We start from the raw sequence: 143,683 nt of genomic DNA, 5'->3' as shown, positions 1-143,683 counted from the left end.
TGAATTCTGCTGACATATAGGTATGTAGTCTGTTTTAGTTCGTTTTCTATTGCTGTGAAGAGATCCTATGATCATAAACATGATGATGACAAATAAAGGAGAACATTTAATTAGGTCTGTCTTACATTCAGGGGTTTTGTTCAGTAGTATTTATCACAATTGGAAGCATCACAGCTCAAAGGCAGACATGTTGCAGAGACAGCTGTGCCCTTGCATGAGCAAGCAGCAGTAAGAGAGTGAGCTACTGGGCCTGTGATGTGGGATTCCCCTCTGTATGCTGTGAATGAAGAAGCTGCTTCAGCCTATAGCAGAGCTGAATATAGCCAGGCTGGAAGAGATCTAGAGAGAAAGTAGGCAGAGTCAGAGAGAAGCCATGTAGCTGTTGAAGGAGACAGACACTGGAAGGAACCTTACTAGTATGCCACAACCTTGTGGCAATACAAAATAACAGAAATGGGTAAATTTAAGATATAAGAGTTAGTTAATAAGAATCCTGAGCTAATAGATCAAGCAATGTTGTAATTAATATTGTTACTGTGTGATTATTTTGTGTCTAGGTGGCTGGGAATTAAAGAGCAGTCTCTGCCTACAGGCTTGGCTAGAGCTACTGAAACCCCAAAGCTCTTGGTCAGGACACACTTCCGTCTACAATGCCAAACCTTCTCAAACAAAGTTCCACCTACTGACAGTGTCGCTTACTGCCTATGAGCCAACTGAGCCATTTCCATCCTTAATGGCGAATCAATCCCACACCAGTTAGGTTTTAAAGGGGTATATATTTTGGGGGGTAAAACTTACATACACACAAACCAGCAGGAAAGGAGCCTAGTCGCTGAAGCAGGAGCAGGAACCAAGCTCCGGAACCAAGAAGCGGAGCTCAGGCTTGCCGCAATTTTTTAAAGAGAAATATACCACGCCACAGTGGGCTGGTATTTCAGCGGCTATTGGCTGAAGGAGCAGAAGGTACTTCCGCAGCACATCCTGACCATAACACTGTGATAATCACCATGTCTGGGGCACTGTGTGATTCAGGACTGTGTTTGATTTGGGGCTTACAGCTTCAAAGGGTTAGGGATCATGACCACCAGAGTGGGGAACATGGCAGCAGGCAGAGAGGCACAGTGACTGTGATGCTATTCTTCGTTGTCAACCAGAGTCCATCTGGAATTTATTAAAACACAATGACTAGGTGTAGGCCCATATCTCTATATGGTGTGGCAGCCAGGCTCTGAAGCCTTAGACCCCACCTAAGGTGGTCATGTAGCCCTGCAGACAGGCTGCCCTGCCCTAACAAAAGGTCAGGATGTTGTTGCTCCTTTTTTTGTAATTTGGAGGATGTCTTATAGAGATGCTGATTCAAGCCTACATAACAGCTAGCATACACAGCAGGCAGGTAGATGAGGACATCACAAAACGCCATTCACCTGGTTACCTTGGAGACAGAATGTTGGTGTATTTCCCGCTCAGTTTAATGTGTTGGTATAAAAGCCGTTTGGAGAAAAAAAGAAGAATTCTTCAGGATGTGAACTCAGGACTTCATGAGGGACCACCGAGAATTTCCCTCCTGATAAAGCCAAGTGAGTTGTGTCTTTATTCCTGCACCTCCACGCCGGTCAAGAGAGAGAGAGTTTATGTTGGGGTCTGGTCGAGAGGAATAATCTATGGTCTGGGCTAGCCCTGGGCCCCGACAACTAGGCACCTGTGAGAAACTTTTCCTTAATTAAATCATTTGAAGTTGGAAGACCCACTTCTAATCCAGATCTTTGAGGCAAAAAATACTCCCTTAATTTAGATCTTCCCAGGTTGGAAGACACATCTTTAATCTGCACCACACCTTCTGCTGGCAGCCTGTATAAAGGCCATAAATTAAGGAATGGTGCCCTTTCTTTGTGTGTTTTCTCTTGCTCTCACTAGCAAGTCCATTTCTTCATTGGCGTTAGAGTTCATTTTTTTAGGATTCTGACATATGCTGAAGATAACTTAAGATATCAGCTCGTGGACTAAGCAACGATTGGATTCTTGGACCGTCCATGGGTAGACAGCCATTTTTGCGATAGTGGGCCTGTAAGTCATTCTTTTATCTCTAATATCTTCCCCCTTATAAATTCGATCTGCCAGATCTATTCCTTTAGAGCAGTGGGGTTCTCAACCCAAGTTTTGTGCCCCCTTTGGTGAGCCTCTAACTCCAAAATATTTGCATTGTATCTCATAATAGTAACAAAATTACAGTTATGATGCAACAGAAAAAAATAATTTTATGGTTGGGGGCCACCACAACATGAGGACCGGAATGAAAGGATCACAGCATTAGGAAGGTTGATAACCACTGCACTAGAGAATCCTGACAGTGTTGAATCAGGGGGAGAGGTCACAACTTGAGACACAAACACGAAGCAGAGGGTGGAGAGCTTTGGAAATGGCCACATGTATTGTAACTTCAAAGCCTGCTCCCAATGACACACCTCCTTCAATAATGCAACTCATTTGTTCCTTATCCTCCCTGACATACGAAAAGTGACATAGGAGTGGCAGATAAACAGATATGTCATCACAATTTGAACTTTACTTAACATACGTGTTTTTCTTCCTACTTCTCCCCTTCTTTTGAAATACGGTCTCTAGTTTGACCTCTGAGCTCCTGCTCCCTCAGCCTCCCCAGCACTGAAACCATGAGTTTTTGCTGTCACTGTTTTAGTTTGATCTTTGCCCTTCTAGGGATTGAACCAGGGCCTTGTGAATGCTGGGCTAGTGCTCCATTGCTGAGCTAAATCCCTCTCTGAAGCTTCACATCTTGATAAGGTCATGAACCTGTACTGTAATTCTTCCTATGGACATAATTGATGTTACGCAATGTTACAATGTACCTATCCTTCTTAATTGTGAATAATGACGTAGAAACCTTTTACCATTTTTGTTTTGTTTTGTTATTGAGGTTGAATTCTGCTCTGGATCCCAGCCTGGGATGGAACTCACTATGTGCTTATGATGCTCTCTCCAAGTCCTACCAATATCCTTCCCTATCTTCAACTCCTGAGTACAGGGATTACAGGTTCGAGGAACTAGGTCTTCATGTCTACCAAATTTTAACCAATGTGTTCTCTGATTTCTCCTACAGCTTTCTTGTGTTAGTGATGAGTCTGTCCCTACCACGATGCTCTACCTACATTAACTGTGTTAGTGATGAGTCTGTCCCTACCACTATGCTCTACCTACATTAACTGCTTTGCTCAACAGCTTTCTCAAAGTGTAGGAATGTCACTGCACTGATCTTCAGGCAAACTGTATAAGGGCTGTGAAAGAATCACAAAGCTTTGGAGGAAATTGTTTTCCAATGATTCTGCAGGATACTTAGAATGTGAGCTTTGCCAACACGCTTAGCCAGTGATAATCTGTACATAATGGGAAGAGCATGGTGTATTCAGTTTCCTGTTGGTCTTTTGTCTTTGATATTGACTAGTTTATCTCGCCATAATTTTAATAATGCATTTTATTTGAGGTGTCCTTTCAAAATTTGGGGTGACTTCAGAGAGATACGGGAGGGAAGAATAAAGGGATGGATATGAGATTGGTGGAAGTGAGTTCTAGTAAAGTAAGAAAGATACACTCAACAGTGAGTCTTCTTTTAAATTCATCACACATATTTACTTAATCTATACAGAATTGAGTAGATAAAATCAGATCCATGTTAGTGAAAAATCTCTACAAAATATATTTGAAAAGCAAAACAAGACTGCCTCTTAACAATTCCTATCCTCATGAGAGACGTGGGCTGTGGAAATAAAGCTGTGTGTTCAGCACAAACTAGAGGATATCTGGATCAATTTTTGAGTTATTTCATCTGCAGTCTGAAAGAGGTAGATTTTTCTGCAACACCTCAGAACTGAATTGTGATAATCAGGTGTGTAATGAAGGCAGTTGCATATATAACTAAAAAATACTGGTCTCAAGACCAGGAAATGTACTTCTACAAGTCTGAAAAGGAAATGACCTGATATCTAATGTTGTACAAGGAGGGTGGGCTTTTGTTCTGTCCAGGCCACCCGGCTAGCTTACACCTAAGGTAACCACACAGAAATTGTGTTAATTAAATAACTGCCTGGTCCATTAGCTCTAGTCTCTTATTGGCTAATTTTTACATCTTAATTTGACCCATTTCTATTAATCTGTGTAGCTCCAAGTGACTCTGGCTTACTGTCAAGATTCTAACCAGTTTTTGTCTCAGGCCGAAGATCCATGGCGACTGCCACTCTGCCGTTCTACCCAGCATTCAGTTCTGTCTTCTCCACCTACCTATATCTTGCCCTATCAGGCCAAGGCAGTTTCTTATTTATTTATTTATTATTTATTTTTCCATTTAAAAATTTACACTTCCTCCGCTCCTCCCAATTCCCTCCTGTTACCCCACTCTCCTCCTCCCTCCCCCTCTCTGATTGAGAAGGCTCTCCCCGCTACATCCAGGCCTAAGAAGCTGTGCATCCATATAGACTAGGGTTCCATAAAGCCAGAACATGCCGTAAAAACAAGTCCCAGTGCCTTTATCAATGGCTTCTCAGTCAGCCCCCAATCTCAGCCACAATCAGAGAGTCAGGTTTGGTCACATGCTCATTCAGTCTCGGTCCAGCTGGATTTGGTGAGCTCCCATTAGAACAGGCACACTTCCTCAGTTGATGGACCAACCCCTCGCAGTCCTGACTTCCTTACTCGTCTTCTCCCTCCTTCTGCCCTTCAACTGAACCTTGGGAGCTCACTCCATTGCTCTGATGAGGGTCTCTGTCTCTATCTCCATCCAACGAAGATTCTATGGTGATATTCGAGATAATCATCTGTGTGATAGTGAGGCAAGGACAGTTCAGGCACCCTCTCCTATGCTGCCCAAGGACCTAGCTGGGGACATCCCCGTGGAAACCTGGGATCCCTTCTAGAGCCAAGTCTCTTGCCAACCCTAAAATTGCTCCCTTACTGTAGATATCTTCTTCCCTGCTCCCAAGGCAGTTTCTGTATTCAACCAATGAAAGCAACACATTAAACAGAAGGACCTCTTACACCAGTCCAAGACCCAAGTTATTGGGGTCTACTGACACTATAAATATACATCAAGATTGCATAATGGTGCACCAAATGCAGTAAGTGAATTCAACATTTAAACCTGGGACAGCCTAGTAGCATTGTGGTTTCTAGATATGGTAGCTATAGGGCATGCTTCAAAGGCAAAACACTGGGCTGGTAAGGTGATCACTTTAGGGGAGGGTTTCCTTCTCTGAGGTCCCATTTGTTTTTATTCACAGGGTAATGGAAAGAGGAAAGATTCTGAACACATTCCAGACTGAATCCCTATTCTCCAAACATCTAACTAACAATGCATATAAGCCAAAAGCAGCAGGCCAGGACTGTTATTCACATTGCTTTAGGAAGTCCTTGCAAATTTGCAACAGGTTCAGGATTTACAGTCTTCCACACAGGACAAGCACCACAAAAATGTGGTAGGTTACACACATGACTTACTAAAATGCTAAGAGCTGTGTATACAGCAGACTTATGAAATGTGATCAATAGTAATAATTTCAACGTAGATTATATTTCTGATAAACCTTCATGGGAAATGATCCAGTATTTTTAGTAGCTGAAGGTGGGAGAGTTTTTATGAGGCCATTGGAAGGTATTGTTTTTGTTTCTGATGAACTCTGACAGTAATAAGATAATCAACTTTATGAATTTCTTTTCTTCTACTGTCTGACCCCTTGATTAACACGACCAATGGTGATAGTTTGAGAAAGATACTCTATTCCTGGGACTGTTTTCCATCTTTTGGACAAATTTCAATTCTTTGAATCCAGTTTAGACCATGAATGTCACAGGAGTTTACAAATAAAACTCTTAGCAAAGAGAAATGGCCTTTGGCCTTTATTAGTCCAGTCAGCAATTCAACAAGTGTCAGTCTGACAACAGGAAGTATCAGAGAAGAGGGTCATCCACTCTGAGCATCATGGTTGACATTTGGATCCCAAGCTGGGCCCTCCACATGGACACACTCACTGACTGAGTCCTTCACTTCTGAGCACATGCCAACAAATTATATATATCTGAGCAAAAGTTTACCCTCCTAGTAATGGCTGTTTTCATCAGACCCCTCACGCTTATAACGTTAATTAGCCTGAAATATATACAGAAAAATAGATGAAAAGAATTATCTCATTTAAAAACTTTTTTTCTTTCTCTTTAATTGTATTTACATTTTTTTGTTGTTGTTGTCGTTTTTTTCCCTGTGTAGGTCAGAAGAGGATATCCAAATTCTCTGGAATTTGAGTTACAAATGAGTTGTGAGTTTCCATGTGCATTCTGGGAATGGAATCCAAGACTCATTCCATCTTCTATAGGATAGGTAGTCCGTTGTGGTAGTCATTGCTCTGCAGGTTGAGACAAGAGGAATGTGAGCTGCAGATCACTGTAGGCACCATAGCAAGACATGTTTTCAAGAAAGATCCAAAGTGCCGGGCTGTGGTGACGCACGCCTCTAATCCAAGAATACGGGAGGCAGAGGCAGGGGAATCTCTGTAAGTGTGAGGCCAGCCTGGTCTACAAGAGCTAGTTCCAGGACAGGTTTCAAAGCTACAGAGAAACCCTGTCTTGAAAAAGACAAAGGAAGGAAAGAAGGAAGGAAGGAAGGAAGGAAGGAAGGAAGGAAGGAAGGAAGGAAGGAAGGAAAGAAGATCCAAAGCTATTGGATGCAGGTAATTGCAAAGACTGCCAAGATGCCTGTGAGGCTGGAGACTCAGGGAGGGTTGAGTCCTATGACTTGGGATACTATAGAAAGATAAAACCTTCAAAACTGGCATGGGGTATATAATGAGATCCTGTCACAGAAAATCTCTACAGCAGTCAATTTTTCCAAGGCTAACACAATCTTAATGTAGGGTGTTGAGGTCCAGCCCTTGAATACCCCAACTCCGGAGGGTTATGCAGGAACATCTCAAAGTCATCCTGGTTTGCAGACTGAGTTCCTAGCCAGTCTGCATACGGTCATACAGTGAGACCTTTCCAAAAGAGAGAAACCAAAAACGAATAAATAAATAAATGAAAATGGCTAGTAACATTGATGTGGTGCTGATGGGGTGGTAAACACTGGAGAACCCCCTTTACAACCCATTGTCACATGGGCAGGGCAGGACCCACTATGATGAGGACATATTTGGTGGAGAAACGGGATGGAAAGAGGCAAGAAATGGAACAGTTTGGACACTGTGAACAGAGGCAGCCCTGACGACATGAGGATCATGAGGAACAACAACCTGATGTGAGTAGCCTGTGCTGCCACCGGAGGCCATAGTGATGTCCAGGCCTGTGCTGCCACCAGGGACCATGTCAGGGTCCATGACTGCAGCAGCAGGGTCCTGGGACATTGTCTGCGGCCCATGTTACCCCCCAAAAGTCATGAAGACTTCCCTGGTCTTGCTGTTGCCTGGAGCCATGTTGATGCCTGAGGGTTGCATAGAGCTGGCTCTGACCTGTCCCTCACCAGCTGCAGCACTTGGGAGAGTAGGCTCTGTACCTTGTGGACAGAGCAGTAGGGGCTGGTCCTGGTGGTGGGGGCACAGGAGAGCCAGACCTTCCCCTTGCTGAGGCAGTGCTGGAGAGCTGGCCCTTGAAGTGTGGACGAGGGAAAGCTGCCCCCAATAGCATGAGCACAGGAGAGCCAGTCGGGCACCTTGTCAGCTGCCAAAGGCAAGAGAGCTGGATTCACCCCTTGCCTGGGAGAGGTAGCCCTGGTGACCCAGGTGCAGGAGAGTGGGGTGGGCTGACCACTGAGCTATTACCAGGCCAAGGTCTAGGGCTTTGAGTTGGCCCACCCCAACATCTATTCTGTCCATTAACTGTTGGAGTGTACAAAGAGCTGACCCTGTAGAACAGCTTCAGGATCTCCAAGACACAGGGCAACAATAGGATACCTGAGAGGAGTCCTGATGAAGATCCAGTATTGATAGATAGTACAGCAGAAGCCAGAGGCTTTGACCCAGACCAATGACCCATTGCAATGAACACGTTCAAGTGTAGCTTTCTGGGGCAAAGGGGCATACTGGGTGATACACCAAGACACACTGCACCTTCCCCGGTGAGATTTTTTTGTTCTTATTTTGTTTTTTGTGTTTTTTTTTTCTGTTTTCTTTTTGGTGTTGGGAGGTTGCAAGGGCAAAGGGCAAATATGGAGGGATGGGGAGGTGAATGAGATTGGGGTGCATGATATGACATTCACAAAGAATCTTAAAATTTTTTAAGAAAGGCTAGAAAAATCCTAAAATGTCTGGGAAGGTCCGAAGGATGGAGCATGAGCTTTAGAAATGTTGATGCAGCTGCTCTGCCTTGAAGGGAAGGTGAGAAGTAAAACTGTTCTCCCACTCTCTGAACTTCGTTTCCCTTGCCCTGTTCTTTCTTTGCCTACCCACTCCCTCTCCTTTTCCCTCTCCATTTTCTCCTCTTTCCTTATCAGAGCTGGAGATTCCCTATGGCTTCCAGGCTAGTCTGCAGCCTCTGGTCAAACAGCTGAGACTGCAAGCATCTGATCCCAGTCAGTGATCCAGAGCATACTCAGTTGGGCACAGCTACCCCATGAAAGATAGTTTCCTCGAAATTTACTGGTTGAAATGTTATTTTCAGTTTAAACTGTCTTTATAGCTGAACTGAAGAAGGTAGCTAGCCAAATACTAGGATACCATGGCCTGGGAAATTCTACATACAACAGATGAATCAGCCATTATTGATGTTTAGTATTTTCAGTTCTGACTGAGAATATTGGACACTTAAATTGCAAAGATCATATAATCTGTGTGTTAGGAGAAAATCCACCTATTATAGATGAATAAATATTAATACTTCATTTGTAAGCATACAGTGTGGAATGCCACATGGTTATGTATTTGTTTGTTTGTGTGTGTTTTGATATAGTTGTTGTCAGACGGGATCTCTTCAACTCCTGGTCACTCTGCGTCCACCTCACAAGTGCTGTGATTACAGGCATGTACCACCATGTCTATCCCTAGTGGCGATTTTTTTTAAAGAAGTTAATGCAATTTGAGAGTTTTATTGAATGTGAGACATAAGATATTTCTGTTGTTCAGTATGTCCTAATGATGCTTCAGCACAGTGAGGACTTGGTTAAAGTGAACTCTATGGCTGAACAAAGTATGCTTAGAAGCCTCAGGTACTCATTCAGCAATCACAATCCCTTCCCTGATAGATGACATAACTGTAGAGTTCCATGGCCGAGGAGTACCTTGGCAGCTCTTGGGTGAGGATTATGCAGAGATCACACCATACAACAGATCTCCTGCAAGAATTTTATGGTGGCTGGGGGCAAAAGCCACCTGTGAGCATGGATAGGAAAAAGAGAGGGGTGGGGAGGAGGCAGTGATAGCCTGGGCTTACATAGAGGGTATGTGACCTGTGGCAACAGCTGAAGTGTCCAGTTTGGTGACTGGAGATGACATGGCTCCTGGCAGAGCTCCTGACGGTGGGCTGAGGGTGGACTTGGTTCCCACCAGTAACACACGGCCATGTCAAAATGTCAAATCTGTGTCTGATGAGTGGGATCTATTAGCAATTTCTCCGTGTCCTGAGCTCACTCTTGATTGAAAACCCTTCAGTCTCAAGCTGCCCTTCCCTGGATCATCAAGTAGAGGCCAAGATGGCTGTCGGTGGTCCTCTGGAAAACCAGGCCAGGGGTTTCAGGGACTCATTCAAGACCTGGTTGCCTTTGTTTTGGGCTTATGAGAAGGTGAGTGTCTCAAAATATGGAGTGATCATTCTTTATGAATCACTTATATAATGGAAGATGTAGCTGAAAAAATAATTACCTGAAAGTTGATTTTGGATTCTCTGGTTGTGGTATCAGAAAAACATAAATTTCTGATGTTTAAATGATCTGGTTTGTGTTGGGTTCTGGTGACTGAAGACTTTAATCCCATCACTCGGGAGGCAGATGCCAGCAGATCTCTGAGTTTGAGACCAGTCTAGTCTACAGAGCGAGTTCTAGGACAGCCAGAGCTACACAGGGAAACCCTGTATACAAAACCAAACCTAAAAACTTGTTTTGCAGTATTTTGCTACTACATTTTTATTGTAGCCCCAGCAGACATTAGTAGCAGATTAAAGAGGAACTCATGAAAACCCATGACTAACCATTGCAGAAACAGTGGAAATATCTGATCACGTGTCCGGTTTGCTAGTAGCTCAGAACTGCTGAGATAAGAGGCACGGACCATGTGTTGACCACGGTTGCTTGGCAAAATTCCAGCACTCTGACATTGCGGATCCCAGCTCTTCACCATCTTTTTGCTTTTATTTTTAATGACTCTCACGGTGTTGTGGAAGTTTCTTTTTTTTCTTTTTAAAATGTAATTTATTTTTTTTCTTTATTTTACATTCCAACTACAGTTCTCTCTACCTCTCCTCCAAGTCCTCTTTCTTGTTGACTGGGGTTTCTGTCTCGCTCAATCCCACAGTCGTTCAGTCCCAAGGAACACACGGACACCTACATTAATTATAAACTGATTGGCCCATTAGCTCAGGCTTCTTATTAACTCTTATAACTTATATTAGCCCATAATTCTTATCTGAGTTAGCCACATGGCTTGGTACCTTTATGGCGAGGCAGTCACATCTTGCTTCCTCTTCATCTGGGTGATGGCTGCAGATTGAATCTTTCTTCTTCCCAAAATTCTTCTGTTCTCATCACCCTGCCTATACTTCCTGCCTGGTTACCTCACCTTTAATTCCGGCCTGACTACTGCCCAATCAGTGTTTTATTAAAATACAATTGACAGGGTACAGACCATTGTCCCACAACACTTCTTCCCTTCCAACCCATCCCCCCATCTACTCCTCCCAAGGGGTGAGGCCTCCCATTGGGAGTCAACAAAGTCTGCCACATTAAATTGGAGCAGGACCAATCCCTCTGCAACCCTCCACCCCTCATAAAGGCTGAACATGGCATTTCACCATAGGGAATGGGCTAAAACAAGCTAACTCCTGTGTCAGGGATAGATTCTGGTCCTATTTCCAGGGACCCCTCAGATAGCCCAAGCTTCACCACTGTCTCCCATGTATGGAGTGCCTAGTTCTGTCCCTTGGAGGCTCCATCGCTGTCAGTGTAGCATTCATGAGTTTCCAGGAGCTGTCTCTGTAGATTTTTCCATCATGATTTTAACCACCTTTCCTCATATAATCCTTCCTCCCTCTCTTTGATTAGATTCTCAGAGCTCGGCCTGGTGCTCTGTTGTGAATCTCTGCATTTGGTTCCATCAGTTAAGGGATGAAGGCTCTATGGTGGTAGTTGGGGTATTCACGTATCTGTTTTCAGGGGAAGGCCAGTTCAGGAATCCTCTCCACTATTGCCAGGAGTCTTGGGTGGAGTCATCCTTGTGGATTTCTGGGAATTTCTCTAGTACCAGGTAGAATCATAGAACTATATAGCATGTTAGCTCTGCCTTCTGGCCAATTAGGGCTCCCTGTTTTGTCTCCTAACCCTGATTAGACAAGGAATATAGAAGTTAAAATTTGCTAACTGGGCATATCTTGTCCTAGAGATAAAAACCAAAACAAATACACACAAGAAAACAAACAAAACAACAACAACAACACCAAAAGAAGCACACATAATTGAGAGAAACAATGGGCCTAGACTCAGAGCCTGAGGCTCTTCAGAGCAAGAGTTCAGTTATTATGTAGAATATAGTGCCCATGATTAGTGGCTTGTTGAATGAAAGGCAAGATCTGGTCTGCCCAACGGTGAGCAGATTCTGTTAAGTTAGACTGGCTTGCTCCCCTCTGCCACATACAGGAACATACACTGAAGGAATCAGAATGGTATGGTAGAATGAAAAAAGGGCAATATGTCAGGACCTTCCCTTCTGGGAGCCTATGAGGAGAACAGGTCTATATCAGAAGACTGAGGCACAAAGGGAACAAAGGATCTAGGTATGCTTTTCCTAGGGTTCTCCTTGTTACTTAGCTTCTCTGGGATCATAGACTATAGGTTTTATATCCTTTGTTTTACAGCTAGTATTCACCCATAAGTGGGTACATACCATACTCGTCTTTCTGGGTCTGGGTTACCTCACTCAGGATGTTTTATTCTTGTTCCATCCATTTGCATGTAAATTTTAAGATGTCATTGTTTTTTACTGCTGAGTAGTACTCCATTGTGTAAAAGTACCACATTTTCTTTATCCATTCTTTACTTGAGGGCATTTTAGGCTGTTTCCAGGTTTTGGCTATTACAAAAAATGGTGCTAAGAACATAGTTGAACAAATGTCCTTGTAGTATGGTTCAGCATCCCTTGGGTATATGCCCAGGAGTGGTATTGCTGGGTCCTGAGGTAGGTTGATTCCCAATTTTCTGAGAAAACTCCATACTGATTTCCAGAATGATTGTACAAGTTTGCATTCCCATCAGCAACGGAGAAGTGCTTCCCCTTACTCTTCAGCCTCTCCAGCATAAGCTATTATTGTTGGTTTTGATCATAGCCATTCTGAGAGGTGTAACATGGTAACTCAGAGCTGTTTTGATTTGCATTTACCCGATGGCTAAGGATGTTGAACGTTCCCTTAAGTGTCTTTCAGTCATTTGAAATTTTCCGTTGAGAATTCTCTGTTTAGATTTGTACTTCATTTTTTTAAAAAATCTATTATTTGATATATTGATGTCTAATTTCTTGAGTTCTTTATATATTTTGGAGATTAGCCCTTTGTCTGATGTGGGATTGGTGAAGATCTTTTCCCATTCAGTAGGCTGCTTTTTTGTCTTATTGACAAAATAGAAGCTTTTCAGTTTCAGGAAGTCCCATTTATATATTGTTGCACTCTGTGTCTGTGCTTCTGTGGTTATATTTGGGAAGTGGTCTCCTGTGCCCATGCATTGAAGGCTACTTCCCACTTTCTCTTTTATCAGGTTCACTGTGGTCAGATATATATTGAGGTCTTTAATCCATTCAGACTTGAATTTTGTGCATAGGGATAGGTATTTGCATTCCTTTATGTGCTGGCATCCACTGATGCAAGCATCATTTCCTGAAAATGCTTTCTTTTTTCCATTGTATAATTTTAGCTTCTTTGTTAAAATCAGGTGTTCATAGGTGTATGGATTAATATCTGGGTCTTCAATTTGATTCCCTTGGTCACCCTGCTGATTTTATGCCAATATCAAGGTGTTTTCAGTACTGTAGCTCTTTATAGAGCTTGATGTCAGGGATGGCGATGCCTCCAGAAGTTCCTTTATTATACAGAATTGTTTTGGCTATCCTGGGTTTTTTGTTTCTCTATATGATGGAGAGTGTTGTTCTTTTGAGGTCTGTGAAGAACTGTGTTGGGATTTTGATGGAGATTGCATTGAATCTGTAGATTGCTTTTGGTAGAATTGCCATATTTATTCTGCTGATTCTACCTATCCAAGAGCATGGGAGATCTTTCCATTCTCTGACATCTTCTTCAGTTTCTTTCTTCAAAGACTTAAAGTTCTTGTTGAAGAGGTCTTGTTTGGTTAGTGTTACCCCAAGATATTTTATGTTATTTGTGGCTATTGTGATGGTGATGTTTTTCTAATTTCTTTTTCAGCTTCTTTATCATTTGTATATAAGAGGGCTACTGATTTTTTTGAGTTGATCTTGTACCCTGCCACATTACTGAAGGTGTTTATTAGCTGTAGAAGTTTTCTGGTAGAATTCTTGGGCTCACTTAGATGATATGATACTATCATATCATCTGCGAATAACAAAGTTTAACTTCTTCCTTTCCAATTTGTATGCTCTTGATTTCTTTTCTTTTTTTTGTCTTATTGCTTTAGCCAGAACTTCAAGAGCTATTTTGGATAGTTATGGAGAGAGAGGACAGCCTTGTCTTGTTCGTGATTTCAATGGGATCACTGGGAGTTTCTCTCCATTTAATTTGATGTTGTCTGTCAGCTTGCTGTATATAGCTTTTATTATGTTTACATATATGCTTTGTATCCCTACTCTCTCCGAGACCTTTATCATGAAGGAATGTTGGATTTTGTTGAATGCTTTTTCAGCATCTAATGAGATGATCTTATATTTTTCTTTCAATTTATTTACATAATGGATTACATAGATAGATTTTCGTATGTTGAACCATCCCTGCATCTCTGGAATGAAGCCAATACATTAAACCACACACACTAATAGTGCAAGGCTTCAACACCCCACTCTCTTCAATGGACAGGTCAAACAGACAGTAACTTAACAGAGAAATAAGAGAACTAACAGATATCATGACTCAAATGGACTTAACAGACTTCTATAGAACATTCCACCCAAACACAAAAGAATATACCTTCTTCTCAGTACCTCATGGAACCTTCTATAAAACTGACCCCATTCTTGGTAACAAAGCAACCTTAATAGATACAAAAAAATTGACGTAACCCCCTGTATCTTGTTGGATCACCATGAATGGAAGTTAGAATTCAACAACACTAATTGCAGAAAGCCTACAAACTCATGGAAACTGAACAGTGTTCAATTAAATCACCCCTTGGTCAAAGAAGAAATAAAGAACCTAAAGTATTTCTAAAATTCAATGAAAATGAAGGTACAACATACCCAAACCTATGTGACACCATGAAAGCAGTACTAAGAGGAGAATTCTTAGCACTGAGTGCCTACTAAATGAAGGTGGAGAAAGCTCACACGAATGAGTTAATATAACATGAGGGCTGGCTTCTTGGGGTTTTGTCCTGCCCAGTACCCCACAGCCAGTAATCCCCAAAGAAAGCCACACAGAGAGTCTACATTAGATATAAACTGATTGGCCCATTAGCTCAGGCTACTTATTAGCTCTTGTAGCTTATATTAACCCATCATTCTTATCTATGTGAGCCACATGGCTTGGTACCTTTCTCAGCGAGGCAGTTCACATCTTGCTTCTTCGGTGGTCTGGGCAGAACTGCAGAGGGAACTTCCTGCTTCCCAAAATACTCCTGTTCTCATTGCCCTGCCTCTACTTCCTGTCTGGTTGTCCCACCTATACTTCCTGCCTGGCCAATCAGCATTTATTTAAAACATGATTGACAGAATACAGACAATTCTCCCTCACCAACTTAATAGCACACCCTAAAACTCTAGAAAAAATAGAAACAAACTCACCCAGGAGGAGTAGATGACAGGAAATAATCAAAGTGAGGGCAGAAATCAATAAAACAGAAGCAAAACAGTACAAAGAATCAATGAAATAAAGATCAAGTTCTTTGAGAAAATCAACAAGATAGATAAACCCTTATCCAAACTAATCAAAAGGCAGAGAGGGAACATCCAAATTAACAAAATCAGAAGTGAAAAGGGAGACATAACAACAGGGATCAAGGAAATCCAGAGAATCATTAGGTCATACTACAAAAACCTACACTCCACAAAATTGGAAAATAGAAAAGAAATGAACAATTTTCTGGGTAGGTACCACATATCAAAATTAAAGCAAGACCAGTTGAACAACTTAAACAGACCTATAACCTACCAAGAAATAGAAGCAGTCATCAAAAACCTCCCCACCAAAAAAAGTCCAGGGCCCGATGATTTTAGCACAGAATTCTACCAGAACTTCAAAGAAGAGCTAATCCCTATACTCCTCAAATTGTTTTAGTATTAGCTCCAGTCTGTATTCCCCAGGATACTGCAGCAGTATAGCACTGAAATCTTCAAATGTACTTTTTGTCCTGTGTGTTACCTATAATTACCTAAGAACATCTGCAGCCCTCATCAGGGACTACAGATTCAAGTTATTTTCTGTATAATTTTACTATTCAGAATATATTTTCACTAATTGAAGTCATGAATAGGTACAAGGACTTAAGCGTTTTCCAGCTAGCAATAATTGGACTTTCTTGTATTTGCAACCTAGCTAGATAATTCACTATGTCCTTGTCAGCTAGACTGCTTTTTCTGGTAATAGTTTTTCTCAAGGTCATTAGCAAGGCATCTGCTCTAGTTAAAGGATTTTAAACCAGCCTGGCTCCTAAATCTCACATCTTAGCTATGATCTAAGTGTGACTTACTGATCTTGTGTGGAACAATAGGCCTAGCTAGAAAACATTATTTTTATTCATCAAAATTATAGAGCTTGATTGGCAGACCAGGACTGAGCCAGTGATCTGGGCCAGAGTAGACCTGAGACAGGGAACTCCACAGGAACCGGTACAGGGGAGCAACCACTGAGTTAGCAAGCCAGAGCCAGAGACCACTGTGGGTCCAGATGTTAATCTGGGACCTTCAAGAGAGTAGACCTAAGCCAGGACCCCTGTGGATCTGGGCAAGAACATAGGACTTCTGAGGAACTAGGCCTGAGCCAGGTCCCCTGCGTTCCAGGTGTGAATCTGGGACCTCAGTGGGAGTAGGTTTGAGCCAGGACCTCTGTGGGTCTGGGTGTTGGTCTGGTACAACAAAGGGAATAGGCAGGAACCAAAAACCTCTGTGGGTCCGAGCGTGAGTCTGGGACCTCTGAGGGATAAAGCCTGAGCTGCATCCTCTGTGGGTCTGAGTACACCCAAGCCTGGGAACTCCGAGGGAGCAGACCAGAGTCAGAGACCTTTGCAGGACCAACTCCAAGCCAGGGACCTCTGCAGGAGTGGATTCAGACCAGGAGATACAGAAAGAGGTCAGAGCCAGTAACCTAGGCTAATGCAGGCCAGAGACAGCAAACTCCAAGGAGCAAAGCCCAGGAGCACTGAGCAATCTCTGTGGGATCCACCACCCGGTTCTGCGCCACCCTCCCAGCATGGTTCGCGTGCTTCCGTACTGGGCCACGAGTTGGGGGCAAGGGCCTGGGGATTAAACAAAAGACATACACACACACACACACACACACACACACGAAAGAGAGAGAGAGAGAGAGAGAGAGAGAGAGAGAGAGAGAGAGAGAGAGAGACCTGGGTCATTCGCCAAGAGGTGAATGCCAATTTTATTTAGCTTCTGCAAGGTTTATATACCCACGCCCCAGAAGAGGGAACCCCCTCCCAACCAGACAGCGTGAAGAGCCTGGCACTGTGTGAGGAATCCTACCCAGGCAGGGGGTCTGGGGCAGGGAGTGCAGTGACAGACAGTGGGCCAAGCGAGGAGAGAAGCTGGCGCCTGTAGGAACTCTCCTGGGCAAGTGGGAAATTGCCACACCAAAGATAAATCAAAGCTCTAGGCTGAATCACCAGGCTATAGCAGAGATAACAGAAACAAGCAGGAAGCTTAGCTGGTTAGCCAAAACAGTCCTTGCAATTTGCACCTCAAGGAGCAAGGAGGGGCAGGGCCCTACAATCTCTAGGAACATGGAGTGACCAATGGGGTAACTAGAACTGTGGCACTGACTATACCACGAGGAACAAACATCTGAGCTTTGGATTCACTGGTACCTAGAAGATTATTCAACAGATTCTCAGATAGCCACAACCACACCTATTAGAGAAAAAGATGAGTAGAAAAGGCAAGAACACATGCAACACCACAAGGAGCAATGTGACAACAGTGAAAACTAAAGACCCAACAACAGCAAGACTTGAACAACCAAATATAGATGAAACAGAAGAAAATGACCTAAAAAATAACTTCAAGAGATGTTTTAAAACTTGCCACATCCACGGCTGTCTCGCCTGTGTGACAAAACGCCTCTCAGGTGGTGGCTGTCTGGAAATGAGGGGCTCGTGCTTCCTGGAGCTTGGCCCCTGGCGGCTCCCTGGCAGCCTGCTCGAGGTGTGGTGCCTGATCAGCCTCAACGACTTCGTTCACTTTGTTCCTGGCGATGGTTTCTTGCGTTGGCTCTGCTATCTTCTTCTTCTGTTCTACTTTTCTCTTGACAAAAACCTAATCTGTTCAAGGAACCAGGAAATATTTCCAAAGGCTCCTTGAATACGGAGGAACTGATGCGCCAGTCCCCTCCCTTGATTCAGGCCATTAATGTGATGATTAAGACTCCGGCTCGCTCTCTGGGGGAATTTATGGATACCCTAGAACAGAAAGAGCTCATGATGGTAGAAGATGGGTAAATTATGAAGGAAAACATGGAGCGGCATGAGTTAACATTTATGGAGAGGCTAGCCAGAATGAGAAACCCCTGGTGCATTTTATATAGGAAAGAGAGGCAGGCTATTCTTGACAACATGAAGCCAGCCATTCAATGTTGGAGCAAACCCTGGGGGCGGAATCCTGAAGAATGGTATTTGGGTTACCTCGAGGGCAGATATGATTTAGGGCCATGAGAAAGTGCAGTTGGTTAGTGGTGTGAGACGAATTTCAAAGAAAAGCTCTGCCTACCTGGCCCTGAAGGCAAGACTTGCTGAGAATAATCAGCTGCCTGTAATCATTTTTTTAATGTAAGCTTTTGTGTCTGCCAACTTCCTTCTATAATCTCATAAAAGTGATGCTTGAATTTTAGTAAAATTGCAGCAGATTCAAACCTCTTTAGAGTTGTGTCTGTGTGTCATTCGCCAAATCCCAGGTTCTCCTTAGCCTTCTGCCCTGTTCTCCCTTGGTCTTTGATCTCCAAAAGAGTCGGACCATGGCAAAAACTCTTAAAGAGGAAATGAGAAATTCTCTCAAAGAAATGGAGGAAAAGACAAACCAAAAATTAGAAGACATCATCAAATTCCTTAAAGAAAACCAAGAAAAAGCAATCAAACATGTGAAAGAAACTATTAAAGACTTATAAACTGAAATAGAGACAATAAAGAAAACACAAGCTGAGGGGATTATAGAAACAGAAATCATAAGAAAATGATCAGGAACCACAAAAGCCAGCATGAACAGCAGAATACAAGAGACAGAAGAAAGAATCTCAAGCACTGAAGATACAATAAAGGAAATAGACTCATCAGTTAAAGAAAGCACTAACAAAAGTGTAACCCAAAATATCCAGGAAATATGGGACACCATGAAAAGGCTAATCTAAGAATAATAGGTACAGAAGAAGGAGAAGTTCAACTCAAAAGCACAGAAAATATATTTAACAAAATCATAGAAGAAAACTTTCCCAACCTAAAGAAACATATGCCTATGACAATACAGGAGACTTATAGAACACCAGATAGACTGGATCAAAAAAAAATCCCCTCACCACATAATAATCAAACCACTAAACATACAAAGTAAAGAATGAATATTGAGAGCTGCAAAGGAAAAAGGCCAAGTAACATATAAAGGTAGAGATATCAGAATTACACCTGACTTCTCATTGGAGACAATGAAAGACAGAAGGTCCTGGTCAAACGTTACGCAGACATTAAGAGATCAAGGATGCCAGCTCAGACTACTATACCCAACAAAACTTTAGTTACCATAGAAGGACAAAATAAGATATTCCATGACAAAACCAGATTTAACAAATACCTAGCCACAAACTCAGCCATACACAAAATATTAGAAGGAAAACTCTAACCCAAGGAAGCTGGCTACACCAAGAAAAACAGACAATTGATGGTCTCATAGCAGCAAATCCCAAAGAAGGGAAAAACACACAAATTATCATCACCAACAATGGAAACTAAATTAATCCACATACCTTTGAACACCTGATTTTTGACAAAGAAGCAAAAAAAATGGAAAAAAGAAAGCATATTTTAAAAACGATGCTGGCTTAACCAAATATCAACATGTAGAAGAATGAAAATAGACCCATGAACAAAACTCAAGTCCAAATGGATCAAAGACCTCAACATAAAGCCAGCCACACTGAACCTTATAGAAGAGAAAGTGGGAAGTACACTTGGATGCATTGGCACAGGAGAACACTTCCTAAATATAACCCCAGCAGCACAGACACTGAGAGAAATAACTAATAAATGGGACCTCTTGAAACTAAAAAGCTTCTGTAAAGCAAAGGACACGGTCAACAAGACAAAATGACAACCGACAGAATCGGAAAAGATCTTCACTAACCCTACATCACACAGAGGTCTGATCTCCAAAACATACACAGAACTAAAGAAATTTGTCATCAAAAAAAAAAAAAAACCAAATAATCCAATAAAAATGGAGCAGAGACCTAAACAGAGTATTCTCGACAGAGGAATCTAATATGGCTGAAAGACACTTAAGGAAATGCTTAACATCCTTAGTCATCAGAGTAATGTAGATTAAAATAACTCTGAGCTTCCATCTTATACCTGTAAGAATGGCCAAACTCCAAAACACTGATGACAACTTATGCTGAAGAGGTTGTGGGGTAAAGGGAACACTTCTGCATTGCTGGTAGAAATGCAAGCTGGTATAGCCCCTTTTGATGTCAGTGTGGCGATTTCTCAGAAATTTAGGAAACAACCTTTCTCAAGACCCATTAATACAACTTTTGGGTATATATCCAAAGGATTCTCAATCATGCCACAAAGACATATGCTCAACTATGTTCATAGCAGCATTGTTTGTCAAAACCAGAAACTGGAAGCAACCTAAATGCCCTTCGACCTAAGAATGGACAAGGAAAGTGTGGTACATTTACACAATGGAGTACTACACAGCAGAAAAAAAGACAACATCTTGAATTTTACAGGCAAATAGATGGAGCTAGAAAACATCATTTTGAGTGAGTTAATCCAGACACAGAAAGAAAATTATCACATATACTCACTCAGTAGTAGTTTTTAAATATAAAGACAAGAAAACCAGCCCACAAATCACAATTCCAGAGAACCTAGACAACAATGAGGATCGTAAGAGAGACATACATAGATCTAATCTACATGGAAAATAGAAAAAAACAAGATACCCTGAATAAATAGGGAGCATGGGGACCTTGGGAGACAGTTGAACGGGAGGGGAGAGGTAATGGGGGAGCAGAGAAAAATGTAGAGCTCAATAAAAATAAAAAATTATACAGCTTAAGGAAGTCTCATCCTTTTTTCAATCCACATATATTAATGCTCAGTGACATGTATTTATTCATGAGATAAACACACTACAGTACAGGTAGTGGGGTCTAGAACTTATTAAAAGCAGGAGAAAGCAAAGAGAAAGAGGATGGGCTCATGACCATCCTCAAAGTCAACCTGGACACAGAAGGCCTGGCCCGTGTCCTCTGCTGTCTCCATTAGCTTGGGTGGAACTGGATTCCCTGTCCTTTTGTGGTTCTGAAAATCTTCCCAACAGCAGAACCTTCCAGTCTTTACAGCATTAAAATCAGTCAGGAGCTTGTGCTGTCCCTGGAAAGGAAGAAAAGTCCTGCAGTGTTCACCTGTAACCCCAGTGTCTGGGGAGGTGTGGAACAGGGCAGCTACATGAGATTTTCCCAGGCTTTATTAGGGTACCATGTCCCAAAGAGATAGAAAAGCTGTCACTTCTAGAAAGGGCTCTCTTACCGTGTTCACATCCCTCTCTCTTTTGCCTCTTCATCCAATTTTCTGTTTCTTACCTAGAAATTGGTGCATTTGAATGTGGACCCCAGCCCCTACCCTCATCCCTAAACTGCACAATAAGCTAGAGCCTCTGAGTGTTTTTCTTTCCTTTAGACCTGATCTTATTGTGTCCCCAGACAGGCCCTGGTCTTTGGACCTTCCTCCATCATCTTTCTTTGTAGCTGGCATTACTAGTCCAGATTGAATTTCATTTAGGACAGTTCAGAGATTAAGAACACTGCCTGTTCTTCCAAACGCCCTGAGTTCAATTCCCAGGTACCACATGGTGGTTCACAACCATCTGTAAAAAGATAGGGTCCCTTCTTGAAGAGGAGACAGGGTCAGTTGTCCTCATCAACTTTGACATGAAACCCAATATGGACAAGTTCAACAGGATCACCATATATGGGTTCCCCATGTGTGCTTCAGCAAGCCGGGTACAAATTTTGTTTAAGTTTTCTTCATTCATGGCAGACATGGACCAAGGGAAAGGCAGGAAGGTATGATTAATCACTTTCAAGTAACATTAGCACCTCTCTACAGACCTATGGCTGTTTCATAGTAGCAGTAAATGTATAAGAGGCTACAGAAAGATTGGGAATTCTAACCACAGAGACAGAAGCAAAGGAATTGAACTCATAGAATCATGGGAAAATACATTGTTATAAAGAAACCTTAAACTCTTTTCAAACATCATTCTGATTTTACTTCTTTAATGAGGTGGGGGTAGAAGACATGGACAGACAATAGTGTTAGTCTTTCAACCAGAGATTCTTGTTGCAGCCCAAAATTAACATTAGGAGAGAAAAGAAGGAACTTCATCTGCAGAAAAGCTGTTATGGTTTTCATCTCTTTAAGAGGCAAGCCACGCCCGCTCCCGGCGACCCCTTGGTGCACAGGCGAGTCTCTCGGGCCCTTCTCTGTCTCTTTACTCTTCCTCTTCTCTTCTCCTTCTTCCCCCCACTCTCTCTCTCTCCTTTAAGTAATAAATAACCAATTCTATTCTGTACGATGTATCTGCTCATGTGCCTTCCTTCTACCCACCGCCTGCTCACACCCGCCCCCATGGTGGGACCAGCAACCGCTCCAGGAATCTTGCAGGGACCCGCACTCTTCTCTGTCTGGAACTGGCTACTCCCAGAGCCCGCTTCCTGCCTACTGCTGCCAGGGACCCGCCGGCATTTTAAAAAAAATCTTAAAATTGGTGCCGCGTGACTCGAATAGGTGGTCCTGCCCAAATCTCCTTTCCCAGGGTCAGGATCTGGAACCGGGTTCTTTTTCCACTCCCACCAGGCTTCCTGGCTTCAGTTGATGAGTCTCCCCCTGTTCTGCTACAGTTGCTTCCCTTTACCAAAATCGTGTTTGGATTGACCCGGAGTGGTCAGTCAGCCCGCGCATTAGCACTGCACACTCCCCGTACAGTGCATTCGACTGGGGACCCGGGGTCCCCTAGTTTCTTTATCTTTTTTTCCCATTTCTTCTCTTTCTTTTTTATCTTCCTTTGTTGTAAACGCCGCTCGGAGCGGCCCCAGCCTCTCTGGTTTCTGGGTCACTGGACCAGATCCAGGTAGGCCATAATACCCCACTCGTGGTCCTCGAGTCCAGGGTGTTCGTGCTGATTTGCATCCTGCCTATTTCTGGAAGATATTCCGTTATAGGTCTTGGGTGCTGTTGTTTCGCGGATTTTCATGATTTTGGCTCTGGATAGCAACCGGCTCCCTGGCTTTTTTAAAATTCCAGCTGTGGCATGGTGCGGTCTTTTTTTTTTTTGGTTCCAGCCTTTTGCTCCCCTCTGTGGCTTGTGTTGTGGCATGGCGGCTCAGCAACAAAGCAGATCACACCTTTAGGTCCCTCTCATTAAGCTTAAAATCCTTACAGCTCAAAAATTGTGACTTTTTTCATACGACATGTGGATATGCCATTTTGACTGGGGTCAGGTGACTTTATCACCATCTCTGCTGAGAGCCAGGTCAGGTGACCTAGCTCTCCCACTTTTACTTAAGTATACCCTGCCTTGTCCCCCGGTTTTCACTAAAATCCTCTTGTTAACTCTGTTACATGTGTTTTGCGCAGTGGAATGCCTTTGTTAGGGCCCATCAAAAGCATTCACGTTGCCCAATTCCTGTTCACTCTTTCTGTGTATAATAATTGTTCATTACATCTCATTTCAGACTACAAAATCATAAGTCTCATGTTTTAAACTGGTATGTACTTTTAAGTCTCTTACAAAAATGCCTCATATTTAATCCAACCTTCATTTAAAAATATATTAAGCTGTTCTTTACTATTGTCAGTTCTGCCATTAACCTTCCATTGCAAGCAGTTTCTTTATGAGTGTAAATCTTACTTGTTAAGAGCCAGTACAGTCAGGCTCAGATCCAGCCTTCCAGACAGATTCTATACTGCAGTTATATAACAGTTATAAACAGCCCTCAACTGCTCAGAGATCTGGGGAATGTGATATTTAAATATTTAATTATTAAAAAAACTTTTCATAACAAAAAGAGACAGGTTGGCTCCTAGCAACAGCAATCTTATTTCCTCCAAAGAAGACAGAAGACAAACGGGCACAGAACAACGTCCAACTGACCATTGGGCAAAACTGCCTTTCATCTAAACTAAAGACCTCCAGACATGGACAGAATCACTGGAATCAACAGCCTGGCTGCTCAGGTCAAAGTAGGCCTGTCTTCCGACAGATTTCTTAGCCCACAGGATCTTCTGGAGCCTGGCTGGCCTGGCTCTAAATAGCAAAGGTCAAGTGCAACCATCAGCGGCCATGGAAGACCCAAAAAAGAGTAGCTCTGGGTGCCAACCAAGTAAGCTCTCTGTCATATTTTAATCAGTAACTCAAGTAAAATCTTATCCTTCTCAAAGATCTCTGATACAGTTTGAGAACTGAGAGGTTTTGCCAGGTTACCTCACCAAATAAATTTCAAATCAAATTTCTCTCTTATGCTGCCTTCCATAGTCTTAAAAATACTTTTCATTGTACAAAAATATGTCATTGTACAAAAATATGTCACAGTCATTATGTGTCTAAAACTTCTGTTTTCACAAACCCAAGGAATTCTTGTGAGTTCCAGGAAGCCGAATTAAAGGCTCCACCTTAAACATGTCATATATAACCCCCTCAATTCCCTGGTCCTAATTTTTTTTCCCTTAATTTAACTTTGTTCTCTGTTTTGCCAATACCTTAACCAGGTATAAGAGACACCAGACATTTCCATGCCACAAACACCGGTCAGGAACAAAGAGACCAGCTATGCCAGGATGTGGCCAGTACCCAGCCTTCTCTTAGGACCCCCCCCCCCAAAGACGACACCCACAAATAAGCTGAAAGCAGTTTTGAGAATCTTCCGCCCCAATTTTGTCAAACTGTGGTGTCTAATCTCCTGCTTTTTATTGTGAAAAAGAGCTGGGAATGTTGTGGTTTTCGTCTCTTTAAGAGGCAAGCCACGCCCATACCTGGTGACCCATGCCCCCTTCCCCCCATCTTAGATTCTCTCTGTCTCCTCCTCTGTCTCTTATCTCTTCTTCTTCTCTTCTCCTTCTTCCCCCACACTCTCTCTTTCCTTTAAGTAATAAATATCCAATTCAATTCTGTACGATGTATCTGCCCATGTGCCTTCCATCTACCCATCACCTGCTCACACCCGCACGCATGGCAGGACCAGCATCTGCTCCAGGGATCTTGTAGGGACCCTCACTCGGCTCTGCCTGGGACTGGCTGCTCCCAGAGCCCACTGTCTGCCTACTGCCGCCAGGGACCTGCTGGCATTTAAAAAAAAAAATCATAAAAAAGCCTTGGCCTCTCTGGATCTTGACACCTGTTTTTCTCCAGGCCACGCCTCCACCTGAACCCTCATTCCTAGTGCCCCAACAGGAAGCCAGCAGTCTATCTTTCCCAGCACCTTCTCAGTTGGAAATCAAACTCACCAAAGCAAAGAGAGTCTTTGTCTAAATTTCTCCAGGTCTGCGCTTTAAAACTGCTCTCACACCTTCAGAAAAAAGTAGGAGAACCTGAATCTGTGGAGAGGAGCAAGAGGATCCAGAGTAAATGTCCCAATCCCCGGTTGGTCACTAAACTTAATCTCTGGTGACCCAGAAGAGAAATGAAAAGACTTAGAGGGCTGAAACTGAGAAAGAATCTAAGGACCAACCAACCAATGGGGAGTCACCATAGTGGTATCTGAGATTCGACCACCAGAGGGAGCCAGTCTCCTTGGGTCTGCTCTGCTTTCCAGGAACTTGGGACATCTCTCAATGCTACAGAACTTGTTCAGTCTCATTCCCAATCACCCTAAAAGATGCTGACCTTTGCAAAAGCTGCCCATGATGGAAAGAAAGCCCTCCTCATGGGCTCCTCTTGCACCTGAGCTTCTGGCTGGGTTTCTCTTTGCAGGGCAGGTGTGGCCCTAAGGGCAGGAAAGACAAGGTGAGGACAGGGAACTGCAGTGTCCTCTGGGGCTGGACTTGGGCACTCACAGGATGAGAAAAGGGAGGAAGCTGCAGTTCAGGGAAGCTGCTCACAATCAAGATTCCCACCCAGCAGGACAGGATGGGAGGAGCCCCATGCAGAGCCCTGCAGAGACACTTCCCACATTCATAGCAGTGAAACTAGCAAGTTGCAGGGGCTCTCCAGATGCCCAGGGGTGTCCTGCAGATTAGGTGTTCTGTTGCTGCCCAGAGCAGGGCCTCTTTCCAGTGCTGATGTGATATATTGTATCCCTTCCAGGAATCCCTCCCCAAAATGTCTCAGCAGGTCCTCATTTGAGTTAGGATTCATAATACATTCCTCTGCTATTGCCTCAGCATCCCCTGAATTAGAAGCTGAACGTGTATAGAGCTGGGGATGTGGTTGAGTTGACACAGTGCGCGCCTAGCAGGATGGAGTCCTGGGGTGGATCCTGAGCATTGTGCACACCCAGGTGTACTGACACGTGCATGTGTCTGTGTTAGTCACTCTTCTGTCTCTGTGATAAACACCACGACTGAGGCACCTTATAAGGACAGTGCTTGGTTTGGGGCTTGCAGTTTCAAAGGGTCATGGCCACCACAGTGGCAGCAGGCAGGGAGGCATGGTGCTGGGGTAGGAGGTGAGAGGTCACACTTGAGACACAAACTTGAGCCAGACACAGAGAGACACTGGGAATGCCCGGAATGTATTGAAATCTCAGAGCTCACACCCATGTAACATATACTCCAATACTGCCACACCTTCCAGTTTGTCCCCAACAGTCCCAATAACTGGAAAATGAGTATTCAAAGACATGAGCCTATGGAGGCCATTCTTATTCAAACCACCACAGGATTCTGGTGGGGGAGAATTGGCTGTATTCTGTCAATCATGTTTTAAATAACTGCTGATTTGCCAGACAGGAAGTATAGGTGAGTCAACCAGACAGGAAGTAGAGGCGGGGCAATGAGAACAGGAGAGTTCTGGGAAGGAGGAAGCCCATTCCCGCAATTCCTGCTCAGACCAACGAGAAGCAAGATGCAACCTGCCTGGCTGAGAAAGGTACTGAGCCATGTGGCTAACATAGATAAGAACAATGGGTTAATATTGTCTACAAGAGCTAATAAGTAGCCTGAGCAAATGGGTCAATGAGTTTATATCCTAATGTAGACTCTGTGTGATTTTCTTTGGGGTTTACTGGCTGTGGCATACCAGGCAGGAAAGAAACCCCAACAAGCAGGCCCCCTCATGTTACAGGATTCCACTGCTTTGGAGCTGGCAGCAGGAAGATCAGGAGCTCAGAGGCCATTCTCAATAATAGGGGACTTTTATGCCAAGACAGCCTGAGATACATGAGAATTATCTAAACACAGAAACCCTGTTTCAGGGAAACAATGAGCCGTCCCTATTTTCAGTCTCACCCTGACTCCTGCACGCCTATCTCATGTGTTCCTTATCTTCTCAGATCTACTAAGATATGACATACGGAGCAACAGCAGATGTGACAGCGTAGTCTGAGTTTTGTTTTACATACCTGTCACTTCCTCCTTTGTCTATTCTTATTTTTAGAGATGGGCTCTTACAGTACACCCCAGCCTGACCTCTTGCTGAGATTTAACATCCTCACCCTCCCCATTGCTGATACCATTTTGCTGTTGTTTTAGGTTGGTCTTTGCACTTCAGGGATTACACCCAGGACCTTGTGAATTCTGGGCCAGTGTTCCATCCCCTAGTCCAAAATCCACACCTTGATGAGTTCAAGAGATTGAAGTGTTGTTCTTGCTGTGGACACAGTGGCTGTCAATCAATATTATAATCTGATTCTTCTGAATTGTTAATGATTAAATAAAATTCTATACAACTTTTTGTTTGGTTTTGTTTTGGAGGCAAGGTTTTATTTCACATCCCAGACTGGGTTGGAGCTCGCTCGTGTCCAGGGTGGTCTCCAGCTGCTGGCCGTACTCCTCCCTCAATCTAGCAAGTACAGGTGTTAGAGGGATGAGCCACCATCTTTGTTTTTTATAGCTTTGAACCAGTGACGACTCTGTTTCCTCCTAAGGCCTTCTTGGGAATCAAAATAATAAAATGCGCATATGGCCATCTACCTCTTTGTAAACTTCCTCTGCAACCACAATTTCATTCCAACTCTGTGCAAAGATTTGATTTGTGGTCAGGTCTGCCACCAGCCTCAAACCTCAGTGACAAGAATGAAGGCGGTCAGGAGAGCACAGCACTGACCACGCTGCTGAGCGGTGCCGCAATGTGTGTGAGTCTAACTGTGTCAGTACACACTGGCTTTTATTTCACCACAGGGAAGGCTTCCCATGAAACAATTATGGAAGAAATAATACTCGAAAAGGACATTGGAGAGCTTTGAAAGTAGAATTTTTTTCCTTGAATGAATTCATAATTTGATAAAAGTAAAATCATGTGGGATTTTAAAGTACAGGTATTTTAATCTGTAGAACCCAGCATGGCGATGTTTTGCGTGGGCTGATGCATACTCTGCCAGCATGTAGTGCTAGAATCTCTGATCCACATGCCGCCCTGTAACTGCCTCTCTGCTGTCACACATAGAGAAAAGATGGAGCTCTACTCAAAATGAGTCCCCAGGATCTGCCTTGCTGGTGCCACACTAACCTAAGTGAGTTTCATTATAGAGGACCCAGTCTTTCATCACATGTCTGTCCTGCCTCCTGCCTGGCCATCAGAGAGTCTGGCTACAGGCTTCTGCTGTAAACCTAACCGAACCTTTATCCTAAAAAGTATTAGAAAGTGTCTCTGCCACAGGGACCCAGATATTCTCCAGATATCCCTCCATTCAGTCTTTCCTGGTGCTAGGTCCTGAACTCTCCTGGAAACACCATGGTGTGCCCTTTCTGTCTCTCTGCCTACTTAAGGCAATCTGACTCCAAATAAATCCTTATTGTGCAGAAATCCCTTAGAGTGTCCCCTTAAACCAACTACCTCACCCCAAATCTGGCACATTCCTCTTTAAAAGCAAAATGAAGAAAAGCAGGGTCTTCATCTGTAACTGAGCCTGGCTCAGATGCACAACCACCTGTCTCTGCCTCCTGAGTGCTGGGCCTACATCCAAACCATCATGCCAGGCTCTGGTACTCAATCTCAGCAATTCTTCATTACAGTCACAGCAAGGAGACCAAACAGACACCACATTGGATACAGTTTCCATGAGGAAAGTTCCTAGAACTCTTGTTGACGTTTCTTTCACAGCACAGCACAAGGTAAGTTCATTGGCATCACTGTTATCACCTTCACTGTAAAACAGAAATCATAGGATTTACATACTTGATAGGAACTAAATAGTACAATAACACTCATTCTCTCAAGAAACAGATGTGAAAAACTGTTGCTATCTATTTCCCCAGGCCCAAGACTCCAGGGAGCACCAGTGGTCTAGGATCCAGGGAAGAACAGAGGATAGTGTATTGGAAGGCTAGGAAGTCTGCATCCAGGGAAGTTGTTTGTTGGGGTAACAGACTGGTTTGTATATAGCATGAAGACAAAGGGGTATACAAAATGTAGTACTTTGCATAAACATGTTGGAATGAGGGCAACAGGGGTTATCAGTTCAAATACCAAAGAGTGCCTTCCTAGGTGGAAGTTCAGGGAGGGAACAGGAATGTTGCAGCAGCAGAGGTGGCAGGTCCCTTAGTGTATCAGCTGACAGACAGCTAGCAAAATAACGTGTGTTGCTGCTAGCTTTCTGACAGGGAGGAAAAGAATTGCTGACTTTTAAAATGATATGACCTTTTGTCACTATGAAGTGGATCCAGGTTTCCCAACCCAAGTCAGGTTGAAGGTCCTATTCCTATAATAAATCTCTCAGAGATTTTGGGCAACAGTCATACCCAACTGACATGTTTGATTGTGAAATTTCTCAAAAGCCAAATATTTATATATTTCTACAACATATTGGAGTAGAACTTGATTACACTTCTCAGGACCTAATTAGCAAAGTCAAATATTAGCCACCCTTAGCCTACCTAGTTGCCCATTGCTGCATTGAAACCCAGTATAGCATCTTTGCCCCCATACAACTATTTAATGACAGTGAAGCAGATGTTTTATTCTCAGAAATTTATTCCCTTTTTAAAACTTACCTAATCCATTTTGCATTTGTGTATACAACCATGTGTGTGTGTGTGTAGGAGGCAGAGGACAAGCTGTAGGAGTTGGCTGCCCCTTCACAGGTGGGTTAGAGTGACTGAAACCTGTCAGCAGGCTTGTTTTTACCCTTGGGGCCTTATAACAGACCCCACATTTATTTATTTTTACACCAACCTAGAGTATAGGAACACGATTGATATCAAAAGCTCAAAAATAAAATGACATAAACATAGGCTTTGAGGATGTCATTCAGGGCTGAACTGCTATGGGGACTGACAGAACAGTTATCAAGCAAGAATTACATTTACAATTTTTATATGTATTTTATGTTTTATCATCACTAAGGAAAACTATAACTGTAACCAACCATTCTTCAACTCCATCAAAGACTCCAGAAGGATATAATATTACCGAAGCAAACAAGAAATAAACAACTTCCAATCTCTAGAAATGAAAGAGACATCTCGCTGCCTGTACAGTCACCCAAAATTCCTCTGTACCGTTGGGCCCATAACTTCCAGCAGACATTTCTATGAAGCAGGAAATTTCTATGGCAGTTCAATCACTATCTGCTATGTCCTGCAGAATGTCTCGCAGACTCTTTCATGAGTCAGGAACCCCGAAAGGCCATCTCACCTTTAGGCAAGTTCAGCAGTCCTCTCTCTGCGGGTTCTCTGTGTCCAGTTTATGCAACAGTCCAGGCAAGAGCAGTTTCTTGCTCAAATGGCTAACAAACTCCATAAGTAGCCTCTTCGATGCCCATCTTCCTCTTTAAGTAGATTGGTGCTGTCAGGAGCAGATGTGTCTCATTGTCATGAAAAGCCCTAAGTTATTAAAACATTTAAAGTGCCATATTCTGTAGTCTTTGAAAGATATGAAGAATACCTATCTAACTGAAATATATCCATATATATCTAAAAAATCTAACTAACATGACTACAAGCTTGATTATTATCGATGATTATCCATTAACAACCTATATATCTTAATTATACAATACATTTTTAAACGAACTACATAATCACAATACCTTAATCAAGAGCAGAAATACATATACATATAACAAAATTGACCTTAAAATCCATACCAATGCAAATGATTCATATCTATATCATATCCTCCTTTAAATGTAAAAGAACATTTATAAACAATATTTGGGAATATGGGCGCAGTTATTTCTCTCCAAACTGCTTTGTGCTGAATGGGGATGCTGTTATTTAGGTTTTTCATGGTATAACCTGTATGCCAGATTCATCTCAGTTGGCAGTTGAGTGAAGAAATTTTCTGAAGGTGTTCATGGTGATCTTTCAGGAGGGCATGGTCTATCATATCATATTGGGATAGAAGCAATCCACAGTGTCTCATCTTCTGTGAAAACAAAAGAAGAATCTCTTTTCCAAAGTATCATATCCTTAGATCCAAATTCTGAAGTCAAGACACCTTTAGAACATATATGCAGGTTCAGTTTAGCAGCCCATATAATGAAATGTCTCTCTGCACTTAGCTCCTTCATAGTCAAAAATTTTAAAGAAAACATAATGTACATAATCCAGACTCTCTGTGAATTTTTCATTTTTACGTGGCTTATTTTTTTTATTTTTTTAATCTATAACTATTTGTACTCTGTCTCTTTAAAGACTTTATCCTTTTTTTAAGGCATTAACTTTATTCTCTATATTCTTTTTCTTCTCTCTCCCAAGCCTACGTACATTCATCCAACACTATGACCCATTTATAGGTCTTTTATATCTGAATCTGTCCTATTGTGAATCTGTAATTTTTTACTATCCAGGAGCATTTTTGTTTTGCAGTTTTAAATCACTAAGCACTTAAGAATCTAAGCTGTGACATTCCTAGGTCAAAAACAGGTACTGCCTGCTTGCCACACCCTTTCCAACATGGTGGAGCCGCTTGTGCCTCTGAGCCACAGCACACAATGACCCCCTTTTAGGTACACAGTGCCTAAACAAACAAATTGTAGCACTTTACTCCAAATGCTCCATTTAAAAGCGCTGTCTCTCACAGAAGCCGGATGGAGATTGTGATGGCGGCACAGCCCAGAAACTGATATTTCAAAACTGACACTTTCTAGTAGATCTGATCCCCTGCCTAGTCAGGCAGTAAGAGCCGAACCACGGGCATGGTCTCAGCTACTTTGTTCCTGACCCCAGTGAGCACACAAATCTCCAGGCCAGAAATGCTCCATAGCCGGAGTTTTAAAATGACACAGCCTTTTTTCCTGCTATGGCTGAGTCAGGGAAATTTCTCTGCAGCACCCGCCAGCAAACAGCAAAAAGCTGTATTAAGCTCTCTCTGTCTTCTTTTTAAGCCTTCTCAGGCTTTTAAGCGGATTTAGCCTCACGTTGGGAGCCAATCTGTAAAAGGAACAGCAGGCTGCATTCAGCCCGGATCCCGGCTAGCTTTACCCGAAATAATTACATGGAAACTGTACTCATTTTAAACACTGCTTGGCCCATTAGTTTCAGCCTCTTATTGGCTAACTCTCACATCTTGATTAACCCATTTCTAATAATTTGTGTAGCACCACGAGGTGGTGGCTTACCAGGAAGGATCTTAACCTGTGTCCAGCTTGGAGAGGAGAGCTATAGCGTCTGCCTCACTGCCTTCTTCCTCCCAGCATTCTGTTCTGTCTTCCCTGCCTACCTATGTTCTGACCTATCAGGCCAAGCAGTCTCTTTATTAACCAATGAAAGTAATACACAGAAAGACTCAACTGCATCAACCTCGCAAAGAGACAATAAACTGGATCAAGGAAAAGAACCAATACTGGTTTGTATTTAGATGTGAAGGTCACTGACATGGGAAGACAAAAGTAGAAAAAGTTAAAATGATTCCCCAGAGCTCAGACATATAGATGCATCAGACACAGGGACACTGTGCAGACATGGGTGATGGCTTAGGAGGGCGGCCCACAGACTGTCAATGGCTCTGAACATGTCATAGGATTAAAATATGGATAAACGGCATCAGGGAAGTTTGGTTCACAGAATCTATAGATGAGAGCTCCATGGTTGGAAACATCATAAAATGAGAGAGTGCAAGCTTTACGGTCCAGGAAAACTCCAACATGAGTGGGAGGACGAGTGAGAGAGAGGAGCAAGACACTGGCATTGTGGGTGACGGAACACTCTTCAAAGGCATTATATACAGACCTGCTCCTCATCCCAATAACCCAGTAACCCCATTTGGGCTGATAATTTACATGCTGTTCATCATCAAAATCATCTTCAACTTCATGTTTAGGTTGATAATTCACATATTGGTCATCCCCAAAATCTTGTTTGTATTTACGGTCAAAGGCATATTGAAGCCGATAATATACATCTTGGTTAACATCAGAATTATATTTGACTCTGAAGTCCTTTTCATTTGCTGCAGGAAGCTGGGGTCGAGCACATCTTCCATCATTTATTCCCAGGAGCCAGGCATCGCATCCAGACACGTCTACTTCCCAGTAATGTTTCCCTGAGTGGATAGCTGGATACCCCAGGACACCCAAATTATAGGTCTTAGAAATTTGAGAATTTCTTTTACCATTTCGATGTTGTATTTGTCTTTTGTCTTCATTAATGACAATGTTTTTATTGTGTTTTTGATGCAGGGTCACGTGAACTGCAGAAAAATGAGACATATAGGTGTCACATGGGAGGCAAGGTACTGTCTTATTGGTGATATAAGGAGCTGAAGCCTAAGCAGAAAGTGAGGAGGAACATGGAGGAGCCGAGTTTGAAGTCAAGGAGAGGCAGATGCTGTGCATACTGGGAGCAGAAACATAAAACGTAAGTATTAGGAGAGAAATAAACTCTGAAAGACATTAAGATGAGAGAGGCTGATGTGTGATTTCTCCTTACCCCAGTGGCGCTGGGCATCCAGAAGTCCTGAAATGATGAAAATGCACAGCATTAAATGCAAGCAAGTGAATCAGAACATTAAGTCAATGTGATCTGCAGAGTGGGGAAAGGTCTGGTAATTGTGATATAGCACAGGATGAATGATGATGTCCATTAAATATCATCATGGGGATTCATTATCTACTCTTCTGATTTCCTCTACCCATCATCAGAGACATCTCTTTCTATCCAGAGAGTGCAGCCCCGGGACCCCTAGAGTCACCCAGGTAATCACAGAATGTAGCTCCTCTCACCTTGAAACACTTGCAGCATGCCTTTCAGATCTGGAACTCGGAAGATCCTTTTTTGTCTTCTCGGAAAAATTTTTGGCTGTTTCAGTCTTAAATTCTGACTCCTAGAGAGAAAAGATTAACCTCTACATCTCAGAAAGTGTGACTTTTGACTAGCATGGACTCCTGATTACTCCCTATCATTCTAACCATAGAGGTCCTGGAGCTCTCCTGAGAATACTGAGCAGGGAAAGAGAGGGTAGATACTAACTCTGCAGACATGAGAAACACACTCATGACGCCTCCCGCTTACTTGCAGTGCGATGCTAGTTAAGTCTAAGATCCTTACTTGTACAGTCAAACAACTTGTTCCTACTCTCCCTTTTACTTCTCAGAACTCTTAAGAAATAATCAATTAGTAAATTTAAAAACAAATAAAACTAATGCAAGTAAAAAAAATAAAGTATGGGCTTGGCATGGAGTCACAAACCTTTCATCCCAGCACTCTGGACACAGAGGCAGGTAAATTTCTGAGGTCAATGTCAGCTTGGTCTACAGAGTGAGTTTCAGGCCAACCAAGGCTACAGAGAGAAGACCTGTCTGAAAAAGTAAAAATACAGGCAGACAGACAGACAGTGAGTGAGTGAGTGAGAGAGACAGACAGAAACAAACAAACAAACAAACAAACAGGCAAATAAATAAATGTGGTTTTCCAGGACAGTCTAAAGTCAGGGTACAGAAGCTGCTCCTGGGTAAGAGAGTCACACGAAAAACCATCTGGAGAAAGCCAAGACTTCAAACATTTTTGTTATTATGGACACTCTTGGCCAGCTTCTGAATCTTTAAGAGCTTTTTTGAGATGACTATTATGGAAAAGAGGAAAGGAACAACAAATTCATGCTGACATTAGCTCCATATGTCATAGGCAGAAGGAGCCTGCTGCCAACAGCCTGGGGGTGATTCTCTACACACAAGGGCACAGCTTTCCAGTCTTCTGAAGTGTGTGGTTCACACTGAGCAGTTGTGGACACTTTTCTATTCCCATGAGAAATACACAGATCCACATGAATTTTTCTGAGTATACAATTCTGTGAGCACTGCAGACAAGGAAGACATACCCTACCTAGGATGAATCTGTGAATCAAGTACCTGTGAGCTGCAGACAGAGCCAGACACAAGCACAGAGCACGGACAGAAAGATGGAAACACAAGGAGTCTGAAAGCTCCTGTGGCTCCATTTGCCTCTTCCCACTGCTGAGCCTAACTCTGTGACTCCCCTTACCCAGACCCCTAAAAGAATCAAATCAGTTCCCAGTAGTTACAAAACAGTCAGAGCCTGTCTTTCCCTGCATCCTCCTCCTCCTTCTTACTGCAACTTCAGAATAACACTTTTCTTAAATTCCCCCAAACCCATGAGAAATTTATTTTAGTCAGATACTAAATCATTCTCATCACACAATAGGGCTATTCTTCCATATCAGCCCACACATACCTTGTTAGGACATGATTCACACCCTAGAGGGAATGGAGAAAACACAGTAAATATCATGTTCTGCATGTTCTTGCTCTGCACAGTCACACTCTCTCAATGGGTGCAGAGACAAAGTCAAAGAGAATCAAATCTGTCACCAAAAGTTCTCCAAGACATGAAATAAATAAGAAACAAATAATTGTCTTGTATGTATCCTGGTACAATATTTTCTGTCTCAAACTATAAGAATTTGGAGACCAAAGATGAATAAATGATAGTTTGAAAACTTACATAGGTTTGCTGTGCATACAACTAAACATATAAACACATGTGTCTTTTCCAAGTTCCATGTCAGCTATCTATCACCATCCTTGCAACTAACATGTCTTAGAAACTTATTTCCAAATTATTTAAGTCATTTAGACACAATTCAATATGTTAATAATGAAGAAGCCACAAGGGCCAGAAGCTTAGATTGTTTGATACTTAAGTCCAGTTAACCATCTCTCTCTTTCCCTTTCTTCTTTCTCTGTAGTTTTCCTGGCAAGAAAAGAAGTCAATCTAAAGACACATGTGTGCTTCTCAATTTGACAAATCATTGAAACAATGACCCCATCTAAAAGTGGAATTTCTCCAGGAATCTCACACTGGGAGAAGGAAAGCACCGCTAGCCAGACGGAGAGCAGGCCTCCTAAAAGATTTCAGGCTGTTTTCGTTACTTGCCAGACCACATAAAATCTGAGTCTGTACCAGATAATGATGGGAGACCATACCTTGGCAAGGACTACTCATGTGTGCATATATTTGGGTCTCTGTTTAAACCTTGATCTTACTTAGAGAAAATGAAGATGGATAGTGGGTTTTTTTTTTAAATCTTTTTGTCCATCTTCCAAATGTGGCCACATTAATAAATATCCCTTTTCTGCTTTCCAATATTAACTTGGCTCCTTTTTTATGGGACAGAAATCAAGGCCTGACCCTCCAGGCCCACTTTGCTACGTTTAGTAGGCAGCTCTGTGAGTCCTTCGTCCCCGGATTGAGACCTAACACTATGCAAGTGTTCTCACATGTGCACATTCCACCAGATATTGGTAGATTTAACTAAAGTTAGATTCTTCGAGAATTGTGATCTTTCTCCTTACAGATAACTATTACTAGAAGCTCCTTGGGTCTGGTTAAATTTCCCACGGAAGTCCATTTTCCGTAGTGGATTTGGTGTGGTTTAGGCTTCCACAGGTCTTGGGTCTGGTGTCACAGCCAATCCCAGGTCATGTGTGCTGCTGCTAAGCTGTGTCCAGAAGACGCTGTTCCTCTTGTACTCATCCACCACCTCGCGCTCTTGCATGTTTTCTGCCCTCCTTCCACAATGATCCCTGGGCCTTTACATTTAAAGCTGTAAATCCTGTAGTCTCTTCCTCTATCCACCTTGACCATGTTTGTTTTTTACTATGTAACTCTGCTGGCCCAGAACTCACTATTTTGACCAGGCTGGCCTGAACCCATCTACCTTCATTTGCTTCTGCATTCTAACTGCTGGGATTAAAGGATGCCTGGCTGCAGGTTGGGAAGCTTATTTTTCATTTACAAAGTTATGTTCTTCTCTTGTTTTTCTTTCTGTGTATGAGACGCTCTCACAGGCAGTAGGTGCTTGGCCCATATTTTATATAACATAAACCTAAAAATGTGTATCCATAATAAAAAGAGTTCGGTGAGAACTAGAATTCTAGTTATAGGTGAACTCTGATGTTTAAACTTGTCCTCACTGAGACATCTATATACTCACGTTCACTGAGTCATTATCATAGTAGATAAAATAGAGTCCACTGGAGAACTAATCACCAGAGGAATGGAAAAACACGATATAATAAACATGTAGGTTAAAATATTAGACATTCAAAGCAAGTATTGCCATTTGTGGTAACTTGGCTGCATTTGGAGCAGTTATGTTATACTAAACCAGCTGGGTAAAAGAAAAAAAACAACACTAAGTGATCGTATTTAAATAAGTGTCCTTTCCAAAAACTGATCTCATAAACTAAGGATTAGGTTTTGGATCATCAGGGGCTGGAGTCAGATTTTTTAATCAAGAGATACAATTTCAGGTATGTAGAGTATGTCAGCTGTAGTTACTATCTATGTGAACTAGCTTAGTTTAGCCAAATATGTCTAATTCCATCTAATACTGGTAATAAATGAGTGTCCTCAATAATAATTAAATCAACACGATAGAAACCAAGAAATTAAAAGAGCTTGAAAATTTTCATGAACTATCAAGATTGACAATTCAGACAAAAGAAACAAATTCTTACAGAGATATTCATTGCCAGAATATGCCTTTGGTTTAAATGATTTAAAACTGTGATAGAGATAAAATACAATACAAACTTTATACCTGTTAGGATAAAGAAGGTATCTTTCAACTTGGAAACTCAAAAACAGAGTAAGAAAAACTCTCTGAGGTCTTGGATGGCAACTCCCCTCCCACTGACCAGACCACTGAATGAGGGCAGTGGGGTGAAAGGCTTCAAACATCCATGGAGAGAAACCATTTCCAATCATTTCAAATTCAGATAAAGTGACTAATGGCTGTTGTATATGCTTCACGCATGCTCACATTACAGCAGGGGGTAACTACCCATGATGCAACAGATCTTCTCCTCAAGGTTCAGCTTTTGTACTGTACTTGATAAACTAAAACATGCTATTTCCTCTTGCCATCTATGCTTTCAATGATTCCCCAGCCTCTGAAACTGATTCAGGAAGGATTTCAGGGAGAGCCTAGAGAGCCCTACTGTCCTCCCCAAGGAGGTCACAGCAGCACAGAGGGAGCGAAATGATTTCCAGGTCTCCTGACTCTCAGATTCTGGACCTCTTGCAGTCTTACCTGCAGCATCTCTATGGCTGAGCACTGCAAGCGATGCTCCAGATCTGAGATGGTATCTCTCACTGACTCCCTATGGCTCTCCATCTCAATTTGAGAATCTTCCAGGATGTCCAGAGTGTCTTTGCACTCTTGCTTCAGCTTCTGCAGCTCATTCTTCTCCTCGGAGTCCAGGAATTCCCGCAGTCCTTTAAACTCTTTCTGAATGTTTTTTGCCTCACTCTGTATTTGGTTCTTCAGGGATAAGAAAATGGAAACAAATTTAGACTGCCTAATGGGGCTGGAAGACAGAAATTCACTGTTCTGATGGGGAGTTCTCATAGGAACTGAGCTTGGGTTGGGAAGGCAATCTTAGGGAAGCATGTGTCTCTTTTCAGTGTCTGTTCATGACATTCCACTAACAGATCTTAGGTCACCTTTGTCAAGGCCACCTGAGCCAAAGTGGGTACCTGGGTGTGACTTGGTGTTCATACAGCTGTTCAAACTCTTCCTGCCTGAAATACTCCTGACTCTACCTCTGAATCCCCGAGAAAAGCTAACCCCAAAAATAGAACTGTGACTGTTCTGAAGCTTCTTCCCAACGGTCACAGTTCCAGAAAGCACCACAGGAGGAGTCCCAGGACGCAGTGCCATTCTCACCAGGCCCCTGCCATGGTGTCAGCTCCTCACACAGCCAGGCTCAGCTGTGATGCCCTCTCTGTGCAGCCCCCGCTCCAAGGGAACAGGCAGAGAGGACTAATCAAGGTCTCTTGTCCCCATCAGCCTCCAGGGAATGAAGAAGCAGGGAGCTTCTTGTCCAGGTCCCTCCCAGGCATCAGGCTAACTCCCTTAGGAGGTAAGGTCCCCACTTGCCTTCAAGAAAGTTCTCTCCTCTTGAAAGTAGTTTTCCCACTGGTCACATCTTTTCTCATTAGCCATCTGCATCTCCAGGGCAGCCTGGAGCATCCCCTGTGGGAGAGGAAGTGTAGCAGAGTCAAGCTGTGTGCTTAGTAGGACAGCTGCTCCTAGCCAAAGGCCAGGAAACCCTTCTGGAAAGACAGGAGGTCTAAGACTGTTCTCTTTTTAATATCTTGTGCCATGATTTGTGCACATAACGTAGATAAATCATCTTCATCTCAATCCATTCTTTATTTACACACACAAAATCCCATAGAGACAGACATAGAAATCTCTCTTAGTCAACCATCCCATCAAGTAGACACCTCTCATTTTGACTCTGGCATCAGAAAACTGGGGAAACTTTTTTAGCTCTCCTGCTCTTTCCTATAAACATATACATGTATCACAAGTCCCACAACTGACACTGCACCTTTTTTTTTGAGCCTGAATCTTATTATTTAGCCCTGGCTGTTCTGGAACTCCTCTGTAGACCTCTATACCCTCAAATTCATCAGCAGTCAGAGTTCTGGAATTGAGTTATGTGACATTACACAGGCCACACATACACTCTTGTCACTGCCATATGCTATTCATTTACTAGCCCCACTGTTGATAGTTACAAGGTGGAATTAAATCATATGAATGAACCTGACATGAACATTGCAAAAAGTCTACACGAAGTGGAGACTTCCCATCTGTTACTGTCTCCTGCTCTGTGTCCCACACCCTTCCATTTCCTACCTTGTACTTATTAGCCACCTCTTCAATGAGAGCTGTTTGGTGACCACGGTGATCCTGAGATCTCTCACAAAGCCAGCAGATGGCTACCATGTCCTTCTCACAGAAGAGCTGGAGTTTCTCTCCATGCTTTGCACAGACATTGACCTTCTGCTCCTCCTCTGGGCTGGACTTGAACTCCTTGAGCCTCTCCACTATGTTGGCCACATGTCGATTAGGCCTCAGATTCCCAAACAGGTAACTCACTCGGCACACAGGGCAGATGCCTTTCCCTTCTTTGCCTTTGTTGGACTCATAGTTCAGTGTGATGCAGGCTCGGCAGAAGCTGTGACCACAATCTGCATTTACCGGCTCCACCATGAAGTCCAGACAGATAGGACAGGTCACCTCCTCCTTGACCATCCCCAGGACTGAGGCCATTGTTGCTGTGATGCTGAAGTCTGTCTGTCTCTCTGTCTCTTGACACTTCTGCTCAGGTATCTGAGTGACTGGGATGATGAGAAGGGAGCAAGTGAGAAAGGGAAACTCAGCACTGAACCATGAAGAGATCAATGAATGCCCTGGATGATAAGGGAAAAGAACAAAGGAGAGAAATGCAGAGAGAAGTTCAGTGACATGGCAAAGGAGCATGTTGTCATCCTTTCCAGTCCTCTGCTAGATTTCATCACAAATGTCAAATTTCAGATGCAGGATTGCTATTTCCTTACACTGAAGACTAGGATGAATGTGGTTCCTTCTAATGGCCTCGTGTGTCCAAACTTCTGTCCTTCCTTTTCTTTCCCAGGACAAAAAACACATCTTCAGTGTTACAAGCGTTAAACTACTCACTTCTCCCCCACTGTACTTTCTCCTTCATCAGCACCAGTCAGTGTGATCCTCTGATCCTCTCCTTACCAGTCTGTTACCAGAGAGCCTGGGGCTGACATGGAGTGTACACAGTCCGTCTCCTGATGCACATAGGCAACTATTTTTCTTACTGTTTAAGAGTATTTGTTACTCTGTAGAAGATCCTAGTTGACTTTCTGGCACCCACATGCAGCAGGTCACACCTACCTGTAACTCCAGCTTCAAGGAATCCACCAGCTGTGACCACCCCAACCATCCTTTCAAACACACCGGCAGGCCCACAAATATACAACTCAAAACAAAATGAAACTTAGTTTACTTGTTTTGCTTTTCCTCTTCCTTTTTAGGCCAACAGTGTTTGGTTTTTACCATAGGTCTCTTGGATACCTAGCCTCTGGTTCTTGGTCTGCCCACTCAATGTCTTGTATGGGTTCACTCCCTTGGTGCAGGCCTTACGTCAAATCCGACTTTGGTTGACTACTGCCACCAGTTTTGTGCCACCACTGCGCTAGCATATTTCATAGGCAGGACAGACTGTAGGTAAAGGCTTTTTGTTTTGGTTGGTGTTTGCATTTCTTTTGGTAGCCTGCAGAAGATCTTCCTTTACCAGAGAGACTATAACGCAGAGGTGAAGTCTCCGTGTAGGCACCAACTCAACTTCTTCATGTTCAGTGAATTCTGTGGGTGTGCTCCTAGGCAAGGAGATTCCACTGTCAGTTTCTAGAGGGCAATCCTTTGTCTTATGAGGCATGATTAATTGAAACTCAGAGAGAGATACTAAGGTTCAACCTGAAGATCAGAAAAGCAAAACAGCCAGTGACTGGCTCTTACCTCTACCTCAGTCCTAAGTGGCGATCCTGCTTCCAGGTTTCTCAGGATGAGCCTGAGCCTGAGAGCGGTCCCCTCCAGTTCTATGGACCTGTCTTGTATGGGCTTAAAGGTGTGCACCACTGTTCCCTGGTTTTTACTGCAAACCAGTGTGGCTACTGGGATTAATGGTGTATGTCACTGTTGCCTGGTCAGTAAGGCTGACCGGTGGTGCTGTTTTGCTTTCTAAACTTCAGGTAAACTTTATTTATTAAAATACAAATTAAAAAAATATAATACAAATTAAATGCCACTATGGCCAACAATTCTATTGAATGCAACCAAGTCCTACCACTGGAAGCCTTGTTTGGTGACAAGCGATTGCCTGCTGGGACTCCATATCTTCCATTAGTAGGGGACCTCATTAGGATTTATTAATATGTTTTAGGACGTTTCCATTGCACTAGGTTGCTGTATCATCCTTCAAATGCTCCCCCATTCCAGCAAAATTTATCTTTAATTTAAAAGAGACACTAAGTAAAAAAACTAGGTTCGTTCAGTTCAAACAATATGGCTACAGACAGATTGTTTGTTTTGTGATGGATAAGGAAAACTTCATTCTGTGTAGACATCCGTTCTATATCCCTAAAAGAGAAGCTCCTGGCTACTCCCACTCCTTGCTACCCTGCCCCAAATGGTAAAAGTCTATGAGATAAGTATCTGCTTCCTCTGGCTTCGGGAACCCACTTGCTGCCGTGTGAGAGAGCTCCTCACAGCTGAGGAGCACCAGCAGTTTCTCACTCAGCTCCACACTCCACACACATGAGATGATTGGCTGCTCACCTTGAAACATCCCTCCTCCAGCCTCGGGTGTGATAAGCCTTTGATTTGTCCTGTAGGCTGTTGTTGGCCTACTAGCAGCAATTAATAAATCCAGGTAATTATAATTTAAGTTGATTCTGTGGTCTTTTCCTGGAGAATTCGAGCTCTATAATGCCCAAATCTGCGAAGTCCCCACAAAAGCCAACAAGGAAACCAAGAGTCTCATATGTAAAAGCAAAGAGCCTTTATTTTAATCAAGTTTGCAAACCCGGTATCTCCGCATGTCCGACGTATTGGAATAAACGGAGAGTCCTGAGCTCAATTAGAATTGGGTTTTTATAGTAGTAATGTGGAGGTGAGGGGTCTCTGAGGTTCAGGACCTCTGATTGGATGACATTTGTCTAGGGCTGTCCTGGTGAATGTGTGCTGGCAGGTGATCCTATCTATATCTTTGTGTGGTCTGTGCTTGGGTGGTGGTCAGGTAATCTCAGCTTGTGGTTCCACCTGCAACCAGGCATTGCTTTAGGGTGAACTACTGAGACTCAGGCCTCTTATTAAATTTATGGGTAGTCAGAGTTCTACTCTGTCAGGTGATATTGGTTGGAAGTGAAGAACTTCCTTTGGGTGACCTGCCCATATTAGCTTATCATGGCTGGCCCCCACAGTAACACATAAACCACTTTTTTTATTTATTCATTTTTTATTGTTTTTACATCCTGACCACAGTTTCCCCTCCCTCCTCTCCTCCTAGTCCTACTCCCAAGCTCTTCCCTCCCACCCTCCCATCAACTCCTCCGCCCATTATGTTCAGCAAAGGGCAAGCCTCCCATGGATGTCAACCAGCCATGGCCTATCAAGTTGCAGGTAAAAGTATTTTTTTATGATGAAATTTCAAAGTACTGAAATCATATGAAAAAAATGATTCTTTTTCCAAATAGGCTGGGCAAACAAATTATCCCAGGACTCATTTACAAAGTAGCATTTTCTGGAACAACTTAATGTGTACTCACTATATGCTGGCAAGTTTAAAACCTGGAGAACTCTGATGTGTGCACTGTAATATCACATGACATATGGCAGTAGAGAGAGTCGATGCCTAAGATCAGGCGGGAGGGGTCCACAACTGATGAAGAGCAGGGGCAGGCAAAGGGAAAGAGGATGGGCTCATGACAGTCCTCCAAGTCAGCCTGGACACAGAGGGCCTGGCCCGTGTCCTCTGCTGTCTGCATTAGCTTGGGTGGAGCTGGATTCCCTGTTCCCTGTCTTTTTGCGACTCTCAGGTTCTTCCCATCAGCAAACATCTTTCAGCCTTTATAGAATTAAAATCAGTCAGGAGCTTGTGCTGTCCCTGGAAAGGTAGAAAAGTCCTGGGGCTGCAGTGTTCACCTGTAACCCCAGTGTCTAGGGAGGGGGGAACAGGTCTGCTAGATGAGGTTAGCCTGGGCTATATAAGGGTACCGTGTTCCAAACAAAAAGAAAGGCCATGACTTCAGTAAGTGTAGGATTCCAGTGTTCTCACACACAGTCTCTTTCTTCCCCTGTCACCTCCTCTGTCTCTTTACTTGGAATTGAATCCTGCGCCTAGCGCAAGCTTGAACGTGCCCGCCAACCCACTAACTGCACCATGATAATCAAGAACACCATTTGGGTCTTTCTTTATTTTTTCTTCTTTCTTTCTTTCTTTCTTTCCTTCCTTCCTTCCTTCCTTCCTTCCTTCCTTCTTTCTTTCTTTCTTTCTTTGTCTTTCTCTTCCTTCTCTTCTCCTTCTTCTTTTAAAGACATTATCTTTTGGATCCCAAGCGATGCCTTGAAGTTTTGATTTTTCTGCATCATCTTTCTTTGTAACAGGAATTACTAGTCTGAATTTCATTTAGACATGCAGACATGGACCAAGGGAAAGGCAAGCAAGGGTAATGACCTTTAAGTAACATTAGCAATTCTCTACAGACTTGAGGCTTTAAACAGCACAAGTAAACGTACAAGAGGTTTCAGAAAGATTGGGACTTCTAATCATAGACACATAAGCAAAGGGAACGACAATATAGAACCATGGGCAAATACACTATTACCCAACAAGACCTTAAACTCCGTTTTCAGACACCACTCTGGCTTTACTCCAACTGTGCAATCTGAAAATGTTCTTTGTCAAAGCCACACCTCCCTCTGCCCTCCCTGCTCCTACCCCCACCCCCAGCACTCAGCAAGGAGCCAGCAGTTCTTTCCTGGCCCTTATCGGTTTCAAATTAAACTCACCAGAACAGAGTATTTTCTTCCAAATTCTGCCCTCTAGATTTGCTCTCAGGCCTTCAGACACCAACCAAGAGATCCTGAATCTGTGGAGAGGAGCAAATGGAGGCCACTATGTCCTGAGGACTCCCTCCCTAAATCTGATGTCTGCGGAGCCAGAAGAGAAATGAAAGTTAAGACTCAAAGGGCTGAAACTGAGAAAGAGAAACTAACTCCCAGCCAATGGGATGCTAGCACATTGTTATCTGGTTCTACCAGGAGAGGAAGTCAGTTCCCCTACCTCAGCTCTGCCTTCCGGAACTTCTGAACTTAGGACACAGTGCCGCAGGAACTTGTCAGGTTACTTGTTCAGGCTCCTGTTCCAAGCATCTAAAAATGTCTTGATCCTCTAGAAAGCTGCCCCTATGGAAAGAAAGCCTTTGCCCTGGAGGAAGCTGCAGTTCAGGGCAGCTGCTCACAATCAAGATTCCCACCCAGCAGGGACAGGATGGGTGGAGCCCCATGCAGAGCCCTGCAGAGACACTTCCCACACAGCAGTGAAACTAGCAAGCTGCAGGGGGCTCTCCAGCTGCCTAGGGGTGTCCTGCAGATTAGATATTCTGTTGCTGCCCAGAGCAGGGCCACTTCCCAGTGCTGATCTGAAACATTCATTGGGCCCTTTCCAGGAATCTCTCCCTAGAATGGCTCTATAGGCTTCATATGAGTCAGGATTTCTATTACAGATCTCTGATATTGACCCAGTGTCCCCTGAATTAGAAGTTGTAAATTTGTAGGGCTCAGAATGACATGAGATTCAGTTGGTGCCCTGCATGACCAGCAATCCTGGAACCCTGGCATGAATTCTGCTGACATATAGGTATGTAGTCTGCTTTAGTTCGTTTTCTTTTGCTGTGAAGAGATCCTATGATCATAAACATGATGATGACAAATAAAGGAGAACATTTAATTAGGTCTGTCTTACATTCAGAGGTTTTGTTCAGTAGTATTTATCACAATTGGAAGCATCGCAGCTTAAAGGCAGACATGTTGCAGAGACAGCTGTGCCCTTGCATGAGCAGGCAGCAGGAAGAGAGTGAGCTACTGGGCCTATGATGTGCGATTCCCCTCTGTATGCTGTGAATGAAGAAGCTGCTTCAACCTATAGCAGAGCCAAATATAGCCAGGCTGGAAGAGATCTAGAGAGAAAGTAGGCAGAGTCAGAGAGAAGCCATGTAGCTGCTGAAGGAGACAGACGCTGGAAGGAATCTTACTGGTATGCCACAACCTTGTGGCAATACAAAATAACAGAAATGGGTAAATTTAAGATATAAGAGTTAGTTAATAAGAATCCTGAGCTAATAGACCAAGCAGTGTTGTAATTAATATTGTTACTGTGTGATTATTTTGTGTCTAGGTGGCTGGGAATTAAAGAGCAGTCTCTGCCTATAGGCCTGGCTGGAGCTACTGAAACCCCAAAGCTCTTGCTCAGGACACACTTCTTTCTACAATGCCAAACCTTCTCAAACAAAGTTCCACCTACTGACAGTGTTGCTTACTGCCCGTGAGCCAACTGAGCCATTTCCATCCTGACCATCACACTGTGATAATCACCATGTCTGGGGCACTGTGTGATTCAGGACTGTGTTTGATTTGGGGCTTAGCGCTTCAAAGGGTTAGGGATCATGACCACCACAGTGGGGAACATGGCAGCAGGCAGAGAGGCACAGTGACTGTGATGCTATTCTTCGTTGTCAACCAGAGTCCATCTGGAATTTACTAAAACACAATGACTAGGTGTAGGCCCCTATGTCTATATGGTGTGGCAGCCAGGCTCTGAAGCCTTAGACCCCACCTAAGGTGGTCACGTAGCCCTGCAGACAGGCTGTCGCTGCCCTAACAAAAGGTCAGGATGTTGTTGCTCCTTTCTCTGTAATTTGGAGGATGCCTTATAGAGATGCTGATTCAAGCTTACGTGACAGCTAGCATACACAGCAGGCAGGTAGATGTGGACATCACAAAACGCCATTCACCTGGTTACCTTGGAGACAGAATGTTGGTGTATTTCCCGCTCAGTTTAATGTGTTGCTATAAAAGCCGTTTGGAGAAAAAAAGAAGAATTCTTCAGGATGTGAACTGAGGACTTCATGAGGGACCACTGTGAATTTCCCTCCCGATAAAGCCAAGTGAGTTATGTCTTTATTCCTGCACCTCCATGCCGGTAAAGAAAGAGAGAGTTTATGTTGGGGTCTGGTCGAGAGGAATAATCTATGGTCCGGACTAGCACTGGGCCCTGACAACTAGGCACCTGTGAGAAACTTTTCCTTAATTAAATCATTTGAAGTTGGAAGACCCACTTCTAATCCAGATCTTTGAGGCAGGAAATACTCCCTTAATTTAGATTTTCCCAGGTTGGAAGACACATCGTTAATCTGCACCACACCTTCTGCTGGCAGCCTGTATAAAGACCATAAGTTAAGGTATGGTGCCCTTTCTTTGTGTGTTTTCTCTTGCTCTCACTAGCAAGTCCATTTCTTCATTGGCATTAGAGTTCATTTCTTTAGGATTCTGACATATGCTGAAGATAACTTAAGATATCAGCTCGTGGACTGAGCAACTACTGGCTTCTTGGACCGTCCATGGGTAGACAGCCATTTTTGCGATAGTGGGCCTGTAAGTCATTCTAATATCTCTAATATCTTCCCCCTTATTAATTTGATCTGCCAGATCTATTCCTTTAGAGCAGTGGGGTTCTCAACCCAAGTTTTGTGTCCCCTTTGTTGAGCCTCTAACTCCAAAATATTTGCATTGTATTTCATAATAGTAACAAAATTACAGTTATGATGCAACGGAAAAAAATAATTTTATGGTTGGGGGCCACCACACCATGAGGACCGGTATTAAAGGATCACAGCATTAGGAAGGTTGAGAACCACTGCACTAGAGAATCCTGACAGTGTTGAATCGGGGGTGAGAGATTTCAACTCGAGACACAAACATGAAGCAGAGGGTGGAGAGCTTTGGTAATGGCCACATCCATTGAAACTTCAAAGCCTGCTCCCAATGACACACCTCCTTCAATAACGCAACTCATTTGTTCCTTATCCTCTCTGACCTACTGAAAAGTGACGTAAGGAGTGGCAGATAAACAGATATGTCACCACAATTTGAATTTTACTTAACATATGTGTTTTTCTTCCTACTTCTCCTCTTGTTTTGAAATACACTCTCATAGTAGACCCTAGTTTGACCTCTGAGCTCCTGCTCCCTCAGCCTCCCCAGCACTGAAACCATGAGCTTTTGCTGTTACTGTTTTAGTTTGATCTTTGCCCTTCTAGGGATTGAACCCAGGGCCTTGTGAATGCTGGGCTAGTGCTCCATTGCTGAGCTAAATCCCTCCCTGAAGCTTCACATCTTGATAAGGTCATGAACCTGTACTGTAATTCTTCCTATGGACACAATTGATGTTACGCAATGTTACAATGTACCTATCCTTCTTAATTGTGAATAATGACATAGAAACCTTTTAACATTTTTGTTTTGTTTTGTTATTGAGGTTGAATTCTGCTCTGGATCCCAGCCTGGGATGAAACTCACTATGTGCTTATGATGCTCTCTTCAAGTCCTACCAATATCCTTCCCTATCTTAAACTCCTGAGTACAGGGATTACAACTTTGAGGAACTAGGTCTTCATGTCTACCAAATTTTAACCAATGTGTTCTCTGCTTTCTCCTAAAGCTTTCTTGTGTTAGTGATGAGTCTGTCCCTACCACTATGCTCTACCTACATTAACTGTGTTAGTGATGAGTCTGTCCCTACCACTATGCTCTACCTACATTAACTGTGTTAGTGATGAGTCTGTCCCTACCACTATGCTCTACCTACATTAACTGTGTTAGTGATGAGTCTGTCCCTACCACTATGCTCTACCTACATTAACTGCTTTGCTCATCAGTTTTCTCAAAGTGCAGGAATGTCACTGCACTGATCTTCAGGCAAACTGTATAAGGGCTGTGAAAGAATCACAAAGCTTTCGAGGAAATTGTTTTCCAATGATTCTGCAGGATACTTAGAATGTGAGTTTTGTCAACATGCTTAGCCGGTGATAATTTGTACATAATGGGAAGAGCATGGTGTATTCAGTACTGTTGGTTTTTTGTCTTTGATATTGTGTAGTGAGGAGCTGCGAGCAGGCCTGCTTTTCATTCCACACGGCTCCCGCAGGGCTAGCTTAGTCCCGGAAATAACAACACACAAATTGTATCTCTAGAAAGTTAGATACTGGCTAACTCTCACACTTTGATTAACCCATTTCTAATAATCTGTGTAGCACCACGAGGTGGTGGCTTACCGGGAAAGATACAGCATGTCTGACCTGGTGGCTGGCTCCATGGCGTCTGCCTCATTGCCCTTTTCCCAGCATTCTGTTCTGTTTACTCTGCCTACCTAATTTTCTGTCCTATCAAAGGGCCAAGGCAGTCTTTTTATTAACCAATGAAAATAACTCATAGACAGAAGGCCCACCTACATCAATATTGACTAGTTTATCTTGTTGGACTCTAGTGTCCAACCCGAGAAGGAGTCGCCCCCAGAGACCACCTCATACACTACAGCCGATGCAAAAGCATGAGGATTTTATTAATTCTGTCATGACAGGGTTCCTCAGCATCCGGGAAGCCGAGAGACCTCGAATAGCTGGTACAGTCTGCTTTTAAAGGAGAAGGTCCCATAGAAACAAGAGGGGTTGTTCCTTGACCATTATGATTGGCTTATTCGAAAAGGACTATTACCAATAATTTACTGGAGAACTATTGTCCGATCAGATGAGGTAAGATGTCATTTTGACCCCGTTTCTCAGGGGACTGAGTCAAAACATACGTGTATGGGTAGTTGTTCAGGAACTGAGTACGTGCATGTGTACCTGTTAGGTCCTTGGTTCCCAGGGGAGGAGGAGAAGCACTGAGGCACAGAGGCTGAGAGGGTTTGGAATGGTCAGAAATGGCTTCAGAATTGTCTAAAATCTTACAATCTCACTATAATTTTAATAACTCATTTTATTTGAGGTGTCTTTCAAAATTTGGGGTGACCAGAGAGATAAGGGAGGCAAGAATAAAGGGATGGATATGAGATTGGTGGAAGTGAGTTCTAGTAATGTAAGATACACTCAACAGTGAGTCTTCTTTTAAATTCATCACACATATTTACTTAATCTATACAGAATTGAGTAGATAAAATCAGATCCATGTTAGTGAAAAATCTCTACAAGATATATTTGAAAAGCAAAACAAGACTGCCTCTTAGCAATTTCTATCCTCATGAGAGAAGTGGGCTGTGGAAATAAAGCAGTGTGTTCAGCACAAACTAGAGGATATCTGGATCAATTTTTGAGTTATTTCATCTGCAGTCTGAAAGAGGTACATTTTTCTGCAGCACCTGAGAACTGAATTGTGATAACCAGGTGTGTAATAAAGGCAGTTGCACATATAACTAAAAAATACTGGTCTCAAGACCAGAAAATGTACTTCTTTTTTTTTTAAAGTTTATTAAATTATGAAAGTTTTCATTTCCGCCCCTCCTCCCAACACCCTCCCACTCCCCCTCCCCCTCCTCCTCTCTCTTCATCCCTAAGAGCAGTCAGGGCTTCTAGCCCTGTGGGAAGTTCAAGTTCCTCCCCACTCTTTCCAGGTCCCTGAAGGTGAGTATCTGTAAGAGTCTGCACTTCCCAATGGATACCCGCACCCGGTTCAGGCTGCGTGCTTTCCCGAACTCGAGCCCACGAGAATGGACGATTGTCCTGAGGGTTGAAAAAAGAGACACACACAAAAGAAACCTTTGCTCATTCACAAGAGTAAATGGCCACTTTATTAAACTCAAGTCAAGTATTTATACCAGTTGGCTAGAAGGATCAAAAATGCAAGGCCTCCTCCCAACCAGGAGCAGTAGAGAAGATTAAAGCCTTCCCGGCGCCTCAGGCAGGGTCAACTAGGGGAGGCAGGCTATCAGCCCACTGCTAAGACCTTGAATACAAGTGGAATCACCATAACAAAGAGAACCAGGTTCTAGCTAGGTTATCCCCTCAGGCCAGAGCTAGTGCAGAGTCTCCAGGAAGCCGGAGGTCACACGGCCCTGCGAATCGCCAGGAGAGAAGGGAAGAAACTTTGGTAGCTACAAGTATCCAAACACACTGGATCCCAAAAATCCAGCATATGCAGAGGAAACAAGTCCCAGTGTCATTGTCAGTGGCTTTTCAGAAAGGCTCCTGACCAGCCACATTCAGAGATCCGGCCACATTCAGAAAATGTGGTTGGATCACATGCTCGTTCAGTCCCAGTCCAACTGGCCTTGGTGAACTCTCATTAGATCAGTCCCCTTGTATTAGTGGGTGATTGCACCCCTCGCGGTCCTGAGTTTTTTTCATGTTCTTCCTTTTTCTGCCCCTCATTTGGACCATGGGGGGCTCAGTCCGGTGCTCCAATGTGGGTCTCCATCTGTATCGCCATCCATCGTCAGATGAAGGATCTATGGTGATAAGCAAAATCTTCATCAGTATGGTTATAGGCCAAGGCCGGTTCAGGCACCTTCTCCTCTGTCTAGAGAACAGTCTGGGGATCTCTCCTTGGACCTTGGATCCCATTTATAATCAAGTCTCCTGTAAACCCTAAAATGACTCCCTTAGTTGAGATATATTCTTCCCTGATCTCATATCCATCCTTCCTCCCTCCCCCATCCCAATCCACCTAGCTTTTCCCATTCCTTCCCTACTCCCTTCTCTCTAACCCTCTCCCCTTCCAACAACCCTCCCACCCCCCCCATGCACCCGAGGTTACCTGGGACTCTTGTCTATTTCCAGTCTCCAGGCAGATAGCTACATGATTTTCAACAGGTTCACCTTCTTATTTAGCTTCTCTAGGATCACGAATAATAGGCTCAAAGACCTTTAATTATGGTTAGAATCCACATATGAGTGAATACATACCATATGGAAATGTACTTCTACAAGTCTGAAAAGGAAATGGCCTGATATCTAATGTTGTACAAGGAGAGTGGCCTTTTGTTCTGTCCAGGTCGCCCGGCTAGCTTATACCCAAGGTAACCACACAGAAATTGTGTTAATTAAATAACTGCCTGGTCCATTAGCTCTAGCCTCTTATTGGTTAATTTTTACATCTTAATTTAACCCATTTCTATTAATCTGTGTAGCTCCAAGTGACTCTGGCTTACTGTCAAGATTCTAACCAGTTTTTGTCTCAGGCCGAAGATCCATGGCGACTGCCACTCTGCCCTTCTTCCCAGCATTCAGTTCTGCCTTCTCCACCTACCTAAGCCTTGCCCTATCAGGCCAAGGCAGTTTCTTATTTATTTATTTATTCATTTATTTATTTTTTCATTCAAAAATTTACACTTCCTCCCCTCCTCCCAATCCCCTCCTGCTCCCCCACTCTTCTCCTCCCTCCCCCTCTCTGATTGAGAAGGCCCTCCCCCCTACATCCAGGCCTAGGAAGCTGTACATCCATATAGACTAGGGTTCCATAAAGCCAGAATGTGCCTTAAAAACAAGTCCCAGTGCCTTTATCAATGGCTTCTCAGTCAGCCCCCATTCTCAGCCACAATCAGAGAGTCCGGTTTGGTCACATGCTCATTCAGACCCGGTCCAGCTGGATTTGGTGAGCTCCCATTAGAACAGGCATGCTGCCTCAGTTGATGGACCAACCCCTCGCTGTCCTGACTTCCTTACTCGTCTTCTCCCTCCTTCTGCCCTTCAAGTGTACCTTGGTAGCTCAGTCCATTGCTCTGATGAGGGTCTCTGTCTCTATCTCCATCCAACGAAGATTCTATGGTGATATTCGAGATAATCATCCTTGTGATAGTGGGGCAAGGACAGTTCAGGTACCCTCTCCTATGCTGCCCAAGGACCTAGCTGGGGACATTCCCGTGGACACCTCGTATCCCTTCTAAAGCCAAGTCTCTTGCCAACCCTAAAATTGCTCCCTTAATGTAGATATCTTCTTCCCTGCTCCCAAGGCAGTTTCTTTCTTTCTTTTTTCTTTATTTTTTTTAGTTTAATGTATTTTAATAGCAAACTTATAGGAACAGCATAGAAGACAGACAACATTAAAAACATGTACTTGCATGTAGGACAACTCGGTTAGAAAAGTATAGTGAATGATGGAATCTATTGTATGATAAAAATGCTACAAACACCATTTAGTTGCCGTCAACAAGAAATTTATTTATTTTAAAAAAATCTAAATGCTGGCATTGTCCAGAAAATTTTAACAGGTTTATTTATAATTGTTATAAAGTTGAACTGTTGAAATGTGTTCACTGAAACATTTTGCTTGCATTAATCCTTTACATCTTGCATTTATATTAAAAATTCACACACAAATAAAAATGGAAAAACTGCCAAATACCTGATTTCTGTCCCCTATTTTTCCACTCGCAATCATATACTTAGGTACCTTTTGACCCCATGGAAAAAATATCTAACATTCAGAACTACTGATAACAGGAAGAAGAGGAAAAAAATTTTTTTGAGAATGAAATGTTTCCCCTCATAGTGAACTCTTAAGCACGTTCTCCGCGTATGCGGCGTGCTAGCTGGATATCTTTTGGCACAATTGTTACACATTTGGCATGGATAGCACACAGGTTGGTATCTTCAAAAAGGCCAACCAGATAGTCCTCACTTGCCTCCTACAAAGCATCAATAGCTGTGCTCTGGAAGCGCAGATCTGTTTTGAAGTCCTGAGCAATTTCTTGCATCAGACGCTGGAAGGGGAGTTTGCGGATCAGAAGTTCAGTGGATATCTGATAGCGTCTGATTTCACGGAGTGCCACAGTACCAGGCCTGTAACGATGAGGTTTCTTCACCCCTCCAGTAGAGGGCGCAATCTTGCGAGTGGCTTTTGTAGCCAGTTGTTTCCTGGGTGCTTTACCACTGGTGGATTTACGGGCAGTCTGCTTTGTATGAACCATGGTATGGGCTACTCCTTACTTACCCCCGTTCTCCTTCGGCTGGAGAGGTGGCGCCACAATGGCTGCCCAAGGCAGTTTCTTTATTAAACCAATGAAAGCAACACATTAAACAGAAAAATCTCCGACATCAATCCAAGACGCAAGTTTTTGGGGTCTACTGCCATTATAAATATACATCAAGATTGCATAGTGGTGCACCAAATGCAGTAAGTAAATTCAACATTTAAACCTTTTCTGGGTCAGCCTAGTTGCATCATGGTATCCTAGAATATGGTAGCTATAGGGCATGCTTCAAAGGCAAAACACTGGGCTGGTAAGGTGATCACTTTATGGGAGGGTATCCTTCTCTGAGGTCCCATTTGTTTTTATTCACAGGGCAATGGGAAGAGAAAAGATTCTGAACACACCCAGACAGAATTCCTATCCTCCAAACATCTAACTAACAATACATGTAAGCCAAAAGCAGCAGGCCAGGACTGTTATTCACATTGCTTTAGAAAGTCCTTGCAAATTTGCAACAGGTTCAGGATTTATAGTCTTGCATACAGGACAAGCACCACAAAAATGTGGTAGGCTACACACATGGCTTACTAAAATGCTAAGAGCTGTGTATCCAGCAGACTTATGAAATGTGATCAGTAGTAATAATTTCAAAGTAGATTATATTTCTGATAAACCTTCATGGGAAATGATTCAGTATTTTTAGTAGCTGAAGGTGGGAGAGTTTTTATGAGGCTATTGGAAGGGATTGTTTTTATTTTTGATGAACTCTAACAGTAATAAGATAACCAACTTTATGAATTTCTTTTCTTCTACTGTCTGACTCCTTGATTAACATGACCAATGGTGATAGTTTGAGAAAGATACTCTATTCAAGGGACTGTTTTATATCTTTTGGACAAATTTCAATTCTTTGAGCTGCAGATCACTGTAGGCACCATAGCAAGACATGTTTTCAAGAAAGAACCAAAGTGCCAGGCTGCGGTGATGCATGCCTCTAATCCAAGAATTTGGGAGGCAGAGGCAGGGGGATCTCTGTGAGTTTGAGGCCAGCCTGGTCTACAAGAGCTAGTTCCAGGACAGGCTCCAAAGCTACAGAGAAACCCTGTCTTGAAAAAAAACAAAGAAAGGAAGGAAGAAAGGAAAGAAGGAAGGAAGGAAGGAAGGAAGGAAGGAAGGAAGGAAGGAAGGAAGGGAAGGAAAGAAGATCCAAAGCTATTGGATGCAGGTAATTGCAAAGACTGCCAAGATGCCTGTGAGGCTGGAGACTCAGGGAGGGTTGAGTCCTATGACTTGGGATGCTATAGAAAGATAAAACCTTCAAAACTGGCATGGGGTATAAAATGAGATCTTGTCACAGAAAATCTCTACAGCAGTCAATTTTTCCAAGGCTAACACAATCTTAATGTAGGGTGTAGAGGTCCCACCCTTGAATACCCCAACTCCGGAGGGTTATGCAGGAACATCTCAGAGTCATCCTGGTTTGCAGACTGAGTTCCTAGCCAGTCTGCATACAGCCATACAGTGAGACCTTTCCAAAAGAGAGAAACCAGAAACGAACAAACAAATAAATAAAAATGGCTAGTGACATTGATGTGGTGCTGATGGGGTGGTAAACACTGGAGAACCCCCTTTACAACCCATTGCCACATGTGCAGGGCAGGACCCACTATGATGAGGACATATTTGGTGGAGAAACGGGAAGGAAAGAAGCAGAAGTGGAACAGTTTGGACACTGTGAACAGAGACAGCCCTGACGACATGAGGATCGTGAGGGACAGCCTGATGTGAGTAGCCTGTGCTGCCACCGGAGGCCATAGTGATGTCCAGGCCTGTGCTGGACACCAGCGACCATGTCAGGGTCCATGACTGCAGCAGCAGGGGCCTGGGACATTGTCTGTGACCCATGTTACCCCCCAAAAGTCATGAAGACTTCCCTGGTCTTGCTGTTGCCTGGAGCCATGTTGATGCTTGAGGGTTGCATAGAGCTGGCTCTGACCTGTCCCTCACCAGCTGCAGCACTTGGGAGAGTAGGCCTGAATGTCCTCTGGGTAGCACAACAGAGCTGGCCGTGGTGGCCTGTGTGTAGGAGAGCTGGTCCCACCCCATGATGGTTGCAGCATTTGGGAGAGCAGGCTCTGTACCTTGTGGGCAGAGCAGTAGAGGCTGGTCCCGGTGGTGGGGGCACAGGAAAGCCTGACCTTCCCCTTGCTGAGGCAGTGCTGGAGAGCTGGCCCTTGAAGTGTGGACGAGGGAAAGCTGCCCCCAATAGCATGAGCACAGGAGAGCCAGTCGGGCACCTTGTCAGCTGCCAAAGGCAAGAGAGCTGGATTCACCCCTTGCCTGGGAGAGGTAGCCCTGGTGTCCCAGGTGCAGGAGAGTGGGGTGGGCTGACCACTGAGCTATTACCAAAATCTGGCACATTCCTCTTTAAAAGCAAAATGAAGAAAAGCAGGGTCTTCGTCTGTAACTGAGCCTGGCTCAGATGCACCACCTGTCTCTGGCCACCTGTCTCTGCCTCCTGAGTGCTGGGCCTACATCCAAACCATCATGCCAGGCTCTGGTACTCAATCTCAGCAATTCTTCATTACAGTCACAGCAAGGAGACAAAACAGACACCACATTGGATACAATTTCCATGAGGAAAGTTCCTAGAATTATTGTTGATGTTTGTTCATCGGCATCACTGTTATTACCTTCACTGTAAAATGGAAATCATGGGATTTACATACTTGATAGCTATTAATAGAACAATAACACTTGTTCTCTCAAGAAACAGATGTGAACAACTGTTGCTCTCTATTCCCCTAGACCCAAGACTCCAGGGAGCACCAGTGGTCTAGGGTCCAGGGAAGAACAGAGGCCAGTGTATTGGAAGGCTAGGAAGTCTGCATCCAGGGCAGTTGTTTGTTGGGGTAGCAGGTTGGTTTGTATATAGCATGAAGACAAAGGAGTACACAAAAAGCATTACTTTGCATACACAGGTTGGATTGAGGGCAATAAGGGGTTATCAGTTCAAATACCAAAGAGTGCCTGCCTAGGTGGAAGTTTAGGGAGGGAACAGGAATGTTGCAGCAGCAGAGGTGGCAGGTCCCTTAGTGTATCAGCTGACAGACAGCTAGCAAAATAACGTGTGTTGCTGCTAGCTTTCTGACAGGGAGGATAAGAATTCCTGACTTTTAAAATGATGTGGCCTTTTGTCCCTATGAGGTGGATCCAGGTTTTCCAACCCAAGTCAGGTTGAAGGTCTTATTCCTATAATAAATCTCTCAGAGATTTTGGGCTAGAGTCACACCCAACTGACATGTTTGATTGTGAAATTTCTCAAAAGCCAAATATTTATATATTTCTGCAACATATTGGAGTAGTCTTGATGACACTTCTCAGGACATAATTAGCAGAGTCAAATATTAGGAAAGTCGAATATTAGCCACCATCAGCCCTATCCAGTTGCCCATTGCAGCATCGAAACCCAGTACAGCATCTGTGCCCCCAAACTAACATACAACCATTTACTGACTGTGAAGTAGATGCTTTATTCTCAGTGATTTATTCCCCTTTTAATACTCACATAATCCATTTTGCATTTGTGTATACTGCCACGTGTATGGGAGGCAGAGGATAATCTGTAGGAGTTGGTGTCCTTTTACAGGTGGGTTAGATTGACTGAACCTTGTGAGCAACCTTGCTTTTACCCTCAGGGCCTTATAATAGACCCCACATTTGCTTTTTTACACCAACCTAGAGTATAGGAACACGATTGATATCAAAGGTGCAAACATAAAATAACATAAGCATAGGCCTTTGAGGATGTCATTCAGGGCTACACTGCTAAGGGGCCTGGCAGAAATGGAGCAGAGGAAGGTTCTCAGAACACACAAAGTCTTAGTGGGTGTCGTTGGATATAAAAGGAGCGGTGGGCTGCATGCTTTTTTGTTTTCAGCTGTAGCAGGAAAAAAATGCTGGCTTTCTGGGCTGTCCTGCCAGGGCAATCTCTGACTCTTTCAGGCAGGCAGTCTGACTGAGTGTGGTCTGTGAGAAGAATGCTGTAGCTTGCTTGCTAGCAAGGACCTTGAAACGCCATAGAGTTGTGGCAGTGAACTCAGTTCTGGCTGGTATCTCAGCCATGAGTCTGAAATGCTAAGGAATGGGCTGGATCTAGCCTTCAAAGCCACGGCTCTCCATATTGCTTAGTAAATTAAAGGCTCATGTGGTCAGAAAAAGATAGATATATGGTAAAGGGAGATTCAAAGATGAAGAAAACCTCTAAATATTTTACAGTGTGTTAAAAACATATGCAGGCTAAAGGTTAAAGTTCTTAGAAGTAAAAAAGAAAAAAAGGGAGTAGTTGGGTGTGGTGGTACCTTTAATCCCAATGCCTGGGAGGCGGAGGCATATTGACCTCTGTGACTTCAAGGGGTAGAGGTAGATTGACTTCTGTGACTTCAAGGTGTGGTAGTGCACTCCTTTAATCGCAATGCCTGGGAGGCAGGGACAGACAGATCTTTTTGAGTTCAAGGTGTGGTAGTACACACCTTTAATCCCAGCACTGGGGAGGCAGAGACAGAAGGATCTCTGTGAGTTCAAGGACAGCCTGGTCTACAGAGTTATTCCAGGACAAAGATATACAGAGATCCTGTCTCAAAAAGTAAAAGTAAAAATAGAAGAAATAGAGGTTAAAATAAAGATGGAAAATATACAGAGAATCTTGATACTGTATGTTATTATGCTCTCTTTTAATTGTTTGAAGGAGCAACAGTCGCCAAAAGACATTTGCTTATAAATGCTGCAGAATTAATCCAAGATAGGTATTTTAAAAATACCTTGGCTTCAAAATTGAAGTCAAAAGGTATGTTACTTTGGAGAAGAGATTTTGCTTTTGTTTCCACAGAAAATGAGAGGCTGTGGATTCATTCTGAGTTAAGAAAAATCAAGTTCGAAAATGGAAGACCACCTGAGAAATCTTTGATAGGAACAGATGGCCCAGATGACAGAGTTCTACATCCAGAACAGATTCAAGACTGCTGACTGAGATGATCAGACTCACAGGATACTCCAGACAGGACTTGACTATAAGTCTAAATTTTCTTTAGGTCCCCATAAGATCAACAGTGCCCCCAACCAGCAGGAAGTAGCCTGGAATACTACGCCCACATTCCCAACAAATGGACTATGGGTATTTTCCTCTGTTTAAAAAAAAAAAGAGGGAAATGGTATGGGAGAATTATCTGTATTCTGTCAATCATATTTTAATAAAAGACTGATTGGCCAGGAAGGCAGTATAGGTTGGAAAGTCAGACAGGAAATAGAGGTGGAACAAAGAGACTAGGAGTACTCTGGCAAGCAGGAAGCTCCCTCCGCATTCCTGTGCAGACCACCGAAGAGGCAGCATGTAACCTGCCCAGCTGAAAAAGGTACTGAGCCGTGTGGCTAATGTGGATAAGGATAATGGGGTAATATGTGTCATAAGAACTAATAAGTAGCCTGACCTAATGGGCCAATCAGCTTTATAATCTTATGGAGTCCTGTGTGTGATTTTCTTTGGAATTTGCCGGCTGTGGGGTACCGGGCGGGATAGAAACTTCAACAAGCCGGCCCTCATGTTACAGTTGGAGGTATTTCCTTCTTAGGTTTTGATGAACCTAAGAAGCATTGTGGTTAAACTGATGTACCACTAAGAGCTCATTCCTAGGCTAGAAACTCCGACACATATTTTCAAAAGACAAGCTCAAGAAGAACTTTCTGTCTTCTTCTGTCAGTGACAGAGGAATGGGGTTGTGGAGACTTGGCAGAGCTGAGACAAGCGGCTCAGGGGCAGAGCACCTCCTCAGCATGCACAAGGCCCTGGCTTCCATCTGTGGCACCACAAAACAGGAAGTGCAGGTTAGCAGAGGTCTTACCTCACCTCGTGAGGAAGAGACATTTTCTCTGGGAATCTGGGAAGAGATAATTTTCTATAACCTCTTAAACAAACAACTGAATCAAGGAAAAGAAACAATACTGGTTTGTATTTAGATGTGAAGGTCACTGACATGGGAAGACAAAAGTAGAAAAAGTTAAAATGACCCCACAGAGCTCAGAAATATAGATATATCAGACATGGGGACACTGTGCAGACATGGCTGAGGGCTTAGGAGGGCGGCCCACAGACTGTCAATGGCTCTAAAGACATCATAGGATTAAAATATGGATAAACGGCATCAGGGAAGTTCAGTTCACAGAATCTATAGATGAGAGCTCCATGGTTGGAAACATCATAAAATGAGAGAGTGCAAGCTTTACGGTCCAGGAAAACTCCAACACGAGTGGGAGGACAAGTCAGAGAGAGGAGCAAGACACTGGCATTGTGGGTGACGGAACACTCTTCAAAGGCATTATATACAGACCTGCTCCTCATCCCTACAACCCAGTATCCACATTTGGGCTGATAATTTACATGCTGCTTACCATCAGAATCATCTTTAACTTCATGTTTAGGTTGATAACTCACATTTTGTTTGTCCCCAAAATCATGTTTGTATTTAGAGTCAATGGCAATTTGAAGCCAATAATTTACATCTCGTTTAACATCAGAATTATATTTGACTTTGAAGCCCCTTTCATTTGCTGCAGGAAGCTGGGGTTGAGCACATCTTCCATCATTTATTCCCAGGAGCCAGGTATCGCATCTAGACACATCTACTTCCCAGTAATGTTTCCCTGAGTGGATAGCTGGATACCCTAGGACACCCAAATTATAGGTCTTAGAAATTTGAGAATTTCTTTTACCATTTCGATGTTGTATTTGTCTTTTGTCTTCATTAATGACAATGTTTTTATTGTGTTTTTGACGCAGGGTCACGTGAACTGCAGAAAAATGAGACATATAAGTGTCACATGGGAGGCAAGGTACTGCCTTATTGGTGATATAAGGAGCAGAAGCCTAAGAAGAAGTAGGAGGAACATGGAGGAACCGAGTTTGAAGTCAAAGAGAGGCAGATGCTGTTCATATTGGGAGCAGAAACATAAAACGTAAGTATTAGGAGAGAAATAAACTCTGAAAAAGACATTAAGACGAGAGAGGCTGATGTGTGATTTCTCCTTACCCCAGTGGCGCTGGGCATCCAGGAGCCCTGAAATGATGAAAATGCACAGCATTAAATGCAAGCAAGTGAATCAGAACATTAAGTCAATGTGATCTGCAGAGTGGGGAAAGGTCTGGTAATTGTGATATAGCACAGGATGAATGATGATGTCCATTAAATATCATCATGGGGATTCATTATCTACTCTTCTGATTTCCTCTACTCATTATCAGAGACATCTCTTTCTATCCAGAGAGTGCAGCCCCGGCACCCCTAGAGTCACCCAGGTAATCACAGAATGTAGCTCCTCTCACCTTGAAACACTTGCAGCATGCCTTTCAGATCTGGAACTCGGAAGATCCTTTTTTGTCTTCTCGGAAAAATTTTTGGCTGTTTCAGTCTTAAATTCTGACTCCTAGAGAGAAAAGATTGACCTCTACATCTCAGAAAGTGTGACTTTTGACTAGCATGAACTGCCTATCACTCCCTATCATTTTAACCATAGAGGTCCTGGAGCTCTCCTGAGAATACTGAGCAGGGAAAGAGAGGGTAGATACTAACTCTGCAGACATAAGAGACACACTCATGACCGCTCCTGCTTACTTACTGTTTGATGTTAGTAAAGTCTAAGATCCTTACTTGTACAGTCAAACAACTTGTTCCCACTCTCCCTTTTACTTCTCAGAACTCTTAAGAAATGATAAATTAGTAAATTTAAAAACAAATAAAACTAATGCAAGTAAAAACAATAAAGTATGGGCTTGGAATGGAGTCACAAACCTTTCATCCCAGCACTCTGGACACAGAGGCAGGTAAATTTCTGAGGTCAATGTCAGCTTGGTTTACAGAGTGAGTTCTAGGCCAACCAGGGTACAGAGAGAAGACCTGTCTGAAAAAGTAAAGATACAGGCAGACAGACAGACAGTGAGTGAGTGAGAGAGACAGAGATAGTGAGACAAAGAGTCAGACAGAAACAAACAAACAAACAGGCAAATAAATAAATGTGGTTTTCCAGGACAGTCTAAAGTCAGGGTACAGAAGCTGCTCCTGGGTAAGAGAGTCACATGAAAAACCATCTGGAGAAAGCCAAGACTTCAAACATTTTTGTTATTATGGACACTCTTGGCCAGCTTCTGAATCTTTAAGAGCTTTTTTGAGATGACTATTATGGAAAAGAGAAAAGGAACATCAAACTCATGCTGACATTAGCTCCATATGTTCAGAAGGAGCCTGCTGCCGACAGCCTGGGTGTGACTCTCTACACACAAGGGCACAGCTTTCCAGTCTTCTGAAGTGTGTGGTTCACAATGAGCAATTGTGGACACTTTTCTATTCCCATGAGAAATACACAGATCCACAGGAATTTTCCCCAGTATACAATTCTGTGAGCACTGCAGACAAGGAAGACATACCCTACCTAGGATGAATCTGTAAATCAAGTACCTGTGAGCTGATGACAGAGCCAGACACAAGCACAGAGCACGGACAGAAAGATGGAAACACAAGGAGTCTGAAAGCTCCTGTGGCTCCATTTGCCTCTTCCCACTGCTGAGCCTAACTCTGTGACTCCCCTTACCCAGACCCTAAAAGAATCAAATCAGTTTTCAGTAGTTACAAAACAATCAGAGCCTGTCTTTCCCTGCGTCCTACTCCTTCTTACTGCAACTACAGAATAACACGTTTCTTAAATTCCCCCAAATCCATAAGAGATTTATTCTAGCCAGACACTAAATCATTCTCAACACACAATAGGGCTAATCTTTCATGTCAGCCCAAACATACCTTGTTAGGACATGATTCACACCCTAGAGGGAATGGAGAAAACACAGTTAATATCATGTTCTGCATGTTCCTGCTCTGCACAGTCATACTCTCTCACTGGGTGCAGAGACAAAGTCAAAGAGAATCAAATCTGTCACCAAAAGTTCTTCAAGACATGAAATAAACGCACTGGTATGCGCATTAATTGTTTTGTATGTATACTAGTACAATATTTTCTGTCTCATGCTGTGAGAATTTGGAGACCAAAGATGAATAAATGATAGTTTGAAAACTTACATAAGTTTTTCTGTGCATACAACTAAACATATAAACACATGTGTCTTTTCCAAGTTCCATGTCAGCTATCTATCACCATCCTTGCAACTAACATGTCTTAGAAACTTTTTTCCAAATTATTTCAGTCATTTGCACACAATTCAAAATGTTAATAATGAAGAAGCCACAAGGTCCAGAAGCTTAGATTGTTTGATACTTAAGTCCAGGTAACCATCTCTCTCTTTCCCTTTTTTCTTTCTCTGTGTTTTCCTGGCAAGAAAAGAAGTCAATCTAAAGAGAGATGTGTGCTTCTCAATTTGACAAACCGTTGAAACAATGACCCCTTCTAAAAGTGGAATTTCTCCAGGAATCTCACACTGGGAGAAGGAAAGCACCGCTAGCCAGATGGAGAGCAGGCCTCCTGAAAGATTTCACGCTGTTTTTGTTACTTGCCAGATCACATAAAGTCTGAGTCGGAACCAGATAATGATGGGAGACCACACCTTGACAGGGACTACTCATGTGTGCATATATTTGGGTCTCTGTTTAAACTTTGATCTCACATAGAGAGAATGAAGATGGAAGAGAAAATGAAGTGGGTTTTTTAAAAGATCTTTTTGTCCATCTTTCAAATGCGGCCACAGTAATAAAAATCCCTTTTCTGCTTTCCAATAATTACTTCGCTCTTTTATATGGGTCAGAAATCAAGGCCTGACCAACTAGGTCCACTTTGCTATGTTTAGTAGGCAGCTCTGTGAGTCCTTCGTCCCCGGATTGAGAACTAACACTATGCAAGTGTTCTCACATGTGCGCATTCCACCGGATATTGGTAGATTTAACTAAAGTTAGATTCTTCTAGGAAATGTGTCTTTCTCCTTACAGATAACTATTACTAGGAGCTCCTTGGGTCTGGTTAAATTTCCCACGGAAGTCCATTTTCCGTAGTGGATTTGGTGTGGTTTAGGCTTCCACAGGTCTTGGGTTTTGGTGTCACAGCCAATCCCAGGTCACGTGTGCTGCTGCTAAGCTGTGTCCAGAAGACGCTGTTCCTCTTGTACTCATCCACCACCTCGCGCTCTTGCATGTTTTCTGCCCTCCTTCCACAATGATCCCTGGGCCTTTCCATTTAAAGCTGTAAATCCTGTAGTCTCTTCCTCTATCCACCTTGACCATGTTTGTTTTTTACTATGTAACCCTGCTGGCCCATAACTCACTATTTTGACCAGGCTGGCCTGAACCCATCTACCTTCATTTGCTTCTGCGTTCTAACTGCTGGGATTAAAAGAGTGAGCCAGGATACCTGGCTGCAGGTTGGGAAGCTTATATTTCATTTTCAAAGTTATGTTCTTCTCATGTTTTTCTTTCTGTGTATGAGACGCTCTCACAGGCAGTAGGTTCTTGGCCCATATTTTATATAACATAAACCTAAAAATGTGTATCCATAGTAAAAAGAGTTTGGAGAAAACTAGAATTCTAGTTATAGGTGAACTCTGATGTTTAAACTTGTCCTCACTGAGACATCTGTATACTCACGTTCACTAAGTCATTATCATAGTAGATAAAATAGAGTCCACTGGAGAACTAATCACCAGAGGAATGGAAAAACACGATATGATAAACATGTAGGTTAAAATATTAGACATTCAAAGCAAGTATTGTCATTTGTGGTAACTTGGCTGCACTCAGAGCATTTATGTTATACTAAACCAGCTGGGTAAAAGAAAAAAAACAAAAACAACACTAAGTGATTGTATTTAAATAAGTGTCATGTCCAAAACTGATTCCACAAGAGTAATGATTATTTTTTGGGTCATTAGGGGCTGGAGGCAGAGAATGTTAGGCAGATTCTTTGATCAAGAGATACAATTTCAGGCATCAGGAGTATGGTGGCTGTAGTTACTACCTATGTGAACTAACTTAGTTTAGCCAAATATGTCTAATTCCATTTAGTAAAGATGATAAATGAGTGTCCTCGATAATAGTTAAATCAACACCATGGAAACCAAAGAAATTAAAGGAGCATGAAAAATTTCTAGAGCTACCAGATTGACAGTTGAGACAAAAGGACCAAATTCTTACAGAGGTCTTCATCACCAGAATATGCCTTTGTTTTAAATGATTCAAAAGTGTGATAGAGTAAAATACAATACAAACTTTATACCTGTTAGGATAAAGAAGACACCCTTCATCTCGGATACTCAAGACAGAGGAAGGAAAACTCCCTGAGGTCTTGGAATGCAGCTCCCCTCCCAGTGACCAGACCACTGAATCAGGGCAGTGAGGTGAAAGGCTTCAAACATCCAAGGAGAGAAACCATTTCCAATCATTTCAAATTCAGATAAAGTGACTAATGATTGTTGGATATGCTTCACGCATGCTCGCATTACAGCAGGGGAGTAACTAGCCACGATGCAACAGATTTTCTCTACATGGTTCTGCTACTGTACTGTACTTGATAAACTAAAACATGCAATTTCCTCTTGCAATGCTTGCAATGATTCCCCAGCCTCTGAGGATGATTCAGGAAAGATTTCAGGGAGGGTTCAGGGAGACCTACTGTCCTCCCCAGGGAGATCACAGCAGCACAGAGGGAGCGAAATAACTTCCAGGTGTCTAACCTGCAGCATCTCTATGGCTGAGCAGTCCAGCTGATGCTCCAGATCTGAGATGAGGTCTGTCACTGACTCCCTCTGCTTCTCCAGCTCAGTTTCCAAATTTTCCAGGGTGTTAAGAATGTCTTCCCTCTCTTTCATCAGCTTCTGCAGCTCATTCCTCTCCTTGGAGTCCAGGAATTCCCGCAGTCCTTTAAACTCCTTCTGAATGTTTTTTGCCTCACTCTGTATTTGGTTCTTAAGGGATAAGAAAAGGGAAACAAATTTAGACTGCCTAATGGGGCTGGAACAGAAATCCACTGTTCTGATAGGAGTTCTTGCAGGAACTGAGCTTGGGAAGGGAAGGCAGTCTTAGGAAAGCATCTGTCTCATTTCAGTGTCTGTTCATCACATTCCAAAACAAAGATCTTAGGTCACTTTTGCCAAAGTCCCTTGAGCCAAAGTGTGTACATGGGTGCGACTCGGTTTTCACACAGTTGTCCAAACTCTGTTCCTGCCTACAATACCCCTGATTCTACCTCCGAACCCCTGACAGAAGCTAACCCCAAGAATAGAACTGTGACTGTTCTGAAGCTTCTTCCCAACGGTCACAGTTCCAGAAAGCACCACAGGAGGAGTCCCGGGACTCAGTGCCATTCTCACCAGGCCCCTGCCATGGTGTCAGCTCCTCACACAGCCAGGCTCAGCTGTGATGCCCTCTCTGTGCAGCCCCAGCTCCAAGGGAACAGGCAGAGAGGACTAATCAAGGCCTCTTGTCCCCATCAGCCTCCAGGGAATGAAGAGCCAGGGAGCTTCTTGTCCAGGTCCCTCCCCAGTCATCAGGCTAACTCCCTTAGGAGGTAAGGTCCCCACTTGCCTCCCAGGAAGTTCTCTCCTTTTGAAGGTCAGCTTCCCACTGGTCACATCTTTTCTCATTAGCCATCTGCATCTCCATGGCAGCCTGGAGCATTCCCTGTGGGAGAGGAAGTGAAGCAGAGTCAAGCTGTGTGCTTAGTAGGACAGCTGCTCCTAGCCAAAGGCCAAGAAACCCTTCTGAAAAGACAGGAGGTCTAAGACTGTTCTCTTTTTAATACATTGTGCCATAATTCGTGCACATAACGTAGATAAATCATCTTCATCTCAATCCATTCCCGTATTTACACACACACAGCCCCATAGAGACAGACACAGAAATCTCTCTTAGTCAATCACCCCATCAAGGAGACACCTCTCACTTTGATTCTGGCATCAGAAAACTGGGGAAACTGTTAGCTCTTTTGCTCTTTCCTATAAACATATACATCCATCACAAGTCCCACAACTGACACTGCAATTTATTTTTGAACCTGAATCTTTTTATGTAGCCCTGGCTGTTCTGGAACTCCTCTGTAGACCTCCATACCCTCAAATTCATCAGCAGTCAGAGTTCTGGAATTGAGTTATGTGACATTACAAGGCCACACAGGCACTCTCGTCAGTGCCGAATACCAATCATTTACAGGCCCCACTGTTGATAGTTACTAGATTGAATTAAATCGTATGAATGAACCTGGCATGAACATTAAAAAAAATCTCCATGAAGAGGAGACTTCCCATATGTTACTGTCTTCTGCTCTGTGTCCCACACCCTTCCACTTCCTACCTTGTACTCATGGGCCACCTCTTCAATGAGAGCTGTTTGGTGACCACGGTGCTCCTGAGATCTCTCACAAAGCCAGCAGATGGCCACCATGTCCTTCTCACAGAAGAGCTGGAGTTTCTCTCCATGTTGTGCACAGACATCCACCTTCTGCTCCTCCTCTGGGCTGGACTTGAACCCCTTGAGCCTCTCCACTATGTTAGCCATTTGCCAATTAGGCCTCAGATTCCCAAACAGGTAACTATCTCGGCACACAGGGCAGATGCCTTCCCCTTCTTTGCCTTTGCTGGATTCATAGTTCAGAGTGATGCAGGCTCGGCAGAAGATGTGGTCACAATCGGCACTCACAGGTTCTTTCAGAAGCTCTAGGCAGATAGGACAGGTCACCTCCTCCTTGATCATCCCCAGGACTGATGAGGCCATTGTTGCTGTGATGCTGAGTCTGTCTGTCTGTCTGTACTCCTGACACTTCTGCTCAGGTACCTGAGTGACTGGGATGATGAGCCAGGGGACAAGTGAGAAAGAGAAACTCAGCACTGTACCGTGAAGAGATCAATGAATGCCCTGGATGATAAGAGAAAAGAACAAAGGAGAGAAATATGGAGAGAAGTTCAGTGACATGGCAAAGAGAATGTTGTCATACTTTCAAGTCCTCTGCTGTATTTCATCCAAAATGACAAATTTCAGATTCAGGATTGCTATTACCTTTCACTGAAGACCAGGAAGAACGTGTTTCCTTTTATCAGTCTCATGTCCTTCCCTTTCTTTCTCAGGACAAAATCACATCTTCAGTGTTACAAGCATTAAACTACTCACTTCTCCCCCACTGTACTTCCTCTTTCATCAGCACCAGTCATTGTGAGCCTCTGATCCTCTTTTTACCAGTCTCTTGCCAGAGAGCCCAGGGCTAACCTGGAGTGTATACAGTCCATCACCTGATGCACATAGGCAACAATTTTTCTTATTGTATAGAGTGTTTATTACTCTGTAGAAGATCCTAGATCAGTTCCTGGCACTCACATGAAGCGGCTGATAGCTGCCTGCAAATTCAGGAATCCACCAGCTGTGACCACCCAGACCATCCTTTCAAATGTGTACACACACAGGGAGACCCACAAATACACAATTCAAAGCAAAATGAAATGTTGTTTATATTTTTTATGTTTTTTCTTTTTCTTTTCTATTCTTTTCTTTTTTTTTTTAGTCCAGTAGTGTTTGGATTTTACCCATTTCTATTAATCTGTTTATCAGCACATGGCTGTGGCTTACTGGCTAAACTTTGAGCATGTCTGTCTCCAGCAGCCATTTCATGGCTTCTGTCTGACTCTTCCTCCTTTTCCCCACCATTCTCTTTAGTTTTTTCCATGTAGCTTTGTTTTCCTAAAGCTTTGCTATAGGCCCAAAGCAGTTCCTTATTCATTTATCTTTGAAAGCAACACATAGAGAGAAGGACCTCCCACACCACTCAAGTTCAAATGAATCAAAGACCTCAACATAAAGCCAGCCACGTTGAGCCTAGTAGAGAAAGTGGGAAGTATACTTGAATGCACTGGCACAGAGAACCACTTCCTAACTAGAACCCCAGCAGCTCAGGCACTGAGAGAAACAATTAATAAATGGGACCTCCTGAAACTGAAAAGCTTCTGTAAAACAAAGGACACAGTCAACAAGACAAAGCGACAGAATGGGAAAAGATCTTCACCAACCCCACATTAGACAGAGGTCTGATCTCCAAAATATACAAAGAACTCAAGAAATTTGTCATTAAAAAAACAAATAATTCAATAAAAAAAGTGGATACAGACCTAAACAGAGAACTCTCAACAGAGGAATCTAAAATGGCTGAAAGACACTTGAGGAAATGTTCACCATCCTTAGTCATGAGAGAAATGCAAATCAAAACAATTCTGAGATTCCATCTTATACCTGTAAGAATGGCCAAGATCAAAAACCCTGATGACAACTTATGCTGGAGAGGTTGTAGGGAAAAGGGAACACTTCTCCATTGCTGGTGGGAATACAAGCTGGTACAGCTCCTTTGGTATCAGTATGGCAAGTTCTTAGAAAATTAGGAAACAACTTTCCTCAAGACCCAGCAATACCACTTTTGGGTATATATCCAAAGGATGCTCAATTTTGCCACAAGAACATGGGCTCAACTATGTTTTAAGCAGCATTGTTTGTCATAACCAGAACCAGGAAACAACCTAAATGTCCCTCGACTGAAGAATGGACATGGAAAGTGTGGTACATTTACACAATGGAGTACTACACAGCAGAAAAAAATAATGACATCTTGAAATTTGCAGGCAAATAGGAAGATCTAAAACACATCACATTGAGTGAGGTAACCCGGACACAGAAATACAACTATTATCATATGTACTCACTCATAAGTGGTTTTTAAACATAAAGCAAAGAAAATCAGCCTATAAATCACAATCCCAGAGACCTAGCCAACAATGATGACCCTAAGAGAGACATAAATACATCTATTCTATATGGGAAGTAGAAAAAGACAAGATCTCCTGAGTAAATTGGGAGCATGGTGACCATGGGAGAGAGTTAAAGGTGAGGGGAGAGGCAGAGAAAAGAGTAGAGAAAAATGTAGAGCTCAATAAAATCAATAAAAATAGTATCTGGAACAACTAAATGTGTACTCTCTAGAATTCGACAAATTTTAAATCTGGAGAACTCTAATGTGTGCACTGTAATATCCCATAACATATGGCAGTAAAGAGAGTCGATGCCTAAGATCAGGTGGGAGGGCTCCACAACTGATGAAGAGCAGGGGAGGGCAAAGGGAAAGAGGATGGGCTCATGACAGTCCTCCAAGTCAGCCTGGACACAGAGGGCCTGGCCCGTGTCCTCTGCTGTCTGCATTAGCTTGGGTGGAGCTGGATTCCCTGTCCTTTCTTGGCTGTGAAAATCTTCCCAACAGCAGACACCTTCCAGTCTTTATAGCATTAAAATCAGTCAGGAGCTTGTGCTCTCCCTGGAAAAGTAGAAAAGTCCTGGGACTGCAGTGTTCACCTGTAACCCCAGGTGTACAGCCCTCTACAAACTGAGAGTCAGCTCTGCTAACCAAGGATCAGCTTTTAGATACTCCGTCCCCCTGCCCCTGACCATTTCTGTCCAGAAATTGATGCGAGCTGAGTTAACTTTTAAATGAAGGGATGTATATGACTTTTGACTTTTTGGTTTTACGTTGTCCCACATTCTTCCCTGTTCTGTGAAACTGGCAGTGTCAGGGGAGGTGCCGAGCCTTGATAAACTGTTAGCGAGTGTCAGTGAAAAACATGGAACTGAGTACAAACACTAGTTTAACTAAAAAACTCTGCTGATAGAAATTGCAGAGAAGGGCAATTTGTATCTGAGTTTTACCTTGAGATTGTACAAATTCCTTTGTTATTGCCTAATGCTTGCTATAAAAGGAGGAGTTCAAAAACCGGCCTTTATTACAGCCTTACAAAATCCATTTCTGGCTGTGGTCTCAGCTAGCTGATCAACTTTCTGTGCCCCATAGTGATTTTTCATTTTATTTTTTTTACTGTTTCCTGGAATCTGGTTTCTGGAATAAAGTTTGCTTCTGGTTTATTAGACTTGATGATCTGTCCCCATCTTTGTGTGACCCCCGTGGACCCAGCACTATATTAAGGTATCATGTCCCAAAGGAAAAGAAAGGCTGTGATTTCAGTAAGAGTGGAATTCCAGTGTTCTCACACAATCTTTTTCTTCTCCTGTCAACTTATTCTTTGTCTGTTTCCTTGGGATCGAATCCTGGGCCTAGCATAAACTTGTAAGTGCCTGCCAACTCACTAACTGCAACAACACCACTGGGCCTTCTCTTCTTCCTTCCTTCCTTCCTTCCTTCCTTCCTTCCTTCCTTCCTTCCTTCCTTCCTCCCTCCCTCCCTCTCTCCTTCCCTCTCTTCTTTATTTCCTTTTATACTTGGTCTTTTGGGTCCCAAGGGATGCCTTGGACTTTGGAACTTACTGCATTAGATTTCTGTGTTGCTAGAATTACTAGCTTGGGCTGAATTTCATTTAGGCATGGCAGGCAAGGACCAAGGGATAGGCAGGCAAGGGTAATGACCCTTATGTAACATTAGCAATTCTCTACACACTTGAGACTTTTTCACAGTACAAGTGAATGTACAAGAGGCTCCAGAAAGATTGGAACTTCTAATATAGACACATAAGCAAAGGGAATGATACTATAGAACCTTCGGCAAATTCACTATTACACAGCAAGACCTTCAACTTCGTATTCAGACACCACTCTGACTTTAATCCTATCTTGCAGCAGAGGTTTCCTGAGAGACTCAATAGTAATCACTACAAAGAAGAGAGTGAACTCCATCTGGAGAAACAACTAAACATCTGTGCTATTTGAAAGCTTTCTTCCTCTAGGCTTCTCCCCTTACTTGCTCCTCATCACCCTCCCCACCCCAGGACTCAGCGGGGAACCAACAGTTCCTCTTTTCTGACCCTTTTCAGTTTAAAATTAAACTCACCAGAATGAAGAGCGTTTTCTTCTCAATTCTTCCAAATTCTGCTCTCTAGATTTGCTCTCAGGCCTGCAGAGAGCAACCAAGAGATCTTGAATCTGTGGAGGGGAGCAAATGGAGGCCACCGTTTCTTAAGGATTTGTTTCCTAAGTCTGATCTCTGCCGAGCGAGAAGAGAAATGAAAGTTAAGATTTTGAGGGTTGAAACTGAGAAAGAGAAACTAAATAACTACCAGCCAATGGGATGCTAGCACATTGGTATCTGGGGTTCTACCATCAGAGAAAGTCAGTTTGCCTATGTCAGCTCTGCCTTCCCTGAGCTTAGGACATAGTACTATAGGAAACTGTCATGTCATTTGTTGGGGCTCATGTTACAATCATCTAAAAAAGGTCTTTATCCCCAGGAAAGCTGCCCCTGAAGAAAAGGGGCAATGCCCTCTTGCTGCACCTGCACTCCTGGCTGGGTTTTGCTTTGTGTGACAGGTGTTGCCCAAAGGGAAAGAAAGTCCAGGTGAGGGACAGAGAACTGCAGTGTTCCTCTGGACTTGTGTAAGTGGAGACTGCTCATTTGCTTCCCAGCCACCCAGACCCATATAATCACACACAATCTATATTAATTATATTAAATATATTAATTATAACACTGTCTGGCCAATAGCTTAGACATATTCCTAGCTAGCTCTTACATCTTAAATCAACCCACTTCTTTAATCTGTGAATCACTGCAAGGTTGTGGCCTATTGGCATTGTTTGGCATCTTTCTCCATCGGCAGCTACAAGGTATCTCCACGACTAAGCCTACTCTCTCTCTCTGTATCTCTATTTGGATTTCCCACCTGACTTTATTCTGATAAGCCTTTGGCTGAACAAGATTTATTTTTAACCAATGGTTAATGGTAAAACATATTCACAGCATACAGAGGGGAATCTCACATCATTTTCCCTTTTCTGTATAAATAAAAAGGAAGGTTTTAGCTTTAACATAGTAAAATTACATATAAGCAAACAGTTATCAAGCAAGAATTACACTTACAATATTTAGTCTATTTGTATCTTGCAAGTTTCATATCTAATTAATCTTTTATCATATAAGAAAAATTATAACTGTAACTATCTGTCTTCAACTCCACCAAAGACTCCAGAAGGATATAATATTTCCTAAGAAAATAAGAAGTGCTTTGTAAGAAGCTTCCAAAACTCTAGAATTGACAGAGACATCTTGCTGCCTGGACAATCACCTAAAGGTTTTCTGTAACATTCGGGCATCTATCTTTAGCGTACAGGCCCATAATATCCTACAGATTTTTGCATGAAATAGGAAATTTGAAAGAGTGTTTCACCTATATTGACAATTTTTCAGTCACATTCTTCTGTGTCCTGCAGAGTATCTGACAAACTCTTTCATGAAGTAGGAACCCTGAGAGGGTTTCTCACCTTCTTTAGATAAGTCCATCGGTCATTTTTCTGCTTGTCTAGTTTATATAATGTTCTGTCAAGCAGTTGAAGCAAGAGCAGTTTCTTGACCAAATGGCTAATCTTGCCACAACAACAGAAAACATCACAAGGAGTTTCTTCATTGCCCATAATCTCTGAAGTAAATTGGTGCTGCCAGAAGCAGATGGATTTCATTATCAAGAAATACATTGAAGTTCTAAAAATATTTTAAATGCCATGTTCTGTAGGTCTTTGAAAGTTTTAAAGAATACCTGTTCATCTGAGATATATCTACGTACATTTAGAAAGCATAATTAACATGACTTCCTGCTGCCCGGCTCCTGACCACCTGGCTGGCTTATACCCCAAAATAACAGCACACAAATTGTATTCATTTAAACACTGCCTGGTCCTTTAGTTCTGGGCTCTTCTTGGATAATTCTTACATCTTTTTTTTTTTTTTAATTCTTACATCTTGATTCAACCCATTTCTGATAATTTGTGTTCACTCCGAGATTGTGACTTACTGGGAAAGATTTAGCATGTCTGACCTGGGAGCTGGCTCCATGGCAGCTCTCCCTGCCTGTCTTCTTCCCAACATCCTGTTCTGTCTACTCCGTCTACCTATTTTCTACCCTATCAAAAGGCCAAGGCAGTCTCTTTATTTAACCAATGAAAGTAACACATAGACAGAAGACCCTCCTAAACCATTTCCCCTTTTTCTGTTTAAACAAAAAAAGGCTTTCACTTTAACATAGCAAAATTACATATAATAAAATAGTTATCAAACAAAAATTACAGTTACAATATTTAGATCTATTTTATCTTTATCATAACAATGGAAAACTGTAACTATATATTCTTCAATTCTATCAAAGACTCCAGAAGGATATAAAATTACCTAAGTAAACAAGAAATAAACAACTTCTAAAACCCTAGAAATGACAGAGACATCTCGCTGCCTGTACCGTCACCCAAAGTTCTTTTGTACCATTGGGGCATCCATCTTCAGCCTATAGGCCCGTTGTATCCAGCAGACATTTCCATGAAGCAGGAAATTTCAAAGACAGTTTAGTCACTTTCTTCTGTATCCTGCAGAATGTTTCACAGACTCTTTCATAAATCAGGAACCCCGAAGGGCCATCTCACCTTTAGGCAAGTTCAGCAGTCCTCTCTCTGCGGGTTCTTTGTGTCCGGTTTATGCATCAGTCTAGGCAAGAGCAGTTTCTTGCCCAAATGACTAGCAAACTCCATAAGGAGTCTCTTCAATGCCCATCTTCCTCTTGCAGTAGATTGGTGCTGCCCAGAGCAGATGTGTCTCATTGCTGGGCCAGTGTTCCATCCCTGAGCTAAACCCCTTGCTCAAACTTCACATCTTGATGAGGTCAAGAGACTGAGCTGTTGTTCTTCCTGTGGACACAGTGGCTGTCAATCAACACTATATTCTGATTATAATTATATATATATATTATGATTATAATCAATATTATAATCTGATTCTTTTGAATTGTTAATGATTATATAAAATTCTTTACAACTTTTTGATTGGTCTTGTGTTGGAGGCAAGGTTTTATTTCACATCCCAGACTGGGTTGGAGCTCGCTCGTGTTCAGGGTAGTCTCCAGCTGCTGGCCGTACTCCTCCCTCAATCTAGCAAGTACAGGTGTTAAATGGATGAGTCACCATCTTTGTCTTTTATAGCTTTGAACCAGTGCCTTTTCTGTTTCTTTCCAAGGCCTTCATGGGACTCAAAATAACAAAATGCTTAGACAGCCATCTACCTCTTTGTGAACTTTCTCTGCAGCCACAATTTCATTCCAATTCTGTGCAAAGATTTGACTTTGTGGTCAGCTCTACTACCAGCCTCGAAACTCAGTGACAAGAATGAAGGCGGCCAGGAAAGCACAGCACTGGCCACGCTGCTGAGCAGTGCCGTAATGTGTGTGAGTCTAACTGTGTCAATACACACTGGCGTTTATTTCACCACAGGGAAGGCTTCCCCATGAAACACAATTAAGGAAGAAATATTAACCAAACAGAACATCGGAGAGATATGTAGATACAACATTTTTTCTTGATTGAATTTATAATTTAAAATTTGAATAAGATTATCTGTTATTTTTTGGTTTTTCAAGACAGAGTTTCTCTGTAGCTGTCGAGCCTGTACTGGAACTAGCACTTGTAAAGGAGGCTGCCCTTGAAATCACCAAGATCTGCCTAACTCTGCCTCCCTAGTGCTGGGATTAAAGGTGTGTGCCACCACTGCCCTGATATTTTATAATACAGGTATTGTAATTCTTCAAACAAAGCATGGTAATGTTTTGAGTGGCTGATGCATACTCTGCCAGCATGTAGTGCTAGAACCTCCAATCTAAACACTGCCCTGTAACTCCCTCTCTGCTGTCACAGATAGAGACACGATGGAGCTGCACTGGAAATGAGTTCCCAGGAGCTGCCTTGCTGGTGCCACACTAACCTAAGTGAGTTCCCATGACAGGGCATCCTATGTTGTGTCACATGTCTGTCCTGCTCCTGCCTGGAACTCAGAGAGCCTGGCTGCAGGCATCTGCTGTGAACCTACCCCTCCATCCTACAAAGTCTGGATCTTGTTATTCAGCCACGGGGACCCTGATGCTCTCCAGAGTTCTCTCCATTCAGTCTTCTCTGGTAGTGTGCCCTGAACTCTCATGGGAGCACTCACCATGGTGGGTTTTCTCTCTCTCTCTCTCTCTCTCTCTCTCTCTCTCTCTCTCTCTCTCTCTCCATCTCCCCCCTCTTCCACCCGTCTCTCAATTTATGACAATCTGACTGCAAATAAACTCATTATTGCCCACCAATTCTCCACTGTGTCCCCTTGAACCAACTACCTCATCCAAAACCTGGAACATTCCTCTTTAAAGGCAAGACAAAATGCAGCAGGGTCGGACTCTGTCACTGAGCCTGGCTCAGATGCACAGCAACCTCCTGTCTCTGCCTCCTGAGTGCTGGGACTGCATCAAAACCATTATGCCAGGCTCTGGTACTCAGTCTCAACAATCCTTTATTACAGGCACGGTGAGAAGGAGACACACAGATGCCATGCTGAATACCACTGACATGCCGGAAGTTCCTAGAAGCATTCTATTGCTCACATTTCACAACACAGCACAAGGGAAGTTTACCACATCACGGGCATCACCGTCATTCATTGTAAAATGGAAATCATAGGATTTACATATTTGATAAGAAACAAATGTAGCACCACTACAATTATCCTGTCAAAAAATAAATGTGAAAAGCAAGATATAATCATCGATATCTACAGCATATTAGAGTAAATTTGATGGCAGATCCCAGGATCTATCATCACGACACCAGGAACGAGAAATCTTCATGTGTCCCTTCTCCTGACTTTTGCATGGAATCAGACCTTAAACTCAGTAATTATCAGAACAACCATCTATGGAGTGTTCACTGGATGCTTTGTATGCATTGAACTTCCTTTTAAAACACTTACATAACTCATTTTAGATTTGTGAATGTGTCTAGGTCTGCATGTACTGCACATGTGTCAATACAGAGGATAATCTGTAGGTCAGAGTTGGCTGCCTGCTTTTACCATGTGGGTTAAGTGATGGAACTCAGGTCACTGGGCTTGGAGGACGATGCTTTTACCCTCAGAGCCTTCTAACACATCCAGATTTATTTTCTCACACTGACTTATAGTATGTATGTACTCTTTATAGAAAAAATTAAAATAAAATAAACAATGAATAATAACAAAAAGCAAACAAAACCAAAAATCCTATAAAGCATAGGCTTTTGAGGATGTTATTCAGAGTTACACTTCTATGTGGAGTAGATTAGAACCCAGGTACTCTGAACACACAGAGTTAGTGTGTTGACTGAAGTTTTTTTTTCCCACTTGGTCCTGCAGCCATTAAGTCCCAAAGAATCACACAAATGTCTCCATTAGTTATAAACTGATTGGCCCATTAGCTCAGGCTTCTTATTAACTAATTCTTATAACTTACATTAGCCCATAATTTTTGTCTGAGTTAGCCACGTGACTTGGTGACTTTTTTGGCGAGGCAGTCACATTTTGCTTCTTCTGATCTGGGTCATGACTGCAGACTGCACTTCCCTCTTCCCATCATTCTCGTTGCCCTGCCTCTACTTCCTGCCTGGCTACTGGCCAATCAGCATTTATTAAACAAGTATACGAAACAAATCTTTACAGGGTAAAACCATTGTCCCACAGCATTAGTGTTTATTATTAGAGATATTTCCTTCTTAAGTTTTGATGAAACACAGCATTGTGGTTAAACTGACATGCAACTAAGGGTTCATTCCTTTGCTAAAGAGACACCTACATGTACTTTTCAAAAGTAATAGAAGAGCTGGATAGGAACTTTATAGTTGGAAGCTGCTTGTTTGTTGCTGGTTGCCCAGACCAAATTTACCACACAGAAGCTATAGTAATTATAACATTGCTTGGTGTATTAGCTCAGGCTTGTTATTAACTAACTCTTACATTTTAAATTAACCCATTTCTATTACTCTGTGTATCACCATGAGGTTGTGGCTTACTGGGTAAGGTTCAGGGTATCTCTCTCCTTTGGCAGCTACATGGCGTCTCTCTGACTTCACCTACTCTCTGTCTCTCTTTCTCTGTCTGTCTGTCTGTCTGTCTGTCTGTCTGTCTGTCTCTCTCTCTCTCTCTTTCTCTCTCTCTCTCTCTCTCTCTCTCTCTCTCTCTCTCTCTCTCTATATATATATATATATATATATATATATATATATATATATCTGGTCTATCCTGGCTGGCTATATTCTGCCCTGCCATATGCCAAATCCTCTCTATTCACTAGTCAATATAAGCAAGACATACATCCCATATCATGACTTTCTGTCATCTTCTGTCAGTGACAGAGGAATGGGGTTGTGGAGACTTGGCAGAGCTGAGACAAGTGGCTCAGGGGCAGAGCACCTTCTCAGCATGCACAAGGCCCTGGCTTCCATCTGTGGCAACACAAAACAGGAAGTGCGGGTTAGCAGAGGTCTTACCTCACCTTGTGAGGAAGAGACATTGTTTTGGGGAATTTGGAAAATGATGAATTATTATTGCCTTGTAAACAGATAAGCAATTGGATCAAGGAAATGAATCTGTACTGGTTTGCATTGAGAAGGGAAGGTTATTAAAATACAAAGACCAAATGGGAGTGCAAGTACTCATTTACTAGGCCAAGGTCACCTGATATGGCTGTAAGGAACGGAAACAGTCTCAGGTTGAGGGACCACAGCAAGATGGAGGCTGTGAAAATTTTATTGAGAACAATCAGACTTTTATACCTTTGTCAGAAACAGATCATAGTGGCAACTGCCAGGATCAATGCAGTTTGCTTGTCAGAAAACAATGAAGTTTACAAGTTATACAGGGTACCCAAGATTAATGTCTAATACCTATTGTCCTGTCAAATTTCCATGCTTCCTTGACTACTAGGGGGAACAAACAGAGAATGCAATATAGCCTTAATGTTTCACTGCCTGAGTGAGTGCACTCATCTCTTGGGAACTGAAGAGATGTTCCCAAGTGTACCCCAGGAGCCACAGACTCTAACATGAAAAACCCATGACTCATGCCTCTCAAGGCAGCTAGGCCAAGGCAGTTTGATGGTTCCCTGCAAGCAAAGACAGAAAAAGAAGTTAAAATGATCCCACAGAGCTCAGACATGTGAGATACATCAGGCCTGGGGACACTATGCAGATATGGGTGAGGGCTTAGGAGGGCGGCCCACAGACTGTCAATGGCTCTGAACATTCCATAGGATTAAAATATGGATAAACGGCATTAGGGAAGTTTGGTTCACAGAATCTATAGATGAGAGCTCCATGGTTGGAAACATCATAAAATGAGAGAGTGCAAGCTTCACGGTCCAGGAAAACTCCAACACGAGTGGGAGGACAAGTGAGAGAGAGGAGCAAGACACTGGCATTGTGGGTGACGGAACACTCTTCAAAGGCATTATATACAGACCTGTTTCTCATTCCTATAACCCAGTAGCCATATTTGCGCTGATAATTTACATGCTGTTTATTATCAGAATTACCTATAGCTTCATACTCAGACTGTTTATCAACAAAATATGATTTGGATCCAAAGCTAACAGCATATTTTTTCTTATAATTTACATCTTGGTTAACAACAGAATTATATTTGTCTTTGAAGCTCTGTTGATTCATTGAAGGAAGCTGGGGTTGAGCACATCTTCCATCATTTATTCCCAGGAGCCAGGCATCACATCCAGACACATCTACTTCCCAGTAATGTTTCCCTGAGCGCATTACTGGATACCCCAGGACACCTAAATCATAGGACTCAGAAACTTCCAAATTTCTTCTATAACCACTTCTATGTTGTATTTGTCTTTTGTTCCTGTTAATGACAATGTTTTTATTGTTGTGTTGAGGCAGGGTCACGTCAACTGCAGAAAAATGAGACATATAAATTAAAAGTCACATGAAAAACAAGGTACTCCCTTATTGGTGATATAAGGAGCTGAAGCCTAAGCAGAAAGTGAGGAGGAACATGGAGGAGCTGAGTTAAAGTCAAAGAGAGGCAGATGCTGTGCATATTGTGAGCAGTAACATAAAACTGCTCAGTATTAGGAGAGAAATAAACTCTGAAAAAGACATTAAGACGAGAGAGACTGATGGTGTTATTTCTCCTTACCCCAGTGGCGCTGGGCATCCAGAAGCCCTGAAATGATGAAAATGCACAGCATTAAATGCAAGCAAGGGAATCAGAACATTAAAGTCAATGTGATCTGCAGAGTGGGGAAAGGTCTGGTAATTGGGATATAGGATAGGATGAATGATGAAGTCCATTATATATGATGACATCACTGGGACACACTTTCTGCTCTTCTCAGTTTCTCTACCCATGATCAGAGACATCCCTCTCTATCCAGAGAGTGCAGCCCCAGCCACCCCGAGAGTCCCCCAGGTAACCACAGAACATAGCTGCTCTCACCTTGAAACACTTGCAGCATGCCTTTCAGATCTGGAGCTCGGAAGATCTTTCTCTGTTTACTTGGGACCATTTTGGGCTGTTTCAGTCTTAAGTTCTGACTCCTAGGGACAAAAGATTGACTTCCACAACTCAGACAGTGTGACCTCTGACCACCACGGACTCCCTCTCATTCTAACCATGGAGGTCATGGAGCTCTCCTGAGAATTCTGAGCAGGGGGAGAGCGGGTAGACTATTAACCCTGCAGACACACTCATGACCCCTCCTGCTTACTTGCTATGTGATGTTGGGAAAGTCTTCCTTATCTGGAGCAGAGCTCCTCACTTCTACAACCAAATTCTTGCTCCCTGAGTTTGTATCCTTCCCTCCTAGACTCCTAAGAAATGATGAAGTAGCGAATTTCAAAACAAATCAAACTTAGGTGGCTAAAAAATCATATGTGGTCTGGGCATGGAGTAAGAAGCCTTTAATCTTTTTCCTCGGGTTGCAGAGACAGGTAGATCTCTGACATCAAAGCTAGTCTGGTCTATAGAGTGAGTTCCATGTTTGCTAAGTCTACACAGAGAAACCCTGCCGGAAAAACAACAGCAGCAACAACAAAAAGACCAACAACCAAAGAGACAGAGAGACACAAAGAAAGAAACAAATACATAAATGAATAGATAAGTAAGTAAATTTGTGTTTTCCAGGACAAACTAAAGTCAGGGTACAGAAGCTGCTCCTGGGTAATAGAGTCATGGAGTGTGGAGAACCCACTGGCGCAAGCCAGTACTTCAAACACTTTTGTCAATCTGGACACTCTTGGCCAGCTTCTGACTCTTCAGGTTCCTTTTAAAGAGATGACAGTTTTTGAAAAGAAGACTGAAATACCAAACTAATGCTGACACTGAATATCCAGATCTCAGCACGAGGCAGCCCCAGTAGTCAGTAAAATATATCTGCCTGCCCCTTACCTGTCCTTAGTTGAAGCCTGACCTTAGAGCCTGGCCTCAGTCCCAGCCATAGGGAGAAGCCAATCAGAGTCCAGCAACACCTGACCCCACAGGGCAAGGACAATCAGAAATAGACGAACAAAACCAGATGCCCTCATGCTGAGAATCAATGCTGCAACTTCTTATGGCTTGAGCCAACCCCAAGTGTGTAACTATGCCATTTTGGAGGGCTTGAGTCTGCAGCTATGCAGTGCAGGTTTGGAATTATCCAAGCCCTCCTCATTTTGCCTGGCCACCATACCCCGTCCCCTTTTTCTTTTGCATCAGATTTTGACTCTTGGTGGTATTTTGGAGATCAGGACTTTGGGTCCAAGAACATGATCCTGCTGCCGACAGCCTGAGTGTGATCTGTACACACAAGGGCAGAGCTTTCCAGTCTTCTGAGGTGTGTGGTTCACACGGAGCAGTTGTGCTCACTTTTCTATCCCCATGAGAAATACACAGATGCACAGGGATTTTTCCCAGTATACAATTCTGTGAACACTGCAGACAAGGAAGACATACCCTATCTAGGATGAATCTGTGAATCAAGTACCTGTGAGCTGTAGACAGAGCCAGACACAAGCACAGAGCATGGACAGAAAGATGGAACCACAAGGAGTCTGAAAGCTCCTGTGGCTCCTTTTGCCTCTTCCCACTGCTGAGCCTAACTCTGTGACTCCCCTTACCCTGATGCCTAAAAGAGAATCAACTCTGTCCCCAGTAGTTACAAAAACAGAGGCTGCCTTTCCCTGCATCCTCCTCCTCCTCCTTACTGGAACTTCAGAATAACATTTGTCTAAATTCCTGCAAACCTATGAGACATATATTCCAGCTGAATACTAAATAATTCTCAACAGACAATAGGACTGTTCATCCCTGTCAGCCCAAACATACCTTATTAAAACCCAATTCACACCCTAGGGGAAAAGAAAAAAAAACATAGTTAATAGCATGCACTGAATGTTCTTGTAAATCCTGGTCACAGGCTCACTGGGTACAGAGACAAAATCAAAAGAGAATTAAGCCCGTCACCCACAGTTCTCTAAGACATGATATGCACATGATGCATGGCTCTTTACTTGACTTATATGTGAACTAATAGATTATTTTCTGTACTATAAGACTTGGGAGAACAAAGATGAATAAAAGATCATTTGAAAGCTTACATAGGATTTACTGTGTGTACAGCTAAACACATGAACAATGGTTCTATTCATGCTCCATGTTAGCTCTCCATCACTTAACTTAAAACTAACATGTCTGAGAAGCTGATTTCTACATTATTTTTGTCATTTAGTCACAATTTAATGTGTTCAGAATGAAGAAGATTGTCTGATCCTTAAATCCAACTAACCACATCTCTTGGTCTCTTTTTCTTCTCTTTCTGGTGTGGGATTCCCCTCTGTATGCTGTGAATATGTTTTATTACCATTGGTTAAAAAAAGAAACTGCTTTGGGACTATGGCAGTGTAGAATAGGGCAAGGCCGGAATTCTAAGCAGAGAAAGAGGAAAAAAGAAGGTGGAGTCAGGGAAATGCCATGTAGCTGCCAAAGGAGACAGCTGCCCCTGAACCATACTGGTAAACCGCGAGTCTTATGGTAATATATAAAACAATAGGAATTGGTTAATTTAAGATGTAAGAGTTAGTTAATAAGAAGCCTAAGCTGTTGACCGAGCAGTGCTGTAATTAATACAGTTTCTGTGTGATTATTTCAGGTCTTTGCAACTGGGAAACAAACAAGCAGTCTCTGACTATATCTCTCTGTAATTGTCCTGGCCTGAAAAGAAATTAATCTAAAGAGACATATGTGTCTCTCAGTTTGATAGAAGTTTGAAACAATGACCCCTTCTAAAATGGGAATTTCTCCAAGAATCTCACTGGGAGAAGGAAAACAACTCTTGCCGGAGGGAGAGCTGTCCTCCTAAAAAGATTTCAAACAGTTTTAATTACTCGCCAGACCACCTTAAAGTATGTGTATGCAACCCGATAATGATGGGAGAATGATATACAGGACCACATCTAGTCCTGGACTGCTCATATATGCATATATTTTGGCCAGTTACCATTTGCTCTTTGGGTGTGGTTAAACTATCTAAGATCATCCACCTTCCAAAGTTGAATTTGGTGTGGTTTAGACTTGCACAGGACTGGGGTCCCTGTGCCTTTAAATTTAAAGTATAGTGTATATTTTCCATTTTAAGCTGGGCATTTCTGTAGTTTCTTACTGTCTCCACCTTGGGCAGTTGTGGGTTTTACTTTGTAAAACCTGTTGGTCTGTAACTCATCGTATAGACCAGACTGGCTTTGAACCCATGTAGCTTCTTTTGCTTCTGCATTCCCACTACTGGGATCAAAGATGTGAGCCAGCACACCTGGAGGTAGGTTTGGAAGTTTATACTTAATTTTTATTGTGTGCATCTCATGTTTTGTTTCTGTGTATGATGAGAAGCTCTCAAGTTCTTGGATCACAGGCCGTTGATGCTTGGCTACACATAACTTTATTTATATAACATAAACCAAAAAAGCAGATTTCATAGAAAAAAAATCCAGGGAGAACTTATCATTATAGTTATAGATGAATTCTGATGTTCAAACTTGTCCTCATAGAGACATCTGTATGCTTATGTCCACTGAGTCATTATCATGGAAGATAAAATTGAGTCAACTGGAGAACTAATCACCAGATAAAAATGGATAAAATGATATGATAAGTGTATAATGTTAAAATATTAGACATTCAAAGCAAGAAGTATTGTCATTTGTGGTAACTTGATGAACTCAGAAAATTTATGTTGTACTATACCAGCTGGGCACAGGACAAGACAGCAGTAAGTGATATAATTATACATGTGTCATGTACAAAAATGGACCTCATAATAGTAAGGATTAGAATTTGGGTCATCAGGGGTTGAAGAAAGAGAAAGGTTGGCGATTCTTTAGTTAAGAGATGTAATTTCAGACATGTAGACTATGGTGACTGTAGTTACTACCTACGTTAACTAGCTTAGTTTAGCCAAATATGTCTAGTTTCATCTAAATATAGGTGATAACTGAGTGATATCAATAATAATTAAATCAACACAATGGAAACCAACGAATTAAAGACATATGATAAATTACCAGAACTACTAAGGTCTATAAAATTTACAACTGAGATGAAAGAAAGAAATTCTTACAGAGATATTCATTACCAGAATATGCTTTTGGTTTAAAGTATTTAAAAATGCCATAGCGATAAAATACAATACAAACTTTATATCTGCAAGGATAGAGAAGACACCTTTCAGCTCAGCAATCAAAGACAAAAGAGGGAAACTCTCTGAGATCTTGGGTGGCAAGTCCCCTCCCAATGACCACACCACTGAATCAGAGGCAGTGGGGGTGAAACTCTCCAAACATCCAAGGGAAGAGACCACTGCCACTAACATTAAATTCATATGAAATGACAAATGACTGTTGAATATGCTTCACACACGCTCACATTGCGGTAGGATAGTAACTACCCATGATGCGACAGATCTCTCCAACGTTCTGCTACTGTACTGTATTTAAAAACTAAAACATGCAATTTCCCCTTGCATTCCATGCAGGCAATGTTCTCCAGTCTCTGAGATTGATGCAAGAAAGAGTTCAGGGAGAGCCCAGAGAGCCCTACTGTCCTCACCAGAGAGATCACAGCAGCACAGAGGGAGGGAAATGACTTGCAGGTGTCCTGGCTCTCAGATGCTGGACCTCCTGCGTTCTTACCTGCAGCATCTCCATGGTTGAGCACTCCAACCGATGCTCCAAATCTGAGATGAGGTCTTTCACTGATTCCCTCTGCTTCTCCAGCTCAGTTTGAGAATCTTCCAGGATGTTAAGAATGTCTTCCTTCTCTTTCATCAGCTTCTGCAGCTCATTCTTCTCCTTGGAGTCCAGGAATTCCCACAGTCCTTTAAACTCCTTCTGAACGTTTTCTACCTCACTCTGTATTTGGTTCTTCAGGGATTAAAAAAAGGGGGATTTATTCAGACTGTCCTAATGGGACAGAGAGACAGAAGAAAATTTGTTCTGATGGGGAGTTCTCATGGGAAATGAGCCTGGGTTGGGAAGGGAGTCTTAGGGAAGCATGTGTCTCTTTTCAGTATCTGTTCATGACATTTCAAAACAAAGATATTAGGTCACCTTTACCATAGTCATTTGAACCAAATTGGGATTCAAGGCTGTGGTTCAGTTTTCACACACATTTCCCTGATCCCTATTCCTGTCTGTATACTCCTCATTGTACCTCCAAGATAACCCCAAGAATAAAACTGTGACTGTTCCCAAGCATCGTCCCAATGGTCAGAGTTCCAGAAAGCACCACAGGAGGAGTCCCGGGACTCAGTGCCATTCTCACCAGGCCCCTGCCATGGTGTCAGCTCCTCACACAGCCAGGCTCAGCTGTGATGCCCTCTCTGTGCAGCCCCCGCTCCAAGGAAACAGGCAGAGAGGACTAATCAAGGCCTCTTGTCCCCATCAGCCTCCAGGGAATGAAGAGCCAGGGAGCTTCTTGTCCAGGTCCCTCCCCAGTCATCAGGCTAACTCCCTTAGGAGGTAGGGTCCCCACTTGCCTCCCAGGAAGTTCTCTCCTTTTGAAGGTCAGCTTCCCACTGGTCACATCTTTTCTCATTAGCCATCTGCATCACCAGGGCAGCCTGGAGCATTCCCTGTGGGAGAGGAAGTGTAGCAGAGTCAAACTGTGTGCTGAGTAGGACAGCTGCTCCTAGCCAAAGGCCAAGAAACCTTTCTGGAAAGACAGGAGGTCTAAGACTGTTCTCTTTTTAATATCTTGTGCCATTATTTGTGAACATAAAGTATGTAATCTTCATCTTTAGCTCAATCAGTTTTTACATTTACACACACAATCCCCAAACAGACAAAGACACAGAAATATGTCTCACTCAGTCATCCCTCCAAGTACAAACTGGTTTCTTTGATTCTGTTATCAATAAACTGGAATAATTTTGTTATGTTTTCTGGTCTTTCCTATAACTTTCCTATAAATTGGATCTTACTATGTTGGTGCGGGAGAATTGTCTGTGTTCTGTCAATCATGTTTTAAGTAAATGCTGATTGGCCCGGCAAGAAGTATAGGCAGGAAAACCAGACAGGAAGTAGAGGTGATGCAATGAGAACGGGAGAATTCTGGGAAAGAGGAAGCTGATTCCTCCCAGTCCTACACAGACTACCAAGGAAGCATGATGTGACCTGCCAACTGAAAAAGGTACCGAGCCATAGGGCTAAAATACATCAGAATATTGGGTTAATATAAGTTATTAGAGCTAATAAGAAGCCTGAGCTAATGGGCCAATCAGTTTTATAACTTATAGCAATCTCTGTGTGATTTTCTTTGGGGCTTGCCGGCTGTGGGGTACCAGGCAGGACAGAAACCCCAACAAGCCAGTCCATCATATTACACTATATAGCCCTGGATGTCCTGGAATTTTTGTGTAGACCTGTATAACCTCGAACTCATCACTTGTCAGAGTTCTGGGACTAAGCCAAGCCCCACCATACTGGTCACATGCACTTTCTTTTGTCATTTTATTTTCTTTTTATGAACTGTAGTTTTTTCTGCATTTAATAATTTTTCTTCACTGAACTTTTTTTCATAAGATATATTTTGTTTACAGATTGCCTAGCCTGTACACCTCCCAGTTTCTTTCTACCTCCTCTCCCATTTAGATCCATACCCTGTATGTCTCTTGCTAAAACAGAAACAGTCATCTAAGGAATAATAAGGGAATAAAAACACATACAATAAGAAATACTTTGGAATTTGACAAAACAAACAAAGTAGAAAAAGAGCAAAATGAAAAACATAAGAAATGCATATGGATGCAGAGACACACAGGTTTCCAACACATGGGAATCCCATAAAAACCCAAGCTCTATCATAAAAACAAAGGAATTGTAGAGTAGGAAAAGCAAAAAACAAAACAAACAAAATACCAAAAATCCCCCCAAACAAAAAAAAACCCTAAGAACAACAATAATAACAACAACAACATAAACATAGCAACAAAACGAAACACCCCAGTATTGTTTGACATCCATCAATCGTAGATGCCTAAGTAGAAAGAGAAGGTCACTAATACGCTAAGTCTACATTTTCCAAAGTAGCAGAGAGGTGTGTTGAGTCTCTTGGAATGGACTGACACCCAGGTAGCTCACTTAAGTTACTTTATTCAAACATATGCAAGGTTAATAGGGCTGGGAATTAATGAAGTTATCTTGCTCTTGCTACCTTTGATTTGTAGTAAGAAGAGCCTCTTGTTCATTTCCCAGCTGAGCAGCAGCTTTGACCCAAAATAATCACACAGAAAATATATCATTTAGATTACTGCTTAGCCCATTAGCTCTAGCTTCTTATTGGCTAACTCTTACATATTAATTTAACCCATCTCCATTAATCTGTGCATCACCATGAGGTCATGGCCTACCAGCAAAGTTTCAGCGCATCTGTCTCCAGTGGCAGCTCCATGACTTCTCCCTCACTCTGCCTTCTTCCTGTCAGCATTCAGTTTAGTTTTCCCTTGCCTAGCTAAGTTCTGCACTGCTATAGGTCCAAAGAAGTTTCTTTATTCATTAATGGTAATCACAGCAAACAGAGGGAATTCCCACATCAGAAAGGAGATATCCTACACAAATCTTAGCTTTGTGTGACAATGGCTAGCAATAATCAAAACTAAGACCTCCAGTTCTTCCAGAAGTGTTTTAGGACCGAGTTTGGTGCAGCTGCAAACTCTCATGTAATACCAAGTGTAGATTCCCCAGACAACATTCTTCAAGGTTTAAAGACTCTCAGAGCAATTTTTCGGCCTCTTCTGATGAACACAAACATACCAAAGGCTTTCATGAAACATTTCACTCAAAGTCAGACATAAAGGCTTAACTGTACATATCACCACAGTCCAGACTTAACATTATGGGAGAAAGAACCTCCAAATATGGGTTCCCTTAATGTTGTTCAGTCATCAGTCTACTGCTGAGAAGGGGAGCTATAAAAATAGTTCATTTCCCCTTTGATATCCCATTCGACAAAAGTAAGTTTTCATTTACAAGTAACTGTCAATTGGAGATTGCTTCTGGGTTAGGGATGGGTCATGTGTCCACTTCTCCCACCTTGAGAATTCAATCTGGTGCAAACCCTTGCAGGCCTGGTGCATGTTGCAACAGTCTCTGGTTTGGGACAAATGTCTATATTCTGGGATTCAACTACTGCAGGAACTGGGCAGGACAGAAACCCCTCCAACAAATGGCACCAACGTTTGGATGCCTATATCCACATAAAGCTTGACAGAGCTTGGGAAGTAAGTTTAGACAGAAAAGAATAGAGTTAAACATGGCTTATTGATAGCAGCATTTTCTCAAGTGGGCTCTGCTTGCTAGAGGCAATCATTTAAGAGAGGCTTCCTGACTCAGCTTTATCTGCAAAACCCTGTAGCTCGTTAAGAGATCCTGCCACGAAACACTTAAGCAGTATTGATGAAAAGATGAGCGCATGCTTTTTGGTTTCCATCGTAGCAAGAAAAAGAAACATGCTATTTTAAAATGCCATCTTTTTGGGCTGTTCTGCCAGGACAAACTCTGATTCTTTCAGGAAGGTGGTCCAACTATGGAGCATTTGAGTGTGGTATGTGAGCACACTGCTGAAGTTTGCTTGCTGGCAGGGACCTTGAAATGCCATAGAGTTGTGGCAATAAATGTGGTTACACCCGGTATGTCTGCCATGAGACTGGAGTCTCAGAAAGCTAAGAAATGGGCTGGATCCAGCCATCAAAGCCACGGCTTTAATCTTACCCATATTGCTTAGCAAATTAAAGACTCATAATGGTCAGAAAAATAGAGAGATATACAGTAAAGATAGATTCAAAGACAAAAAAAAAACCTCTAAATGGTTTACTGTGTTTAAAAATTATATGTAGGCTTGAGAGAAAAAAGAAAAGAGAGTAGTTGGGTGTGGTGGCACACACATTTAATCCCAACATTTCGGAGACAGAGGCAGGCAGACCTCTATGAGTTCAAGGTGTTGTGGCACACACCTTTAATACCAAAACTTGGGAGGCAGAGACAGACAGATGTCTGTGAACTTAAGGTGTGTGACATACACTGTTACAAGGAGTGGGGCCCCTTGTTTATCCCTGCTGCCCAGCTAGCTTAGTTCCTGAAATAACCACATAGAAACTGTATTCAATAAAACAGTGCTTGGCCCATTAGCTCTAGTTTCTGATTGGCTAGCTCTTACATCTTAATTTAATCCATTTGTATTCATCTGTGTATCGCCAAATGACTGTGGCTTACCGGCAAGATTCTAACCAGCATCGGTCTCAGGCAGGAGATCCATGGTGTCTCTCACTCTGCTCTTTTTCCCAGCATTTAGTTCTGTTTTCTCAGCCTACGTATGTTCTGCCCTATCAGGCCCAAAGCAGTTTCTTTATTCATTAAGCAATGAAAGCAAGACATGAACAGAAGAACCTCCTACACCAACACACCTTTAATCCCAGGTTTAATTTGGGAGGCAGAGGCAGGCAGATCTCTGTGAGGTCAAGGACAGCCTGGTCTACAGAGTAAATTCCAGGACAAAGATATACAAAGAACCTGTCTCAAGAAGCCAAAATTTAAAAATAAAAATAAAAGAAATAGAGGTTACAATAAAGTCACATAAAGTTAAAAAATACACAGAGAGTCTGGATACTGTATGTTATTATGTTCTCTTTGAATTGTTTGAATACTGAGGAAAGCTCAATAGCTGCTAAAAGATATTTATTTATAAATGCTGCTGAATTAATCCTAGATAGATATTTTAAAAATACCTTAATGTCAAAATTGAAGTCAAAGGGTATGTTACTTTGGAGAAGAGGATTTACTTTTGTTTTCACAGGATATGAGAGGCTATGGATTCATTCTGAGTTAAGAAAAATCAAGTTTGATCAGGGAAGACCACCTGAGAAATCTCAGGCAGGAACTGATAGCCCAGATGTCAGAGTTCTACATCCAGAACAAATTCAAGATGCTGCTTGAGATGATCAAGCCTCACAGGATACTCCAGTCAGGACTTGATCAGAATTCTAAATTTTCTTTAGGTCACCATAAGATTATCAGCACCCCCAACCAGCAGGAAGTAGCCTGGAAAACTTTGCCCACATTCCCAAAAAATGGACTATGGTCAGGAAAAAAGCTAAACAAAGATAGTTAGATTCAGAGGTCTTTTTTTTTAAGAAAAGGGGAAATGATGTGGGACAAATGTGAATTTGTCAATTATATTCTGTCAATTATATTTTAAATAAATGCTGATTGCCCAGTAGCCAGGCAGAAAGTATAGGCAGGACAATCAGACAGAAAGTAGAGGTGGGTCAATGAGAACAGGAGAATTTTGGGAGGAAGGAAGCCCATTTCTTGACAGTCCTGTCCTAGCCACAGAAGAAGCAAGATGTGACTGCCTCACTGAAAAAGGCACTGAGCCATGTGGCTAACATAGACAAAAATAATGGGCTAACATATGTTATAAGAGTTAATATGAAGCCTGACTAATGGGCCATTCAGTTTATAACTAATGTAGACCCCTGTGTGATTTCTTTGGGACTTAATGACTGTGGGAACTGAGAGGACAGAAAACTCAGTCAACAAGTCTCTATGAGTTTACATGTGGGATCAAACCCCCCCCCAAAAAAAACCAAAAAACAAACAAACAAAAAACAACCCAGAAAGTAAAGACCCAACACAGAACTTGCCTCTGTGCATCTCACTATGGAATTCTATCTCCTTTTCTCAGATGTTTCAAATGCCACACACACATTCTCTTCACTGCTGTATGTCAATCATTTACTAGCCCCATGGTTAACTGAATCTGACATAATAATGAAGGACGATAAATATGGAACAAATGACCTGTTCTACTCTAGGCTTTTCTTGATCACTGACTCAAATTCATAGGAACAGTTCCAAAACGTTTTTTCCGTCTTAATATTTGTACTCCAGGTTGATTCTTATATGATTAAGAGGAATAAACCATCAGGTCCTTTTAGGACTCTAAAGGTAGGAAAGGACGGAATGATGTAATAACCCCAGAGTCTATGATGTCCAGGTAATTGACCTGTCACACCAAGTGCAGATTTCCCATCTGTTACTGTCTGCAGCTCTGTGTTCCACACCCTTCCACTTCCTACCTTGTACTTAATGGCCACCTCTTCAATGAGAGCTGTTTGGTGACCTCGGTGTTCCTGAGATCTCTCACAAAGCCAGCAGATGGCCACCATGTCCTTCTCACAGAAAAGCTGGAGTTTCTCTCCATGTTGTGCACAGACATTGACCTTCTGTTCCTCCTCTGGGCTGGACTTGAACTCCTTGAGCCTCTCCACTATGTTGGCCACATGTCGAATAGGCCTCAGATTCCCAAACAGGTAACTCACTCGGCACACAGGACAGATGCCTTCCCCTTCTTTGCCTTTGCTGGACTCATAGTTCAGAGTGATGCAGGCTTGGCAGAAGATGTGACCACAATCGGCATTCACAGGTTCTTTCAGAAGCTCTAGGCAGATAGGACAGGTCACCTCCTCCTTGATCATCCCCAGGACTGATGAGGCCATTGTTGCTGTGATGCTGAGTCTGTCTGTCCGTACTTATGACACTTCTGCTCAGGTATCTGAGTGACTGGGATGATGAGAAGGGGGGCAAGTGAGAGGCTAAATCAGCACTGAACCATGAAGAGATCAATGAATGCCTTTGATGATAAGGGACAAAACCAAAGGAGAGAAATATGGAGAGAAGTTCAGTGACATGCAAAGAAGCATGTTGTCATCCTTTTCAGTCCTCTGCTATATTTCATCACAAATGACAAATTTCAGATGCAGGATTGCTATTTCCTTTCACTGAAGAGCAGGAAGAATGTGGTTCCTCCCAATGGCCTCCTTTAACCAACAACAAAATCACATTTTCAGTGTTATAAGCATCAAACTATTCACTTCTACCACCACTGTACTTCCTCCTTCATCAGCACCAGTCAGTGTGACCCTCTGATCCTCTCCTTACAAGTCTCTTACCAGAGAGGCAGGTGCTGACCTGGGGTGTACACAGTCCATCTCCTCATGCACATAGGCTACAACTTTTCTTATTGTTTAAGTGTGTATTACTCTGTAGAAGATCCTAGATCAGTTCCTGTCATTCACATGAAGTAGCTCATAGCTGCCTGTAAATTCAGAAATCTGCCAGCAGTGACCACTCCAAACATCCTTTCAAATGTGTATACACACAGGGAGACCCACAAATATGCAATTCAAAGCAAAATGAAGCGGTGTTTACTTGTTTTGTGTTTTTTTCTTTTCATTTCTTCTTTTTAGTAGTGTTTGGATTTTACCCTAGGTTTCTGGGCTATGTAGTCTCTGGTTCATGCTCAAGCAATGTCTGGTATGGGTTCATTTTCCTGGTGCAGGCCTTACGTCAAATCCGACCTTGATTGACTACTGCCACCAGTTCTGTGCCACCACTGCGCTAGCATATTTCATAGGCAGGACAGACTGTAGGTAAAGGCTTTGTGTTTTGGTTGGTGTTTGCATTTCTTTTGGTAGCCTGCAGAGGACCTTCCTTCGCCAGAGAGACTAGAATGCAGAGGTGAAGACTCCATGTAGGCACCAGCTTAACTTCTTCATGTTCAGTGAATTCTGTGGGTGTTTTCCTCGGCAACGAGATTCCACTGTCATTTTCTAGAGGGCAACCCTTTGTCTTATAAAGCATGATTAATTAAAAACTCAGAGACAAATACTGAGGTTCAATCTGAAGATGAGAAAAGCAAAACAGCCAGTGACTGGCTCTTACCTCTGTCTTAGTCTAAAATGGTGATCCTGCCTCTAGGGACCTCAGGATGAGCCTGAGCCTGAGCTATCACCTCCTGTTTTTTAATCCTCTTTAATTCTGGGTTTACAGGCAAGCACAACTATTGCCTGGTTTCTATGGCAAACTAGTGTGGCTACTGGGATTAAAGGTGTGTGTCATTGTTGCTTGGTGTGTAAGGCTGACCAGTGGGGCTGTTTTAGTCTCTGATTTTCAGGCAAGGTTTAGTTATTAAAATACAAATCAAATCCATTACAGTCTTTTCAACAGCTTCGATTGTTTGGGGTTTTCTGTCTGATCCTCTTGGCCAACAATTCTATTGAATGCAACCAAGTCCCACTACTGGAAGCCTTGTTTGGTGACAAGGGATTGCCTGTTGGGACTCCATATCCTCCATTAGTAGGGGACCTCATTAGGATTTCTTAATTTATTTAAGGACATTTCCATTGCACTATGTTGCTATATCATCCTTCAAATGCTTCCCCTTTCAGCAAAATAAATCTTTTTAAAAGAGACAACAAGGAATGAAAATTAGATTTGTTCAGTTCAAACAATATGGCTACAGACAGATTGTTTGTTTTGAGATTGGGGGATGTGATGAATAAGGAAAACTCCATTTTGTGTAGACATCCATTCTATATTCCTAAAAGAGAAGCTCCTGGCTACTCTCACTCCTTGCTACCCTCTCCCAAATTATAAAAGTGCTGTTAGATAATTAACTACTTCAGCAGGCTTTGGAAACCCACTTACTTCTGTGTGAGAGATCTCCTCTTTCTCCCATTGTGTTCAGAAAAGAGCAGGCCTCCCATGGATGTCAAACAGCCATGGCCTATCAAGTTGCAGGTAAAAGCATTTTTTTTATGAATGATGAAACTTCAAAGTACTGAGATAATATGAGAAATGTTACTTTTTGTCATTAAAAGAACAAATAATCCAATAAAAAAAGTGGATACAGACCTAAACAGAGAACTCTCAACAGAGAAATCTAAAATGGGTGAAAGACACTTAGAAAATGTTCAACATCCTTAGTCATGAGAGAAATGCAAATCAAAACAATTCTGAGATTCCATCTTAAACCTGTAAGAGTGGCCAAGATCAAAAACCCTGATGACAACTTATGCTGGAGAGGTTGTGGGGAAAAGGGAACACTTCTCCATTGCTGGTGGGAATACAAGCTGGTACAGCTCCTTTGGTATCAGTATGGCAAGTTCTTAGAAAATTAGGAAACAACTTTCCTCAAGACCCAGCAATACCACTTTTGGGTATATATCCAAAGGATGCTCAATTTTGCCACAAGGACATGGGCTCAACTATGTTTTAAGCAGCATTGTTTGTCATAACCAGAACCTGGAAACAACCTAAATGTCCCTCGACTGAAGAATGGACACGGAAAGTGTGGTATATTTATACAATGGAGTACTACACAGCAGAAATAATAATGACATCTTGAAATTTGCAGGCAAATGGGTGGATCTAAAACACATCATATTGAGTGAGGTAACCCAGACACAGAAATACAACAATTATCATATGTACTCACTCATAAGTGGTTTTTAAACATAAAGCAAAGAAAATCAGCCTATAAATCACAATCCTAGAGAACGTAGCCAACAATGAGGATCCTAAGAGACATAAATATATAATACATCTTAATGTGTACTCCCTAGAATTTGACAAATTTAAAACCTGGAGAATTCTAATGTGTGCATTGTAATATCCCGTAACATATGGCAGTAAAGAGAGTCGATGCCTAAGATCAGGTGGGAGGGCTCCACAACTGATGAAGGGCAAGGGAGGGCAAAGGGAAAGAGGATGGGCTCATGACAGTCCTCCAAGTCAGCCTGGACACAGAGGGCCTGGCCCGTGTCCTCTGCTGTCTGCATTAGCTTGGGTGGAGCTGGATTCCCTGTCCTTTCTTGGCTGTGAAAATCTTCCCAACAGCAGACACCTTCCAGTCTTTATAGCATTAAAATCAGTCAGGAGCTTGTGCTCTCCCTGGAAAAGTAGAAAAGTCCTGGGGCTGCAGTGTTCACCTGTAACCCCAGGTGTACAGCCCTCTACAAACTGAGAGTCAGCTCTGTTAACCAAGGATCAGCTTTTAGATACTCCGTCCCCCTGCTCCTGGCCATTTCTGTCCAGAATTTGATGCGAGCTGAATTAACTTTTATATGATGGGATGTAGATGACTTTTGACTTTTTGGTTTTATGTTGTCCCATACTTTTCCCTGTTATGTGAAGCTGGCAGTGTCAGGGGAGGTGCTGAGCCTTGATAAACACTGTTAGCGAGTGTCAGGGAAAAACAAGGAACTAAGTACAAACACTAGTTTAACTAAAAAACTCTGCTGATGGAAATTGCAGAGAAGGGCAATTTGTATCTGAGTTTTATCTTGAGATTCTAAAAATCCTTTTGTTATTGCCTAATGCTTGCTATAAAAGGAAGAGTTCAAAAACCGGCCTTTGTTACAGTCTTACAAAATCCATTTCTGGCTGTGGTCTCAGCTAGCTGATCAACTTTCTGTGCCCCATAGTGATTTTTCATTTTATTTTTTTAAAATTATTTCCTGGAATCTGGTTTCTGGAATAAAATTTGCTTCTGGTTTATTAGACTTGATGATCTGTCCCCATCTTTGTGTGACCCCCGTGGACCCAGCACTATATTAAGGTATCATGTCCCAAAGGAAAAAAAAAGGCTGAGATTTCAGTAAATGTTTGATTCCAGTTTTCTCACACAATCCTTTTCTTCTCCTGTCAACTTCTTCTTTGTCTGTTTCCTTGGGATCGAATCCTGGGCCTAGCATAAACTTGTAAGTGTCTGCCAACTCACTAACTGCAACAACACCGCTGGGCCTTCCTTCCTTCCTTTCTTCCTCCCTCCTTCCCTCCCGTCCTTCCTTCCTTTTATACTTGGTCTTTTGGGTCCCAAGGGATGCCTTGGACTTTGGAACTTACTGCTTTAGATTTCTGTGTTGCTAGAATTAACTAGCTTGGGCTGAATTTCATTTAGGCATGGCAGACATGGACCAAGGGAAAGGCAGGCAAGTGTAATGACCCTTAAGTAACATCAGTAATTCTCTACAGACTTGAGGCTTTAAACAGTACAAGTGAATGTACAAGAAGCTCCAGAAAGATTGGAACTTCTAATATAGACACATAAGCAAAGGGAATGATACCATAGAACCTTCGGCAAATACACTATTACACAGCAAGACCTTCAACTTCGTATTCAGACACCACTCTGACTTTAATCCTATCTTGCAGCAGAGGTTTCCTGAGAGACTCAATAGTAATCACTACAAAGAAGAGAGTGAACTCCATCTGGAGAAACAACTAGACATCTGTGCTATTTGAAAGCTTTCTTCCTCAAGGCTTCTCCTCTTGCTTGCTCCTCATGACCCTCCCCACCCCAGTACTCAGCGGGGAACCAACAGTTCCTCTTTTCTGACCCTTTTCAGTTTAAAATTAAACTCACCAGAATGAAGAGAGTTTTCTTCTCAATTCTTCCAAATTCTGCCCTCTATATTTGCTCTCAGGCCTGCAGAGAGCAACCAAGAGATCTTGAATCTGTGGAGGGTAGCAAATGGAGGCCACCGTGTCTTGAGGATTTGTTTCCTAAGTCTGATCTCTGCCGAGTGAGAAGAGAAATGAAAGTTAAGATTTTGAGGGTTGAAACTGAGAAAGAGAAACTAAATAACTGCCAGCCAATGGGATGCTAGCACATTGGTGTCTGGGGTTCTACCATTAGAGGAAGTCAGTTTGCCTACGTCAGCTCTGCCTTCCCTGAGCTTAGGACATAGTACTATAGGAAATTGTCATGTCATTTGTTGGGGCTCATGTTACAATCATCTGAAAAAGGTCTTATCCCCAGGAAAGCTGCCCCTGAAGAAAAGAAAGCCTTTGCAATGCCCTCTTGCTGCACTTGAGCTCCTGGCTGGGTTTTGCTTTGTGTGGCAGGTGTTGCCCAAAGGGAAGGAAAGACCAGGTGAGGGACAGAGAACTGCAGTGTTCCTCTGGACTTGTGTACGTGGAGACTGCTCATTTGCTTCCCACCCACCGAGACCCGAATAATCACACAGAAACTATATCAATTATAACACTGGCCAATAGCTTAGGCATATTCCTAGCTAGCTCTTACATCTTAAATCAACCCATTTCATTAATCTGTGAATCACTACGAGGCTGTGGCATCTTTCTCCATTGGCAGCTGCAAGGTATCTCCATGACTAAGTCTTCTCTCTCTCTCTCTCTCTCTCTCTTTGGATTTCCCACCTGGCTTTATTCTGATAAGCCTTTGGCTGAACAAGATTTATTTTTACCAATGGTTAATGATAAAATATATCCACAGCATACAAAGGGGAATCTCACATCATCTTCCCTTTCCTGTACAAATAAAAAGGAAGGTTTTAGCTTTAACATAGTAAAATTACATATAAGCAAACAGTTATCAAGCAAGAATTACACTTACAATATATAGTCTATTTGTATCTTGCAAGTTTCGTATCTAATTAATCTTTTATCATATAAGGTAAACTATAACTGTAACTATCTGTCTTTAACTCCACCAAAGTCTCCAGAAGGATATAATAGTACCTAAGAAAATAAGAAGTGCTTTGTAAGCAGTTCCCCAAACTCTAGAATTGACAGAGACATCTTTCTGCCAGGACAATCACCTAAAGTTTTTCTGTAACATTGAGGCATCTATCTTTAGCGTACAGGCCCATAATATCCTACAGATTTTTGCATGAAGCAGGAAATTTGAAAGACTGTTTCACCTATATTGGCAGTTTGTCAGTCACATTCTTTGGTGTCCTGAAGAGTGTCTGACAGACTCATTCATGAAGCAGGAAACCTGAGAGGCTTTCTCACCTTCTTTAGATAAGCTCAGCAGTAATTTTTCTGCTTGTCTAGTTTACACAATATAATGTCAAGCAGTTGAAGCAAGAGAAGTTTCTTGATCAACTGGCTAATCTTGCCACAATGACAGCAAACTTCAGAAGGAGTTTCTTCATTGCCAATAATCTCTGAAGTAAATTGGTGCTGTCAGAAGTAGAACTGTTTCATTATCACGAAAAGTCTAAGTTCTAAAAATATTTTAAATGCCATGTTTTGTAGGTCTTTGAAAGTTTTAAAGAATACCTATTCATCTGAAATATGTCTATGTACATCTAGAAAGCATAGATAACATGACTACAGTTGGACTATTATACATGGCTATCTATTAATCTGTATTTCTTCATTATGCATTACATTTTAAAATGGGTTGCACAAACACAATACCTTAAACCAGAGTAGAAATACATAACACAGTGTAACAAAAAGAACCTTAAATTTGTATCAATAGACCAAGATTCATACCAATGCAAAGTATTCATCTCTGTATCATATTTCTCCTTATTTCCATTAACCATTTATAGCCAACCCTTTTAAAATAAATATAAATATATATAAACTGTCATTTTGAGAATTTGGACATAGTTTCCTCCATACTGCTGTTTGTTGGGCAAAGTATTTTTAGGCTTCAAAAAGACCTTTTTTTGGGGGGGGAGGTCTTGTTCCATCAAACCACAATACCCTGGAAGGAATCTACATGTTCTTATCTTCTATGGAAATGAAAGCATAACCTCTTTTCAAAATAACAAATTCTAAGACTCAAATTTTAAAGTCAAGATACATTTAAAATATATTTGTTGGTTTAGCTTAGCAGACCATACAATGAAATGTTTCTCTGTACCTAGCTCATTCACAGTCAGAAAATTCTAAGAAAATATAACAATATACATAATTCAGACTCTCTGTGTATATCCATCTTTACATGAATTATTTTTTAATTCTATAACTTTTTATTAATTCATTATTCTTACTCCGTTAATCAATAACTGTGTGTACTCTTGTCTATTCTCTCTTTCCTCTCCTCCCAAGATTACATACATTTTTTAAACACACTGTGATCTGTTCTGAGGTTTATTTTCATCTGAATCTGCCTTTACTGTGTTTCTGTAATCATTTTCTGACCAAGATGACCTTTTTATTTTGAAATGCTTAGCAGACATGGCTAGGATTAACACACTGTGACTTTGGCTGTTGGCTCTGCCCCTTCCAACATGGCAGAGGTGTGTTCACTGCCTTGAAGAGCCAAACTCACCACCCCAGCACCAGTGATGCAGCAGATCTATGTTGCTATAAATCAATTTTTAACATGCTGCTCACAAACACCATTTAAGTGCTTGGCCCCCTGTAAGAGCCAGAGCTATTTGTGTTGCCAGCACTAACCAGGAAACTGTTTCTCAAAGAAGCCAAGCAGTTTTTGCTGGTAATTCTGAGTCAGGAAGCCTTCTCTTAAAGGAGCCATGCCTCTGCTTGCTGCCATCATATAGAACCTTCCTGAATAAAAACTGCTGCTACCAAGAAGCAGCATTTGGATATCATTTTTGTTTATCTAGAAACCCTCTTTTTTCCCCCTTAAGCTTTTTTAGGTCTTATATGGATCCATGCCCCTGACAGTGGGCACCATTTTGTAAGCAGAGACTACTATTTCTTTCCTGGCCACTAAGACATGAACAATCACAAAGAAACTATATTAATGACAGCATTGTTTGATTAATAGCTTAGGCATATTCTTAGCTAGCTCTTACATCTTAAATTAACCCATTTCTATTAATCTGTGTATCACCACAAGGCTGTAACCTACCAATAAGTTTCAACATCTTTCTTCTTAGGCTGCTACATGTCATCTCCATGACTCTACTTATTCTCTGTCTCTATCTCTGTTTGGATTTCCAGCCTGGCTTTCCTCTGTTAAGCAATTGGCTGAAAAACTCTTATTAATCAATGTGTAAGTGAGAGACTACTTGTTTATATTCAGACTGTCCAGACCCTAAAAAACACACAGAAATTATATTAATTCCAATACTGCTTAGTCTTTTAGCTCAGGTGTCTCATTAACTAACTCTTATATCTTAAACTAACCTATTTCTATTAATTATATATATTGGCAGGAGGTTGTGGCCTACTGGCAAAAGTCCAGCATCTATTTCCTTTGGCAGCTTTACAGTGCCCTCTGTCCCTACCTACCCTCTCTCTATATAATCTCTGTTCAGACATCACACCTGGCTTTATTCTACCCTGCCATAGGCTGAAGCAGCTTTATTCATCAACTAATAAAGCAACACATTTATAAGAGGACAACCTGCTACATCCACGGCTGTCACGCCACTGTAGCAGAAATGCTGACTGGATGAACTGTTGCTGTAGGATTGGAACCTGCACTTCACGGAGTTGTGTTTCAGGCGGTCCCTTGGCAATCAGCTGTGGTCATGATGCCACCTGAAGTTGTTACTTGCACTGACTCGACCTTGCTGTCCTTGGCGCCGATATGTCTGTCTTTTTCCTTTTCTTTGTGTTCTTTTTGATCCTTGCATATTGCTAACAGATCAGACCATTCCAGGCAGTTGCGGATACAAACAAGACTGCTGAGGACATTTTGAGCTCTGCCCCACCATTCATTAAAGCCTTAAAAGAAGTAGCCAGTTCTGGGAATTGGCAGGGTCATCATTAGGATAATTCCTTAATGATGTGGAGCAAAAGGAGTTAATTTTACTAGGAAAAACCTTAGAAGCCTTCTACAGGAAAACAGTATTAGACATTTGCCTGGGAAATACGTGCAGTTGCAAACAGAAGGCCTATGAAGCCTTTCTTGTGAGCAGAAAAAGACCTAAGCTGATAACATATGAGCTTGAGAATTGAGACGGGAGGAGAGTTGAGGTCAGTGATGTGGAGCGGGTTTCAGAGAGGTTCGAGGCTATGTCTTTGAAATTTCCTAGCAGAAAGTTTTGCCAGGAAGATAGTGGCCTTCTTCTTTCTCACCCAGTATATTCTGAACACAAGGTCACTTAGTTCAAACCAGCAGTCACCTGATACAAGCTGATAAAGATAGTCTAGCTCAAGGGCAATGGCCTCTCTAAAGGCAAGAAAAAGAGTCAAAATATGAAAGAGCAAAAGTCCTTGTACCCATGCCAAAGCATTTTCAAAGATTCTCTTTGTAAACTGTTTTATGATGTTCTTTTTTTCCCCCATGATCTGATGATGTATGCCTTTGACAAGTTCTTTGATTGTAAAAGAATATAAAATCTTGTGCTGAAAAAAGAATAATTGCAGCAGCATATTCAACCATATTGAATGTGTCTGACTGTCATTCCTCACCGATTCCTGAACTCTCCTGAGCCTTTGCCCTGATTCTCCCATGGTCTGAGTGGCTCACCTGAGCCGGTCCATGGCAACAACCCACATCATTTCTTTTCTGTCTAATTAAAAAGGAAGTTTTTCTGTCTAACTAAAAAGGAAGGTTTTAACTTTAACATAGAAGAATTACATATAATAAGGTAGGTATTAAGCAAGAATTACAGTTATAATATTTAATATATTTGGACTAGGCAAAAATTAAAGAACATATTCTATTATCTGACTTATCTTTGTGAGTCTAGTGTTTCATATCTAATTTATCTTTTGTCATAATTAAGAAAAACTGGAGCTTTCAGGTCTTTAACTGAATCAAAGACTCCAGAAGTATATAACATTACCTATGTAAATAAGAAGTGCATTCTAAGAAACTTCCAAAGTTCTAGAACTGACAGAGACATCTTGTTGCCTGGAAAGTCACTCAAACTTCTTCTGTAATATAGGGGAATCCATGTTCACCCTACAGGTCCATAGTACCCTTAAGACTTTTCCATGAAGCAGGAAATTTAAAGATCTCTTCTGCCTTATAAAAGAAAAGTTTATCAGTTGCTTTCTTTTGTTTCCTACAGAATTTCTGGTAATTTCTTCTGTGAAACAGGAACCCTAAAGAACCATCCCAACTTTTGGAAAGTTTAGCAGTCATTTTTTTTGTGGGTCCTGCATGTCCAGTTCAGACAGCATACCATCAAAAATTCTAGGCACGAGCAGAGTCTTGCCAAAATGGCTAGCCTTGTCACCCTGAAGGCAAATTCCATAATGAGTTTCTTCCATGCCCACCAACCTCTCTGAAGTAATTGGTGCTGTCAGAAATAGTCGTGTCTCACTGTCAAGAAAAGTCTTAGTTCTGAAAAACTTTTAAATGCCATATTCTTTGAATATGAGTTTAAAAGATTTGAAGAATACCTATCCATCTGAAATATATGTCTGTACATCTAGTAAACCTAACTAACAAGACTATATGTTTGAACATTATAAATGACTATTAATTTGTAATTTTTAATTATACATTACAATTTTAAATGAGCTGCACAAACACAGTACCTTAAACAACAGAAATGAATATAAACAGTATAACAAATTCAACCTTGAATGTATATCAATATACAAGAATCTATACCAATAAAAATTGTCTATAAATAATAACTCAAGTAAACTCACTATTATTCACGATTGCTCACCTAATCTATTATCCCATCCCATCCATCCCCCCCTTTTTCTTAAGAAAGACTTTAATTGTGATCATTAACCACTTATGATCAACCCCCTTTAAGTAAAAACAAACATTTATAAACAATAATTTTGGGAATTTGGATGTTGTTTTCTCCAAACTGCTTCTTGCTGTTTGTTAGGTGAAGTATTTTTAGTGATTCACAAAGACCTTTCAGGGGCTCTTGTTCTATCATACAAAATTAGTCTGGAAGTGATCCTTAGCTTCCAATCCTCTGTAGAAACAAAAGCAGAACCTCTTTTTCAAGGAAGCATATCCGTAGACCCAAATTTTGAAGTCAAGATACCTTTATGTTGGTTTAACTTAGCAGCTCCCAGAATTAAATGTTTCTTTGTAGTCAAAAAATTCAAAGAAAACACAATAATATTTTTAATCCAGACTCTCTGTGTATATTCTTTCTTTATGTGGCTTATTTTTCTTTACTTCTTTAATCTATGACCATTTGTATTCTTTTATATTACTTTTACTGTCTCCGTAAAGACTTTGTTTATTTTTTAAAACTGTTTCTTTTTGTAACTGTCTATATTCTTTTTCGACTCTCTCCCAATCCTGTATATATGTACTTTAAAAAAAAACATGCCTCATTTAGAGATCTTTTATATCTGAGTCTATCCTATTGTGTATCTGAAATCCTTTTCTGTCCAGAAGTGCTTCTTAAAATGCTAGGTGGAGTAGCTAGGACTAAGACTACTTTGCCTTTTGGCCCCTCCCAGTCCAACATGGTGGAGGTATATTCGCCAGGAGCTCTGTAAACCATGCTCACAGCCCCTGTCCAGGGACACAGCAGCAGGACTATGTTGCCATTATGTAACTTGTAGCATGCCCTACTCAGAAAACCCATTAAAGTACAGGACTTCTCAAAAGAGACAAAGTTTGTGCTGGCAGTATTAACCAGGAAACCCTCTCTTAAAGAAGTTTGGCTGTTTTTCCTGCTAATGCTGAATCAGGAAGACTTCTCTTAAAGGAATCATACCTCTGCTTGCTTCTAGCAAACACAGCTCACCTGAGAAAATGTTGCTACTAAGAAGCCAAGCTTAACTCTCCTTTTTTTGTGTGTCTAGAATTCCTACCCAAGCTCTCTTAGGTTTTATGTGGATGTAGTTCTCCCATGCTTGCACACCCTTTTGTTGCAATACAAAATAGTTTCAAATTAGACCAGAATGGGGATAACAAAGGTTTATTTATTTGGGGGCAAACTCACAGAAAGAATAGTGATCTGCAGTCCTCTGTGTACGTGGGGGAACAGGAACCAAATCCAGCAGCCAAGGGGCTGTGAATGCCCCTATACCTGAATTTATAGTACAAGAGACCATGCCCAAAGTAGGCCAGCATCCCAAAGGGCATTGGCTGAAGGGGTTCTCATAGTACCATTTCTGAGCAAGAGACTACTCTTTCATTTCCTGACTACTCAGACTCAAAAAGTCATTCAGAAACTATACTAATTACAATACTGCTTGGCCTACTAGTTCAGACTTCTCATTAACTAACTCTTAAGTTTAAATTAACCCATTTCTATGAAACTGTGTATCAGCAGGAGGCTGTGGCTTACTGGTAAGGGTCCAGCATCTGTCTCCTTCAGCAGATGCACAGTGTCCCCAGTCTCTACCTACTCTATATCTCTGTTTGGACTTCCCACCTTACTTTATTCTGCCCTGCAATAGGCAGAAGTAGCTTTATTCATCAGCCAATAGAGCAACACATATACAGAAGGACATCCCACATCTGCTGTGGGAGCTCCTTCTGCTCCTTGGGCCAATAGCTGCTGAGATACCTGCCCAATGGGGCATGGTCTCTTTCTCTTTAAAAAAGCAGCGGCTGTCCTCCATTCTCTCTCTGGCATCCGGTTCCACTTCCGGCTCCTAGACACCTTTCCTGATCGCGCAGAGGGGCTGTTGTTTGGGGCGGTAATCTGTAAGTTTTTTCCCCTTTTAATAAGTAACCATTCTATTAATCATAATTTAAAACGGTTGTGGGATTGTTTGTGACTTACACCTTCGTCTGGTGCCCAACATTTGATTCTAGAACCCTCTTTCCCCCTGCTCAGCTGCCTGTCGCCAGCCCAGCTAGGCACAAGCCCTCCCTCAGCTGCGGCCTGTGCCCTGTGTGTGGAGCCAGCAGTTCAATATAAACTATCATACACTGGCTTTTCTTTCTGCAATTCTTTCTATTTTCTCATTACACACCTCACATTGGCTTCAAGCTCCCAAGTGGATTCAAACTCCACGCCTCCCGAGCTCCACAGGCTTGGAACAGTCTCTGCCCACCTGGTTTGTTCTTTTCTGAGTTGTTTTTAAATTTCCCTTTCAAGTGTGGCCCTTGAGTGGTGTGAATCAGAACGCAAGCAGTTGCCAAAAGCTGCAACCCCTCTGGGCGACTTGGTCACGTGGAGTCATATGCGGCTTCGCAGTTGCTCTTCTCTACACCTGGATTCTGGGTTTCTGGTTCCGTGTACGGAATTGATTTAATTACATTTTCTTTGTTGAGCAACTTATATTTCCTAGTTTTTAACAAATACTAAGGCAGACACTGAAACACGACCCCGTTTCCGTTACCTTGCAGTGGTTCTAGTCGTGACTTGGAAACAGCTCCACCTACTAGATAAGAGATAATATGGCAGTTTTTGTTTCCAATGCCAATTTTACTGTTTTCTTTATTAATACAATGGATTATGTCATGCAGGGTTTATATGACTATGGGGATACATTAATTTACTTGTTACTAGGTTTCAGTTTTCTTTTCAATATTTTAACATTAAGGAAGATACGATATTTATGGACTAATAATGAACAACTAGTTGAAAGGATTAAAATTATTGAAAATCAGGGGTTATCTGAACAAGTGTATACTATGATAGACAAAATTGACTCCATATCCAAGGGTACTAGGACGCTACCTGAACGGGTTCAGGCTGTTGAATTTGACGTTCAGACTTTACCACAAGGTTTTGATAAGGTAGCAGATAGAATGTACCTCCAGAATGGGAACCAAAAAACTGATACCTTAGTGAAATTCCTAGAAACACAGGTAGGTCAGGAGATTCAGGATTTAAGAGAGACAATGACTAAAAGGTTTGAAATGATTGAAGAAAGTATTGGAATTGGTGAGCAGAGTAAGAAGGCACAAGGACAGGATATAATGCCACCACCAGCTGTTAGAACTGGCTTACCCAGGGTTCTAACGAAGTACCCTGTAATTTATTCTGAAAAAGCGTCAACTTCTAAAGGATCAAAGGGAGTTAAAGAAACCAGACGGACACCAATAGCAATGAATGATTTAAAAGAAATTAAGCAAGCTGTCGTTAATTATGACTTGCACTCTGCATTTGTTAAGGAAATGATAAGGACTTGGGCCTCTAATGTCAGAGCTACCCTCCATGATTTCTCTCAGTTAGTGTCTGCAATTTTAGATGATGGACCTTCCTTGGTATTTGGAATTCATTTCAGAGAAGAATCCAAACATATGGAACAGCAAGGAAGAGCAAAAGGTGTGGAGGTTTCCCAAGATCAAATTCTTGGTGTAGGAGCACATGCTGATCCACAGGTCCAAGCTCTTTATGACGAAGAAGTACTGTCATTATGTCACAAAGCAGCCTTGCATGCTTTGAATAGAATACAAGATCCAGCAAAAAGGGTCGAATCATATACCAGGGTTAGGCAGGGACAGAGAGAACCCTTTACTGACTTTGTGCAAAGATTAATTAAGGCTCTGGACATAGGGGTAACAGACCCAGAAGCTAGACGAATACTTCTTGAATCTCTAGCTTTTGAAAATGCAAATACTGAATGCAAAAAGATCATTGGGCCTTTAAGGTCTAGATCAGCACCTATGGAAGAATGGATACAGCATACAGTGAATGTTGAGACGTTTAGCTATAATGATGAATTCTGGGTAGGAGAAGAGATTTCCAAAGCTATGAGGAGACATCAAACTACCAGGTGTTTTAATTGTGGAAAATTAGGACATCTGAAAAGGGATTGCAGGCAAAGAAATTCTAGGAATAATATCTCCTCTGTTAATGACAAAAGTAGGAGACCTCAGCCTTCAGGTATATGTAGGAGATGCGGTAAAGGCCGACATTGGTCCAACGAATGCAGATCAACAACAGACAGACGAGGTAACCCGATACCATCAGGAAACCCCTTGAGGGGCCTCTCGCAGGCCCCAAGCCAAAAGTGGCCCAGTCATTTCCAGTTACAGTGGAAAATGTGTCTCAACAAGAAAACTGAAAACTCCAATGTCTGCCGTAAAAAGTAATACTGGTCTAAATGATGAATTACATGTGGAGAATGAGTCAAAAAATTCAGTAGGATAGAGTAAACGCATATTTTGGCAGACTTCTATTAACGATCAAAGACCAAAGCTAAGAGTCTGTATAAATGGCAATTTTATTGAAGGCTTATTAGACACAGGTGCAGATGTAAGTATCATTACTTCAGAATCTTGGCATCCGAATTGGCCTCTTCAAGAGGCAGATGCTCAGTTTCTGGGAATTGGAACTCTATCTCGTGTAAAACAAGGCACAAGATGGGTGGAATGTATAGGGCCTGAAGGGCAAATAGGAAGACTAAGGTCATATATAGCCAATATTACAATAAATTTATTGGGCCGTGACCTGCTATAGCAATGGACTACCCAGAGTAACATTCCTGTAGTTCCAGAAACTCACAATTCTGGGAAGGATATAATGAGGTAATATGGGAAAAGGTCACCAGCCATTCAGGCTGTCCAAGAACATACAGCAAATAACAAACCTTTAGAGATACCAACAGCCCTACCTTTAAAATGGCTAACTGAGAAGCCAATATGGATCAAGCAGTGGCCTCTAACTGAAGATAAATTACAGGCTTTGGAACAGCTGGTACAAGAGCAACTAGATGTTTACCATATTGAAGAATCAACCAGCCCTTGGAATTCTCCTGTGTTTGTTGTAAAAAAGAAATCTGGTAAATGTAGAATGGTGACAGATCTAAGAGCTGACAACAAGGTAATTCAACCTATGGGTCTGCTACAATCTGGAATTCTTTTGCCTTCTCTATTACCAAGAGGATGGCCTCTTATAGTTATTGATTTGAAAGATTGTTTTTTCATTATACCTTTGCAAGAAAAGTATAGAGAAAAATTTGCCTTCACAGTGCCTACTTATAATAATTCTCAGCCTATAGGAGATATCAATGGACTGTCCTCCCACAGGGGATGCTCTATAGTCCCACACTGTGCCAATATTTTGTTAATAAGCCATTGGAAATAATTCGTAAGCAATTTCCCAAGTCCATAATTTATCATTACATGGATGGCATTTTATTATCTGATTCGAATAAAGATACTTTGGAAAGTATGTTTGAAGAAGTAAAAAAAGTCTTGCCTAGGTGGGGATTAAAAATTGCTTCTGAAAAGATTCAAAGAGGAGATTCTATTAATTACCTAGGTTACAGAATAGGGTTAGAGAAAATTTGAATGCAAAAGGCACAAATTAGGAGAGACTGGTTATGGACTCTTAATGACTTCCAAAGATTGTTAGGAGACATTTCTAGTCTACAACCAGCTGTTGGGATAACACCTGATCTAATAGTTCATTTAAACAAAACCTTGGATGGTGATAAAGATTTGAATAGTCCCAGAAAATTGACAGTTGAGCAGAAAAGGAACTGAAAATGATTGAGGAAAAATTACAGGAGACACATGTGGATAGGGTGTACACGAATCTTAGTTCCATCTTAGTTATACTGCCTTCCAGAATTTCTCCTACAGGGATTTTAATGCAGAGGGAAGATATTATTTTAGAGTGGATATTTATACCTCATAAACCAGGTAAAAAATTAAAAACTTATGTGGAAAAAGTCTCTGAATTAATTATAAAAGGTAAACTGAGACTTCATCAACTAGCAGGTATAGACCCAGCAGAAATTATAGTGCCTTTTACTACTGAGAAAATAAGAAAGCTATGGGAAGATAATGAACCATGACAAAGAACTTGTGTTAATTTTTTGGGAGACATTAATAGCAATTATCCCAAAAGCAATAGACTTAACCTCATATAGAGAACTTCTTGGATTCTTCCTAGAATTGTACGCAATGCTCCAATAACTGGAGCCCAGACATTTTATACCGATGCAAATAAATTAAGGAAAGCAGGTTATAAATCGGAAGAATTGAGTAAGGTGGAACAAAGCCCTTATAATTCTGTCCAGAAGGCAGAATTATATGCCATTCTTATGGTGCTAAGGGATTTTAAAGAACCTCTTAATATAGTTACAGATTCACAATATGCAGAAAAAGTTATCTTGCATGTTGAAATCGCTGAATTCATACCAGATGACACAGAGTTGACTCCATTGTTCATCCAGGTATAGGACATAATTAGGAGTAGGCTTTGTCCAATGTACATAACACACATCCAGTCCCATACCGGTCTGCCTGGCCCTCTAGCACAAGGTAACACTGAAATTGACCAATTATTGATTGGAAGCGTTTTTCAGGCCTCAGAATTTCATAAACAACATCACGTCAATAGTAAAGGCTTAAAGAAAGAGTTTTCCATTACATGGCAACAAGCTAAGGACATTATAAAGAGATGTCCTACTTGTTCTTTCTATATCAAATACCGCTGCCTGCAGGGAGTAACCCAAAGGGTAATTTAAGGAATGAAATCTGGCAGATGGATGTGTTCCACTTTATGGAATTTGGTAAATTAAAATATGTACACCACACCATGGACACGTATTCAGGTTTTCAATGGGCAACTGCCCTGAGCTCAGAAAAGGCTGATTCAGTAATCACAAATTTATTGGAAGTTATGGCCATCATGGGTATACCTGCACAAATAAAGACAGACAATGCTCCAGCATATGTATCTAAGAAAATGAAACGCTTCTTTGCTTATTATAATATAAAACACATTACAGGTATACCAAATAATCCTATAGGTCAGGCAGTTATAGAAAGATCAAATCGTACTATAAAGAATATGCTGAACAAACAGAAAGGGACAAAAGATGCTCCCAGAAATAGACTGCATAATGCTTTATTAACCTTGAACTTTCTTAATGCTAATGAAAAAGGAACAACAGCAGCAGAGAGGCATTGGATAATGGAAAAAACTTCTGAATTAAACCAACCTGTTTATTTCAAAGACGTGCTGACCTCTCAATGGAAGCCCAGGAGATGTGCTACATTGGGGAAGGGGTTTTGCTTTTGTTTCCACAGGAGAAGAAAAATTGTGGAAACCATCAAAATTAATAAAGGTTCGATTTGAAGTGGAGAAACCTCTTGGAAAGGAGAAATGATAGCTCATCTAAAATGATGATATTCATACAGGTGGTAAGAAAAACATAGAATGGGGGCAGGTTTCTGTTCTTATCTCCACAGGAAAACACTCATCTTTAAAAAGTCAAGGGACCCTGGATATTTGAATACTGACAAACAGAAAAATAACTGCCCCATAGGGTCTATCAAGAAAACTGAATAGGTTCTGTAAGTAAAATATACTAAATCATATTTCTAAATTTATGGAACTGGTTTTAGAGTTGGACTCTGGCTCAGTCCCTCTCTAATTCCAATCCTGTTGTTAAAAAAAACCCCAGAGTTTCTGGAGTTTCTGTCTCATGTCAAGAGCCATGATATGGGACAGAAAGAAATATGAGTTTAGAAAACATCTTTACTTTTCTTCATATCTATCATACCTTTCATTAAATATATCTATCATGGCTTTCATTGAATATATGTATGTCTGTATATGTCTATATGCTTAAAGTTTAAGTTTTCCACAATGAGTAATGAGTTTTTCCTGCAGTGACATTTGAAGTTTCCAGGAAGAAGATGGGGCCCCATAACGACTCCACCCAGTTGATATGACATCATGATACTGCTAGCGCTACTACAAGACCAATTTTGGCTACCAACTGCACAAGACGGTTCCAACATGGTTTGCTGAAATGGTGCACATCTTGTACAACATTCTGGCCAGACCTCCACAAAATACTCAGAGACTATTTGCAATTTTAAAAGACATTGATCTTGAAATTTAACCATCATTTTACTTTCACAGGATCCCCCAGAAATAACGTCGCCCCCATGACAGCTGGAAGTAATTCTAGAGAATGACGTCCCCTCTCCCAGTAAAGTTTGTCCTTGGGTTTAGGGACATCATTTATGGGTTGGTTATAATTAGTATACGGTTGAGGGTTGGGGGAGGAATCTTATAAGTGCAGAAATCTTAAAAAAAAGAGGGATAACTGGATGATGGGATAATAGATTAATAGATTTGTACTTGTGAGTTATTGTTTTTAGACAGATATATTGGTGTCGATTCTTGTATATTGATACAAAGTTAAATTATGTTGGCTATTGTATGTATGCATGCTTCTACCTCTATTTAAAACATTTCTTATGTATTGATATATATTGTATTGAAATATGTATATTTACCATATTGCATTGTACATTTCTACCTCTGATTAAGATACTTATATATTGTTTGTGTACTGATATATATATATATGTATATATATATATATATTTACCATATTGCAATGTATACTTGTACATTGTTTATATTTGGAGGTCATATTGTCCTCATTTATTGCACAGTTGTTTATTGTCTCAGTCTTTAAGTTAGATAGGTATTGAGAATTATGTAGATCAGTAGTCATCTAAGTTTGTCATTTATAATTAGACTAATCAGGTTCTTTAGATACATAGAGATTATATTCAGTATAGATAGATAATCTTCATCCTCTTCAAAGAGCTGTAGAAAATGGCCTTCAATCTAATTCAGCATTCTGTGATAGTAGACATAATCGCTCCTGGCAGCACCGATCTATTCCCGAGGGAATGTTGAGCACCAAAGACACTCCACCTGGAGCCTTTCTTCTTGGCAGAACTGGCCTTTGGGTAAAGAAATGTCCATGCCTCAACTACTGACAGAGTTACAGAGTATCTGTAAATGGATAAAACAGGACTGTCATATCCTGCCAAGAAAGGGAAAGATAGTTTTGAAAAGTTTCTTGCCTTTGAAAATGGTATGTCAGTTATGTTAGGCCTTAGCCAAAGTTGGTTGCTTCAACACTGCAAACGTGACTTTTGGTGTTTGCCCAGGTAGCCATTTGTCTCTGTGATTTGTTACATGTTCTGGAAGTTGTTTGATTGTACTTCCTAATTACTCAGGTAACTTTATTTCCCTTCTCAGATCTTTGATGGGGTTGAAGATTATATAAATGTGTTTACTTTCCTCTCATGCCTTGGCCAAGTTATTTGTTATACAAGACTTAAGCTAATTAGAATAGGATATTTGTATTTATTGTATGTAATTTCTTAGGTTTGTACTTATTGTATATAATTTCGTAGTAGGCTTAGAACTCTCTTACTTAAATAAAAGGGGGAGATGCTGTGGGAGCTCCTTCTGCTCCTTCAGCCATTAGCCGCTGAGTTACCAGCCCATTGGGGCGTGGTCTCTCTCTTTAAAAAAGCAGCGGCTGTCCTCCACTCTCTCTCTGGCTTCTGGCTCCACTTCCGGCTCCTAGACTCCTGTCCTGATCACGCAGAGGGGCTGTTGTTTGGGACGGTAATCTGTAAGTTTTTTCCCCTTTGAATAAATAACGATTCTACTAATCATAATTCAAAACTGGTGTGGGATTGTTTGTGACTTATGCCTTCACACATCACCAATGGTAATAAAACATATCATAACATACAGAGGAGAATCCCAGATCAGAGTTGGATTTAGGCACTTACAGGATAAGGACAGGGAGGAAGCTAAAGTTTAGCGCAGTTACACACAATGAAGATTCCCATGCAACAGGAACCGGATGGGGAAGATTCCCATGTAGAGCCATGTAGAGACAGTTCTCCACATACAGGGCAGTCAAACTAGCAAGGTGCAGAGGGTTCTCCAGCAGTTCAGTAGTGTTCTACAGATTATGTATTCTGTTGCTGAACAGACCAGAATGCCTCAGTAGGTCCCCATTTGAGTTAGATTTCCTATTAAAGACCTTTGATATTGCCTCAGCATCTCCTCAATTAAAACTGAAAATGTGTAGAGCTGGGGATGGGGTTGATTTGGCACAATGCATGCCTAGCACAGGTAGAACTCTGTGGTTGTTCCTCACACTGTTCAAAACTAGTTGTGGTGGCATGTGCTCAGTTACATTTGTACTGCTGTGTGTCTTAGTACCAATATCTATTACTGTGAAGAGACACTATGACCACATAGTTCCATATATCTGGAACAAAGGGTAGAAGGAAAAGAGAAAGGTAATAGCCCTGACTGGAGTTTAGAAATCATACAGGCCATCCCTACCTACACCCTTCTTCCAACAAGGTCACATTCTACTCAAACGTGGTCATACCTCCTACTAATGCACTCCTATGAGCCATTTTCATTCTTACCATCAAAGTATGAGAATCAGCTTGACTGAGGCACTTTATAAGGAAGGTGTCAGATTTAGAGCTTACAGCTTCAGAGGGTTAGAGGTCATAACCACCACAATGGGGAGCATGGCAACAGGCTGGAGGCATGGTGCTCGTGATGCTATTCTTTGTTGTCAACTTGAGTCCATCTGGAGTCTACTAAAACCCAAATGACTAGACACTTGTGAGAGATTTTTCCTGAATTAAATCATTTAAAGTGGGAAGATACACTTCTAACAATATCTTTGAGGTAGGAAGACACATCTTTAATTTTGATATATCCAGGTTGGAAGATACATCTTTGATCTGTACCAAACCTCCTGCTGGCAGCCTTTATAAAGGGCATGGATTAAGGAACTGTGCTCTCTCTTTGTGATCTTTCTCTTGCTCTCACCAGCAAGTCCATTCCTTCACTGCCTTGGAGACTATTTCTTCGAGATTCTGACATGTACTGAAGACCAGTTGACGTTCAGTCTTGTGGATTGAACAACTACTGTATTTTTGGACCTCCCATTAGTAGACAGCCATTGTTGGGTTAGTTGACCTGCAAGTCATTCTAAATTCCTTGCCCGTATGATTCTTTCTATATATTCTACACATTAAGAACAGTGGTTCTCAACCCAAGGTTCATCACCCCTTTAACAAATCCTCTAACTCTAAAATATTTACATTATGAGTCATGATAGTAGCAGAATTACAGTTATGAAATAACAAAGTAACTTTATTGTTGGGAGTCATTACAACACAAGGACTGGTATTAAAGGGTCACAGCATTAGGAAGGTTGAGATCCAGTGCTCTAGAGAATCCTGACTAATACAGTGCTGAATCAGAGGTCACAACTTGAGATACAAACGTTAAGCAGAGTGTGGAGAGCTTTGGTAATGGCCACATCTATTGAAACTTCAAAGCCTGCTCCCAATGACACACCTCCTTCAATAACGCAACTCATTTGTTCCTTATCCTCTCTGACCTACTGAAAAGTGACATAAGAAGTGGCAGATAAACAGATATGTCACTACAATTTGAATTTTACTTAATATGTGTTTTTCTTCCTACTTCTCCTCTTGTTTTGAAATATGGTCTCATAGTAGACCCTAGTTTGACCTCTGAGTTCCTCCCTTCTCAGCCTCCCCAGTGCTGGAACCATGAGATTCTGCTGCTCCTGTTTTAGTTTGATCTTTACCCTTCTAGGTATTTAACCCAGAGCCTTGTGAATGCTGGGCTAGTGCTCTATTGCTGAGCTAAATCCCTCGCGGAAGCTTCACATCTTGGTGCTGTCATAAACCTGTACTGTAATTTTTCCTATGGACACAATTGATGTTACACAATGTTACAATGTACCCATCCTTCTGAATTGTGAATAGTTATGTAGAAACCTTTTACCATTTTTCTTTGGTTTAGTTTTTGAGGCAGAGTTCTACTCTGTATCCCAGCCTGGGCTGAAGCTCACTATGTGCTTAGAGGCATTTTCAAGAAAGACCCAAAGAACTGGATGCAGGTAATTGCAAAGTCTGCCAAGATGGTTGTGAGGCTGTAGACTTGGAGAGGGTTGGATCCTATGACTTGGGATGCTATAGCTGTACAGAATCATCAAGACTGGTGTGGTGTATAAAATGAGATCCTGTTACTGAGAATCTCTACAGCTGTCTAATTTTCAAAGGCCAACGCAAACATAGTATTGGGTGTAGAGGTCCAGACCTATTAATACCAAAACTCTAGAGGGTTATGCAGGAACATCTCAAAGTCATCCTGGTCTGCAGAGTTCCAAGCCAATCTGGGTCATAAAGTGAGCCCTTCTTTCCATAAAAGAAAAACCAAAAATGAATAAACAAATAAATGAAACAAAGCAAAAAGACTAGGGATATCGCCGTGGTACAGCTGGGATTGCAGACACTGGAAAGACCCCTTCTCCTACCCATGGCCATGTGGGCAGGGCAGGATCCACTATGATGATCAAGTATATGGTGGGAAAATGGAAAGGAAAGAGAAGCAGATGGAACAGTTTGGGCACTATGGAAAGAGGCAGACATGGAGACATGAGGATTGTGAGGAACAGCCTGATGTGAGTAGTGTGAGCTGCCTCCTGAGGCCACGGTGATGTCCAGGCCTGTGCTGTCACTGAGGACCATGCAGGGTACTTGACTCTGCAGCAGAATGGTCCTAGGATGATGTCCGGGGCTCATGTTACCACCAAAGACCACGATTCCCTGCTCCCTGTCCTTTTGCAGCTCTCGAGCTCCTCCTCTCAGCAGACACCTTCAAGTCTTTATAGCATTAAAATCAATCAGGAGCTGCACTGTCCCTGGAAAGGTAGAAAAGTCCTGGGGCTGCAGTGTTCACCTGTAATCCTAGAGCCTGGGGAGGGTGGCACAGGGCAGTTACATGAGGTTAGCCTGGGCTGTATAAGGGTACCGTGTCCCAAAGAAATAGAAAAGCTGAGACTTCTAGAAAGGGTGCTCTCAATGTGTTTCTCTCTCTCTCTGTCTCTCTCTCTCTCTCTTCTCTTACCTCTTCCTCCAATTTTGTGTTTCTTCCCTAGGGACTGAATTGGGTATGAAGTACATTTGAATGTATCCCTCAGCCCCTACCCTCATTCCAAGAATTGCCCAGTAAGGTGGAGACTCTGAGTTTTTTTTTTTCTAGAGACCTGAGTAAATGTCCCAAGGACCCGGTTGGTCACTAAGCCTAATCTCTGGTGATCCAGCAGAGAAATCAAAAAACTTAGAGGGCTGAAACTGAGAATGAATCTAAGGACCAACCAACCAATGGGGAGTCACCATAGCGGTGTCTGACGTTTGACCACCAGAGGGAGCCAGTCTCCTTGGGTCTGCTCTGCTTTCCAAGAACTTGGGACATTCTCTCAGTGCTACAGAACTTGTTCAATCTCATTCTCAATCACCCTAAAAGATGCTGACTTTAAAGAAAGCTGCCCCTAATGGAAAGAAAGCCTTCCCCATGGGCTCCTCTTGCACCTGAGCTTCTGGCTGGATTTCTCTCTGCAGGGCAGGTGTGGCCCTAAGGGCAGGAAAGACAAGGTGAGGACAGAGAACTGCAGTGTCTCTGGGGCTGGACTTGGGCACTCACAGGATGAGAATAGGGAGGAAGCTGCAGTTCAGGGCAGCTGCTCACAATCAAGATTCCCACTCAGCAGGGACAGGATGGGAGGAGCCTCGTGCAGAGCCCTGCAGAGACACTTCCCACACTCACAGCAGTGAAACTAGCAAGCTCTAGGGGTTCTCCAGCTGCCCAAGGGTGTCCTGCAGATTAGGTGTTCTGTTGCTGCCCAGAGCAGGGCCTCTTCCCAGTGCTGATCTGATAAACTGTATCCCTTCCAGGAATCCCTCCCCAGAATGTCTCAGCAGGTCACCATTTGAGTTAGGATTTCTATTACAAACAGTTGCTATTGCCTCAGCGTCCCCTGAATTAGAAGCTGAACATGTGTAGAGCTGGGGATGCGGTTGAGTTGGCACAGTGCGCACCTAGCAGGGTGGAGTCCTGGGGTGGATCCTGAGCACTGTGCACACCCAGGTGTGCTGAACGTGCATGTATCTATCTTAGTTACTCTTCTGCTTCTGTGATAAATGCCAGGATTGAGGCATGTTATAAAGACAGTGCTTTATTTGGGGCTTGCAGTTTCAAAGGGTTAGAGGTCATGGCCACCAGAGAGGGGAGCATGGCAGCAGGCAGGGAGGCATGGTGCTAGGGCAGGAGATGAGAGGTCACACTTGAGACAAAAACCTGAGCCAGAGACAGAAAGACACTGAGAATGCCCAGAATGTATTGAAATTTCAGAGCTCACACCCATTCCAAACATACTCCAATAATTCCACATGTCCTAATCTGTTCCGAAGAGTCCCACTAGCTGGGTACCGAGTATTCAGAGATAGGAGCCTATGGAGGCCATTCTTATGAAATCACCAGAGGATCCCACTACTTTGGGGCTGGCAGCAGGTGGATCAGGAGTTCAAAGTTCTCAGAAATAGGTGACTTTGTTGCCAAGACAGCCCGAGATAAGTGAGAATTATCTAAACACAGAAACACTGTATCAGGGAAACAAGGAGCCATCCCGGTTCTCAGTCTCACCCTGACTCCTGCACGCCTATCTCATGTGTTCCTTATCTTCTCAGATCGACTAAGATATGACACACGGAGCAGCAGCAGATGTGACAGCGTAGTCTGAGTTTGGTTTAATGGTGTACTGATTCTTCTGAATTGTTAATAATTATGCAAAATTCTTTACAATGTTCTGGGTTTGTTTTTGAGACTGGACATCCCAGACTGGGTTGGAGCTCGCTCGTGTTCAGGGTGGTCTCCAGCTGCTGGCATTATCCTCCCTCAATCTAGCTAGTACAGATGTTAGAGGGATGAGTCACCATCTTTGTCTTTTACAGCTTTGAACCAGTGACTCCCCTGTTTCCTCCTAAGGCCTTCTTGGGAATCAAAATTAGAAAATGCTCAGCCAGCCATCTACCTCTTTGTGAAATTTCTCTGCAGCCACAATTTCATTCCAACTCTGTGCAAAGATTTGACTTTGTGGTCAGGTCTGCCACCAGCCTCGAACCTCAGTGACAAGAATGAAGGCGGCCAGGAGAGCACAGCACTGACCACGCTGCTGAGCGGTGCTGCAATGTGTGTGAGTCTAACTGTGTCAGTACACACTGGCGTTTATTTCACCACAGGGAAGGCTTCCCATGAAACAATTATGGAAGAAATAATACACGAAAAGGACATTGGAGAGCTTTGAAAGTAGAATATATTTTTCTTGAAAGAATTCATAGTTTGATAAGAGTAAAATCACCTGGAATTTTAAAGTACAGGTATTTTAATCTGAAGAACCCAGTATGGCAATGTTTTGCGTGGGCTGATGCATACTCTGCCAGCATGTAGTACTAGAATCTCTGATCCACATGCCGCCCTGTAACTGCCTCTCTGCTGTCACACATAGAGACACGATGCAGCTCCACTCAAAATGAGTCCCCAAGAGCTGCCTTGCTGGTGCCACCCTAACCTAAATGAGTTTTCATGATAGAGGATCCAGTCTTTCATCACATGTCTGTCCTGTCTCAAGCCTGGACATCAGAGAGTCTGGCTATAGACTTCAATTGTGAATGTAACCCCACCTTCACCCTAAAAAGTATTAGAAAGTGTCTCTGTCACAGGGACCGAGATATTCTCCAGATATCCCTCCATTCAGTCTTTCCTGGTGCCAGGTCCTGAACTCTCCTGGAAACACCATGGTGTGCCCTCTCTGTCCTTCTGCCTACTTAAGGCAATCAATCTGACTCCAAATAAACTCCTTATTGCTCAGTAATCCCTTAGAGTGTCACCGTGAATCAACTACCTCATCCAAAATCTGGCACATTCCTCTTTAAAAGGAAAACTAAGAAGAGCAGGGTCTTCCTCTGTAACTGAGCCTGGCTCAGATGCACAGTCACCTGTCTCTGCCTCCTGAGTGCTGGGCCTGCATCCAAACCATCATGCCAGGCTCTGGTACTCAATCTCAGCAATTCTTCATTACAGTCACAGCAAGGAGACCAAACAGACAACACATTGGATACAGTTTCCATGAGGAAAGTTCCTAGAACTATTGTTGACGTTTGTTTCACAACACAGCACAAGGTAAGTTCATTGGCATCACTGTTATCACCTTCACTGTAAAACGGAAATCATAGGATTTACATACTTGATAGGAACTAAATAGTACAATAACACTCATTCTCTCAAGAAACAGATGTGAAAAACTGTTGCTATCTATTCCCCTAGGCCCAAGACTCCAGGGAGCACCAGTGGTCTAGGATCCAGGGAAGAACAGAGGCTAGTGTATTGGAAGACTAGGAAGTCTGCATCCGGGAAGTTGTTTGTTGGGGTAGTGGGCTGGTTTGTATATAGCATGAAGAGAAAGGGGTACGCAAAAAGCATTACTTTGCATACACAGGTTGGATTGAGGGCAAGAAGGGGTTATCAGTTCAAATACGAAAGAGTGCCTTCCTAGGTGGAAGTGCAGGGAGGGAACAGGAATGTTCCAGCAGCAGAGGTGGCAGGTCCCTTAGTTTATCAGCTGAGAGACAGCTAGCAAAATAACGTGTGTTGCTGCAAGCTTTCTGGCAGGGAGGAAAAGAATTGCTGGCTTTTAAAATGATATGACCTTTTGTCCCTATGAAGTGGATCCAGGTTTTCCAACCCAAGTCAGGTTGAAGGTCCAATTCCTATGATAAATCTCTCAGAGATTGTGGGCAAGAGTCACACCCAACTGACATGTTTGATTGTGAAATTTCTCAAAACCCAAAAATTTATATATATCTACAACATATTGGAGTAGACTTAATGACACTACTCAGGACCTAATTAGCAAATTCAAATATTAGGAAAATCTAATATTAGCCACCCTCAGCCCTATCCAATTCCCCCTTGCAGCATCGAAACCCAGTACAGCATCTTTGACCCTAAACTAATATACAACCATTTAGTGATTGTGAAGAAGATGCTTTATTCTCAGTGAATTTATTCCCTTTTTAATACTCACATAATCCATTTTGCATTTGTGTATACTGCCACGTGTAGGAGGCAGAGGACAAGCTGTAGGAGTTGGTGCCCCTTCACAGGTGGGTTAGAGTGACTGAACCCTGTGAGCAGCCTTGCTTTTACCCTCGGGGCCTGATAACAGACCCCACATTTGCTTTTTTACACCAACCTAGAGTATAGGAACATGTTTGATATCAAAACTGCAAAAATGAAAAAAGCATAGGCCTTTGAGGACGTCATTCAGGGCTACACTGCTATGGGGAATGGCAGAAATGGAGCAGAGGAAGGTTCTCAGAACACAAAAGTCTTAGTGGGTGTCGTTGGAGGTATTTCCTTCTTAGGTTTTGATGAGGCATAGCATAGTGGTTAAACTGATGTACCACTAAGAGCTCATTCCTAGGCTAGACACTCTGATATATATTTTCAAAAGTAATAGACAAGCTCGAGAAGAACTTTCTGTCTTCTTCTGTCAGTGACAGAGGAATGGGGTTGTGGAGACTTGGCAGAGCTGAGACAAGTGGCTCAGGGGCAGAGCACCTTCTCAGCATGCACAAGGGTCTGGCTTCCATCTGTGGCACCACAAAACAGGAAGTTCAGGTTAGCAGAGGTCTTACCTCACCTTGTGAGGAAACAGTCATTGTTTCTGGGAATCTGGGAAGAGATAAATTAGTATAACCTTGCAAACAGACAAGCAACTGAATCAAGGAAAAGAACCAATACTGGTTTGTATTTAGAAGTGAAGGTCACTGACAAGGGAAGACAAAAGTAGAAAAAGTTAAAATGACCCCACAGAGCTCAGACATATAGATACATCAGACATGGGGACACTGTGCAGACATGGCTGAGGGCTTAGGAGGGCGGCCCACAGACTGTCAATGGCTTTGAACACGTCATAGGATTAAAATATGGATAAACGGCATCAGGGAAGTTCGGTTCACAGAATCTATACATGAGAGCTCCATGGTTGGAAACATCATAAAATGAGAGAGTGCAAGCTTCACGGTCCAGGAAAACTCCAACACGAGTGGGAGGACAAGTGAGAGAGAGGAGCAAGACACTGGCATTGTGGGTGACGGAACACTCTTCAAAGGCATTATATACAGACCTGTTCCTCATCCCAATAACCCAGTAGCCACATTTGGGCTGATAATTTACATGCTGTCCATCATTAGGATCATATATAACTTCATGTTTAGTTTGATAATTCACATATTGTTTGTCCCCAAAATCTTGTTTGTATTTACAGTCAAAGGCACTTTCAAGCTGATAATTAAAAAATTGTTTATCACCAGGATAATATTCAACTTCATATTTAGGTTGATAATCTGCATATATATGTTTATCACCAAAGTCATATTTGTATTCATATCCAAAGTTATATTCAGGCTGATAATTTACATCTTGGTTAACATCAGAATTATATTTGTCTTTGAAGCCCTGTTGAGTCATTGAAGGAAGCTGGGGTTGAGCACATCTTCCATCATTTATTCCCAGGAGCCAGGCATCACATCCAGACACGTCTACTTCCCAGTAATGTTTCCCTGAGTGGATAGCTGGATACCCTAGGACACCTAAATCATAGGACTCAGAAACTTCCAAATTTCGTCTATAACCACTTCTATGTTGTATTTGTCTTTTGTCCATGTTAATGACAATGTTTTTATTGTTGCATTGAGGCAGGGTCACATGAACTGCAGAAAAATGAGACATATAAATTAAGAGTCACATGAGAAACAAGGTACTGCCTTATTTGTGATTTAAGTAGCAAATGTTTGAGAAGAAAGTGAGAGGGAATTTGGAAGAGCCATTTTTAAAGTCAAATAGAGGCAGATTGTTCTGCATATTGTGAGCAGTAACATAAAACGTAAGTATTAGGAGAGAAATAAACTCTGAAAGACATTAAGATGAGAGAGGCTGATGGTGTTATTTCTCCTTACCCCAGTGGCGCTGGGCATCCAGAAGCCCTGAAATGATTAAAATGCACAGCATTAAATGCAAGCAAGGGAATCAGAACATTAAAGTCAATGTGCTCTGCAGAGTGGGGAAGGTCTGGAAACTGTGATGTAGGACGGGATGAATGATGATGTCCATTAAATATGATGCTATCACTGGGACACACTTTCTGCTCTTCTCAGATTCTGTACCCATGATCAGAGACATCACTCTCTATCCAGAGAGTGCAGCCCCAGCCACCCCTAGAGTCCCCCAGGTAACCACAGAACATAGCTGCTCTCACCTTGAAACACTTGCAGCACGCCTTTCAGATCCGGAGCTTGGAAGATCTTTCTCTGTTTAGTCGGGACCATTTTGGGCTGTTTCAGTCTTAAGTTCTGACTCCTAGAACCAAAAGATTGACTTCCACATCTCAGACAGTGTGACTTCTGACCACCACGGACTCCCTACCACTCCCTATCATTCTAACCATAGAGGTCCTGGAGCTCTGATGAGAATCTGAGCAGGGAGAGGGTAGATACTAACCCTGCAGACGTGAGAGACACACTCATGACCCCTCCTGCTTAGTAGCATGTGACGTTGGGAAGCCTTAGCTCCTCACTTGTACAGTTAAATAATTTGCTCCTGCACTACCCCCAACCCAGAACTCTTAAAAAAATGATGAATTAGTTACTTTAAAACAAACCAAACTAAGGTACCTAAAAGGTAATGTGTGGGCCAGACATGGTGCCACATGCCTTTAATCCTTGCACATAGGAAACAGATTCAGGAGGAACTCTGAGTTTGAGGCTAGCCTGGTCTACAGAGTGAGTTCCAGGACATTCAGGGTTACACAGAGTAATCCTTTCTCAAAATAAAAAAAAAAATGTTGGTTTTCAAGATATGCTGGAGATATGGTTTTCAAGATAGTCTGGAGCACAGAAGTTGCTCCTGGGGAAGCCAAGAATTCAAACCCTGTTATCAATATGGACCCTATTGGCCAGCATCTGATTCTCCTGATTATTCAAGTTCTTTTGGTACAAGGACAAAATTTGGCAAAGGCGATAGGAACACCAAATTAATAAGATGAGACCCACAAGTTCCGAATGACCTGATGTTGACATCCTCGTGTTACTTTACATACAAGAGTACAGCTTTTCAAGTTCTTCTAAATATGTGGGTCACATGGAGCAGGGGCTTTACCCTGGCCAAATATTGTACCCAGTGATTCAAGTCTGTTTCTGAAAAATCTAAGTTCAACCACAAAGGAACTCAGGATCTCTTCTATTTCCATGAGAAATACACAGATCCACATGATTTTTTTCCCAGTATATAATTCTGTGAGCACTGCAGACAAGGAAGACATACCCTATCTAGGATGAATCTACTAATCAAGTACCGGTGAGCTGCAGACAGAGCCAGACACAAGCACAGAGCACGGACAGAAAGATGGAAACACAAGGAGTCTGAAAGCTCCTGTGGCTCCATTTGCCTCTTCCCACTGCTGAGCCTAACTCTTTGACTCCCCATTACCCAGACCCTTAAAAGAGAATCAACTCTGTCCCCAGTAGTTACAAAAACAGTCAGAGGCTGCCTTTCTCCACCTCCTCCTTCTTCTCATCGGAACTTCAGATAACACTGTCTTAATTTCCCCAAACCCATGAGAGATTTATTCTAGTCAGACACTAAATCATTCTCACCACATAACAGGGCTATTCTTCCATGTCAGCCCACACATACCTTGTTAGGACACTATTCACACCCTAGAGAGAATGGAGAAAACACAGTCAATAACATGTTCTGCGTGTTCTTTCAAATCCTGGTCACACTCTCTCACTGGGTGCAGAGACAAAGTCAAAGGGAATCAAATCTTTCACCCACCATTCTCCATCACATGATGTAATTACGATGCACGATTCATTATTATTATACAGGTAAACATTATTATACATGCAAACTAAGAGACTATTTTCTGTCCCATACTGCAAGGTTTTGAAGAACAAAGATGAATAATGAGTCGTTTGAAAGCTTACATAGGATTTGCCGTGCATAGAAACAAACACATAAACACGTGACTCTATCCATGCTTCATGTCAGCTCATCATCACCTTACTTACAACTAACAATATGAGAAGCTGATTCCTAAATTATTTGAGTCACCTAGACACAATTCAATATGTTAGTAATGGAGAAGCCACAAGAACCAGATGCTTAGATTGTCTGAGAAGTAAAACCAACTAGACATATCCCTCCTTCTCCGTTTCTTCGCTTTGTGAAACAGTCCTGGAAGGAAAAGACAGCAATCTTAATCTATGTGTCTCTCAATCTGACAAACTGCTGTAACAAAGACAACAAAGAAATGAGAATTTTTCCAGGAATCTCACACTGGGAGAAGAAAAAGAACTCCAGCCTGAGGGACAGCTGTACCCCTAACAAGACTTCGAGCAGTTCTAACTACTTGTCAGACCACCTTAAAGTATGAGACTGTAACCCACATAATGACGGCAGACTGATGGACAGGACCACACCTTGACCTGGACTACTCAGATGTCCACATCCTTGGCTCTTTATTTAAACTTTGATTTCACTGAGGGAAACTGAAGACGGACAGAGTTGTTGTTGTTGTTGGTTTTTTTTTTTTAATCTGGTCCATCTCCCAAAAGGAGCCACATTAATAAATACTCTTTTCCTGCTTTCCAGTATTAATTTGGCTCTTTTATATGTCATTATTGAGGTCAGATATCAAGACCTTTTGAGGATCTGACTTTACAAACTCCATTTTAAAGAAAGGGCTTCATCTTAAGTTCTATAATGAGCTGGGGGGTGGGAGATGTCAGATCCAGAAATGTGCTGCCATAGCAGATATTTGAACAGATGCCCTAAAAATGGCCAATCAAGAAGATAAGGGGCAGAGTCATAAAATTTAACAAGGTCCAGATGTTCTTGGGAGGTAGCCTGTCCTTGAAGACATCTTGTCAGTTATTAATGGCTCTTTGTTAGGTTTTCTCGACCAAAAACTGAACCATGGTTTCAGAAACAACCTTACCCTATTCCCTCCTATCTACTCCCAAGACTACAGGACATGCACTCCCCCAATTACAGTGTTGCCCCTTTAAAAGCTCTACCCTCCCAGAGCTCCTTGCCACACTCTTTGCACCTACCATGCTCTGGGTGCTGGAAAGGTGTTGGTCCAAACTTAAGTTTGAATATTATTAAAAACCTCCTTGTAATTTGTATCGGAAACCCGGCTCTGAATTCATGTGGGAACCAGAAACTTGGGCATAAGAACCTGACCCACCAGGTCCACTTTAGTATGTTAAGTAGGCACCTCCGTCAGCCATTTGTTCTAGATTTGAGACCTAACAGTATCTAAGCATTTGCTGCATGCTTGGGTTCCACTGGATATTGGTATATTTACCAAAATTTACATACTTTGAGAAATGTGACCTGATTTATCCCAGCAGGTGACAATTGCCAGTAGCTCCTGGGTGTGGTTGAACTTCCTAAGAAAGACCACGTTCCACAGTGGAATTTGGTGTGGTTTAGGCCTGCACAGGACTTTGGCTTGGTATCACAACCAATTCCCTTTCATATGTGCCGCTGCTAAGCTGTGTCCAGACGATACTGTTTTTCTGGTAGACCTTCATCACCTCTGGCTCCTATCCCTCGTCTGCCCCTTCTTCTGAAATAATCCCTAGCTCTTTAAGTTAGAGGTAGAGCATATATATTCCATTTATAGCTGGACATTCTGTAGTCTCTTCCTCTCTCCACCTTGGCCAATTGTGGCTTTCACAATGTAACCCTGCTGGCATGGAACTCACTATATAGACTAGGCTGTCTTTGAAGGTTCTTAGCTTCATTTGTATTCCATCTACTGGGATTAAAGGAGTAAGTCAGCACACCTGGCTGTAGGTTAGGAAGCTTATATATTTTTTTTCATTATTGTGTGCTTCTCATATTTTTTTTTTTGTATGTGAGAAGTTCTCAAGTCCTTGGAACATAGTCAGTAGATGCTTGGCTACACATGGCTTTAGTTTATATAACATTTTATATATATAAAATTTATATATATATTTAGTTTATATATATTTAGTTTATATAAACCAACAAAGGTAGATCCCATAGTGAAAAGAATTCTGGGAGAGAACTAATGCTAATTATAGATAAATTCTGATGTTCAAACTTGTCCTCATAAAGGCATCTAGCACTCATGTTCATTGAGTCATTAGCATCATAAACAAAACAGAGTCAACTGGAGAACCAATCAACAATTGAATAGATAAAAAATGATATGATAAACATATATTAAATTATGAACCATTCAAAGCAAGTATTGTCATTTGTGGTAATGTGGCTGAACTCAGAAAATTTATGTTATACTAAATCTGCTGGGCACAGGAAAAACAACACTAAGTGATATTATTTCATATGTGTCACATGCAAAACTTGGTTTCACAAAGTATAGATTAGAATTTGGGTCATCAGGGGCTGGGGACAGAGAAAGGTTTGCAGATTCTTTGGTGAAGAGATACAATTTCAGACTTGTAGAGTTTAGTGGCTGTAGTTAGTATCTATGTGAACTAGATTGGTTTAGCCAAATATGTATAATTCTATCTAATATAGGTATTCTCAATAATAATTAAATCAATACAATAGAGACCAATAAATTAAAGGAGTAAGAAGAATTCCTAGAACTACCAAGGTCTGTAAGATTGCTAATTCAGATGAAAGAACCAAATTCCCACAGAGATATTCATCACAAAAATACGGCTTTGGTTTAAATTATTTAAAAATACGATGGAGATAAAATATAATACAAACTTTATACCTGTAAGTATAAAGAAGACACCTTTTATCCCTGCAACACGAAGACAAGGGGAGGGAAACCTCTCTGAGATCATGGATGATTTACAGTGTTAATCCTAAAATTCACCAGAAAAAAACAGTTCCACCATTTTGGCTGAATTTACGCAAGCTTTTATTAAAAATATTAAATACTGACCAAGATGAAATATGGCCAGAGCCATCACCTGGAAGACTTTCCAGGTGTGTGTATGGAGACACTTGTTGGCAGAGCTTATAAAGGACAAAACTCACAGGCCACCATACTTGCCCATAAGGCTTTGTTGTTAGTTTCTAAGATCTGCCTCTCCTAGAATCCCAGAAGGTTACTTGGTCCATGGGCAGGTGGGGATTATAGGTTAATTTTGGTTCTAAAAACAGTCACTATCACTGAGCCCCACCCTTCCTCTCCCAGGAATCAGAGGGAATATGGGTGAAAGTCCCAATCATCTGTGGGGAGACACAGGTCTACTAGTTTCAAGTATAGGTGAAGTGACTAGCTTGAAGGTTGAATATGCTTCCCACATGCTCAGCATTACAACAGGGTGAGAACTACCCATGATGCAACAGATCTTCTCCTCAAGGTTCAGATTTTGTACTGTACCTGATAAACTAAAACATGCAATTTCTTCTTGCCTTCTACGCTTGCAGTGATTCCCCAGCCTCTGAAACTGATGCAGTAAATACTTCAGGGAGGGTGCAGAGATCCCTACTGTCCTCACAAGGGAGATCACAGCAGCACAGAGGGAGGGAAAAGGCTTTTAGGTGTCCTGACTCTCAGATGTTGGCTCCTTCTGCATGCAGTCTTACCTGCAGCATCTCCATGGCTGAGCACTCCAACCGATGCTCCAGATCTGAGATGAGGTCTCTCACTGACTCCCTCTGCTTCTCCAGCTCAGTTTGAGACACTGCCAGGGTGTTCATAGTGTCTTCCTTCTCTAGCACCAGCTCCTCCACCTCATTCTTCTCCTTGGAGTCCAGGAATTCCCGCAGTCCTTTAAACTCCTTCTGAACGTTTTCTATATCCCTCTGTATTTGGTTCTTCAGGGATTAAAAACAACGGAGACGAAATTAGACTATCCTAATGGGGCTGGAAGACAGAAAACCACTGTTGTGATGGGGAGTTTTTGCAGGAACTGAGCTTGGGAAGGGAAGGCAGTCTTAGGGAAGCATCTGCCTCATTGCAGTGTCTGTTCATGACATTCCAAAACAAAGATCTTAGGTCACCTTTGTCAAGGCCACCTGAGTCAAAGTGGGTACCTGGATGTGACTCAGTTTTCACACAGCTACTTTCAATACTCCTCATTCTGCCTCTGAATCCCTGAGAGAAGCTAACCCCAAGAATAGAGCTGTGACTGTTCCCAAGCTTTTTCCCAATGGTCAGAGTTCCAGAAAGCACCACAGGAGGAGCCCCAGGACTCAGTGCCATTCTCACCAGGCCCCTGCCATGGGTTCAGCTACTCACACAGCCAGGCTCAGCTGTGATGCCCTCTCTGTGCAGCCCCAGCTCCAAGGGAACAGGCAGAGAGGACTAATCAAGGCCTCTTGTCCCCATCAGCCTCCAGGGAATGAAGAGCCAGGGAGCTTCTTGTCCAGGTCCCTCCCAGGCATCAGGCTAACTCCCTTAGGAGGTAGGGTCCCCACTTGCCTCCCAGGAAGTTCTCTCCTTTTGAAGGTCATCTTCCCACTGGTCACATCTTTTCTCATTAGCCATCTGCATCTCCAGGGCAGCCTGGAGCATCCCCTGTGGGAGAGGAATTGTAGCAGAGTCAAGCTGTGTGCTGAGTAGGACAGCTGCTCCTAGTCAAAGGCCAAGAGATGCTTCTGGAAAGACAGAAGGTCTAATACTGTTCTCTTTTTAATATCTTGTGCCATTATTTATGCAATAAAGTATATAAATTAAGTGCATTTATACACACAAATTTATACACACACAAGTCCCATACAGAGATACAGAAATCATCCCACCAAGTCTAAACCTTTATTTTGTTTCTGGCATTAGAGAACTGGGATAATTGTATTGGTTTCCTGATCTTTCACAGAAACATAAACAAACATCACATGAATTTCCTTTTTTTTAGAAATTGGTTTCTCCTCTGTAGCCTGGCTGGGCTGGATTTCCTGTGTAGACCGGTATACCCTCAAATTCAGAGAGCCCCCTGCCTCAGCCCCCAGAGTTTTGGGACCTGTCATGCCCCTCCACACTGTCCACATACACATCCTTCTGACTTTTATTTCCTGTAGAGCCCACATCTGCCCCTGCTCCTTGGGAGCATCTTGAGGACAGTTTCTGGTCAGCCAGCTAAAATATTCTGTTTGTTCCTGTGCTCCCTCTGCCCTGCCTGGTGATTAGCTGTAGGGCATTGTTTCATCTTTGGTATGATAATTTCCCACCTGCCTGGGGGGAAATCCTTGGGCAGCAGCAAGGTATTTAAGGATTTCCCCAAAGTTGAATAAATGGCATTTGACTGATCTCCTTTGGAATGCCCCAGGTCTCTTGTGTGTTCTCTCAATCTCCAGGCCCTTGCCCGGTTTGCATATTGTACAGTGGCATGCGAACTCTACTGAGGGGGTAACACAGAATCGGGTGTTAAAATTTCCTTTTCTATTTTGTTTTTAATTTCATGTGCATTGGTGTTTGCCTGTATATCTGTGTGAAGGTGGAGGATCCTCTGGATCTGTTACAAACAGACATGAGGTGCTCTGTGCATGTTGGGAATTGAACTCAGGTCCTCTGAAAATACAGCCAGCGCCCTTAATTACTGAGTTGTCTCTCCGGGTCTCCATTTCTTTTCTTTTAAATTGTTTTTTATTTTTGCAGTTAAGATTATCTTCTCTCACTGAAAATAGACGTTTTTTCATACAACATATTATGATTACAGATTCCCCTGCCCCTTCTCCTCCCACTTCCTCTCCATTTTCTCTTCCATTCAGATCCACACCATTTCTGTCTCTTGTTACAAAACAAACAGGCATCTTAGAAATAATATCAGAATAAAAAAAATACAATGAGAGAAATTAAAAAACAAGTACACTGGAATGCGGCAAAAAAAAACAAAACAGAAAAAGAGTGAAATAAACAGCACAAGAAATGCATATAGACGCAGAGACACACAGGTTTCCAACAGACGGGAATCCCATAAAAACGCCAAGTCTTAATATAAATGCAAACTGCGAGTAAAGTAGGAAAAAAAAGCCCTGACTTAACATTATGAGAGAAAGAACCTCCAAATATGGATTCCAGTTATTCTGTGTTGGTCATCTATCTACTGCTGGGCACAGGACCTATACTTACAAGTAAGTAGTTTGTTTCCCCAGTGAGACTTCCTTGGAGAAAAGTAACTTTTCATTTACAAGTAGCTATCAGCTGGAGATTGCTTCTGGGTTAGGGGTGGGTCATGGGCCCACTTCTCCCAGCTCTAGAATCCTATATGGTGCAGACCCTAGCAGGCTCTGTGCATGCTGCAACAGACTCCATGAGTTTACATGTGCACTCACAAACAACCAACAGAAAGCAAAGTCCCCACACAGAACCTGCCTCTGTGCATCTCACTATGGAATTCTTTCCTCTTTTCCCAGATGTTTCAACTGCCACATGCACATTCTCTTGACTGTTGCACGTCATTCATTTACTAGTCCCAGGGTTGGAAGTCATGGGACTGGTTTTTAGATAGTGTGAATGAATCTGACATAAACAATGTAAGAAGATAATTATGGAATAAATTAGTAGCTGTTCTGTTCTTGGATTTTTTTTCCCTTCATCAACTCAACTTTTCAGGGACAGTTCCAAATCATATTTTTCCATCTTAATATTTGTACTCCAGGTTGATTCTTATACAATTAAGAGGAATAAACCATCATGTCCTTTTAGGACTCTAAAGATAGGAAAAGATGGAATGATGTAACAAACCCAGAGTCTATGATGTCCAGGTAATTGACCTGTCACACCAAGTGAATCCTTTCCCATCTGTTACTGTCTGCTGCTCTGTGTCCCACACCCTCCCACTTCTTACCTTGTACTTATTGGCCACCTCTTCAATGAGAGCTGTTTGGTGACCACGGTGCTCCTGAGATCTCTCACAAAGCCAGCAGATGGCCACCATGTCCTTCTCACAGAAGAGCTGGAGTTTCTCTCCATGTTGTGCACAGACATCCACCTTCTGCTCCTCCTCTGAGCTGGTCTTGAACCCCTTGAGCCTCTCCACTATGTTGGCCATGTGCCAATTAGGCCTCAGATTCCCAAACACATAACTAACTTGGCACATAGGGCAGATGCCTTCTCCTTCTTTGATTTTGCTGGACTCATAGTTCAGTGTGATGCAGGCTCTGCAGAAGCTGTGACCACAATCTGCACTCACAGGCTCCACCATGAGGTCCAGACAGATAGGACAGGTCACCTCCTCCTTGATCATCCCCAGGACTGATGAGGTCATTGTTGTTGTGATGCTGAGTCTGTCTGTCTGTACTCCTGACACTTCTGCTTGGGTACCTGAGTGACTGGGATGATGAGAAGGGGACAAGTGAGAAAGGGAAACTCAACACTGAACCGTGAAGAGATCAATGAATGTCCTGGATGATAAGAGAAAAGAACAAAGGAAAGAAATATAGAGAGAAGTTCAGTGGCATGGCAAAGGAATATGTTGTCATTCTTTCCAGTCCTATGCTATATTTCATCCAAAACGACAAATTTCAGAAATAGTATTGTTATTTCCTTTCACTGAAGAGCAGGAAAAATGTATTTCCTTCCAACGACTTTGTATAACCTACATTCTGTCCTTCCCTTTCTTTCTCAGGACAAAATCACATCTTCAGTGTTACAAGTATCAAACTACTCACTTCTCCCCTGCTGTACTTCCTCCTTCATCAGCACCAGTCAGTGCGTTCCTCTGATCCTCTCCTTACCAGTCTCTTACCAGAGAGCCTGGTGCTGACCTGGAGTGTACACAGTCCATCTCCTGATGCACATAAGCAACGATTTTTCTTATTGCCATTTAATAGATGATGTGTGTGTTTGCACACATAGTGAAGCTAAGCTCTGCACTTTATGTATTCAGGTTGCCGTTATGAGGCTCATTTTGTCTTCAATACACTGAAAGGGGATGAAAACCATCCCTTTGGAGTCGTTCAGAGGTCCCTGTTGTACACCATAGAGCTACACAAAGAAAAGTGATGATAGCCAGGACAGTACCGATAGCCAGAAAATCAGGTGTGTGGAATTATGTCCCCAAGCACTATCATTTCTGAAGAATCTTCTGTCTATTAATGCTGAGATTTTGACCCTAAAAATTTGCAAGGACATTGATGGGAAACTCCAGGTATGTATTGCAGTAAAATGCTAGCAAACTGAGCTTAAGAGCACATAAAAATTATGCTTCAAGTCAACAGATCTCCCCCCCCACACAATATGTATTATTAGTTCAGCAGACAAAGCCAATGGATAACCCACCCCTCATCAGCAAATGAACGATAAGGAACTCTTCCCATCCTGTGCATGAAAGTATTTGATAACACACACCATTGTTTCAGGAATAAAAATCCTAAAAATGTTTGGGTATAGACATAAATTTCCTTAAAGTCATACATGAAAAGCTCCCTGCTAATCTCATAGAAGTCTAGGGCAATGGAACGACTTTTCTTTAAAGTCATGCATAAAACAACAATGCTTATTGCTGCCACGTCTCTTCAAAACAGCTGGGCATGTACCACCAATTCAAAAAGACTGAAACAAGCAAACAAACAAATAGGTAAGTCCTAAAAGGCATATAAAAGAAATTGCTTTACAGGTAAAATTCATATCAATAAAGAAGTAAGATGCAATATCTAGTATAGAAAAGTCACAAATAGTGAGGAGCCAAAAAGGAGATTAAGAAGCTGGGCCTGGTGATACAGGCCTCTCAACCCAGCTTTTTGTGAGGCTGATGACAGGGAATGGCAAGTTCAAGGTACTTGTGGCTTTATAGGAAAACAGTGTTACATTTGAAACATAAGGAATGGGATGGAGGAGGGCTAAGTGGATAGAAGTACTCCCTGACTCCATTCCCACACTGCATATGGCTGCTCACAAGAGCTTGAAACTTCAGTTCCATTGGATTTGACACCCTCATCTGTCCTTTGAGGGCATTGCATCCTTATGGTGCAGAGATACACATGCTGGCAGTCACGCTTGCCCACAAAATAAAAATAAAAGCCAATAAATTTAATAAAGGAAAGAATAAGAACAGTTATATTCATGAGAGTATCAAATTTAAAAAAATGAATGAATGATTAGGAAAATTAATTATTGCAAGATGTAATATCTGCGCATGAAAATTATAAGAATATTGAAAGAATCAAAGTTGTTACAGTCACGTGTTGTAATATTAAGTTGGGAGTGTCACCCCAGCCCCTGGCCTGGGAGTTGCATTGGTCTGGACTCCCACTTCCAGCCTGCCAAGCAGTGACCCCTCCCTGGGGAGGGTCAGGACTGCTCTTGCAGGGCATTTAGGCAGCCACCTGGAGAAGGACTCATGGTTTGGGTTTTGCATGTGCTCTCCCTCTGTTCCCTGTCCACCCCCACGCCTTCGCCATGCTCCCAGCCAACCGAGAGTGCTACATTTATTAAATGTGGGCATTTTTAATTCAGTCTAATCTGGTTTGATTTGAATTCTTTGTGCCAGTGGAGAGGCTCGTCCTAAGATATTTCCTAACACATGTAAGAACACATTTATTCATGGATTTGAATACTGTTAAAATGTCAGTACGAAGGGCTAGTCAGACATGAAACGTCAGGTTTAAAGAGTGATTTATACACCGCTGGCATATTCTGGGATGAATCCCAGTATGGAAGGGAGAAATGTCATGATTTCACAAGATTTCTACAGAATCGACAGTGTCTGTCCAAAGCACAAGTATTCCCGAAGCTTTGCAAATCGGGCTCCCCATACGTTGTACACTTGTGGGTTGTCTATGAATCTGTCAGCTGTGCATTCGCTGTGTGACACTTGTGGCTCATATCATGTGTCCAGCTTTGTTTTGTGTCATCTTGTTTCATGAGTTTAGAGAACTGGTTGTTCTTCCAGAGGACTTTGCTTCTGTTCTCAGCACCCAGAAGGCGATTCACCAGTGTCTATAACTCCAATTCCAGCATATCTGACACCCTCTTCTGGTAACTGTGAGCACCAAGTATTGAAGTGGTGTACATGCCTATATCCAGGTCACCCATAAGCATAAAATTGCATTAAAACAACATAAATAAATGCATTAATAAAATGCTCTCACCTCTGAGGGCTGGAGAGAGGGCTCAGTGGTTACCATGCTTTCAGTGTCCTAGTCAGTGTTACCGTCACTATGAGGAAACACCATGACCAAAGCAACTCGGGGAGGAAAGTGTCCCATGTCACTGTTCATCATGGAAAGAATTCAGGACAGGAAGTTAAGCAAAGTATGAGCCAGAGGCTGGAGCTGATGCAGAAGCCATAGGGAGGTGCTGAAAACTGATTTGTTTCTCATCACCTACTCAGCCTGCTTTCTTATGGAACCCAGGACCACCAGCCCAAGGATGGTACCACCTACAATGAGATGGCCTTCTCCCATCAATTGCTAATTAAGAAAAACTTCACAGACTTGGGTACTTTCTGATTTTATGGAGGAAATTTCTCAGTTAGGGTCCTTCCTATCTGATGGCTATGCTCTGTGTCAAGATGATACAAAACAAAGCTGGACACATGATATGAGCCACAAGTGTCATACAGCGAATGCACAGCTGACAGATTCATAGACAACCCACAAGTGCACAATGTATGGGGAACCCGATTTGCAAAGCTTCGGGAATACTTGTGCTTTGGACAGACACTGTCGACTGTAGAAATCTTGTGAAATCATGACATTTCTCCCTTCCATAATGGGATTCACCCAAGAATATGCCAGCAGTATATAAATCACTCTTTAAACCTGACTTTTTGTGTACTGGCAACTGTATGCCTTTTCCCACACTATGGGGCCCTGGTGTGAATACATTCAATCAGCCAAACTTTTGTTCTAATGGTCAGATCTACATAAAGCTAGACAGGACCTACTGACAAGAAAGGAGCCCTGAGCAGGAGGCACTGAGCAGAGAGACAAGAGGTCTGCCCTTACTGATAAACAGGCCTGAGTGGCCCTGACTTCTCTAACAGCAGACTCAGGAAGGTGTAATCTCCTGACCTCTGCTCTACTCTAAGAAGTTATTAATATTCTGTACTTAAGTTCACCTTTCATTTGATACTTAGGTCTTAATCTAGGAAATTAACTGTTTGTACCTTTATTCCTAATACAGGAAAAAAGCTTGGGCTGCTAAACAGCCCCAGAGAAAGAAATTCCTTCTCACCTGGGTGCCAGCAGATACAGCACCCTGATGCTTAGCCCAGGAGGTCAACCTGCATCCTAATCCTCCTGGTATTTGCTCTGCTGGGAAGCTTCACAGTCATGCGCCTTCTGAGACATAGGGCACCTACCTTGTCAGTCTTTTATTCATCTTGTTAGTCCTAAGAAATACATACTTGTTATCATTGCTATTTACCATAAAATTATTAACTGTCCATGTGGGTATAGAAACCTTGTAGGATGGGCAGAACAGTGAGGAACATTGAAAAGGAAACATCAAGAGAGCGTTGAAGAGAGCATAGAAAGAATAAATGGGACAGGGTAAAAAGATTAATCTAGCTAATTTGTTTCATTTACCCTTAGACCTTCTTAGGTTTTCACCTGCTATAGCGATCCTTCTGAATCCTGAGAGCTTTAGTGGGGCTTAACCCCAACATGAACCTGAGGATCCAAGTTCAGTTCCTGCCACTAGGAAGGCGGTTCACAAATCTCTGTAGCTCCATCTTAAGGCAGCACATCTGACCACCACAGCCTTCCCTACATAAGTATATACACACAGGCAGACACACAAATATACAGTTCATAACAAAGTTAATCTTTTAAAAAAGCTATACTAAGGAATAACAACTAGGTTTGTTCAATTCAAACAACAAGAGAGAACTTGTTTCTTTCGAGTTCAGAGTAAAACTGTTTCTTTAAGAATGATGAAACTTCGCTGCATGGTGGTAGTGCATGCCTTTAATCCCATCACTGGGGAGGCAGAGGCAGGTGGATCTCTGAGTTTGAGGCCAGCCTGGTCTACAGAGCGCATGCCAGGATAGCTAGGACTATTACACAGAGAAAATCTGTCTCAAAAAAAAAAAAGATGAAATGTCAAAGTATTGATTGTTAGAAAACTAAGAACCACTGACATTCATGAACCAGGTGCTCCCAAAGCAGCCATCAGAGACTCATCGCCAGTGAAGGCGCCATGGCCAGTGAAGGCGCCATGACCAGTGAATGCATCATTGCCAGTAGGCAAATACGACACATTTCTATTGCTGCCACCAGTCACATGCCCTTTACAAAGCCCTCTCCTTTACTGCTTGTTGTTTTCTATTCCATCTCAGAGGCAGACATTTGCACCCCAAACCCAAGAAATCTCTTGTGCAAGGTCCCTTAGGTGGTGTGACCTTTGCAGCATCCCATGCACTCTGATCAGCACAAAAATCCTAACAATGATGTCACAGGAGAAATGCTGCTTTTCCAAATAGGCTGGGCAAATATAATTGTCCCAGGACTTATTTACAAAGTAGCATTATCTGGAACAACTTAATGTGTACTCACTAGATGCTGGCAAGTTTACAACCTGGAGGACTCAAATGTGTGCACTGTAATATCCCATAACATATGGCAGTAAAGACGATCGATGCCTAAGATCAGGCGGGAGGGCTCCACAACTGATGAAGGGCAGGGGAGGGCAAAGGGAAAGAGGATGGGCTCATGACAGTCCTCCAAGTCAGCGTGGACACAGAGGGCCTGGCCCTTGTCCTCTGCTGTCTGCATTAGCTTGGGTGGAGCTGGATTCACTGTCCTTTCGTGGCACTGAAAATCTTCCCAACAGCAGACACCTTCCAGTCTTTATAGCATTAAAATCAGTCAGGAGCTGCGCTGTCCCTGGAAAGGTAGAAAAATCCTGGGGCTGCAGTGTTCACCTGTAACCCCAGTGTCTGGGGAGGGTGGAACAGGGCAGTTACATGACGTTAGCCTGTGTTATGTTTTTGGCCCTTTAAGGGGCAAGCCACACCCATTTCTGGCGACCCCTGACCTCTCCCCATCATCTTGGATCGCACACTTTTGGGGATGCGCGCGTCTCCCTGTTTCTCTCTCTCTCTCCCCCCTACCCTTTCCCTTTCCCCTCCATAACCCCCTGAATAAATATTTCAATCTCACTCTACATGTTGTATCCATCTACGTTTTTGTCTCCTGCCCACCTGCCATGTGTCTGCCTGCCGCCACATGGCCCGCTTGCCGGGATCTTGCAGGGACCCACATCGAGTCTCAGACGGGCAGATTGCAAGCCATTCTCTCAGGACACGTGGATTTTATTTTAAGTATAAAATTGGTGCTGTCTGCGACTCGGATAGGCGCTCCTGCCTGAAATTCATCCCAGGGTCAGGAACCTGAACCAGGTTCTCTTTCCACTCCCACCACCGGCTTCCCGGCTTTAATCGGTGAGTCTCCCCATTCTGCTATGGTTGCTTTCCTTTATCAGAATCGTGTTTGGACTGATCCCGGGGGTCGGTCCCCCACGCGTTAGCACAGCACACTTCCTGTGCAGTGCCTTTGACAGGGGACCCGGGGTTCCTCAGCTTCTTTATCCTTTTTCCATTTCTTCTCTTTCCTTTTTCTCTTCTCCTGTCATCCTAAACGCTGCTCAGAGTGGCCGATTTGCATCCTGCTTATATTTCTCTGGAAGACGTTCCGATATAGGCCTTGGATGCCACTGTTCCACAGGTTTTCACGATTCTGACTCTGGATTGCAACTGCCCATGGCAAGTGGCCCCCCCCCCCCGGCTTTTAAAAAATTCCAGCCGGCTTTTCAATTCCAGCTGTGGCATGGTGCATCAAAAGCATGAACGTTGCCCAATTCCTGTTCACTCTTTCTGTGTATAATAATTAGTCATTACATCTCATTTCAGACTACAAAATCATAAGTCTTATATTTTAAGCTGGTATGTATTTTAAGTCTCTTAAAAAATGCCTTATATTAAGCTGTTCTCTACTATTTTCAGTTCTGTCATCAACCTTATATTACAAACAGGTTTTTTTCTTCCTTCTGCCTTTTTACGAGTGTAAATCTTACCTGTTAAGAGCTAGTACAGTCAAGCTCAGACCCAACCTTCCAGACAGATTCTATACTGCAGCTATACCTAATATAAACAGCCCTCAGTTGCTCAGAGATTGGGGAAATGTGATATTTAAATATTTAATTACTAAAAAACTTTTCATAATAAAAGGCAGGTTGGCTCCTAGCAGCAGCACTCTGTTTCCTCCAAGAAGACAGAAGACAAATGGACACAGAACAACATCCATCTGCAGTTGCAGAGGAACATTCATCGACAGTTTGCTTCGACTGCTGAGCGCTGACCATTGGGCCAAACTGCCTTTCACCTAAACCAAAGATCTCCAGACGTGGACGGAATCTCTGGAATCGACAGCCTAGCTGCTCAGGTCAAGGCAGGCCTGTCTTCCTACAGATTTCTTAGCCCACAGGGTCTTCTGGAGCCTGACAGGCCCTGCGCTAAACAGCAAAGGTCAAGTGCAACCATCAGCGACCACGGAGGATCCAAAAAAGAGTAGCTCTAGGTGCCAACCAAATAAGTTCTCTGTCATTTTTTAATCAGTAACTCAAGTAAAATCTTATCCTTCTCAAAGATCTCTGACAGTTTGATAGCTGAGAGGTTTTGCCAGGTTACCTCACCAAATAAAAAATACTTTTCATTGTACAAAAATATGCCACAGTCATTATATGTCTAAAACTTCTGTTTTCACAAACCCAAGGAGTTCTTGTAAGTTCCAGGGAGCCGAATTAAAAAATCAACCATAAACAGGTCAGATACATACCCCTCAATTCCCTGGTCCTAGATTTTTTTCCCTTAATTTAACTTTGTTCTTTGTCCTGCCAATATCTTAAACAGGATAAGAGACACCAGACATTTCTATGTCACAGACACTGGTCAGAAGCAAAGAGACCAACTATGCCAGGATGTGGCCAGCACCCAGCCTTCTCTCAGGTTCGCCCCCAAAGACGATGCCTACAAATAAGCCGGAAGGAATCTTGAGAATCTGCCTCCCCAATTCCTTCAAACTGTGGTGTTTAATCTCCTGCTTTTTATTATAAGGAAGACCTGAGAATGTTATGCTTTTGGCCCTTTAAGGGACAAGCCACGCCCATTTCTGGTGACCCCTGACCTCTCCCCGCCATCTTGGATCGCACACTTACAGTCCTCTCTTGGGGTTGGGCACATCTCCCCGTTTCTCTCTCTCTCTCTGTCTCTTCTCTCTCTGCCCCCCTTCCCCCTTCCCCTCCATAACCTCCTGAATAAATATTTCAATCTCACTCCACATGTTGTGTCCATCCATGTCTCTGTCTCCTGCCCGCCTGCCATGTGTCTGCCTGCTGCCACATGGCCTGCTTGCCAGGATCTTGCAGGGACCCACAGCCAGACTTGGATGGGTGGATCACAAGTCGCTCTCCTGGGATGCGTGGATTTTATTTTTTATTTTAAAGTATAAAAGCCTGGGCTTTATAAAGGTATCATATCCCAAAGAAACAGAAAAGCTGAGACTTCTAGAAATTGTGCCCTCCCAGTGTTCTCACACACTTTCTTACTCTTTCTCCTTCCTTGGAATTGAATCCTGGGCATAGAGCAAACTTAAAAAGTTCCAGCCCAACCCACAAAGTGCAGCCTAATAAACTGCATCTTCTCGATGTTTTCCCTTTTTTCTTCAGACATGAACTCTTCAGGTCCCCTGCAGATCTTAGACTTTGGACCTTACTACATCAGCTTTCTGTGTTGCTGAAATTACTGGTGTGGGCTGAATTTCATCTAGGCACGCCAGACATGGACCATGGGAAAGGCAGGGAAATAGAATGACTTTTAAGTAACATTAGCGATTCCCTACAGACTCAAGACTGTTTCATAGTACCAGTAAATGTATAAGAGGCCCCAGAAAGATTGGGATTCTAATAGCAGAGACAGAAGCAAAGGGAATGAACCCATAGAACCATCAGTAAATACACTATTACACGGAGACTTTGTGATGCCACTGCGGCTTTCCTATAACAGTTGGGGTTGGGGAAAAAAAAACACATGGACAACATTCTGTCTGGCGACAGAGAATTCTTGGTGCAACCCATAATTAAAGATTAGGAGAGAAGAGAGTGAACTTCATCTGAAGAAATACCTGGACCTCTCTGGATATTGAAGCTGGTCTTTCACAAGGACACTCCCTAACCTGGTTCCTCACCCCCCTGAGCACTCAGCAGGAAGCTACAGTCCCTCTTTCCCAGCCCCTTCTCAGCTTTAAATTGTACTCACCAGAACAAAGAGGGTTTTCTTTTAAGTTCTTCCAAATTCTTCCCTCTAGATTTGGTCTCACACCTTCAGACACCAATCATGAGTTCCTGAATTTGTGGAGAGGAGCAAATGGAGGCCAGAGTAAATGACCTGAGGATTCTGTTACTATGTCTGACTGCTGGTGAGCCAGCAGAGAAATGAAAGTTAAGGTGTTGAGGACTGGATCCACGAAAGAGAAACTACAGAACCATCAGCCAATGGTGTGCCGCCACGTAAGTATCTGAGTTTCTACAACTAGAGGTAGCCATAGGTCGGCTCTGCCTTCCTGGAGCTTGGGACATTTTCTCAGTGCTACATAACTTGTCATGTCACTTGTTCAGCCTCATGTCACAATCACCCTAAAATATCCCGACTCTCTGGAAAGCTGCCCCTGAGGGAAAGAAAGCCCTCCCCATGGCTCCTCTTGTCCCTGAGCTCCTGGCTGGGTTTCTCCTTGCAGGGCAGGTGTGGTCCAAAGGGCAGGAAAGACCAGGTGAGGACAGGGAACTGCAGTGTCTCTGGGGCTGGACTTGGGCACTCACAGGATGAGAACAGGGAGGAAGCTGCAGTTCAGGGCAGCTGCTCACAATCAAGATTCCCACCCAGCAGGACAGGATGGGAGGAGCCCCATGCAGAGCCCTGCAGAGACACTTCCCACACTCACAGCAGTGAAACTAGCAAGCTGCAGGGGCTCTCCAGCTCTCCAGGGGTGTCCTGCAGATTAGGTGTTCTGTTGCTGCCCAGAGCAGGGCCTGGTCCAAGTCCTGATCTGATCCCTTTCAGGAATCTCTCCATAGAATGTCTCCACAGGCGCCATTTGAGTTAGAATTTCTATTACAGACCTCTGCTGTTGCCTCAGCATCCCCTGAATTGGATGCTGAAATATATAGGGTGGGAATGAGGTTGAGTTGGCACCGTCCATGCCTAGGAACAGTGGAGTCCTGTGGTTGATTCTCAGCACTGAACACCAGTTGTGGTGGCGTATGTATGTAGTCAGCTCAGTTACGTTTATTGCTCTTTGTCTTAGTACCAGTTATTGCTGTGAAGAGAGACCATGACCACATGAACTCTTTTTTTAATTAAATTTTTTTCTTAAATTTTACAAATTATCTTCCTTTCCTCCTCCCTCCTCACCTCTCTCCATCTCCTCACTTTCTCCCATCCGATGTCCTATCTGGTCTTCAGAGGAGGCAAGGCCTCCCTTGGGGAGTCAACAAAGTCAGATATTCCAAGTTGAGACAGAACCAAGCCCTCCTCTCTGTATTAAGGCTGAGCAAGGTATCCCACTAAAGGGAATGGGCTCCAAGAAGCCAGTTCATGCACCCAGGATAAGTTCTGGTCCCCCTGCTAGGGCATGGAGAGAGAGAGAGAGAGAGAGAGAGAGAGAGAGAGAGAGAATCTGCTCAAATGTTCAGTTTCCCAGTAGCTCAGAAATGTTGGGGAAGGACTGGAATTTAAAATAATAAAATACATAGACAGCCATCTAGGCCAGAATGAAATTCTCTGTAGACAAAGTTCCAGTCCCATTCGGTCCTTCGGTCTGCCATTAGCCTCCAACCCCAGTGAAAAGGTTAAAGTTGAGAACAGCACTGACCATGCTGTTGAGCAGTGCGGCAATGTGTGTGAGTCTAACTGTGTCAATACACACTGGCATTTATTTCACCACAGGGAAGGCTTCCCCATGAAACAATTATGGAAGAAATATTAAGCAAAAGGAACACTTGAGACCTATGAAGTTACTTATTTTTTTATTAAACATAAATTTTGATTTAAAATTCATTTAAAAAATCTGTGACTTTATAATCCAGTTACTCTCCTTCTTAAAACCAAGCTTGGTGCCCACAGAATGAAAATCAGGATGTGACTGCTCCAAGGTATGGTTGAGGAGAGGATTTTATTGCAGATACGAGGGAACCTACAGCCAGATCTGGAAAATCCAGAGCAGGGAGAGAAAATAGTGGACTGAACCTGGCCAGCACATTGAACTGAGCCATAAGAGGAGAAAGCAGAGGTGGTGGTGGGGAGAGAAAGAGAGACAGAGAAGACAGGGAGAAGAGAAGAGAGAGAAAGGAGGCCAAGAGAGCCCATGGCTGAAATGTCGGTGTTATATAGGGAAGAGAGCTGGGGGAAGGGAAGGGAAGCCCCTGGACTGGAGTGGTTGAGGGTGTGGTGAGGAATGCCACCCAGGGTGACTGTAGCAGGTACTTGCTGAGGGCCTAGAGGCTAGCATGACCTTTGGCATGCTGATAGGCACAGCAGTCATCTGTCAATCGAAGAGACACACGTCCTTTGTCAGAGGTTAGAAGAATGACTCAATTCAGGACACAGGGACTGTCTTCAAGTCCCTGAGGGATTGCAGACTTTTGTCTAAATGCCAGACTTTGAGAACAGGAATTTCTTGGGACCTGACACTCACCCCCACACACACTTTATTTCAGCCAACAACAGCAGAGACACCCTTATCCTGGAAAACCACCAAACATGCTAGTCTGGGAGTCAGGTAGGCCATCTTCACTTTCCTTCTTGTCCCCCAATTCCCATTCCTCAGTCTTAACCACCTGCTGGTCAGTCCTTCCTCTCTGTCATCATTCCCCAGGGGCTCCCCATACCCTCCAGTGTAGCAGAAATAATAAAAACCCAGAGACAGATATTGGGGTTCAACCTGAAGATCAGAAAAGCAAAGTAGCCAAGCCACTAGAGAGTTCTTACCTCTGAAATCTTCAGACTGAAAGAGAGCGAGTTCCTGTCTCACCCCACCTTATACTCCTCTCTAGTGCTAGGATTAAAGGCATGCACCACCACCGACCAACTTTTATGGCTAGCTAATGAGGCTGCTGGGATTAAAGGTGTGTGCTGCCACTGCCTGGCCTGTATGGCAGGCCAGTGTGGCTGTTTTGCGTTCTGTTTTTGTCTTCAGGCAAGCTTTACTTACTAAAATACAAATAAAATATCACTGCCATCCAAGGCCCCGCCTTCACCCCTTTATCTATGTGTCAGCTGCCGATACCCAGAGTCACTCCCTATCTGGCAACCGGCTGACCAAGCAGACTGAGCATGGGGTAAACAATCCTCAGTCTTCTTCCTGCTCACCATTTCCTGTTCCTCACTCTCATCCCTGTTTTATAGCAGATCACAAGCAAGCAGCTTGTCTTCCCTCTCTGCCCTCATTCCCTGGGCCTCAGAAGATCATTGTAGCAAACCCAGCCTTCCTCCCTCCAGTAGATCCTCCCAACTGTTCCCCCACCTTACCCTCACCCTCATTTCTCACCACACCTCTAGCTTATCCCCATTCCTCCTTGTCAGCTCCAAGTATATAGAAACGAGCTGTGCCTGGGACCCCTAGTCACCACTCCTGGGAGAGACCAAGAAGCACTCCCTGTCAGGGAACCCCGACCCACCACATTCTCCTAAGATAATGAGAGGGCAACAGAAACCAAGGAACAAAACACCCACCCATCAAAGTCAAGACCATATATCAGCACCTAGGATTGCAACCATCCCAGACCCAGATACCTGGACACCATCAGAGAAACACAATCTATCTCCACATAACCCGGTAACCATATTGCAGCAGGCCCTCAGAAATGCAGTATAGCTGTAGCATAAGACAAGGGCTTCACATTGCTCTATGAACAAGGACCTTACTTGTACATGCAGGCAAAAGCAGTTGTGCACATAAAAACAGAAAATAAAATAAAGAGACAAAATTTTGGATAATGAAGATGCCACCACTTATCAAACTAAAACTTTCTGTGGGGTTTTAAGTTCTTTAAATTTATTTTCATTTTAATTTTTAGCCTGTGTGTGTCTTGGGGTGTCAGATCTCTGGAACTGGAGCTACCGGTAGTTGTGAGCTGCCATGTGAAGGCTGGGAATTGAACCTGTGCCCGCAAGAAGAGCTGCCAGTGCTCTTAACCGCGGAGCCATCTCTCCAGCCCCACAATTTCCTTATAGTAAGCTAAATGAAATAATAAAATTTGCCTGAGGATCATACTTCAGGTTTAATTTTTTAGAGTATTTGTGGTATCTCTACTCTTTCCTATCACATAAACTGCAACACAGACTGATGTGCACGGGGATAACTGGAGACTCTGCAGAGATGGCCCAGGGACTCCCTAACAGGGGTGCTTGGGTGGGGTCGCCAATAGCTGGGAAGCTACTTCCTAGTTGTAGAGGAAGTGCTTTCAATGGTAGGCTATTGCACACAGCATTTGTTATCATACAG

At 42.4% G+C, this 143,683-nt stretch overlaps 4 protein-coding genes and 1 pseudogene across 9 annotated transcripts; all 5 read right to left on the bottom strand.

Moving 5' to 3' along the window:
* Positions 1–32,409: 32,409 nt before the first annotated feature.
* LOC125397374 (tripartite motif-containing protein 30A-like) lies at positions 32,410–45,258 on the bottom strand. 2 transcript variants are annotated; one of them, XM_087908623.1, is made up of 9 exons: positions 45,070–45,258; positions 44,796–44,936; positions 40,071–40,627; positions 39,303–39,398; positions 38,454–38,684; positions 35,591–35,613; positions 34,123–34,223; positions 33,830–33,856; positions 32,410–33,590 (listed from the first exon to the last, which is right to left on the bottom strand). In XM_087908623.1, exons 3-9 carry the CDS (start codon positions 40,485–40,487, stop codon positions 32,875–32,877), a joined length of 1,611 nt encoding a protein of 536 aa, XP_087764749.1. In that variant the 5' UTR covers positions 40,488–40,627; positions 44,796–44,936; positions 45,070–45,258; the 3' UTR covers positions 32,410–32,874. The 2 variants fall into 2 exon arrangements, with proteins under 2 accessions (XP_087764749.1, XP_087764750.1); XM_087908624.1 differs by having other exon boundaries at positions 40,071–40,555.
* Positions 45,259–53,025: 7,767 nt separating this feature from the next.
* On the bottom strand, positions 53,026–56,108 carry LOC125401615 (histone H3.3C-like; annotated as a pseudogene).
* A 3,618-nt stretch (positions 56,109–59,726) lies between these two features.
* On the bottom strand, positions 59,727–71,900 carry LOC125397375 (tripartite motif-containing protein 30A-like). 4 transcript variants are annotated; one of them, XM_087908620.1, is made up of 8 exons: positions 71,593–71,896; positions 67,080–67,567; positions 66,315–66,410; positions 65,465–65,695; positions 62,592–62,614; positions 61,124–61,224; positions 60,831–60,857; positions 59,727–60,591 (listed from the first exon to the last, which is right to left on the bottom strand). In XM_087908620.1, exons 2-8 carry the CDS (start codon positions 67,497–67,499, stop codon positions 59,876–59,878), a joined length of 1,614 nt encoding a protein of 537 aa, XP_087764746.1. In that variant the 5' UTR covers positions 67,500–67,567; positions 71,593–71,896; the 3' UTR covers positions 59,727–59,875. The 4 variants fall into 4 exon arrangements, with proteins under 4 accessions (XP_087764746.1, XP_087764745.1, XP_087764747.1 ...); XM_087908619.1 differs by having other exon boundaries at positions 67,080–67,640; positions 71,593–71,895; XM_087908621.1 differs by having other exon boundaries at positions 59,727–60,465; positions 67,080–67,640; positions 71,593–71,895.
* Positions 71,901–78,287: 6,387 nt separating this feature from the next.
* Positions 78,288–96,516, bottom strand: LOC125397248 (tripartite motif-containing protein 30A-like). 2 transcript variants are annotated; one of them, XM_087908626.1, is made up of 8 exons: positions 96,325–96,516; positions 91,196–91,749; positions 85,598–85,693; positions 84,753–84,983; positions 81,898–81,920; positions 80,032–80,132; positions 79,732–79,758; positions 78,288–79,483 (listed from the first exon to the last, which is right to left on the bottom strand). In XM_087908626.1, exons 2-8 carry the CDS (start codon positions 91,613–91,615, stop codon positions 78,780–78,782), a joined length of 1,602 nt encoding a protein of 533 aa, XP_087764752.1. In that variant the 5' UTR covers positions 91,616–91,749; positions 96,325–96,516; the 3' UTR covers positions 78,288–78,779. The 2 variants fall into 2 exon arrangements, with proteins under 2 accessions (XP_087764752.1, XP_087764751.1); XM_087908625.1 differs by lacking the exon at positions 96,325–96,516 and having other exon boundaries at positions 91,196–91,936.
* Positions 96,517–117,455: 20,939 nt separating this feature from the next.
* Positions 117,456–139,915, bottom strand: LOC148121551 (tripartite motif-containing protein 30A-like). The gene is made up of 8 exons (XM_087908616.1): positions 139,441–139,915; positions 130,030–130,513; positions 127,665–127,760; positions 126,827–127,057; positions 122,915–122,937; positions 121,479–121,579; positions 121,180–121,206; positions 117,456–120,933 (listed from the first exon to the last, which is right to left on the bottom strand). The coding sequence occupies exons 2-8, from the start codon at positions 130,447–130,449 to the stop codon at positions 120,092–120,094; spliced, it is 1,740 nt and encodes a 579-aa protein (XP_087764742.1). The 5' UTR covers positions 130,450–130,513; positions 139,441–139,915; the 3' UTR covers positions 117,456–120,091.
* Positions 139,916–143,683: the final 3,768 nt, after the last annotated feature.

Source organism: Myodes glareolus, chromosome 7 (genome assembly GCF_982192425.1).
Source record: "Myodes glareolus chromosome 7, mMyoGla1.1, whole genome shotgun sequence".
NCBI lineage: Eukaryota > Metazoa > Chordata > Mammalia > Rodentia > Cricetidae > Myodes > Myodes glareolus.
This window is presented reverse-complemented; position numbering and strand designations above follow the sequence as displayed.

What these genes read in the sequence shown, in the direction of transcription:
- LOC125397374 (XM_087908623.1), bottom strand. Translation starts at nt 40,487, where the DNA reads ATGGCCTCAGTCCTGGGGATGGTCAAGGAGGAGGTGACCTGTCCTATC. An exon ending in AGGTGGCTAATAAGTACAAG is followed by an intron (nt 39,399 to 40,070) that starts GTAGGAAATGGA and finishes CCTCTCCCACAG; the next exon opens with GGGATGCTCCAGGCTGCCCT. An exon ending in CATGCTGCAAGTGTTTCAAG is followed by an intron (nt 33,857 to 34,122) that starts GTGAGAGGAGCT and finishes TCATCATTTCAG; the next exon opens with GACTTCTGGATGCCCAGCGC.
- LOC125397375 (XM_087908620.1), bottom strand. Translation starts at nt 67,499, where the DNA reads ATGGCCTCATCAGTCCTGGGGATGATCAAGGAGGAGGTGACCTGTCCT. An exon ending in CAGCCATAGAGATGCTGCAG is followed by an intron (nt 62,615 to 65,464) that starts GTTAGACACCTG and finishes CATTCCCTCTAG; the next exon opens with GGTGTGAATCATGTCCTAAC. An exon ending in GTGAATCATGTCCTAACAAG is followed by an intron (nt 61,225 to 62,591) that starts GTATGTTTGGGC and finishes TTTTCTCTCTAG; the next exon opens with GAGTCAGAATTTAAGACTGA.
- LOC125397248 (XM_087908626.1), bottom strand. Translation starts at nt 91,615, where the DNA reads ATGGCCTCATCAGTCCTGGGGATGATCAAGGAGGAGGTGACCTGTCCT. An exon ending in AGGTGGCCATTAAGTACAAG is followed by an intron (nt 85,694 to 91,195) that starts GTAGGAAGTGGA and finishes CCTCTCCCACAG; the next exon opens with GGAATGCTCCAGGCTGCCCT. An exon ending in GGATGCCCAGCGCCACTGGG is followed by an intron (nt 79,484 to 79,731) that starts GTAAGGAGAAAT and finishes ATTTTTCTGCAG; the next exon opens with TTGACGTGACCCTGCCTCAA.
- LOC148121551 (XM_087908616.1), bottom strand. Translation starts at nt 130,449, where the DNA reads ATGACCTCATCAGTCCTGGGGATGATCAAGGAGGAGGTGACCTGTCCT. An exon ending in GTGAATAGTGTCCTAACAAG is followed by an intron (nt 121,580 to 122,914) that starts GTATGTGTGGGC and finishes TTTTGGTTCTAG; the next exon opens with GAGTCAGAACTTAAGACTGA. An exon ending in GGATGCCCAGCGCCACTGGG is followed by an intron (nt 120,934 to 121,179) that starts GTAAGGAGAAAT and finishes ATTTTTCTGCAG; the next exon opens with TTCATGTGACCCTGCCTCAA.